The sequence below is a fragment of the Leucoraja erinacea genome, chromosome 3, assembly GCF_028641065.1.
Source record: "Leucoraja erinacea ecotype New England chromosome 3, Leri_hhj_1, whole genome shotgun sequence".
In the NCBI taxonomy this organism is placed as follows: domain Eukaryota; kingdom Metazoa; phylum Chordata; class Chondrichthyes; order Rajiformes; family Rajidae; genus Leucoraja; species Leucoraja erinaceus.
In genome coordinates, this window is record NC_073379.1 from 33,678,442 (window position 1) to 33,822,620 (window position 144,179).

The 144,179-nt window shown below is 42.3% G+C and overlaps 1 protein-coding gene across 1 annotated transcript; it reads right to left on the reverse strand.

Moving 5' to 3' along the window:
* Positions 1-52,893: 52,893 nt before the first annotated feature.
* Positions 52,894-116,183, reverse strand: LOC129695445 (choline transporter-like protein 1). The gene is made up of 16 exons (XM_055632403.1): positions 115,859-116,183; positions 106,290-106,379; positions 101,598-101,740; positions 100,592-100,728; positions 98,722-98,809; positions 90,771-90,934; positions 85,879-85,968; positions 84,750-84,874; positions 79,952-80,138; positions 78,757-78,922; positions 66,686-66,842; positions 66,490-66,573; positions 64,043-64,180; positions 62,932-63,168; positions 62,416-62,484; positions 52,894-55,928 (listed from the first exon to the last, which is right to left on the reverse strand). Exons 1-16 carry the CDS (start codon positions 115,886-115,888, stop codon positions 55,905-55,907), a joined length of 1,929 nt encoding a protein of 642 aa, XP_055488378.1. The 5' UTR covers positions 115,889-116,183; the 3' UTR covers positions 52,894-55,904.
* Positions 116,184-144,179: the final 27,996 nt, after the last annotated feature.

Consider the following 144,179-nt stretch of genomic DNA (forward strand, 5'->3'; position numbering starts at 1 on the left):
TCCAGAGATGCTGCCTGTCCCGCTGAGCTATTCCAGCATTTTGGGTCAAACTTAAATTTAAACCAGCATCTGAGGTTCCTTCCCACACATTTTGACTGCACTTATATTCCACTGGTTTATTGTTGATGAGTGATGGTGTGTGCCCAACATTAGTGACTTTTGTGATTCCCAATGATCAATAATGCTTTAGTAACAGGATAAGGGAAAGGAAGTGGTAATGGACACAGACTCAGCCAGGAGGGATATTGATAGTCAGCTAACAGCATGCCTCCTATGATATGCTGCTGTTTTCAGAATTGCTTCTTGATGGAAAAACAGCTATCTGTAAATCTAAATAATTTCAGTAGCACCTACTAGGGTAGGCTTCCAGTCTGGGCTGAGTAATCATTCCTCAGGAAAGCCACAACATGCAGCAATACAGAAAATTCTTCGGACACTTTTGTTCTGATGCAGCCCAAAGGCTCTGACCCTGTACTAAAAGGGTTAGAGTTAGGACAGGGTCAGAGGACGGGGAGAAAGAATCAGGAAATATTTTACTTCCTTTTTCACCAATTAATTTTTAAAAAATGGTACATCCTCCATGGCTCACCAGGTAACACTCTCACCTCTATGACAGAAGGAGTAGGAAGGAACTGCAGATGCTGATTTAAACCAAAGATAGACAAAAAAAAAGCTGGAGTAACTCAGCAGGACAGGCAGCATCTCTGGAGGAAAGGAATAAATTAGGTTTTGGGTCGAGAACCTTTGTCAGTCTGAAGAAGGATCTCGACCTGAAACCTCATCAATTCCTTCTCTCTAGAGATGCTGGCTGTCCTGCTAAGTTACTCCAGCTTTTTATGTCTATCTATACTAGAAGGATGTGGGTTCATGAGCCTAACTAGACCCCAGAGTCAAAATGTAAATATGCTTCAATGCTATGCTGAAGAGGTGCTGCATTTCTAGGGGTGCTATTAAACAGTTATCTTATTTGCTCTCTCAAGGTCAATTTAAGAGATTGAGCGGTTATTTTGATGAAGAGTAGCCGAATTGTTGGAGGCAAATAAGCTGTAGATGCAGTGAATCTAAAATAGAAACAGAACATGCTGGAATACTCAAGTTCAGCCAGCATCTGTTGAGAAGGAAACAAAGTAGGTGTTTCAGGTGAATGATCTTCATCAGAATTGGGGAAAAAAACAAAGAAATACAAGGTTGAAGATTAGTTATGATTAATTGGCATTCATTCTCTTCTTATGGACTGCACCAAAGACAATTCTGTCACCTTCACCTCCCAGATTTTCCCCGTTACATTTCCCTGCCCTCTTCTCTGCCAATTAAACCATGCTGGCTTTCACACTTTTCCATTATTAAGGAAGGGTCATTAACCTTCAATGGTTCAATGGTGTCTTTATAATCCCAGGTACAAAAGATACAGTGAGACACCTTTTTTGCATACAGCTCAGCAAGACTATCACCATACTTGAGCACAATTCCCAACTTCGTACAAAATGTACAGAACAGCTCACTTTGTTTATATGCAAGAGGTGCCTTTTTTACGCCATTTCACAGTCCCAACTGCAGCTGGACACAAAGACCCATTGCAGCTGTTGCCTACATTCCAGTTGTCCCACAAACTATCGTCGATCCCCTTGCATGGCTCCTTCAGCTCTTGTTCTCTGGGGGCAATTTCTGCAGCTGACTATGAGAGTGGGGCATGTAAGACCACCCCCCCCCTCCCCCCTCCCAGCTCCCATTCTTCTCACTGGGCCCTATGTCCAACATTCGCCACCATCTCCCACCTTCTTTTCTCCGCAGCTTCCTTCTCCGGGCAGGTTCCCAGGTTTTGGGCCAGTGAGCCAGGCCTGCCTTTGGGATAAAGCTACAGCTTGCTGGAGGTAGACACAAAAAGCAGGAGTATTTCAGCAGGTCAGGCAGCAGCTATGGATGAAAGGAATAGGTGACGTTTTGTGTTGAAACCCTTCTTCAGACTGAGAGTCAAGGCTTCCCTGACCAGGCAGGTTCATAAGGTCATGTGATAGGAGCAGACTTAGGCATTTGGACTATCAAGTCTACTCTGCCATTCAATCCTGTCTGATCTATCTCTCCCTCCTAACCCCATTCTCCTGCCTTCTCCCCATAACCTCTGACACCTGTTCTAATCAAGAATCTATCTATCTCTGACTTAAAAATATCAACTGACCTGATCTCCACAGCCTTCTGAGGCAACGAATTCCACAGATTCTCCACCCTCTGACTAAATAAATTTCTCCTTCCTAAAACAACGTCCTTTAATTCTTAGTCTATGAACACTAGTCCTAGACTCTCCCACTAGTGGAAACATCCTCTCCACATCCACTCTATCCAAGCCTTTCACTATTCGGTACATTTCAATGAGTTCCCTCCCTCATTCTTCCAAAATCAAGCGAGTACTGGCCCAGTGCTGTCAAACACTCATCATAAGTTAACCCACTTATTCCTGTGATAATTCTTGTAAACCTGCTCTGGACCCTCTCCAGGGCCAACACATCCTTCTTCAGATATGGTGCCCACATTGGCTCACAATACTTCAAATGCGGAATATTGGGAATAGAGGATGAGGTTATTTGCATTTCCAATGTTAAACTCAAAACAAAATGCCCAAATTAGTCTCGATGAGTGAGGCTATGACCTCACGTCCTAGACTCTCCCACTAGTGGAAACATTTGTGACTCTGTGACAGGAGAGCCAGGCCTGTCATTAGGATGCAGCTACAGCTTGCTGGGATTTGTTTTGTCATGCACAGCTTGCTGGGATTCTTTAAACTAGAGCACTCTTTTTTCAGTCCACAGTTGTAGAATTGACTGTGATATCTTGACTAATATTTGCTCCCTGTTCAACATCATTAAAAAAAGGAATATGTAGGAAGAAAGATGCTGTTTTAACCTGAAGATAGACACAAAAAGCTGGAGTAACTCAGCAGGCCACGCAGCTTGTCTGGAGAAAAGGAATAGGTGACGTTTTGAGTCAAAACCCTTCTTCAGACTGAGAGTAAGGGGAAAGGAAAACATGAGATATAGACAGTGATATAGGGAGATACAGGACAAATGAATGAAAGATATACAAAAATAGTGACGATGATTAAAGGAACGGTCCATTGTTAGCTGTGGGCTTGGTGAAAACAAGTTAGAGAGTTAGAAAACAAGTTAGCAGATAATTAAACTCATTAGGACGATAGTGAAACTAGTACAATGACTAAAGTGGGGAGGACGGAGAGAGAGAGGGGATGCAAGGGTTACTTGAAGAGTCAAGAGAGTTTTATTGTCATGTGTCCCAGATAGGACAATGAAATTCTTGCTTGCTGCAGCACAACAGAATAGTTAAACGTAATACAGAACAGGAGATAAAAGTTCAGTGTGTCTATATACCATAGACCACAATAAATAAACAGATAAAGTGCAATAGTAATAATAGACCGTTATTGTTCAGAGCTTGTTTGATGTTGTATTTAATAGCCTGATGACTGTTGGAAAGAAGCTGTTTCTGAACCTGGATGTTCCAGATTTCAAGCTCCTGTACATTCTTCCCGATGGCAACGGAGAGATGAGTGTGTGGCCAGGATGGTGTGGGTCTTTGATGATGTTGGCAGCCTTTTTGAAGCAGCGACTGCGACAGATCCATTCGATGGTGCGGAGGTCAGAGCCGACAATGGACTGGGCAGTGGTCACACCTTTCTGCATTTTTTTCCGCTCCTGGACGTTCAAGTTGCCAAACCAAGCCATGATGCAACCAGTCAGTATGCTCTGTACTGTGCACCTGTAGAAGTTTGAGAGAGTCCTCCTTGGCATACAGACTCTACATAACCTTTGCAGGAAGTAGAGGTGCTGATGTGCCTTCTTTATAATTGCATCAGTGTGCTGGGACCAGGAAAGATCTTCGTAAACATGCACGCCCAGGAATTTGAAGTTTTTGACCCTTGATATGAACGGGATTGTAGGTCCCTATCCTACCCTTTCCAAAGTTTACAATCAGTTCCTTGGTTTCGCTGGTGTTGAGAGCCAGGTTGTTGTGCTGGCACCATTTGGTCAATTGGTCAATCTCACTTCTATACTCTGACTCATCACCATCAGTGATTCGTCCCACAACAGTGGTGCCGTCGGCAAACTTGATGTTGGAGTTTGCACTATGTCCGGCCACACAGTCATGAATATAGAGTGAGTATCAATTCTTTACTCAGAGAGTGGTGGCTGTGTGGAAGGAGCTTCCAGTGAAGGTGGTGGAGGCAGGTTCATTTTTATCATTTTAAAATAAATTGGATAGTTATATGGACGGGAAGGGAATGGAAGGTTATGGTCTGAGCGCAGGTAGATGGGACTAGGGGAGAATACGTGTTCGGCACGGACTAGAAGGGTCGAGATGGCCTGTTTCCATGCTGTAATTATTATATGGTTATATGGTTATATGAGTACAGCATGGGGCTGAGCACGCAGTCTTGAGGTTCTCCTGTGCTGATTGTTATCGAGGATGACACGTTTCCACCAATATGGACAGACTGTGGTCTGTGGATGAGGAAGTCGAGGATCCATTTGCAGTGGGATGCGCAGAGACCAGGATCATTGAGCTTGGTAACCAGCTTGGATGGGATGATGGTATTAAACGCCGAGCTGTAGTCTATGAACAACAGCCTGACATACGAGTTTTTGGTGTCCAAGTGGTCCAGAGCGTAGTGGAGAGCCAGTGAGATCACATCCACCATTGATCTGATGTGGCGGTAAGCGAGTTGCACAGGGTCGAGGTTCTTGTAGAGGTAGGAGTTGATATGCTCCATAATCAACCTCTCAAAGCACTTCATCATCACAGACGTTAGTGCCACTGGTTGATAGTCGTTGAGGCACATCACCTTGCTCTTCTTGGGCACCGGTATTATTGATGGCCTTTTAAAGCAGGTGGGACCCTCAGACCTCAAAAGGTGGAAAATGTCCACAAAAACTCCAGCCAGTTGGTCTGTACAGGTTTTGAGAACAAAACCGGGTAAACCATCAGGTCCAGGTGCTTTCCGAGGACAGAAGATCTTTCATCCCCCTGAAAGATCTTCTGCCTCTGTGACTGTGACTGAAATACCATCACGGCGAATGAAGGCTCGGGAAGGCACATCAGTGTTCTCCCTATCAAACCAAGCATAGAACGCATTGAGCTCGTCAGGGAGTGATGCTTCGCTGACATTTGAGCTGCCTCCTGATTTTGCCTTGTAGGAGGTGATGGCATTCAAGCCCCACCACAGTTGCCGAGCATCCGTCTCATCCTCCAGCTTAGAGCAGAAGTCCCTTTTGGCCTTTTTGATGACCTTACCAAGGTCGTATCTGGACTTCTTGTAGACCTCTGCATCTCCAGAATGCCCGGGATGCCTGGGATCTGGTCTTCAAAAGAATGCGGATCTCATGGTTCATCCAAGGTCAGCAAACATTCGGAAGGTTTTTGTTGGAACGCAGTCCTCCACGCATTTCCTAATGAAGTCTGTAACGACTGTGGTGTATTCATTCAGATCCGTTGCCGAGTCCTTGAACATTGCCCAGTCTACAGACTCCAAGCAGTCCTGGAGTTGTTCTTCTGCCTCCACGACCAGCTTTGTGCAGACCTCACCTCTGGGGATGCTCTATTCAATTGTTGCCTGTAGGCAGAAAGCAGCAGCATCGCAATATGGTCGGATTTACTGAAGTGAGGGTAAGGGATAGAGCGATAAGCATCATTGATGGTCGTGTAGCAGTGGTCGAGGGTGTTTGGTCCTCTGTTGCTGCAGGAGACATGTTGGTGGAAGTTAGAGAGTGATTTCCTCAGGTTGGCTTTGTTGAAATGCTCGGCAATGGTGGTAAATGCCTCGGGGTAAGCCGTCTGGTGCTTGTTGACCACGGCGTGCAGCTCCCCCAGTGCCAGATGTACATCAGCCTGGGGAGGGATGTAGACCGCGGTCAGGATGATGGAGGTGAATTCCCTCGGTAGGTAGAAGGGACGGCACTTCACAGCCAGGTGTGGAGAGCAGGAGTTGGATAGGACTGCCACATTGAGCACCACGCAGAGTTGACCATGAGGCAGACAGACACCCCCTCCTCTCCCTTTCCCAGATGCCAGTGTATGGTCCATGCGATGGATGGAAAAACCTTCAGGCTGGATGCTGAGTCTGAGGAACTGGGTTGAAGGATGTCTCTGTGAAACAGAACAAAGAACATTCCCTCAGCTCCCTTTAGTAAAGCAGTCTTGCCCTTAAGCCCTCCACCTTATTTTCAAGGGATTGTACGTTGGCTAGTAGGATGGTAGGGAGAGGGGGCTAAGAGAAACCAATATTTATTGATTTACTGAGTTGTAAGGTGCCTAGGTGAAATATGGGGTGGAGTTTAATATAGAGTGATTTGGTCATAAACTTATGCCTATTTGAAGGAGTATGCATAGTACAACTTGGTCATATTCTTTTGTTACAATATTAACGACAAAAAATACCAAACTAATTCCACATGCATTGCAACATTCAGAAGCTGGTAAAAGCCTTGCAAGAGGGAAGATCTTTAATGGGAAAAAAAAATACCTGTGGGTCCAATTCACATCCATCCATGGAGCTGTTTTGCACAAAATCAATGTAAAGGTCTAGGATGAAGGGATGCAACAAATTCACACCATGGGCTTCCTAGTTTTAGCATGAACATTAAAGTTTGTAGCAAATAACAAATCCATCACGCACACCAGGCACTGCACACATGGAAGCTTTTTAATTTTTAATGTACTCGTACTGAAGGCATAAAAAATGCAACCAAGGAAACAAAATGTAGAACAGGTCTCAGTGAGGATATATTTATAAATATTTTAATATTGTGGAACAACACTAGGCAACTGACTATACTTCTTGCTGTGCCCAAAAAATTGGGCTTAATTTTAATATTAGCCAAGTGGAATTTAAATGCAGAGATAAATGCACAAAAGGCAGAGCAACGAAATTCAGGCATTCTGTAATTGCACGCAAAACACAATTACACCTGAATTTCCTTAATCTTTTATGAGCCAGTTGCATATATTCAAGGAATTTCCAGTAGGTATGAAGGCAAATGCAATAAAGCATCCTGTCAGCTGTGGAGGCGTTGGTTACTCCATGTTAAATTAAAGTATTAACTGCAGTGTGAATTGGCCAGTTGAAAGCGCTCAATTAATCGTTTTCAAGTATTTGGATCGATCGCATCTGAGAATTGGCAGTGATTGTCTTAAATAATTCTGGGCTGCGCTGCTGGTAGGTGCAGAAATTTGATTGTTCCAGAAACAGATAAACATAGAAAATAGGTGCAGGAGTAGGCCATTCGGCCCTCCGAGACAGCATCTTCATTCAATATGATCATGGCTGATCATCCCAAATCAGTACCCCGTTCCTGCTTTTTCCACATATCGCTTGATTCTGTTAGCCCTAAGAGCTAAATCTAACTCTCTCGTGAAAACATCCAGTAAATTGGCCTCCACTGCCTGCTGTGGCAGAGAATTCCACAGATTCACAACTCTCTGGGTGAAAAGGTTTTTCCTCATCTCAGTCGTAAATGGCGTACCCTTTATTCTTAAATTGTGACCCCTGGTTCTGGACCACTCCAACATGGGGAACATGATTCCTGCATCTAGCCTGTCCAATCCCTTTGCATTTTCTTGTTTGATTCCAGATTTCAATAATATCAATATCAATATATCGATATCAATATATCAAGATTTCTATCATTTCCCAGTTTGAAATGCATAGACATCAACTCTTGAAAGTATTACTGATTCAAAAAAGATTCAGGACTGGGCAATTAATACCCTGCCAACACTACCTCAGTTTTACAGTCAAGAGTTAGAATGATTCAGCTATGCAAAATTTGGGCTGAAAGTGTGGAAAAAGGAACAAAATCTCATTGCCAAACTCAGATTTTTCCCAATAATGTTGCCCCTGAATGCTCTCTACATTCAGCGGTATCCTGTTTCAATTCAATAACAATTCAGCTCATTAAAGCAAACCTTCACCTTTGTAAAATTTGCAGAATTTCAACTTGCATTTTCAGAGTTCTCTGAATTTTCCCTTAGTGTCGTTGTCCTTAAACTTAGTCATCAAGACAATCTACATAACTGTTGAGCTTTACATTTTAAGAGTTGCATATTCTACAAGATGACCATTTTTGTATTCAGATACACAGGCGAACTGCAGAAGCTTGTGAGATACAAAGTATGTCCTAGAAAAAGCGAAATCTGACAACTTATCAATGATAAATCTTCTCTGGAGTCACGGTTGGTGTCACAAGTGGGATATCAGTTGAATCCCAAAAGACATCATGTTCTGCTGATGTTGCATATTCAAAGAGCAATTAAATTTGAATTATAAATATTGGATATAAATATTCATTCTTAAATAGGAACTAGTTCAACGTGTAGATTGCAGGGTGGATCTTGTTCCTTGTGTTCTCTTTCATTGCCATCTGTTCTCAATTATGATACAAAAATATTCAATAGTAATTGTTGAGTTCATATCACTAACAGGTGGCATGCATGGTGCACACTATTACAAACAAATGCTTTATTTTTTATCAAAGTTAATATCTTAAAGGGGATTTCACACTAATGTTCATGAGTAATAGTTTAGTTTAGTTTAGAGATGCAGCACGGAAACAGGCCCTTCGGCCCACCAAGACCGCACCGACCACACTAGGGACAATTTACCTTTTTTTAACCAAAACCAATTAACCTGTGCATCTTTGGAGTGTGAGTGGAAACTGGAGCACCCCAGAGGAAACAAAAGCAGGTCACGGGCAGAACATACAAACTCCGTACACACAGCACCCGTAGTCAGGATCCAACCTGGATCACCAGTGCTGCAAGGCAGCAACTCTACTGCTGTGCCACCCTGCCATCCAAATGGGATAATAGTGCGATAGTATATGCTATAAATTTTTAACAGCCTAGTATTTTAAACTCCGATTCAAAGGTCCATTAACTGAAAAAATATTCACACTTCAGTGGGACTTATTTATAATGTTCTAAAGAGTTTTACAGATTTCAGAACTACTTTTGAAGTTAGTCATTATTGTATTGTAGGAATCATAGAAGTAAATGTTTGAAATATATACACCAAGAAAGAGCAAGACATATTCCAAAAAGAACAGACATATTCTCTGTCAGGCCCATCAAACCATTTATAAAACCCCTGCATTAAAATGCGGTTGGAATACCATGCTGATCGATCTGCAACTTTGTCGATATTTCCCTAGAATGCCCAAATAACACCTACACTTCGACTCCTAATAATAACTATCAACCCACACAAGATAAGTAATTCCCACTACTCCTTTGGACAATCTTTGATATATAATTGAGATAGCAGTCTGAACCTTAGGTTTAGGGTTAGGTTTATTATTGTCAGTTGCTGCGACTTCTCCGAGAGATGACGTTTGTGACATTGCAGCATTCCCACAGTACTGGACTAGTGCCACACTAGTTTTGACCTTCCAGTCTCTGCAACTGCCTCTGACCTGGGAACCATTGGAAGGGAGAGTGCTAGCATTGAGCAGCAGCTGACAACTACTGTATAACTCAGTCAAATGTAGTCAAATCATAAGCATGATTCCAGTTTAAATACACATTCCTTGGCTTAGTTGAAATGCAAATAAACATCAGCAATCAAATGTATAGTTTAGTTTAATATTGTCATGTGTACCAAGGATCAGTGAAAAGCTTGTGTTTGCCTGCAGTCAAAGAAAAGACTAGAGATGAATACAATCAAGCCGTCCACAGTGTACAGATAAAGGATAAGGGCTATAACATTAGGTTCAAAGATATATCATTGAAGTTCGATAAAGTCTGACTAAGGGTATTTCAAAGGTCTCAAATGGGGTAGATGGGACGTCAGGATCACACGCTGATGAGACGACCATTCAGTTGCCTGATAACAACTGGGAAGAAACTGTGTAGGAAGGAACTGTAACATAGAAACATAGAAATTAGGTGCAGGAGTAGGCCATTCGGCCCTTCGAGCCCGCACCACCATTCAATATGATCATGGCTGATCATCCAACTCAGTATCCCGTACCTGCCTTCTCTCCATACCCCCTGATCCCCTTAGCCACAAGGGCCACATCTAACTCCCTCTTAAATGTAGCCAATGAACTGGCCTCAACTACCCTCTGGCAGAGAGTTCCAGAGATTCACCACTCTCTGTGTGAAAAAAGTTCTTCTCATCTCGGTTTTAAAGGATTTCCCCCTTATCCTTAAGCTGTGACCCCTTGTCCTGGACTTCCCTAACATCGGGAACATTCTTCCTGCATCTAGCCTGTCCAACCCCTTAAGAATTTTGTTAGTTTCTATAAGACCCCCTCTCAATCTCCTAAATTCTAGAGAGTATAAACCAAGTCTATCCAGTCTTTCTTCATAAGACAGTCCTGACATCCCAGGAATCAGTCTGGTGAACCGTCTCTGCACTCCCTCTATGGCAATAATGTCCTTCCTCAGATTTGGAGACCAAAACTGTACGCAATACTCCAGGTGTGGTCTCACCAAGACCCTGTACAACTGCAGTAGAACCTCCCTGCTCCTATACACAAATCCTTTTGCAATGAAAGCTAACATACCATTCGCTTTCTTTACTGCCTGTTGCACCTACATGCCTACCTTCAATGACTGGTGTACCATGACACCCAGGTCTCGCTGCATCTCCCCCTTTCCCAATCGGCCCCCATTTAGATAATAGTCTGCTTTCCCGTTTTTGCCATCAAAATGGATAACCTCACATTTATCCACATTATACTGCATCTGCCAAACTGTGACCAGGGTGAGACTAGTCCTTGATTCTGTTGACAGCTTTGCCGAGGCACCATGAGGTGTAGATGGAGTTAATGGACAATCTTAAAAATGATGTTGATGACAAAGCTGAAATGATCATTGAAAAATGTGTGTATAAAATTAAATATTCTGTTAAAATCAATATGAGGATCTTATTGTGAGTTTTATGCTTCACCATAACATTTGGCCTTTAGCAGCCGAGCACAACTCTCACCACCCTCTGTACCAAATTGACCATGGATGTATTTTGTTAACTTTCTCTATTTCCTCTTTTGCTTTGCTGTGTACCTTTCTGTCATTCTCCTGCCTTGGCCATTTGTTCTGGATTTCACTTTGATGATCTATCTCAAAAGCATGTAATGCCTTAACTTTGATCTAATTGTGCCTTCCACCCTTTTACGCTTTCCCACTCTCCTCGCCTTTCCATATAAAAAATCTTACAGCTCATCATCAAATAATAGCCCAGAGAAGGCCATTTGTCATATTATACCTCTATTAGTTGAGAAATATTGTAGGTCTCCAATTAGTTCAATTTTCCTACTATTCAGCTGTGGCTTTGTAAATGTTCTCATGCAATTATCTATCTAATCCCCTTTTGAAAGTTACAGTTAAATCTGCTCCCACTATTCTTGTCAGCAGCTCATTCTGATCACATCAATTCAATTCTCACTTCACCTGTGGTTCACTTGCTGATCATTTAACATTTGTGTCCTCAGGTTACTGATTCATCTGCTGTTAGTTTCTCCCTGCGGATTTTATTAAAATCTTTCATGATATTGCACATCTCCATTCAATGTTCATCTGTCTGAGGAGAAAATTGATGGCTTCCCCAGTCAAGTGTGACTCTTCGCTAACTGAATGAGGACAGTGGCCTCATGGTTGTATACGAGTAGTATTCCAGAGGCATGGACCAAGAATCCATGGACTTGCACAAGTTCAAATCAAATAATCAAATAAAACAAAATAATTATATTTTTTTCAAAGCTGGTCATAGAGAACATGGAAACAGGCCCCTCAGCCCAACTTATCCATGCTGATCAAGATGCCCCAACTATACGAGTCCCACCTGGCTCTGTTTGGTTCATATCCCCCTCAACCTTTCCTATCCATGTACCTGTTCAAATGTCTTTTAAATGTTGTTATCGTACCTCCCTCTTAATTGCCATATTTTCATTAAAACCTAATTATTTTGTCCCTCATAGGTGGAAATTAGTTGTCATTACTTGTGTCTTCTTGATTAGGTGTAAGAGGTTATGGGGCGAACGCAGGAGAATGGGGTTAACATAGAAACATAGAAACAGAAAATAGGTGCAGGAGTAGGCCATTCGGCCCTTCGAGCCTGCACCGCCATTCAATATGATCAAGGCTGAGGGAGATATAGATCAGCCATGATTGAATGGCAGAGTAGACTTGATGGGCCGAATGGCCAAATTCCACTCCTATTCCTTGTGACCTTATAACCTTATGTGTGACCCCACCCTTACAGCACTCTTAATAATTTTAAGAAATGGCATAATAGTGCATGCAGCTCAAGTGCAAACGGGTACAGGTGAATGATACGGGTGTGCCTGTTGAAGCCCACACATCTTATCTTCTTGCTCTTTTTTTAATGTCCTTGGCAGATCTTCTGGGATGGACTAGCATCCCATTGAGGAAGAGAAGGAGATTCTCAGTGCCATTGCCAATATATACATTTGAAGTATGACAGATTATCTAGTTATTAACATATTGCTGTATATAAGAAATTACAACAGTGATTACAGTAGAAAGTATTTCATTAGTTGTAAAGAAATTCAGGATACCCAGTGATTTGAAAGATGCTGCCACATGAATGCTAACTGTTTATTTACTATTTTATTTTAAATTCTAAATCAAGATGATATCTCATTCAGATTACAAAACTCATATCTCAAATTTGAACATAAAACATAGAACAGTGAGAAAATCATCAAAGTGCTGGAGTAACTCATCAGGTCAGGCAGCATCTCTGGAGGGAATGGTTAGGTGATGTTTTAGGTCAGGAACCTTCTTCAGACCTACTCCAGAGATGCTGCCTGATTCACTGAGTTACTCCAGTGCTTTGTGTTTTGCTTGACATTCTAGCATCTGCAGTTCATTGTGTTTCCAACATGGAAGAGCAAAGCACGGGAACAGGCCCTTCAGCCCACAATATCTGCACTGAACATGGTGCCAAGTTAAACAAATCTCCACGATCCACATCCTTCCATATCCAGCATATCAATGGACATATCTAAAAGCCTCAAAAGCCACCTTTGTGTCAGTCTCTACCATCACCCCTGGCATAAATGTTTATGTAAAAAACAAATCACCGATAAACTTAGCCCCTCTCACCTTAAAGCTATGCCCTCTAGTCTTTGAGATTTACATGCTGGGCCAAAGGTTCTGCCTATCCTATAAATGATAAAAGTTGGTCCAAGTTTTCTTTATGCTAATAGTTGTGGAAATTGACAGAAGAAGATTTCTGCTGAAGTTTTATCTATGTGGATTTTAGAGACGCACTTTGGATCCGTATCGTTTTGAAATGCATAGTAGAATGAACGCGCTTTCACTGGGATGAGGTGACTGAAGGCACCTACAACGGAAATAAACCATAAACATCAGAATCAGTAATTAGAATTATCAATAGTCTGCTCAAATCAAGGATGACCAACCTTATCACAACCACATTCAGACCTATGAGTCTCTATTCTGCTCTGATACGGTCTCTTGCCTCTGACATTTATATCTGTTTCATGCAACATTTGGTCACCTGACAGTGACACCGACAAGTTATTGTTACTATACATAGGCACAATTAATCAAAATTAATGCACTTTCATGTTCCACTGGCACTGCATAATAGAAGATGTATCGAGGTAATTGAAACCATGTCTTATGTTCTTACTGCTGAATTTTAAGAACCCGGGGTCAATGAGATTATATAATTTCTGCATATCAAGTGCTTTCTGGGTTCAGACCATGAAGCATTCTAAGAGCTAGTACTTTGATTGCTTAGTATTTTATGGTCTTGTATGAAAATGCAGGTTATGGCAAATGCCTTATCTACCAGTTTCCTGAAGTGCTGGTGTCATTGCATGGTAGAATGACAAATCTTAAATGCATAAGCTTGTAACATGAAAAGGGGTCAAAATGGTCTGTTTCTGTCAGAAGTGGAAATGTCAAAACGAGAGGGCAGAGTTTTGTTGAGAAAGGTAAGTTTTAAAGGAGATGTGCAGTGCCAGTTTTAGTTTAGAGTGTGGTGTGGTCCTGGAATGTGCTGCCAGGGGTGGTAGCATTCCCACTAACAAGTTCATCTACTCAATATATTTTCTTCTACACCTATTAGAAGGTCAGTCCATCTTCTAACCCGATGGGATAATTCTTAACACTCAATCAAAATATTGTTTCCCCCCCTTTTCCCATGATGTATTTAGTTTAGTTTAATTTAGAGATACTGCGGAAAAAGGCCCTTCGGCCCACTGAACCTGCCCCGACCAGCGATCCTCGAGCATTAACACTATCGTACACGTACCAGGGACAATTTATATTTATACCAAATATACAAACTCAAGCCAATTAACCTACAAACCTGTATGTGTTTGGAATATGGGAGGAAACCGAAGATCTTTGAGTAAACCCACGCAGTCACGGGGTACAGACAGTATCCATACTCAGGATCAAACCCACGTCTCTGGTGCTGCAAGCGCTGTAAGGCAGAAACTCTACCACTACGCCACTGTACCACCCCATATTGCAAATAAGTTGAAGCACACAAAGAGAATCCCCCCTTTTATTTCGTTTTAAATATCCTCAGTCATTTTTTTTTTTCTCTCTATGATTGCTTGAAACACTTGTGCTAGATATTGGCCTTCAATCCCTATGTCTCGAGACCTGTTCTGACCCTGAGTTGTAACAGTGTGAACATGTCAGCTTCAGCAGCGCTGCCTATGTTTGAAGGATTAATTTTTAACAACTGCTCTCTTTTTGTTCTACATTTCTAAGATGCTGAAAGATTTCCCCCCACAGTCTATATTAGAAATCAGTTTGCATCCTGGAGAGTTATAAGTTCAGGAATGAAACTACTGCTGGAAATAACCAGTAAACGTGTTATTTTCTTATCAACATGGAGCGGGAATGATTGCCTCAAGGTGTAACATAAAAACTGGATAGGGGGGCTGAAATGTTACATGCAACTTCCCTTTAAGAACCATTCTTGTTTGCCCTGATATGAATTATATCATAATGTGATTGGCTTCAAATGTACCTGTAACTCCCTCCAGGCTGACACTAGATCTGCTCTTGCTGTAGAGTTTGACAGCAGTGAATTATGACATCAACAGAAATGAAAACACTATTGATTTTAGAACTAAGCAAAAAACTATTCTCCCTATTCAGCCTTTTCTTCCATACACATTGCTGCCCATCCACCAATTATATCGAGCAAGGATGAACAAGGTACAATGGTGGTGTAGAAGCAAGCAACTGCAGAAGCTGGTTTACACATATGGACACAAAATGTTGTAGTAACTAAGTGGGTCAAGCAGCATCTTTTCATTCAATTCTGGTGCTGCCTGCCTCACTGAGTTACTCCAGCACTTTGTGTCCTACAATGGTGATGTACCAGTTAAGTTACCTGACTTTATCATTCAGAGTCCTGAACAACAATCTAAATCCCCGAGTTCAAATCCAATCACAACTCATAACATTTAAAAGGCCCAGCAACCATTTGACTCGAGGGTAATTATTAGGGATGGGCAATAAATGTTAGCACTGTCAAGATCCTTCATCTTCCCGCAATCCTGAGAAAGGCGGTCACGGTGGCGCAGTGGTAGAGTTGCTGCTTTACACACTTGCAGCACCTGAGACCCGACTACCGGTGCAGTCTGTACAGAGTTTGTACATTCTCCCCGTGACCTACATGGTTTTTCTCCAAGATCTGCTGTTCCTACCCACAATCCAAAGACATACAGGTATGTAGGTTAATTGGCTTGGTGTTTGTGTAAATTGTCCCTGGTGTGTGTAGGATAGTGTTAATGTGCGGGGATCGCTGGTCGGTGTGGGCCCGGTGGGCCGAAGACCCTGTTTCATTTACAGTGCTCAATAAACCCACCCATGCATGTCTTTCAAATTTGGGAGAAAACTGGAGCACCAAGAGGAAGCCTACACGATCACAGGTAGAACATGCAAACTCCATGCAGACAACACTGGTGAGTGTTACTGAACCCATGACTCATAGAAACATAGAAACATAGAAAATAGGTGCAGGAGTAGGCCATTCTGCCCTTCGAGCCTGCACCGCCATTCAATATGATCATGGCTGATCATCCAACTCAGTATCCTGTACCTGCCTTCTCTCCATACCCCCTGATACCTTTAGCCACAAGGGCCACATCTAACTCCCCATTAAATATAGCCAATGAACTGGCCTCAACTACCTTCTGTGGCAGAGAATTCCACAGATTCACCACTCTCGGCTTGTAGAAACTTACAAAATTCTTAAGGGGTTGGACAGGCTAGATGCAGGAAGATTGTTCCCGATGTTGGGGAAGTCCAGAACAACGAGTCATAGTTTAAGGATAAGGGGGAAATCTTTTAGGACCGAGATGAGGAAAACGTTTTTCACACAGAGAGTGGTGAATCTCTGGAATGCTCTGCCGCAGAAGGTAGTTGAGGCCAGTTCATTGGCTATATTTAAGAGGGAGTTAGATGTGGCCCTTGTGGCTAAAGGGGTCAGGGGGTATGGAGAGAAGGCAGGAACAGGTTACTGAGTTGGATGATCAGCCATGATCATATTGAATGGCGGTGCAGGCTCGAAGGGCCGAATGGCCTACTCCTGCAACTATTTTCTATGTTTCTATGTTTCTCTGTGTAAAAAATGTTTTTCTCACCTCGGTCCTAAAAGATTTCCCCCTTATCCTTAAACTATGACCCCTTGTTCTGGACTTGCCCAACATCGGAAACAATCTTCCTGCATCTAGCCTGTTCAACCCCTTTAGAATGTTGTAAGTTTCTATAAGATCCCCCCTCAATCTTCTAAATTCTAGCGAGTACAAGCCGAGTCTATCCAGTCTTTTTCTTCATATGAAAGTCCTGACATCCCAGGAATCAGTCTGGTGAACCTTCTCTGTACTCCCTCTATGGCAAGAATGTCTTTCCTCAGATTAGGAGACCAAAACGGTACGCAAATACTCCAGATGTGGTCTCACCAAGACCCTGTATAACTACAGTAGAACTTCCCTGCTCCTATACTCAAATCCTTTTGCTATGAATGCTAACATACCATTCACTTTCGTCACTGCCTGCTGCACCTGCATGCCTACTTTCAATGACTGGTGTACCATGACACCCAGATCTCGTTGCATCTCCCCTTTTCCTAATCGGTCACCATTCAGATAAAAGTCTACTTTCCTGTTTTTGCCCCCAAAGTGGAATACCTCACATTTATCCACATTATACTGCATCTGCCATGCATTTGCCCACTCACCCAGCATATCCAAGTGACCTTTCAGCCGAGCATCCTCCTCACAGCTAACACTGCCTCCCAGTTTCATGTAATCCGCAAACTTGGAGATGTTGCATTCAATTCCCTCGTCCAAACCATTAATATATATTGTAAATAGCTGGGGTCCCAGCACTGATCTTTGCGGTACCCCACTAGTCACTGCCTACCATTCTGAAAATAACCCGTTTACTCCTACTCTTTGCTTCCTGTCTGACAGCCAGTTCTCTATCCACATCAATACTGAACCCACAATACCGTGTGCTTTAAGTTTGTATACCAATCTCTGGAGCTGAAAGGCAGCAGCTCTAACAGCTAAGCCGCTGTAACTCCCCTCTGCCAAAGGTACTTGGTTTCTCCAGCCTCCATGTAGCCCAGGGCAAACAGGATCTCCCTCCTGTGAGTGAAGTTCACTAATGAAAGTTCCAGGTCCCTGTCAATGAAACTGGACAGACTTCCTTTCCTAACTGTCAGTAATTCTGTGGCCAGCACCATTGCTACACCTTGAACAGTTGACTCAAAGACACAGCTGTGCTGCTAACTGCTTGCAGCCTCACCATATTTCTACAAAGCATTTCAGCTGGACGTGTGCAAGATCATAAACTGTGTAATTACAGTGCCAAACCTGTCAACAGTTTTTAATAATGGTTGCACCAGAAGTTCCCAACTGCATTGGCACTTTGGAGAAAAGCCCTAATGTACCACAATGTCCTCTCCCAGTGTTCCCAAACAGGAGCAGAACAACATTTAGGCCCTTATGTTTATCTTTACACATATTTGGTTCCAAATTGACTGCCAATTCATTTTTTTGTTTTAAAATTGCTCCATTACCTGGTTTCTTCTTAACCACCTCAAAGTCCTGAAGGTTCTCCTTCTTCAAACATAATAATTCCACCATTGGTCTCCACCCATCTTTGTCCATTAAATCTGGTATTTTCTCCCGAAGTCCCTCTTACTCATAGGGTTATCCAGCATATTATACAAGCTCTTCAGTCCAACTCATCCGTGCCAACCAAGTTGCCCCATCTAGGCAAGTGACATTTACCCGTGTTTGGCCCACTTTAGTTCAGTTTATCATTATTGTCACGTGTACTGAAGCACAGTGAACAGCTTTTGCATGCTATCCTGTCAGCGAAAAGACTATACATGATGACAATCAAGCCACCCGCAGTACACAGATACAGGATAAAGGGTATAATGTTTAGTGCAAGATAAAGTCGTATTAAAGATGTTTTACAGGTCTCCAATGCGGTCGATGGGAAGTCAGGACCGCTCTCTAGTTGGTGAGAGGATGGTTCAGTTGCCTGATAACAGCTGGAGGTATGCGCTTTCACACTTCTCTATTGCTTGTCTAACAGGAGACTGGAGAAGAGGGAGTCATCAGGGTGAAGTCTTTAAATGGTGTTATTGTGCCAGATTCAACTACTTCCTCTGGCAGCTTGTTTCACCCTCTGTATGATCAAGTGACCCTCCAGATGGCTATTAAATTCCTGTCGTCTTTCACTGAAACGCTCAATTTCTTGATCCCCTTATTCCTGGCTCTTAAACCCTTCTACTTTGACCAAGCTTTTGATCATCCACTGGTGTCTCCTAACATAGGTTTTAGTCAAACCGTTTCACTTGTGATCGGCGAGACCAAGCAAAGACAGGGCGTTTGTTTCACTGAACATCTAGGCTCAGTCCGCCTTGACCCATATAATCTCCCGGTTGCCAAACATTTTAACTCCCCTTCCCATTCCTATACTCACCTTTCTGTCCTGGATCTGCTCCACTGTCAGAGTTAGGGCACATGCAAAATGGAGGAACAGCGCCTCTTATTTCACTTGGGTACATTACAACCCAGCGATATGAATACTGATTTCTCTAATTTCAAGTAACCCTTGAATTCCCTCTCTCTCCGCCCCTGCACCACCCTGCTCGTTTTACTGTTTACATCCCCTCATTATCACCTCCTCCACAGCCAACAATGGATCATTGTGGGCTCTTTCGCTGTCGGTGCCAGCTCTGATTTGTTCTATACCTTTCCATACCTCTAGTTTCCTTCTCCCCTGACCCTCAGTCTGAAGAAGGGTCTCGGCCCAAAACGCCACCTATTACTTTTCTCCGGAGATGATGCATGACCCGCTGAGTTACTCCAGCATTTTGTATCTTCTTTTCAATTGCACTCCTGCAATGTAATCTGGCACATTTAGTTACAATGAATACTTTATATACAGTATACACAATGTGTAGGAAGGAACTGCAGATGCTGATTTAAACCGAAGATAGACATAAAAAGCTGGAGTAGGACAGGCAGCATCTCTGGAAAGAAGGAATCGGTGATGTTTCTGGTCGAGACTCTTCTTCAGACTGGACTGGATCCTTCTTTTTTAAATAGGGTCTCGACCCAAAAAGTCACCCATTCCTTGTCTCCAGAGATGCTGCTTGTCCCGCTGAGTTACTCCAGCTTTTTGTGTCTATTTTCTTGATATAAACACATTAATATCCTCTATTTTTGAGTGAGCCTGTCAAAGATCAGGATGCTGTGCATACCTCCTTCCAATGATGACACACTTGAACATGAGAGTGCATAGCGCCGTACATGGCAGTCATGCCAAAAGCCTGTCTCGTTTTTTTCTTCTTTTGCTGTTTTGGTCTGAGTTTACTTGTTTGTTTTTAGTGTACCTTTAGTTTTTGTATTATGTAGGGGAGGGGGTTGGGGAAACCCTTTTTATCTCTGTCTGCACTGTGGCTTTAACGTTGTGGAGCTGGTGGCCCCATTGTCAGGGATCGACTGTGAGAGCTCCAACCTCAGGAGCTTTTACCACCCCGATGCGGGAGCTTTGATCATCCCGACTGCGGAAGTTTTGATTGCCCCGACCGCGGGAGAAAAGGAGGAAAGAAGGTATAAGTTATTTGCCTTCCAACACAGTGGGGAATGTGTGGTCGCCAAAAAAAACAAGATGGACGTGCTACCTGCACTGGTGAGGACTCGGAGGGAGAGCCGTGAGTGCTGTAATCTCGATGTTTTGTGCGGACATGGCTCCATGAGGACATCCCAGAGTCTAGTGCAAGTGTGGACGGCTTTCTGACTGTTCAGGCGGACAGGAACTGCAGAGAGAGTGACAGCGGTCGGTGCAACTCTGGTCACATCATGGTGAAGGAAACTGCGTGTGGCCTAGACTGAACAGATGGCTGTGAGTCTCCGCTTATGCTGTGTGCCCTGGGGATTCTCACACGCTGTTGTGGTGGCTGTTTAAGTCTATATTTAATTTTTATGTGCTTGTGTATCTTGTTGCTTTTTTGTATGACTGCTGTCCAATCAAATTCCTTGTATGTTTACATACTTGATAATAAATTAATTACAATACAATACATTTGCTCAGCATTGGAATCACCTTGAGTTAATTGAGCCAATCACTGGCAAGGTTCGGTGGTTTGCATTGAGAGCTGTGCCTTGCACTCAGGTTGTGTTCCTGCAGCAATTGGGTATCAACATGATAACAGCAATGTTTGTGTGCTGAAATGCTGCATGACTCCATCACCCCAGTGCTTTAATCATCTCTTCACCGCACAATGCAAAATACAAAAAAAAACGGCAACTGCTGCCCAAACAGTTGCTCCAGCTCCTCGGCACAAAGAACTCTCACACTTATTTGATTGCCTTGCACTGAATACATTTTCAGCATTTTCAAAAGCTGGTAGCAATGAATAAACCTCACAAGCTGTTGTTCTTTATTACAAATGCCATTCCTTCACGCAGGTTCCCACTCTATGAATAAAACAGATTCAAAATAATGCAATATGTGATTTTTTTTGATCACGCTCAAATATCGAAACAGACAGGTTTGACAAAAGGAGGATACTGCTCTTATTATTTTGCAGCGTTATTCTTGCTTCTGTTGCAAGGATTACTATAAATAGATATACCATTTTTCTATTTAATGTACTTTCATTAAAACTGAGTTACATCCATAAAAGGGAAATGCAAATTGTTCCCATTAACTGCTTAATTCATTAATAGTCCAAGACACATATTTCATTACGTTTCTTATTCATACCAGTGAACCAATCTGATCTAAAGTAAATCTGACGTTGTTTCCATAGAATGACGGGCCGCTCTGAGTAGATGACAACTCTGATTCATCAGATCCCATACTCTGCCCACCCCTCTCCCTCCCCTACCCCTGAAGCACAGAGATAGATTTGGAAGTGCTCAGCGCATGGCATGGGACAAGGGAACACAACCCTTCCACACTGAGATGTTGCTGTTATGATGATTTTTGTTATAGATCTGTCAAATGGACTGCTCTGAATTTTCAATCAGCCTGCCATTAGAGTGCCCCTTATGCAAACCCATTAATCGCATGCAATCACAACCTCATGTGGCAGTCTGACAGATTATAAACACACTGCTAGTCACAATCAATTCACCACTGTCTGTTTTGCTGGCAGTAATTTCATTGGAAATTAAGTGGAGTTAAATAAAGCTACTTCGTTACTCTTCTCTCCTCCTCTGCAGAAGAAGATTATTGCTGCCGCACCACCGTGGTTCATCAAATCACTCAAGGTGGGTGGTGCAGGTTATCTTTCGCATGAAGAGGGGGAGGTGGGGACACAGGGAAGAAAATGGAGGGAGCATGGGAAAAGAAGGGAGGGGGACAGTGATGGAGAGGGAGAAAGGGGTGGGGCAAAGGGAGGGAGACGAGGATGGAGAGAGAGAGAGGGAAGGAGGGAGAGGGGAAAGGGGGTGGAGGGGAAGGTGGAGAGGGAGGGAGCGTGGAGGAAGAGGGAGTGGGCGTGAGAAGAGAGGGAGGAAAGGGAGATAAGGAAAGGTGGAGGGAAGAAGAGGGAAGGGAAGGGAGAGGGAAGGCGGAGAAGGCGAAAGGCAAAGAAGAGGGAAGGGGAAAAGGGAGAGATGTGTGAGGCAGGGAGGAGTGAGAGAGAAAAGAGAAAAGTGGGAAGGGAAGCAAGAAAAGTAAACGAGGGGAAGAGAGGGGGGGGGGGGGGGGAAAGAAAGAACACAAAGCGGACCGGGAAGAGGAAGCAGAAGGAACGGTGGTAGAGATGAGGAGGGAGAAAGGGACGATAAGAAGGAAAGAAGGAAAGGTAGATAAAAGAGGAGAGAGGGAGAGACAGAGATACTTGATGATCAGCAAGGACGGACATGGTGGATTGAAGGGCCTGTTTCTGTGTTGCATGACTCAATCGTTCCATGGCCCCACAAACCTCTCTTCAGTCCTGCAGCGGCAGTGCTAAGGGGAGCACTCCTTTTCCATCTGATAAGTCAATCAGATTGATTTTATTTTTCAGTTACTGTCATTCAATTCTCTGACTGCCTGGGAAGAAAAGGACTTCTCCGTTGCCACTTGAAGAAGGACTTGCATTTAGATTGGTCTTTTCAATGCTCTGAATTATTTCACAGCAAGTGAAATAGTATTTTTATAGTGGTGTAGAAAACAGTGGTGCCAATTTGCACCCACAAACTCTCTCAAACTATTCTGTGCTGACAACTAGATGTTTGGTATCAGTGCTATTGCTTAGGAAATGAATAATAGGCTGGAAGCTCCCTTGTTCGTGTTCAAAGTGGGATGGTACCTGTCCACCTGAGAGAGCAGGTAGGTTTTGCTTAAATACCTCAACAAGGGCAGCACCTCTGACCATATGGCACTCCCACAACAGTGTTTATGCTTGGATCATCTGATATTAAACTTAGATATTGGCCAGTTTATGGCAGTCACCATCAGTCATTAGTCCTGTCAAAGCCAATTTCAAACCCTGTCAGTGCCTTTCCTCTCTCTGCCCATCCTCATTCTCCTCCTACTCCAGGACTCTTCCCATCCCCGTCTTTACTTTCCTTCCACACCACACCCCACTTCCCCATCTTTTCATTCCTTTTGACCTCTCTCCCCTCATTTAGCATGAGCCCATTTTTGTCCCCATCTGCGCCCCGATAGACATTTGTGGTTGTTCATTAACCAGAAAACATTCCACTCAACTGGAAGAGACATATGACTTTTTTAACCTGTACCACATAGTTTTGTTGATAAGGAGCACACACACACTCAACCACCTCCTCACCTCCCAGTCACGAGGCAGCAAGAGGCCGCAGACAGAAAATGATTTGCACTGTTGCTACGTCCAACATTTACATCAGAGTCTGACAAAAGGATCCCAACCCAAAACATCGCCTTTGTATTTCCTCCACATGCCGCATGACTCAAGGTTTCAAGGTCAGTTTATTGTCACATATACCAATTAAGGTACAGCCATACTAAATGAAAAGCAACAAGACAGCCAACCACATAAACGTTAACACAAACATTCATCACAGTGGATTCCACATTCCTCACTGTGATGGAAGGCAATAAAGTTCAATCTACTTCCTCTTTGTTCTCCCACAGTCGGGGCAGTCAAACCATCCGCAGTCAGGGCGATCAAAGCCCCCGCAGCCAACGATCAAAGCCCCCAACGCGGTGATCGAAACTCCCGCGTCGGAGCGGTTAAAACATTCTCCGCGGCATGGTGCTCCTGAATCTGCCTCTTCATATCAGAGACCGCGGGCTTCACGAAGTTAAAGTGCACAGGCACCGCGGTTGGAGCATCGATACCCGACAAAAGGATCGCAAGCTCCGCGATGTTAAAGTCGCGCAGACTCCCGTGGCTTGGAGCACCGGGTCGGTCTCTTGGAAGGGCCGCCAACTCCATGATGTTAGGCCGCAGTGGGGAAGGATATACTCAAGAATTTTGTGCTTGGCTCAAGGTTCCAACATGTGCAATTCCTCGTGTCTCTTTCGGTAACATTTGTTCTCCTACCCTGATTTTCTTGCCTATTTCAAGTCGGTTAAAAGCCAATTCCTGCACTGTGTGCCTTAAGTCAGATATAGAACATAGAGGGCAAGGGCAGCAAATGTTATTCCGTTAAACGCATGAGTGAAGCCATTGAGTTGTGTATAACAGTAAAGTACTTTCATGGCCTCCATAGCAGATGTAATCCTAAATTCCAGATTTATTTAAATAACACAATTTAACTGTACCAATGAATTGTACATCCAGTGCCGTAGATAACGCTTTAAACTAAACAGTTGGAGGAGAGTAAGTTGAGCAGAAAGAATGAGATGATAGTGCAAAATAGCTAATTGGGCAATGATAACTAAAAGGACATTTAGGTTTAGGTTTACATTTATTATTATCACATGCACCAAGGTATAGTGAAAAGCTTTGGTTTGCATATTATCCAAACAGATCAGATAATACTGTACATACATACAATCCGATCAAACTCAAGTACATTAGATAGAGCAAAGGAGAAGATAAAGAATGCAGATAATAGTTCTTAGCATTGTAGCACACCAGTTCCATAGACAAAGTCCAATGGGATAGAGGTGAATCGGACAGTACCCTAGCTTATGGAAGGACCATTCAGAAGCCTAATAACAGAGGGGAAGCAGCTATTCCTGAGTCTGGTAGTGCACACTTTCAAGCTGCTGTACTTTCTACCAGACAGGAGCAGGGAGAGGAAGGAATGACCAGGACAAGTCTTTCATTATATTGGCTGCTTACTCCATGCAACGTGAAGTGTAGATGGAGTCAATGGTGGGGAGTATGGGCTGAATGACCAACTGTATTGTGAACTTTCCCTATTCCATAAAATAGACTAGGCTATACAAGATCACTGATAGGGTTTGAAATTGGCTTTGACAGCATTAAAGACTGGAGCTAACCACCATAAACTGGGAAATATCTAAGTTTAATAACTTACATTACGATCTGCAGGTAGCAGCTTCTCAAAGTAAGAAACTATAAAAATTTCAGTCCCTATTTAATAAGGCTTAATTGTTCCTGGTTGGAAGCCTATTTCTCACCAACTTCCCTTAACTAATTATTCAAAGCAGCAATGTTATACATTTGAGTGCGTTCGTTGCACAGTATGTGACTTACTGCAGGAAGACTCACCTTGATTTTTTTTTTTATAACTGAGCTGAAAAGCTGGTGTGGTTGAAAGTCAAGGCAGATCTAATTGGTGATGATAAATGGGCTGTGAGGGATCAATGAACTAAGGACGTTGAACAGTACAGCACAGGAACAGGCCCCTTCGGCCCACAATATCTATGCCGAATATTTTGCCAGGTTAAACTGATCTCCTCTGCCTGCACATGATACATGGCAGGAGATTGGGGTTAGGAGGGAGAGATAGATCAGCCATGATTGAATGGCGGAGTAAACTTGATGGACCGAATGGCCTAATTCTACTATCACTTATGACCTTATGACATTTAAAAATCTCTTAAACAACATTATCATATTTGTTGTCACCACCATCCCTGGCAGCATGTTACCAGCACCCACCACTGTGTAAAAAAACCTTAGACTTTAGTCTTTACAGATACGGCGAGGAAACAGGCCCATTGGCCCACCGAGTCCACACTGATCAGCAATCATTCCGTATACTTGAACTATCCTATACACTAGGGACAATTTATAATGTTACCAATTTAACATACAAATCTGTGATGCTGACAGCTGCTGTGTGCTTTGTATATCTTGTTTGTACGTGTACTTTGCCTTGTTAATAAATGCAGAGTTAAAAAAAAACATACAAATTTGTATGTCTTTAACATGTGGGATGAAACCGAAGCACCCGGAGAAAACTGCACCATCACAGGAAGTACATACAAACTCCGTACACACTGCACCCATAGTCAGGATTGAACCTGTGTCTCCGGTACTGTAAGGCTGCAGCTCTACCACTACGCCACTATGCCGCACTTGCCCCACACGTCTTTACATTTTGTCCAAATTCTCCTTGTAGTTAACAAACTCTAATCCAGGCAGCATTCTGGTAAACCTCTTCTGCACCTCCACATCCTCCCTGTAATTGGGCAACCATAATCACATACAATACTCCAAATGCAGTCTAACCAAAGTCCTATAAAGTTGCAACATAATTACCTGATTCTTATGCTCAATGCCCCGAACAACAAAGGTAAGCTTCTTTACTATTGTATCTATTTCTGTTGCCACTTTCAGCGAGCTGTGGATTTGGACCCCAAGATCCCTCTGTACATCAATGCTGCTAAAAGTTTGCTGTTAATTATATAATTTCCCCTTACATGGTTAGGATAATTTAACAATGGCTTGGAATTTCCTTGAAAGGCACATATTCACAATCTCCTGACCTCTCCTCATCCACATTGCCCCCTCCTCTCCATCCACTCTCCCCTTTTCTCCCACACTCTCACCTCGTGGCCCTCATTCACCCCTACCCGACCACATGCCCCTCCTCGCCCACATACCTCCCTCGCCACCACCTACTCTATCCCCACCCACATTATCCCATCCCCACCCACTCTCTGCCCTTTTCTCCCACACTCTTCCCTCACACCTTTCCCTACCCGACCCCAGTCACCACTCCATCCCCAATCAAATATCCCATCCCCACCACTCACATTATACTATCACTGCACACACTCTCCCACCCATGGCCACACTCTTTTCTCCCCCGCCCTTACACACCTCTCCACTCCCACAACCTCCTCACAATGCCCACACCCTCCATCAGTGGCCATACTCACCCATCCCTGCCCATCAACCTTTCCCACCGTATGCTCCCATCCCTGTCCACGGTTTCCTCTCAGTGCTCATCCTCAACCTCCTGTCCACTCTCACGTCTCCCTGTTCACAACCCCCTCTGCTCACCCTCTCTCCTCCCCCTGCCCACAGTCTGCTGTGCACAATCAAGCACCCCCCCCCATGCTTACTCTCTCCCCTCTCCACCCGCATGCTCCCTTCGCCACCCATACATACCTCTCCCCACCGACACCCATCCTCATCATGTCCACAGTCTACACTCAGTGCCCACACACTCCCCTCCCTGACCACACCTCTTCCTATCCAGTCACCTTTCCATCTCCACACTCTCACCTCTCCTTAACCACACTCACCAATCTCTGTCACCACACTCTCTTCTCCCCATCCACCCTGTCCCCTCCATGCCCACGGTCTCCCCTCCCCACAAACACTCTTGTCTCTGCACCCACACTCCTCACTGCTCATTCTCTTTCCTCCCCACCCATATTATCCTCTCCCTTCCCACACTCTCCCCTGATCGTCTCTCTAGTCTTCCCACCCACCCTCATGCAGCCCTGCCTCCCCTCCTGCTCTCTCCTTTCACCAGTTACAATTGCCCCTCCTCACTCATACACTCCCCTCCCTGTTCACACTTCCCTCTCCCTTTTATACTTTACCTTCCTTACCCACACTTTCCTCCCCGCCCCTCACACACCTGAATGGCAAAGGATCAATTGGTTAAACTGCATAAAGGGAATCAACCCACAATTGAGGCCCAAATACAATGGTGCCTAAGGCAGCTTGAGTAATGGATGAGCATGGATCGGTTTGATTTTATACGTATATATGCACCAACACCACAAGAGGGCAATAAAAACCTCCCAGTCATTTCCCAAGCACATTATTCAGAGACAAATAGTATGATTTCAATTATAGTGGTTCAATGGCCTTTCTATGACTTGAATTATACCATAATTTACACCCTCATAGAAAGAAGTACTACATAAATTCATCTATTGTTGTCATACTTTTGAATGTTCTTTTGCTCCATGTGACTAACCTATTAAGTGCAAACTGCATGCTCACTGACGGCTCTGATAATGCCACGTCCATGAATGCTCTCCTCACAGCTGTTTTTTTGTGGTGTTTGGAAGACAATGGAGCCAGTCAGTCCTTGCCTCAAAGATGCTGTGTGTCACAAATACCACTCAGAGCGGAGTGGGTGTACTAACGGCTTCTCACCAAATCAAAAGGCAAGCAATATCGAACTTTCAAATCCAACATCGCCATTTCAACATGTTTTCATGTAGTTACAGTATTTTGTGATTTAAGAAAACTCTGCCCGTGATAAATGGAGCTCAATTTTGGCAGGAGATTGTGGGGGTGGAGGGAAGGAGTGAGGGGGGGGGGGGGGGGGGGGGGGGGGGGGGGGGGGCATTGAGGTGGAGGGGGTTGGTTGGTGATATGCTCAAAATTAATTGGATTCCCTACCCCATGTCTACCTTCTCATTTAGACAGAGGAGTAAAACGCTGAAGTTATTCAAGAGAGTAATTACTGCGGGCACAGAGGCTGGAAATGGGGCAAAGCATCTTGCTGAGAGTTTGTACATTAATCAATGCAGCCCATTATTAAAGCCCGTCCATGCTACTGTACCATACAGAACACCACCCACCACGCTTCACCCAACCTTTCACTGAGTTCACATTCACCTACATTTCCATACATCCGACAGTGCCTGATGAATCAACTAATCCATGGAATCTAAAACACAACAGAGGAACAGCTCCCTCAGCGCATGACATCTGTGCTGAACATGATATTGAACTAATCAATCCCTTCTGCTTGTACATGATCCATATCATATCTCTCCATTTCCTACATATCCATGCACCTGCCGAAGTGCCTCTTAAATGTCGTTATGGCATCTGCGTCCACCACCCAGCCTGGCAGCATGTAGATGCACACTATTAACTGTTAAAACAAAATGCGCCTCGCATATTTCTTCAAATTTAGCCTCTGACATTAAAGCAATGTATCCTGATAGTTGACATTTCTTCCCTTGGAAAAGGATTCTATCAATCCTATCTATACCTCTCAGAATTTTATTTATTTATTATTTATTTATTAACATCTATTGGCCTCTGATACTCCAGAGAAAACAATCCAAGTTTACCTAACCTCTAATAGCTTCTAACTTAGGCAGCATCCTGGTAAACCTCTTCTGCTGGCTGGCTGCCTGCCTGCCCACTCCCTCCCCTGTTACATTATTTTCAGCACTTACCTTTTTAATTTCGCTGTCGTACTCATGTATGGTATGAATGCACTCATGTGGAGGTATGTGGATAGCATGAAAAACAAAACTGTTCACTGCATCCTGATTCAGGGACAGTTTCTTCCCAGCTGTTATCGAACAACTGAATCATCCTACCAACAACTAGAGAGCGGTCTTGAGCTACTATCTACCTCATTAGAGACCTTTGGACTACCTTTGGGGGAGTCCAGAACCAGGGGGGTCACAGTTTAAGAATAAGGGGTAGGCCATTTATGACTGAGATGAGGAAAAACTTTTTCACCCAGTTGTGAATCTGTGGAATTCTCTGCTGCAGTGGAAGCCAATTCACTGGATGTTTTCAAGAGAGAGGTAGAATTTGTGCTAACGGAATCAAGGGATATGAAGAAAAAGCAGGAATGGGGTACTGATTTTGGATGATCATCCATGATCATATTGAATGGCTATGCTGTCTCAAAGGGCTGAATGGCCTACATCTGCATCTGTTTTCTATGTTTCTTCGTTAACTCCCAGTTCATATATTAACTCGAGCACTGCACTGCTGTTGGCTTGGAACACATTAAAAGCATTGACCTGTATGTACAAATAATGATGGGACTGTTGGCCCATTGCAACTGTCCTAGCTCTATGAGCATGCTCTTCCCTACCCTTCCATTCATAGTCTTGCTGGTCTAACCCTTCAGGTTTCTCTGATGAACACACCATATCTCCTTCAGAAATGTCTGCCTAATATCAGCAAAAAATGAATTATTGCTGCCCTCTACTGGATTTTTGAAGGGTAAGTGTTATTTTAATAAATTTGGTCGAACAAGATAGAAAATAAATCTACGGCACTGCCAATTCTGCACGGGTCAAACAGCGAATAATTTCAGGCAGCAAAAAAGTGCACTAGAGGGACTCGGAGTGTCAGGCAGCATCTGTGGACAGATGATGTTTTGGATCAGGACTCATTTCTGCTGCTTTGTAGCTGCAGAGCTTACAAATCTATCCTGATCTCCCATGCTGTCTGTGTGACGGTTGTACTTGGTTCCATTTGCCCACCATTCCCACCCCATCTGCTTCCACCTATCACTTATAAAGCACTAATAAAGCAGCATTAAACCATTTTCCAAATTCTGTCCCTATGTACTGCCAATCTTTCCTCTTCCCTCTCAGTCCTGATGTAGTCTCAACCCGAAACATTAACATACAGCTTTGGCTTCATCAGATGCTGTTTGACTCCCAGAGTTCTTCCAGTGTTTTTGTTCCTTGTCGCATCCCCTTCAATATGGTTATCAGTGCAATGTAGACAGAAGGCTCTTTTGTTGACAATGTCATCTTCTGGATGAAACATTATACCAAGGTTCCAGGTGTCTCTCTTAGATGGATGTAAAAGATTGATGGTACTATTTGAAAGAACAAGCTGGTGCGTTCTAAACATAAAAAACATAGGACAAATGCCACTATCTCAATGCTGTCCATGGGACCAAGCTGGGCAGACAGTGACTGCCATATTTCAATGGCTACAAAAATGACAAACCTCAAAATTACTTCATTAACTGTGAAGTGTTTTGGAATATCCTCTGGTCATAAAAACTGCAAACAACCAGCAGTTTTTATTTTGTTGATTTTCAGATAGACAGGGCTGTGCAGTGTAGAAACAGGCCCTTTGGCCCATCTTGTCAATGCCAACCAAGCCTCAAGGATGCTGTCTGTTTCAAGGCTTGTTTTTTTAATCAGTTGGGTACGGTCTTCACAACTTTTTAACAGTAGGCATGACGGCAAGGATGGTCAGGCTAAACTGATGTGGGATAAGGGTGCTCACATCACAGATAGAGTCCCGGTTGAGGTACAGCTGATTGGCACACTGGGTTAGTCACCATTTCCTTTCCAGAGACAGAGAGGCAAGGGTTAGGGAATCCACCTATTAAAAAGGCAAAACCATGTTTACTAAACAACAAGGACATCTTGGATACCTTAGAATGGAAATTGAACGTAGGGGGTGATGTCTATATGGGAGGCAGGATGGGAGATGTTATCCAGATAACTGTGGGAGTCAGTGAGTTGACACAGATGATAGTATGTCCCTGTGATGGAGACAGAGATAAAAAAAAAAAAGGGGAGAGACTTGTCAGAGACAGTCCAAGTGAATTTGAGGAGTGGAGAAGTCAAGATGGTTAATGTCACACCTGCAGTTGGAAGTAAAAAGCTCTAGAGAGGGTAGAAGGATGGAAGGGAAGAGTCTATGAGGTGGAGGAATGCTGAAGATGAGAGAAGGGGTCGTCACCAAGGCCAGGTAACATCCTGGGGAATCTCTATTGCACCATTTCTAACTTAATGATGTTCTTCCTATAGCTCAGAACTGCACACAGTATTCCATGTGCACTCACACCATGACTTGTACCACTGCACCATGATAGCCCAACCTTTGAACTCAACTATCCCAATGAAGACAATCGCAACAAACAGTTTCTTCATCACATCAGTGGGGAGAAACAGAGGAAACAATTTAGGTAGAACATCCTCCAGCTCAAACCGACAGCAGGATCTTCATACATCCCTGAATTCAGCTAGAATCACAGGTTTGAACATTATGAGGCAAAGAGGTTTTGTTTTAGTTTAGTTTAGTTTAGAGATAGTATGGAAACATGCCGATCAACCCACCAAATCCACGCCGACCAGCGATCCCCAGCACACCTACACTATCCTACACACACTAGGGAAAATTTACAATTATACCAAGTCAATTTAATAGCCCTGATTTCATTTAATGCTTAGGTAAATGTTGAGTTTATTTTCATATGCGCAACTATGACAGATGCAGTATAATCAAGTCAAGTCAAGTCAAGTCAAGTTTATTTGTCACATACACATACGAGATGGGCAGTGAAATGAAAGTGGCAATGCTCGCGGACTTTTGTGCAAAAGACAAACAACAAAACAACCAAACAAACTATAAACACAATCATAACACACATATTCTTTTACATAATAAATAATGGAAGGAAAAACGTTCTGTAGAGTTAGTCCCTGGTGAGATAGGCGTTTATATTCCGAATTGCCTCTGGGAAGAAACTCCTTCTCAACCTCTCCGTTCTCACCGCATGGCAACGGAGGCGTTTGCCTGACCGTAGCAGCTGGAACAGTCCGTTGCAGGGGTGGAAGGGGTCTCCTATGATTTTATTTACTCTGGAGTTGCACCTCCTGTTGTATAGTTCCTGCAGGGGGGCGAGTGAAGTTCCCATAGTGCGTTCGGCCGAACGCACTACTCTCTGCAGAGCCTTCTTGTCCTTGGCAGAGCAATTCCCAAACCAGATGGTAATATTTCCGGACAAGATGCTTTCCACCGCCGCTGCGTAGAAGTACTGGAGGATCCTCGGAGACACTCTGAATTTCCTCAATTGCCTGAGGTGGTAAAGGCGCTGCCTTGCCTTACTCACGAGTGCTGAGGCGTGTGATGTCCATATCATATCCTCAGAGATGTGGACTCCAAGACATTTAAAACAGTTCACCCTATCCACAGGATCCCCATTTATCCTCAATGGAGAGTACGTCCTCGGATGATGTGCCCTCCTAAAGTCCATGATCAGCTCCTTCGTTTTTTTGATGTTCAAGAGGAGGCTGTTATCCTGGCACCAGAGTGCTAGATCAGCCACCTCCTCCCGGTAGGCCTTCTCATCGTTGTCTGAGATCACGCCCACCACCACAGTGTCATCAGCAAACTTAATTATTGAGTTGGAGCTTAACCTAGCCACTACTGCAGATGTACAGGGTCTTGGTGAGACCACATCTGGAGTATTGCATACAGTGTTGGTCTCCTAATCTGAGGAAAGACATTCTTGCCATAGAGGGAGTACAGAGAAGGTTCACCAGACTGATTCCTGGGATGTCAGGACTGAAGAAAGACTGGATGAAGAAAGACTGGATAGACTCGGCTTGTACTCGCTAGAATTTAGAAGATTGAGGGGGGCTCTTATAGAAACTTACAAAATTCTTAAGGGGTTGGACAGGCTAGACTATTCCTGATGTTGGGGAAGTCCAGAACAAGGGGTCATAGTTTAAGGATAAAAGGATAAGAGGTCATCTTTTAGGACCGAGATGAGAAAATCATTTTTTACACAGAGAGTGGTGAATCTGTGGAATTCTCTGCCACAGAAGGTAGTTGAGGCCAGTTCATTGGCTATATTTAAGAGGGAGTTAGATGTGGCCCTTGTGGCTAAAGGGATCAGGAGGTATGGAGAGAAGGCAGGTATGGGATACTGTTGGATGATCAGCCATGATCATATTGAATGGCGGTGCAGGCTCGAAGGGCCGAATGACTTACTGCACCTATTTTCTATGTATTTATGTTTCTATTTGTCTACAGGCATGCCTCTGAGGATCTGATTCCATGCCTTGCTTACAACCCAGTCTACATCATTGGATAGGGAATTAGGGGAGGGCACCAGTAAATGGGGAATTAGGGGAGGGCACCAGTAAATGGGGAATTAGAGGAGGGCACCAGTAAATGGGGAATTAGGGGAGGGCACCAGTAAATGGGGAATTCTCCTTCTTCTTCTATGTAGTGTTTTTTGGCGGTTGGCAAACAACTTTTTTGGTGCATTACCGCCACCAACTGGCATGGAGTTTGGATCAAACAACACCATTACATATACTAATAACCTATATCCTTCTGAACAAATTGGTTACCCCAAGAAAAAGCAACAGGATTTGATAGCACTTAAATGAACTCCCTTGCAAAATATCTACCAAATCAAATTGTACTCTTTCTTTTCTGAACTGCTCACTCATCCGTCCTCTCTCCTCCTCATACCTCTCACAATGTACAATGACATGCTCTATTGTCTCTTCTTGCCCACAGTATTCACATCTGCCTGTATTATGCTTGCCTATTATAAAAAAGTGTACTGTTCAGACCAGTGTGTCCAAATCTAATTCTTGAATTTTCTGTCTTCTCTTTTCTGTTTTTTCCTGCACATCTCATTTCTCCCACTTTCCTCTGGACTCTGTAGAACCACCGTCCTTTCCGCTCTTCCTCCCATTGCTTTTGCCATCTTTCCTTCAGTCTTTGCTTAATAATGTCTTTGATTTCAGTTTTACCTATGTTAATACTTAAATCAATCTTACTTCTTTTTGTTACCTCTTTTGCTACCTTATCTGCCATTTTGTTTCCTCTAATGCCAATGTGTGCTGGTACCCATAAAAATATGACTGTAAGCCCCATCATTTGAATTCTGAATAGTGTTTGTTGTATTTCAATCAAAATGTCTGGTCTACTGTCTGAATGGCTGTGCTGTAAACTCTTTATTGCTAAACTTGAATCTGAACAAATAACTGTCCTTAAAGGCCTGGTATCCTCGACCCACTGTACCGCTAACAATATTGCAATCATTTCACCTGTGTATACTGAGACCTCATTATTGATCCTCTTCCCTACTTTGATGTGAAATTCTGGTACAATAAATGCTACTCCTACTTTATCTACTGAATCTTTTGATGCATCTGTATAAATTTGGACAAAGCTGTAGTATCTGTGAATGTATTCCTGTATGATGACTGAAGTATACATATGTTGTTTATCCTTGTTTTCCTGCTCTAATATTGTAAAGTGTACTGTTGCATCTGGAAGTATCCAAGGTGGAATTGAAGGTAATGGAACCGTTGGAACCACATTTAATTGTGCTATGCTGATTTGTAATGCTCTCTGGGTCACTGTCCATCCAAAACGTTTTGTTTCCCTTCTCTCCTTTTCCCAGCATGGTTTGACAGTAACTTGTGCTGGGGGTTCTTGACTGTGGCCCTGTAGGTTAATCCAGTAATTCAATGAAAGCTGTATCCTTCTCATCTCTAGAGGCATCTCCCCCATTTCAACCTGTAATGCTGCTGTTGGAGTTGTTTTTATTGCACCTGTACATATTCTCAATGCCCAATATTGAATGTTGTCTATTTTCTTAAGAGAAGTACTTGATGCAGACCCATACACCACACAACCATAATCTAACACAGATCTAATTAACCCAGTGTATATAGCCTTCAAAGCTGTTCTATCTGCCCCCCAATCACATCCAACTAAACATCTCATTACATTAAGTATCTTCTTACATTTGTCCACTGCTTTCTGAATATGAACCATCCATGTAATCCTCTCATCAAACCATAAACCTAAAAATGTATAGTATTTTACTCTCTCCAATTCCTGGTTATATAATTTTAGTTTTACCTCACTACCAATTTTCTTCCTAGTAATAAACATTATCTTTTCCACAGAAAATTTGAACCCCCATTTATATGACCACTCTTGTACCTTTATTATAGCCCTCTGTAGTTTCTGCACAATAAACATCACATTTCTCCCCCTTTTCCAGATTGCCCCATCATCCGCAAACAGTGAAACTCCCATTTCATTTACAATTTGTTCATATACATCATTTATCATTACTAAATTATAAATTATCTGCTGCCTTTGATACGGTGGACCATAATATCTTATTATCTCGGCTACAGCAGTTAGTGGGCATCTGCGACAGTGCCCTGGGATGGTTCAGGTCCTATCTGGCGGGCAGAACCATGTGTGTTAGCCTTGCTGGGTTTGAATCCTCTTCCGCTCCCCTGTCATATGGGGTTCCACAGGGTTCGATTCTGGGGCCCCTGCTTTTCTCGCTGTACATACTTCCTCTGGGTTCCATCCTTAGAAAGCATGGCATCTCCTTCCACTGTTATGCAGATGATACCCAGCTTTATTTGCCGCTGAGGGGGGAAGATGCCTTTTCTGTAAAATCGCTTCTGTCTTGTTTTGATGACATTAAGTCCTGGTTGGCCCTAAACTTTCTTGGATTTAATGAAAAGAAGACAGAGGTGATTTTATTTGATCCCAAATGGCTGCCGTGAACCTCCATTTGTTGATTTAGGTCCATTGTCAAGGTACGTGAAGCCAACAGTTGTGAACCTGGGTTTTAGGATGGACAGTGACTTTAAATTAGATCGCCAAATATGCGCGGTGGTTAAGTCCAGCTTCTTTCACCTAAGGAAGCTGGCGAAGGTGAAGCCCATTCTCGAGCGGCAGCATTTTGAGACAGTAATCCATGCCTTTATTACATCTAGGCTGGATTACTGTAACGCGCTCTATTTTGGTGTTGCTCGTTCTTCACTGGCTCGTCTCCAGTTGGTTCAGAATGCTGCTGCTCGCCTTTTAACAGGGACTCGAAAGAGGGAGCACATATCGCCAATTCTGGCCTCCCTACACTGGCTCCCGGTGCACTTTCGGGTTCATTTTAAGTTACTGTTATTTGTTTTTAAATCTCTGAATGGGCTCGCCCCGCCTTACCTCTCTGAGCTGCTCCACCCATACACTCCTGCCCGGTCCCTCAGGTCAGCTGGTCAGCTGCTCCTGGAGGTACCGAGGTCTAGTCGGAGGCTCAGAGGGGATAGAGCCTTCTCTGTTGCTGCTCCGGCACTCTGGAACACCCTGCCGCTGCACATCAGACAGGCCCCCTCACTGTCCATCTTCAAATCCAGTGTTAAAACACATTTGTACTCCCTGGCTTTTGACCATGCCTGAGGCTTTGCTTCTGTTTGTGGTGTTTTTGATGTTTCTTTATTTTACATGTCTTTTCCTACTATTTCTTTTGATTGTTATTTTTGGTGTGTATTAACTTTTTTGTCAAGGATTAGTGATGTACAGCACTTTGTTGCAGCTATGTTTGTTTTTAAAGTGCTCTATAAATAAAATTATTATTATTATTATTATTATAAAAATAAAGGACATTATGCTCCCTTGAGGTGTTCCATTTTCAATATCTAACGTTCCTGAGTATTGATTTCCTACTCATACTTGTATTGACCCAAATAAAAAATCCTTAACCCATTTAAATATACGACCTTTAATCCCCAATTTACCTAGTTTCACTAATAACCTTTCTCCCCACATCATATCATATGCTTTCTCGATATCAAAAAATACAGCTACTGCACTTTCTCTGTTAATTTGTGCTCTCCTAATTTCATGTTCTAAACATATAGCTGGATCCATGGTGTTTCTCCTCTTCCTAAAACCACTCTACTGCCTCCTTCCAGCTATGCGGTAATTTCCCACCCTCCCACACTTTATTATAAAATTCTAACAAAAAATCCTTGGATGTTTCACTGAGATGGTTTAACATGGTGTAACAAATTTGATCTTTACCTGGTGCTGACATCTTGGTTTTTCTAAGAGCTCGGTTGAATTCTGTCTTTGCGAATGGTTTGTTAAGAACATCGTTAGTGTCTTCCTCATTTCGTATTAACTGTATATTCTCTGCTATAGTATTTTCTTTTCCTTTTCTTCCTTCTTCACTAACATTGTCTGAACTGTGAATTTTAGCAAAAGATTTTGCCAACATCTCTACTTTCTCTTCATCTTTCACTGCTGTAATTTCACCGTCAGTTAGGATTGGATATTTGTATTCTTCTTTAATTCCTTTCATTCTCCTTATCATTCCCCAAACTTGACCTGCTTTTGTCTCCCTTCCCACTGAGTTACAAAATGTCCTCCAAAATTCCCTCTTTGCATTTTTTATTACTCTTCTTACACTTGCTGCAACCTTTTGGATTCAATAAGATTCTGAAAATTGTGATTTCTTTCCAAAATTTAAAAAGCTTTATTTCGACACTTAATTGCTTTGTCACACTCCTTAGTCCACCATGGTACACTCTTCTTGTTGTGCTTACCTCCTTTCTTCTTAATGGACTTTGTTGCTGCCTCTAAAATGGCTTCATAAACAGAAATATTTAAATTATCCACATTTTCATAAATATCAATTTTCTCCATTTCTTGATCACTAATAATCTTAAACTTCTTCCAATCAGCACCATTAAAAGACCACCTGTATTATACTCCTCTAAACTCACTCCTACTATTATTTCTATCGGGTAGTGGTCACTTCCTACCATTGTTCTTCGAATTACTTCCCATGAACAAACACCCGCCTAAATGGGGAATTAGGGGAGGGCACCAGTTAAAAGGGAATTAGGGGAGGGCACCAGTTAATGGGGAATTAGGGGAGGGCACCTGTAGATGAGGACTAAGGGATGTTGTAAATGGGGAATTAGGAGTCACAATGATTTTAACTATCATTTTAACCACCCACCTTTCTTCTGCAACTTTCTCCACCCCACGCACCAAGCAGTCTGAAGAAGGGTTCTGACCTAGAGGCCACAGTCTTAGAATAAAGGGGAGGTCATTTAAGACAGGTGAGAAAAAAATGTTTTCACCCAGTGAGTTGTGAATTTATGGAATTCCCTGCCACAGAGGTCAGTGGAGGCCAAGTCACTGGATGGATTTAAGAGAGTTAGTTAGAGCTCTAGGGGCTAGTGGAGTCGAGGAATATGTCGAGTAGGCAGGCACGGGTTATTGATAGGGGCCGATCAGCCATGATCGCAATGAATGGCTGTGCTGGGTTGAAGGGCCGAATGGTGTCCTCCTGCACCTATTTTCTATGTTTCTATGATGAGTAATTCGTACAATGAAAATTGTGTTTGCAGCAACACTATAGTCACATAGATGCAGACAACAGACAAATTATAAATCACACCTTCATTCTCCATGACAGTGAAGCAAGATTGGGCAAAAACAAGACATTATGCAAAACAATTAGGAAAAAAAAAGTCCACAGTGGTGCAAGAGATGGTATTGCTAGTTGAGGTAAGATGAGGGTTGTGGCGGTCAAGAACCATAGTTGTGGGAAAGTACCCTTCTGAACCTGGTGATGTGGGACTTCGGGCCTGTGCACCTCCTGCTCAATAATAGCAGTGAGAAGATGGCGTGGCCTGGATGCTGTAGATTAATAGGTGTAGGAGTAGGCCATTTGTCCCTTCGAGCCAGCACCGCCCTTCACTGTGATCATGGCTGATCATCCTTGATGATAGATGCTGCATTCTTCAGGCAGTACCTCATATAAATGCTTTTCATGGTTTCCTATGTTCAATAAACTTTGACAATTAATTTTTTTAATTATTTAACTTTAATGGGCCCGAACTGCCTTTTCCTGACTTTCTCTCCAACACAATGCATTCTTATTGTCCAGAATGACTGGGAGGCTAAATGCCGGTGTAACTGACCTCCAATCCACCATCCAGCTCAGCATGAAGTCTGGACATGAGGGGGCAGGACACAATTCAAAAAGGGCTACAACCTCAATCCAGGATGGCTGGTGTGTGTAGTGTGACTGGCCTTTGTCTCAACAGGAAGACACAGGTAAATTATTTGGTTTTGTCTTTTTCAAAATATCGGTTCTAATGATAAAAAACATTTCACAAACATTTTTTGTTCATCTGTAATCAATTGTCATTGCTTTATTTAAAGATCTTTGAGCTTTTTATTTGCCTCTGATCATTACATTCCGTTAAAAGTACTTTGAAGGTGTTTGAAAACAGTGAATTGAAAGATAATGAAGATGGGTGATCCCAAAGATGATCTGGGTGGGGAGTGAGGGGGAAAAAAGGCTTTGAGATAATTCTCCTGCTTAAGAACAGTTTGTCAATTCAGGATGACTTGAACAACTGGCTCCACAGGGCAAATGTCTAAGGTGAGTCTCAAGCATTCTTATGAATCACTGACTGTGGGAGGCATTTTAAAACCATCAAGATCATTTACAACTTTCACAGCAGACAGATCCTGAGTTTTGCTTTCTGTCAGGTGTCTTGAGGAATGGGCCTTCACATTACAGCACACCCAGCCCTTTTCCCCATTCACACCTCACTGCTCATGTTGAGGGTCCAAAGTGCCAGCAATTTGGACCCTCTGCACAGGCGCAGTTATCTGCAGCAACCTCGTGCAATAATTATCAGCTGCAGACCCAAACTTGCAATCAATCAATCAACCTTTATTGTCATCTTGCAAGCAACAGTTGTACAGTGCAAAATGAAAAGACGTTTCCCAGTGAATAGCGGAGCATCGCACATGAAATTTAAAACATTTCACACATAATAACACTAAAAACAATCCAGTCCCTGATGGAACAGTATAAATAGTTAAAAGCAGGTAAAAACACAATGTTAAAATACAATAAACCAATCATAAAAAATGTCCGGGGCAGCTGATTTGAGTGGCCAGTGCCAGTTATTAAAGTGTCCGTGCCAGCTGCAGAATCAAGTGACTGTGAGTACAGAGTGACTGTTTAGCAGCCTCACAGCCTGTGGTAGGAAGCTGTTTAGCAGTCTTGTAGTCCGGGCTTTGATGCTTCGATATCTCTTGCCTGATGGCAGGAGATCCAGGTGTATGTGGAGGGGGTGCAGTTTGTCCTTAGCAATTCTCTGAGCTTTTTTCAGACAGCGGCTCTGGAACAGTTCTTGTACCGAGGGTAGGGAGACGCCAATGATCCTCTCTGCTCCCCTCACTACCCTCTGCAGAGCCTTCCTGTCCGAGCAGTTGCAGGTGCAGTACCACGTATTTATGCAGTACGTGAGTACAGACTCCACCGTGCCCCTGTAGAAAGTCCTGAGGATGTTGGTGGGGAGTGAGGCCTGTTTTAGTTTCCTCAGGAAGTGCAGTCGCTGATGGGCCCGTTTGACGGTCCCAGTGGTGTTCCTGGACCAGGTGAGGCTGTCCGTAATTTGCACACCGAGGAACTTTATGCTCTCCACTCTCTCCACTGCAGTGCCACTGATGTTGAGGGGGTGTATGCTTTGGCTGCGCCCTCCTGAAGTCGACAACCATCTCCTTAGTTTTGTCGACATTCAATTCTAGATTATTTTTGCCGCACCAGTCCACCAGTTGTTCTACTTCCTCCCTGTACATTGATTCGTCATCTCCACTGATGAGTCCCACCACTGTAGTGTCATCCGCGAATTTTATGATCTTATTGTCCCTGAATCTGGCAGCACAGTCATGTGTGAGCAATGTGAACAACAGCGGGCTGAGCACACAGCCTTGAGGGGAGCCGGTGCTCAGCGTGATCGAGCCTGAAGTGTTCTTGCCAACACGGACTGACTGCGGTCTCTCTGTCAGAAAGTCCAAGATCCAGTGACACGGGGTGGTGTTGAGGCCCAGTAGGGTTAGTTTCTCCACAAGTCTCTGTGGGATGATGGTGTTAAACGCTGAGCTGAAGTCAATGTACAGGATTCTGGCGTATGTGTTTTTGTTTTCCAGATGCGTGAGTACTGTGTGCAGCGTGGTAGAGATGGCATCCTCTGTAAAACGGTTGGGGCGATAGGCAAACTGGAGGGGGTCTAACGATGAGGGGAGGCTGGCAGTAATGTGGGGTTTCACCAGGCGTTCAAAACACTTCATTATTATTGGGGTCAGGGCGACAGGGCGGTAGTCATTTAGACAGGCAACCACTGGTTTCTTCGCTATGGGGATTATCGTGGAAGTTTTGAGGCATGTGGGGACAATGACTTGACTAAGGGAGATGTTAAAGATGTCTGTTAGCACATCTGCTAACTCCTCAGCACATTCCTTGAGCACACGTCCTGGGATGTTGTCGGGTCCGACTGCTTTCCACGGGTTGACCTTAGACAGGATTCTCCGTGTGTCCATTGAGTCTATGGTCAGGACTGGCTGGTCGGTTTGTAAGCAGGGGCTGGCTCTCCCCTTGGGTGTGGGTGTTTGCTGCATCAAAACGTGCAAAGAAGTTGTTCAGTTCATCTGGGAGAGAAGTGTCCGTGTCGGTTACCTGCTGCCTTGCCTTGTATCCCGTCAGTGTTTGGATTCCCTTCCACATCCTCCTGGTGTCTCCTGTGTCACAGAGGTGTCCCTGGATTTTCCCCGCGTAGGCACGTTTCGCTGCCCTGATTCCTTTTTCCAGTGCAGTCCTGGTAGATCGAAGAGCGGCCGTTACCGGCTCTGTAAGCTGCATCACGAGCCCTCAGCAGCGAGCGCACCTCTGCTGTCATCCATGGCTTTTCGTTTCCACGTGCAGTGAAGGTTTTCATAATGGTGACATCCTCGGTGCACTTGGCAATGTAACTGGTTACAGTCTCTGCGTACTCCTCGATGTTGATGAGGTCATCATAGGATGCTGCTGTCCTGAACACATCCCAGTCAGTGTGCAGGAAGCAATCCTGCAGTGCTGAGGCTGCTCCCTCTGGCCAGACCCTGGTGTGTTTTCTCTCCGCTCTGACTTGTTTTTGCAGAGGTCTGTAGGCTGGTGTTAAAAACACTGAAATGTGGTCCGAGTGGCCCAGGTGAGGGCGTGGGGCTGCCTTGTAAGCCTCTGGGGTGTTGGTGTAAACCAAGTCCAAGATGTTCTCTCCCCTGGTCTCAAAATCCACATATTGCTTGAATTTTGGGAGCACAGTCTTAAGGCTGGTGTGATTAAAATCCCCAGCCACCACAATGAAGCTATCAGGATATTTGGTCTGGAACTCACTGATGGCGTCATGCAGAGCTCCCAGTGCTTCGTTGGCCTTAGAATTTACATTTGCACTTGGTGCAACATATACAGCCACAACAAAAACAACGGAGACTTTCCTCGGCAGATAGAAAGGCCGACATTTCACGATGAGGAATTCTATCAGCGGAGAGCAGTGTTTCCCGGCTATCGTAGCGTTCACACACCAGTCCTTGTTTATGTACAAGCACAGGCCTCCACCTCGGCTCTTACCAGAGCTAGCTGCCTCTCTGTCCGCACGGAATTATGTCATTCCCTCCAGCTGTATTGCCGTGTCCGGGATATTGCCATGGAGCCATGATTCCGTGAAAACAAACACACTGCAGTCTCTTATATCCCTGTATGTTGTCCTGAGAAGACGCAGTTCGTCAAGTTTGTTGTCCAGGGAGCGAACATTAGAGAGGAGAAGCGAGGGCACTGCAGGTCGGGTGGGGTTAGCTGTTAGCCTAGCGTGAATGCCTGCTCTTTTCCCCCGTCTCCGCCTCGTGTAAGAGCCTGCTCTTTTACCCCGTTTCTGCCTCCTCTCACACCGCTTGCGTCTCCTCCTCCTCCTCTCTCTCCTCTCCCGCCTCCTCTCTCCGGTTGTAGTCATATCTGTGGCCGATATGTTTGGCTTCGCAGCCGGTAGTAGTAGTCCATAGCGGCGTATTTGGTCTAAATCGCACCAAAACGCGCCTGTACTACTACCGTGGTTTGCCCCGATGTTTAGGAGCATGTTCCTGCAGTACATATATCTTGGACAGACTGGACAAAACACACAACACTCACTTTTAAATGCTGCGACTATCTCCCGAGGGGCCGCTGCGACTGTGCGCGCTGCCATCTTGGAACCAATTTGCCCATTTGTTCTCACCTCCAACTAAATGCTAAGTACAACACAATCCAGTTAATGACTAAGTTTGAACCCAGTGTGAATATTTCCCGCTTGTGATGCAACGGCACAAAGTTTTATTTGCATCTGCAAATTAAAATGACCTTATTAATATTGAATACATTCTTGGATGTGAAACAAAAGTATGTGCACTTGCAGCATTCAATTGCACTAAGAGAGCTTTTTGCGTATAATCCCATGAGACTGAGAAGCAATCTGCTGTTTTTTATGGGTGCATGTCACCTTGCTTGTCAATTTTGTTTCTCATTCTATAATTTTCATTTATTTTTGACAGAATAAGCAGCATTCAATTTTTTTTTAAATTATTTTCAATTATCACGCATCACAGTGCATATTTCCACTGAGCGTGGATATTAATGTTCGATTGCACTGTGGATCACTGGTGCAAGAACTGTTCCGATATGAAGTCAACAGATAGTTGCTCATAGTTACAGTGAAGGCATGGAGCCATCCCAAATGGAATTAGATTTTTATATAGGAACCAAGCTCCTTTATGTGAGATATACTTGACAAAAGGGCAGCACAGTGGCCTAACAGCACCAGAGATTTGGGTTTGATCCTGACACCAGGAGCTCTGGTTTCCTCCCACTCAAAAGGCATACTGGGTTGTAGATTAACTGGCTTTGGTAAAAATTGTAAATTGTCCCTAGGGTGTAGGATAATGCTAATGTACGGTGATCGTTGGGCTGTTTCCAAGCTGCATCTCTAACCTAAACTAAAAAAGTGGTCGATTTTTAAATTGAAAATACATTTGTAACAAAAAGCAAAAGTGATGATTTTTGCAACATCTCCAAGTCTTAGTGAAATGATGCAGCTTGCTAACCAGGTGTTATCTCTTTGACCCAAATGGTCCACGCTGCTTACCTGCCGAGCAATTTAGATTCCAGTCACGTCTCCTTCCAACATTCCATCTCCAGTCCACTTATTTGCATCCTCTCTGTTGCTGTTACACTATATTTGGCGCTCTGGTGATTTTTCTCTTTGTTCTGCCTGATATACTTGTTTGTGGCCCGATTGTAATCATGTATGTTATGATTTGACAGGGAAGCATGCAAATAATGTCTTTCACTCTCTCTTGTTACATGTGAACAAATACCAAATACCCTTCGAATGACTTTCCTCTCATTTGCTTTTTCATCTTTTGAAACCGATGATTACAGGCCAAGGGATATTGCAAATGCCACTCTAAGAAAACTCCCCCATCCACTGCCATCAGACCTTCCATTTAATGGTAAATTTTATTTTGATGTATTATGTGAAAGAGGACTCTCTTAGGATTCACTAAAGTGCTTAGACTATGTGCTTAGATCCTTGTGTAATGCTCAAATTTATACATTTCTGCATCAATACGAAAAGTCCTCTGTCAATCCTCAATCATATTAATAAATACATTGACAATAATTTAAACTTCATTGAGCAATGTATGTCTGACATTAAATTGCTTACATAATAATCACGAAATACTTAATTTTTAAGACAAATAAAAGCTCTCCAAGTTCAGAAGAATACTTTAGAATCAAGCACTTACATTGACTCAGTAGAAAAAGTTTTTCTGTAGCTATGAAATCACTAGAGAATGGCTTGGAAGAAAACCAGTCAGCCCCTGGGTGTATGGGAGCTTACTGTACACAACTGTTCTTTCAAAACACTACATCAATTTTCTTCATCAGCTCGGGATTCCAAAGGATGTTGGAGTCAGCAAAGGGTTTGAATCTGGGCTTTATTATACAGTATTTTAACACAGAACCAGCTATTTGTTCTATAAATTGTACAAGTTGCATACATTTCACAATTTATGTGACTGCCATCCCAACAAGAGATTGTTCAATAATGCTCCAATGACTTGTTGGAACATCACAGTCATTGTGCCGCTGTCCTCTGATTTTGTGTCAAGTGAAAACTTCACATAACTAGTTCCCAAAGCTCCATAAAGAACGGTGTGTGGAAGAGGGTGCTGATCAACAAACAAAAATGCCTCTTATAACTGGCAACTGTGGAAAATGAAACCTCCCAACAGCCGAGCTTCAGATAATTTGCATTAACATTCAAGGTCCCATTACCTAAAAACCCTCAAAACGTTCAACATCGATACTGGAACTTTTTACACACTTTCTAAAGCATTTTACAGTTAATAAGCATATTTTGTTTTGAAATATAATCAGCAATATAATTTACTAAAAAAAAATGAGCAAATGGATGATACTCGACAATGTATTTTGCACAAAGTTTAGTAAAATACTTTGGTTCTACAAATTGACCATGCATTTTATTAAGGCATCTGGGATTTAGTACAACTTTAAAACATTGTTGGCAATGAAATGTATTATATTCATTCTGTGCTGAACACTAATTATGAAGATACTGAAAATATGAGTTTTAAGAACAGAAATTCAATAAATTGGCTTAATAAACTTATGTCCTTCACAATGAAGAACAAATTGATAAATCAGCATAAAATGTATCCTTGATTAATTTATATAGGTTACAAAAAAAATTATTCTATACTTTGTGTTTAAAATACCGACCTTCAGCTAGAAACTGTTACCAACTCATTTGAGATATAATTAAGCCATGTACATTGTCAGATTTAATTATGTACTAATGATTCTTTGAAAATTCATTTTTTTAAGCCCAAGGCCTACAATGGATTTTATGTCCTTTCATTATTTTTTGGCACACTCTATTGAGATATTATTCTCTTTTCATTTTGTTCTAAGGAACTCGCTTCGTACAATTGATCAGTCTTCACTTTTTACAATGGTTGGCTGATGGCCTTTGAATTTTTGGCACATTCAAGTCTGAATTCAACAACTAGTCCCAATTCCCATTAGGGTGAAGTGGGGAGGGTGTGATCCCACAAGAAGCTGCTCAAAAGAAAAGCACAAAACCAATGATCTATATTCTAAGTGGAGGAATAACTATCAACTCTACAAGCCCAATCAGGCTTCCCGATCTTATGATACAAAATAGGATTACAATGCCCCCCATAATGTTTCGGACAAAGACCCATCATTTATTTATTTGCCTCTGTACTCCACAATTTGAGATTTGCAATAGAAAAAAAAATCACATGTGGTTAAAGTCCACAATGTCAGATTTTATTAAAGGCTATGTTTATACATTTTGGTTTCACCATGTAGAAATTACAGCTGTGTTTATACATAGTCCCCCCATTTCAGGGCACCATGTTTGGGACACATGGCTTCACAGGTCTTTGTAATTGCTCAGGTGTATTTAATTGCCTCCTTAATGCAGGTATAAGAGAACTCTCAGCAACTAATATTTCCTCCAGTCTTTCCATCACCTTTGGAAACTTACTGCTGTTTATTAACATGAGGACCAAAATTGTGCCAATGAAAGTCAAAGCATCCACTATGAGACTGAGAAACAAGAATAAAATTATTAGAGACATCAGCCAAATCTTTGGCTTACCAAAATCAACTGTTTGGAACATCATTAAGAAGAAAGAGAACACTGGTGAACTTACTAATCACAAAGGGACTGGCAGGCCAAGGAAGACCTCCACAGCCGATGACAGAAGAATTCTCTCTATAATAAAGAAAAATCCCCAAACACCTGCCCGACAGATAGAAACACTCTTCAGGAGTCAGGTGTTGATTTGTCAATGACCACTGTCCGCAGAAGACTTCATGAACAGAAATACAGAGGCTACACTGCAAGATGCAAACCACTGGTTAGCCACAAAAATAGGATGGCCAGGTAACAGTTTGCCAAGAAGTATTTAAAAGAACAATCACAGATCTGGAAAAAAGGTCTTGTGGACAGATTAGACAAAGATTAACTACATCAGAGCATTGGCAAGAACAAAGTATGGAGGAGAGAAGGAACTGCCCAAGATTCAAAGTATACCACATCACCTGTTAAACACTGTGGTGGGGGTGTTATGGCCTGGACATGCATGGTTGCTAAAGGTACTGGCTTACTTATCATCATTGATGATACAACTGCATATGGTAGTAATGTAATGAATTCTGAAGTGTATACACACATCCCATTTGCTCAAGTTCAAACAAATGCCTCAAAACTCATTGGCCGGCGGCTCATTCTACAGCAAGACAATGATCCCAAACATACTGCTAAAGCACCAAAGGAGTTTTTCAAAGCTAACACATGGTCAATTCTTGAATAGCCAAGATAATCACCTGATCTGAACCCAATTGAGCATGCCTTTTATATGCTGAAGAGTAAACTGAAGGGGACTAGCCCCCAAAACAAGCAATAAGCTAAAGATGGCTGCAATACAGGTCTGGCAGAGCATCACCAGAGAAGACACCCAGCAACTAGTGATGTCCATGAATTGCAGACTTCAAGCAGTCATTACATGCAAAGGATATGCAACAAAATACTAAACATGACTACTTTCATTTACATGACATTGCTGTGTCCCAAACATTATGGTGCCCTGAAATGGGGGAACTATGTATAAACACTGTTATAATTTCTACATGGTTAAACCAAAATGTATAAACATTGTCAAGATTAAAAAAAAAAGACAATGTGCACTTTAACGACATGTTATTTTTTTCTATTACAAATCTCAAATTGTGGAGTACAGAGGCAAATAAATAAATAATGGGTCTTTGTCCCAAACATTATGTGGGACACTGTAGTATCTGCTAGACCATTCTGCTAAACATGGATGTGTAATACCATTTATTTAGATAGCTGCAGAGTGGATGTGATAATACTTTAAAGGTAAACTCCATCCCTAGGAATCAATCCAGTAAGTTCATATTGCACCACTCCAAAACAAACAGATCATTCTTTAAGCCTGGCCACCAAAACTATACAAATCTCAAATTAACCCACCTAATTCCATGAGCAATAAGATTCCTATTCAACTTCTTAGCAACATAGGCTAATGCACTACTACAGAATATTTTTGTCACCTTGCCAATGCAAATAACCTCACAATGCAAACTTAAAGCACACGGTATATAGAGAACTGGCTGGTAGACGGGAAGCAAAGAGTAGGAGTAAACGGGTCCTTTTCAGAATGGCAGGCAGTGACTAGTGGGGTACCGCAAGGCTCAGTGCTGGGACATTAGCTATTTACAATATATATTAATGATTCGGACGAGGGAATTGAATGCAACATCTTCAAGTTTGCGGATGACACGAAACTGGGGGCCAGTGTTAGCTGTGAGGAGGATGCTAGGAGGCTGCAAGGTGACTTGGATAGGTTGGGTGAATGGGCAAATGCATGGCAGATGCAGTATAATGTGGATAAATGTGAGGTTATCCACTTTGGTGGGAAGAACAGGAAAGTAGACTATCATCTGAATGGTGGCCGATTAGGAAAAGGGGAGATGCAACGAGACCTGGGTGTCATGGTACACCAGTCATTGAAAGTAGTGTCGGCAAAATGATTTGAGTATAGGAGCAGGGAGGTTCTACTGCAGTTGTACAGGGCCTTGGTGAGACCACACCTGGAGTATTGTGTACAGTTTTGGTCTCCTAATCTGAGGAAAGACATTCTTGCCATGGAGGGAGGACAGAGAAGGTTCACCAGACTGATTCCTGGGATGGCAGGAATTTCATATGAAGAAAGACTGGATAGATTTGGCTTGTACTCGCTAGAATTTAGAAGATTGAGGGGGGGGGGGGATCTTGTAGAAACTTACAAAATTCTTAAGAGGTTGGACAGGCTAGATGCAGGAAGATTGTTCCCGATGTTGGGGAAGTCCAGAACAAGGGGTCACAGTTTAAGGATAAGGGGTAAGTCTTTTAGGACCGAGATTTTTTTAAACCATTTTTCACACAGAGAGTGGTGAATCCGTGGAATTCTCTGCCACAGAAGGTAGTTGAGGCCAGTTCATTGGCTATATTTAAGAGGGAGTTAGATGTGGGCCTTGTGGCTAAAAGGATCAGGGGGTATGGAGAGAAGGCAGGTACAGGATACCGAGTTGGATGATCAGCCATGATCATATTGAATGGCGGTGCAGGCTCGAAGGGCTGAATGGCCTACTCCTGCACCTATTTTCTGTTTCTACAATTATTTATTATTTGTTGTATAATTTTCATACCTCTTTTCTACCAAATGTATCATCAGCAAACTTGGATCTCTTAGGTTTAGATACATTAAACCAGATTCATCCACGATGGCGGCGCTGCCTTAGCAGCTGTGGCTCGCCTGCAGTCTGTCTGTTTTTTTCTTTTCTTTTTTTGTGTTGTTCTTTTGTCCTGTTTAGTTGATTTTTGGTTTATCATGTTGTGTATGGGGGGGGGGGGGGGGGGGGGGGGCGAGGACACGTTTTTGGTCTCTTCCTTCGGGGGATGCAACTTATTTTGTCGAATCCCCCGTCTCCGCCTGCGCCGAGGCCTAATGGCGGAGCTGGGGACAGCGGCAGCGGCGGGCTGCGGCAGCAGAACTCGGAGCTGGGACGGCAGCAGCAGCAGCGACAGCCTGGCCTCGGAGCTGGGACAGCAGCAGCGGCCGCCCGGCATCGGAGCTGGGACGGCGGCAGCAGCGGCTGGGGCGGCGGCAGCAGCGGCGGCGACCTGGCCTCGGAACTGGGACAGTGACAGCGTCGGTCTGACCTCGGAGCGGTGGCAGCGGCAGCGGCCACACGGCATCGGAGCTGGAGCAGCGGCGACCTGGCCTCGGAGCTGGGGCACGTTCTGGCAGCAGCGGCCACTCGACCCGACCGTGGACCCAGTGGACGACAGCAGCGGCTGGGAGAGCGGCAGCGGCCTCGGCGCAGAGGGAGAATAAGAAGGGATGAGACAAAGACTTAAGACTTTTGCCTTCCACCACAGTGAGGAGGTGCCTGGTGAACTCACTGTGGTGGATGTTAATTTGTGTTTATTGTGTGTTTTGCCATTTTTACTATATGTAGGACTGCAAGGCAACAACATTTTGTTCAGACTGCAAGGTCTGAATGACAATAAAGGCTACTTGTTACTTGTTGTTCGTGAAATCAACTGTGCAGAAAGCAGAGGACCCTGTACTAATTCTTGTTGCAGCCAATCCTATGCTGTATTGCTGCATATCGGACCCGACTTAACAGTGGCTGTACATTGCCATTATTATAATGCCATTTTAAAAGTCCTGCATCGATGATAAACGAGTTGAGGTAAGGATTATTATATTCTAGGCACATGGTCAGATTTAATTTCAAACTGTAACTATTATTGTTGTGTGCACATGAATAAGATACACATGTATAAAATTATTTGACCTACAATAAGATGCAGTGTGCACAGTGTTATATATTATAGACAATAGACAATAGATGCAGGAGTAGGCCATTCGGCCCCAGCACCGCCATTCAATGTGATCATGGCTGATCATCCCCAATCAGTACCCCGTTTCTGCCTTCTCCCCATATCCCCTGACTCCGCTATTTTTAAGCGCCCTATCTAGCTCGCTCTTGAAAGCATCTCGAGAACTCGCCTCCACTGCCCTCTGAGGCAGAAAATTCCACAGACTCGCCACTCTCTGTGAGAAAAAGTGTTTCCTCGTCTCCGTTCTAAATGGCTTCCTCCTTATTCTTAAACTGTGGCCCCTAGTTCTTAACTCACCCAACATCAGGAACATGTTTCCTGCCTCTAACGTGTCCAAGCCCTTAACAATATTTGATATTTCAATGTGATATTCTCTCATCCTTCTAAACTCCAGAGTGTACAAGCCCAGCTGCTCCATTCTCTCAGCATATGACAGTCCCGCCATCCCGGGAATTAACCTTGTAAACCTACGCTGCACTCCCTCAATAGCAAGAATGTCCTTCCTCAAATTAGCGGACCAAAACTGCACACAATACTCCAGGTGTGGTCTCACTAGGGCTCTGTACAACTGCAGAAGGACATCTTTGCTCCAATATTCGATTCCTGTTATAAAGGCCAACATGCCATTTACTTTCTTCACTGCCTGCTGTACCTGCATGCTTACTATCATACTGATGTACAAGGACCCCCCAGATCCCGTTGTAATTCCACTTTTCCCAACTTGACGCCATTTAGATAGTAATCTGCCTTCCTGTTTTTGCTACCAAAGTGGATAACCTCACATTAAACTTCATCTGCCATGCATCTGCCCACTCCCCCAACCTGTCCAAATCACCCTGCATTCTCATAGCATCCTCTTCACAGTTCACACTGCCACCCAGCTTTGTGTCATCTGCAAATTTGCTAATGTTACTTTGAATCCCTTCATCTAAATCATTGCCGTATTTTGTAAATAGCTGCGGTCCCAGCACCAAGCCTTGCGGTACCCCACTAGTCACTGCCTGCCATTCTGAAAGGAACCCGTTAATCCCTACTCTTTGTTTCCTGTCTGCCAACCACTTCTCTATCCATGTCAGCTCTCTATCCCCAATAGCATGTGCCCTAATCTTGCCCACTAATCTCCCATGTGGGACCTTATAAAATGCTTTCTGAAATTCCAGGTACACAAGATCCACTGGCTCTCCCTTGTCCATTTTCCTAGATACATCTTCAAAAAATTCCAGAAGATTAGTCAAGTATGATTTCCCCTTCGTAAATCCATGCTGACTCGGACCGATCCTGTTACTGCTATCCAAATGTTCGGCTATCTCATCTTTTATAATTGACTCCAGTATCTTCCCCACCACCTATGTGTGCTTATACTTTAAATGGTAATAATTTTATTGTAAAATCAATGGTTAGATTGGATGGTCTTTTCAGCGAGTGCTGATGGAAATGTTTAGGTATTTGGAAATTTCATGCTTGTCTCAGGCAAATCTGCTAGTGGATTAGAAAATGCCACAATTTCCCGTCGCACCATTTGCAAAATCAAAAATTACAGCCAAACAACACTTAAAGGCTCATTTGTAGATACCTTCATGCCAATTTGATTTACAATTACACAAACAAAACTAAATTATAATCCGATTCCTGTTTGTTCAAACCACAATATGAAACCATTTTGGGGATAAATCCTGGCAATGTATCTTGAGTGCCGAACAGCATAACAGTAACTGATATAAATGAAACAATCGGGAAGCCAATTAGTGGAAAAGATCCAAAAAGACAGATTTGGGGCAAAATTTAATGAGCAGCTGCCAGATGAGATAACTAGAAAAACTAGTCTCGACCCGAAACGTCGCCTGTTCCACACCAGAGATGTTGCCTGTCCCGCTGAGTTACTCCAGCATTTTGTGTCCATCTTTAGATAAGATAACTAGTTACACACTAATACATTCCTTCACATTCTACAGTGACCGATACATCAATGCTGAGAGATGGTGGAATATAGCAACGTATCAGGAATTTGTTTCAATTAGCCTTTACCCCAGGCACTTATCTTGTGTGTGTTTTTATTCTAAAAACTGTTAATATATCAACTGGAAAACTATAACTGTAAAGGTAATTGCTTTGGTTGGAACAGATGACAAAATAAAAAAAGGCCTGAAACGAAGATAATTTGCTGGGATCCAATTTTCCTCGCATTTTAAATGGTGGGGATAAAGTAGCCAGTTTTTTTTTTTTTTTTTTTAAAAAAAAGGTTCTTACACAAAATAAATCATGTCAATATTTTTGTAGATAATAATAAACAAGTCATCGCAATTTTATTAAAATTTTAATGTACAAATGTTAAAAAAATGATACATCAGGAATCAACTACATGATATTAAAAAAAATCTCAGTTAGTGGAGCACAGTAGCTAGTGACAGCAGACAACAGCCAATGCAAGAAATACACAACACAATTCTCTGTAGGATTTGCCAATGGCACATTGAAGAGAACTCGCCCTGAGCATTTTCCAACTATTTGGTCAATAGCGTATTCCAGGTGTTTTAATGAACATGGTAACAGACTTTGAACTATGTTTTAAACTCATGGCTTTATAATTGCAAGAACCCATGAAAGTAGACCAGACAGCTTACAGAGTACAAAATCTTCCAATGGACCTAGATACAGGTCAAATACCCTTCAAATTTTTGCCAACTACAGACATAATTATTTGACTCGAGTCACTACCATATGAAGTCAGCAAGTTTTGAGATTAAAAATTTTAAATTAAAAAGTTAGCATGGACGTCAATTCAGTTTGGTCCCTTAAAAAGTTGTTTTGAAGCTTCCTTTAAACCGAAGGTTTTATCACCAATTTAAAAAAAAAAAAAAAAAATCAAATTTCATCAAGGGTACACAATGAACTGACTGGGCATCTGATTTCACAAAAGATGGATGAACAGTACAGATAGATAATTTAGTTTCACACATTTTTATCAACCATTCAGCTTTTGCTTCAAAAGTGCAACAACAATCAATGGTTTACTATGGCAACAAGTGACGCCAATTCCCAGCAATACAAATGAAGAGAAAAGAAAACTGACATAACCTTACACTCTAGTTATTACAAATTCACTTTGGAGTTGCACTAATACACTGCAGCAGTTGTTGCATCTCTTCCTTTTTGAAAAGGCTCTACAATACAATTTTGGAATCACATGCAAATGACTAAAAGTTAACTAAATCTTTATAAAGCCCCGAGTATATTTGATTACGTAGGGTGTACAACATGGAAGCAGGCAATTAACCTGTTAATGCTCCATTCAAGCCCTTTCTAGTATAGCCTTGTCTAAATCTACCAGTGTAACCTTCTTCATGTGCGTGTCCAGTTTCCCCACAAATGTATTTATTTATTACTCTTTATTTATTACAATTGACTCTTTATTTATTACAAATGCATTTATTTATTCTATACTTTTCTCCTCTTTGGACAGTCTTAAATCGGTTTCGGATTTCTATGACATCTAATTTTGCTTTATCTCTTATCTTCTATCAAAATGATTCTCACCATTTTGTTCAGTACTTATTGGTTTTCTAATTATTAGATGTATTCATAGGACAATTGTGATTGGATTGGCAGGAATGAAGTAGCAGATTTTGAACATGATTAACAAGGCTAACTATAACGTCCTTCAGTAAGTTTAGGATTTTGCTGCAGGAGACACTACATTATAGGATAGATAGGTGCACAATGCATATGACCCTATGGATTTTGTACCACCCGTCCTAGCTAAAGCCTTACAACACACTAATAGTGGTGGTTCAACTTATCAGGGTGCCAGTAATATAATTTTATTCACAACACACAGACAGTGACCTGACTCTGGCAATCTAATAAACTCCAGACTTACTAATCAGCTGAGTTAGGGGCAATGTCAAGAAACCTATAATTCAAAGACCTGATAATTTCAAGCAAGTGTTATGGACGTTGCAACATAAGTTGTGACTTTTTTTTTTTGCATTATTATCTTGGAAACTAAGAGGGAACAAAACACACTTTAGATGATAAAGTAAATGGAATTTGATGTTAATAACGGCTCAACCGTCATCTGGCACTAAACCAAATTTGCATTTAACGGAAAATATTGGATAAACTCAGGTCAGGCAGTGATCCCCAGAGATGCTGCATGACCTCAATATCTCCACTATTCCCAGTCTTTATTGCAAACTTTATGGCTATCATTCCACCTCGCAACACATCCAACACCATCGCCCCAAACTGCCAGCTCTCCCACAGCTATACCTCGCTCTATTTACCAAATGGCAATATAAATAAAATGTGCAAGTTCAGCACTTTCCCAAATGAAATTTGCTGCTGTACTATAAATACAAATCTTCCTTCCCTAGACCCGATAGGATTTAGTTCCTCAGGCATCTGAGGGCAAGCTACATCATCCAATTAAACTTGTCCAACATCCATAAGCTCCTTCCTCTGTGTCTCTGGGTGACAACCAGCAATCAAAAGACAACTAATCATTCTCCCAACCTCTAACTCAGAGGCACCAATGATAACTATGGGCCTCATCTACTTTCTTAGTTGTGGTCAGCTCTCTCAGTGGAGGCCAAATAACAAACAAAATGTTTTGATCTCTAGTGCTTCATCTTCCTGTTGAATGATCCCCGCAGCAGGAGCCGAGTAAAGCCCAGATTCAAGACTACACATTCTGTGACCAATCTTTCATCCTGCATGCAAAACATCCCCGCATACTATATTTAGTTACATCCATTTATAGAAACCCAAGGTTTAATAGTTTCCCTGACAAGTTATTGAAAGGTGACAGTTTCATCCTGAGTTTTTTTAGCATAGCAGTTTCAAAGGAATGTTGCAACAGGACTGCAAAGTGCTACGCAAGCCAAATGAAGCAAATATTTAAAATATCGTTATGCTATTTTAAAAAGTACTACAGCACCGCTTTCATATAAAATATCCTGCAGGTTCTGCATTCAAAATGAGTGCATGATTATAATATCTATAAAGCAAAATGTTACAAAAATGGTCACTTTCCAAAGCAGTAAATGGTTATAAGATTCTTCCTCTGCATGTTAATATACATTTTCTGTCATACAGCTAAACCCAGCTTTGAACAAGTTCCATGTTACTGCAAATTGGCAACATTCTAATTAGAAAAGGTTAAAATCAAATTAACCTCCAAACACATTATTAAACAAAACAACAAAAAAAAAAAGATTTACTCCCTTCTTTTGTGGTTAATAGGAATGCACAAAGGTACAAAGGTGATGTATTGCCTGCGCTCCACAGATATCCTGAAATCAAGCTTTACCAGCTCCAGAGGCCTAGAAAAGACAAACATGCAATCTTAGACTACTTGAAAAGATAATATTTTTAATTAAAAAAAATATTTTCCTCACGACTTTTTTAATATAAAGAAATCACCTTCAAATCTTCTGCACAACAATGGACACCTCAAAAAATGTAAAAGCTGTTTTCTGTCCATATCTATTTTGTGAATAGGTTTTCAACCGCTCAACTCCCCCCACCCGCAAAACTGATGGGAGAGCTGTTGATTAAATAGTCTTTTGGCTCATATTTAGTCATTTGCCCCCATTTCATTAACCAAAAATATTACGTCAAAATAATATGTCAAATTACTGAGAAAAGGCCTTGCATATCAAGATCTCCAAGGTTCCTTGCAGACAATTAGATATTTCTGAACTGTAGTCAGTACTGCAATACAAAAAACATAAACCAATTTGCAAGCTCCTAAATGATTTGAAGATAATTAACTACAGGAAGCATTAGCCCTAAGGAACCAGCTGTTTGCTCAAATCACAGAACACAATTCATCAAGCAGAAAATTTACAGTTATAAAATACAAATACCTTTTACTTTAGAATTATAATCTACAATGGATTATGCAACGTTAATACCATATACATTTAAAACCTTGATTAAGGTTTGTTTTGAGCTGGTTATAGATTTCGTTCAACAATGTAAATTTTAAGAAATGTATTATTTCAATATCGAGTTACTTACAGGTTTGGCATTTTCATGCAGTTCATAACATGGGGAATAAATCCAAAATTAAATATTATTCATGGATTTGGGGGAAGAACTCTCAATGGAGTTGAAAAGTTCTAGGTTCAATTTTTACTCCAGAGTTGAAACCTAGGTTAACACTCTATTAAAATACTGAAACATTGAAAAATAGGTGCAGCAGTAGGCCATTCGGCTCTTCGAACCAGCACCGCCATTCAATGTGATCATGGCTGATCATCTAAAATCAGTACCCCGTTCCTGTTTTTTCCCCCCCTATCCCTCGATTCCTTTAGCCCTAAGAGCTAAATCTGACTATCTTGAAAACATCCAGTGAATTGACCTCCACTGCCTTCTGTGGCAGAGAATTCCACAGATTCACAACTCTCTTGGTGAAGAAGTTATTCCTGATCCCAGTCCTAAATGGCCCACCCCTTATTGTTAAACTGTGACCCCTGGTTCTGGACTCCAACATCGGGAACATTTTTCCTGCATCTAGCCTGTTCAATCCTCTAAGAATTTTATTTCTATATAAGACCTCCTCTCATCCTTCTAAATTCCAGTGAATACAAGCCCAGTCAACCTATTCTTTCATCATGTCCGTCCCGCCCAAAGATCTTATAGCGAAGCAAGATGGGTTACTCTCACGCAAACGTGTAGTAAACGCTCATGGGCGGATTCATGAGCGATTTTATGACTCATTTTAGCAACCTGCCTCCGCCATCTTGTTCCGCCATCTTGCTTCCGGCCAAAGATTGGATCCTCAGCAGGGAGAGGGAGTGCGCGGCCCGGGGCAGCGGGAGAGGGTGTGCGCGGCCCGGGGCAGCGGGAGAGGGTGTGCGTGGGCCCGGGGCAGCGGGAGAGGGAGTGCGCGGCCCGGGGCAGCGGGAGAGGGGATAAGGCCTAGTGTGTGTGAAGTTGCGGGGAGGTTTACAATGTTTCTTATTTACAATGTTTCTTATTTAATGTCCCGTGTCTAGTCTGAAATAAAGTTCATTATTGGATCAGAATATAATTGTGTATGTTATATGATTATATACATTTATATAATTTTCATGTACGTGTGTTTATAAACATTTTATTCTTTAACAAGAATTAACAGAATTATGAATCTAACCCTATATCACACACAAAAAGTTCCCCCGCAATGTCAATTGCCCTGCGAGTCGGGTCGGTTCCGGTTACTACAAAATCAACTCAAAACACTGTCTGTGAGCCATTTAAAAAGAAATGATTTAAAAAACATTAAAAAAAAGACAATTACCAGAGTCAAATTTTATTCTTGACAAGAAGTATGAACTGACAGATTTATGAATCTAACCCACACAAACTGTTGCCCCGCAACATTGATTACACTGCGAGTCGGGTCGGATAAGGTAGGCTCAGGTTGCTAAAATGGGCGTGGAAAAATGCCCAGGATCCCCTCCATAGCGTACTACATGTCAGCCCATTGCATTTCGCAGGAGTAGCCTATCTTGCTCTGCTATAAAATCTTTGGTCCCGCCATCCCGGGAATTAACCTGGTGAACCTACGTCTCACTCCCTCAATAGCAATAATATCCTTCCTCAAATTAGGAAACGAAAATTGCACACAATACTCCAGGTGCGGTCTCACCAGGGCCCTGTACAACTGCAGGAGGACTTCCTTGCTCCTAAACTCAAATCCTCTCGCAAAGAAGGCCAACATGCCATTAGCTTTCTTCACTGCATCCTGTACGTGCGTGCTTACTTTCAATGACTGATGTACAAGCCGACCCAGGTCTCGTTGCACCTCCCTTATTCCTAATCTGACACCATTCAGATAGTAATCTGCATTCCCATTCTTACCACCAAAGTGGATAACCTCACTTTTATCCACATTATTCTGCATTTGCGATGCTTCTGCCCACTCACCCAACCTATCCAAGTCACCCTGCAACCTCATAGCATCCTCATCGCAGCTTACACTGCCACCCAGCTTTGTGTCATCCGCAAACTTGGAGATGTCACATTTAATTTCCTCGTCTAAATCATTGATATATATTGTTAATAACAGGAGTCCAAGCACCGAGCCTTGCGACACTCCACTAGTCACTGCCTGCCATTCTGAAAAGGACCCGTTAATTCCTACTCTTTGCTTCCTGTCTGCCAACCAGTTCTCTATTCATGTCAATACTCTACCCCCAATACCATGTGCTCTAATTTTGTACACTAATCTCATGCGTGGGACCTTGTCATAAGCTTTTTGAAAGTCCAGATACACCACATCCACTGGCTCTCCCTTATCCATTCTACTTATTACATCCTCAAAAAAATTCCAGAACATTAGACAAGCATGATTTTTCCTTGATAAATCCATGCTGACTTTGACCGATCCTGTTTTCCAAACGCGCTGCTATAATAGTCAATAATTGACAAGCATCTTCCCCACTATCGATGCAATGCTAACTGGTATATAATTCCCCATTTTCTCTCTCCCTCCTTTCTTAAAAAGTAGAGTTACATTGGATAAGTTCCAGTGAACTGGAGGGTAGCCAGAGTCGAGAGAACGCTGGAGAATGATCACCAATTTCTAGGGCCACCTCCTTGAGTCCTCTGGGATGCAGACCAACAGGCCCTGGAGATTTATCTGCTTTCAATCCCAACAGTTTACCCAACACAATTTCCTGACTAATGTGAATTGCCTCCAGTTCCTCCCTCCCATTAGATCCTCGGTCCCCTAGTATTACAGGGAGATTGTTTGTGTCTTCCTTAGTGAAGACAGAACCAAAGTACTCGTTTAACTGCCATTTCCTTGTTTCCCCATTCTAAATTAATCTGTCTCTGAGAGTAAGTGACCTATATTTGTCTTTACCAATCTTTTCCTTTTTACATATCTAAAGAAGCTTTTACGGTCAGTTTTTATATTCCTGCAAGCTTGCTTGCCCCACACCCTCAGCTGCACATGACAATTCTGAAAATATATCCTTGGCTCTTGGCTATGGTTAGGCATACATCTTTAGTTCAATAGTTTATATTTCAGGTTTAGCTTGAGGAGGGGGAGCTGTGTGTTTTGTGTTTTTTATTAGTGTTAGTCAATATAGTTAATTTACATTATTAAAGCTTCAATCGATCAGGTGCATCAACATTTGGCCACCAAACAATATAGAAGAATCAAGATAATGTGATATGTCTCTGCACTGATGTTGCAAGTGACAAACCAATGGAGCTACATGATTTTTGATCCATTTACCCTAACTTTGGAGGAACAACAGTGTCGGACACAAGCAACTCATTATGCAAAGTAATAAAGAATACTTTACTCATTTATCACGGTTGAAGCAAGGCTACTCTATGATCCGTTATAGAATGTGTTTAGCATCAGTCAACTTTTTTTTTTTAACCATGGCTATTAAATGCTTGGTTTAATGCTGGAGACCTTTTGTAAATTATCTGCTAGCTCAAACATCCTTGGAGCAAACTCCCTCAACTGAACTTTTAAAATAATCTTCATTTTCTTTACAGCAATTGTGCACTGTTTTGGGTCAGTGCTTTTACTCTTCTGCTTGTTTGCATCACTGCAAAGCCACTGAATAGTGCATGCCATTAACAAGCTCATCTCATCCCAGAGATAAATGGGAGTGATGCGCATTGAAAACCATGCAAAGCAAATTGTAAATTCCACACAGTTGCCACTTAGAATTAGCATGGAGTTAATATTTACAATAAAGATCAGTAAATACTGGAAAATAGTGTAAGAATGAACTGCAGATGCTGGTTTAAACTAAAGATAGACACAATGTGGTGGAGTAGCTCAGTGAGACAGGCAGCGTCTGTGGAAAGAAGGGACGGGTGACGTTTCGGGTCAAGACATCTGAAGGGTCTCAACCCGAAACGTCACCCATTCCTTCTCTCCAGAGAGGCTGCCTGCCCCACTGAGTTACTCCAGCACTTTGTGTCTATCTCTGGAAAATAAAGTACTCTTTTCCCTCACTCAGTAGCATTAAAACAGAGTACATGTTAATGCAAATGTTAGCATTGTTAGATCTTGTTCCGTGAATTACTTGCCATGTGACCCATATTAAGTGGACTTTATTAACCAAATACAAATTCAATCTCTTTTGTTGGAGGAAGCATTTACTCAAATTCTCAAACTGACAAATCTCAATCCTCAAAATGTTTTTTTTTTTGTTTTTTTTTTTTAAAACAGCTTTTTTTTCAGAAAGACCCAGCAGAAAAAAAAATGTTCACTTACTCCAAACACAGATGAAAATGAATCACATACAGTGACACATGAAAAGAAAATTAAGGTAGAAAGCAATTTAGAAATTAGTTTAATTCACAACACAAAAAGAACTTTAAAAGCATTAGCAGAAGAAAGCAAGATAATGGAATAATTCAATAATTGGACAATTCCATAACGTCCAAAATTCCACTGCAGCAGCAAAGATTAGACAAGTGTAGACCATATTAATTTTGAATATCATTGCTCTCGTGAACAAAGTTAATATAATATTTTTAAATAATTAAATCTCCAGTGCATCAAAAATAACATTTGAAAAGCGCAATGTCCAAAAATCTATCATCTTCAGAAAAAGTTACAAAATGAAACCAAACCCTACTCGTGAAAAAATAAATCTCAGAGCAATGTACCAACTAACCCCAAAATTAAGCAAATATTTCACCAAGAAAACAATGCAGCATTAACCATACAAATGAGAAATTAATTTACTAATTGTCAGTAAACTGCTGGTCAAACCTATTTGTGTGCTTATTTTTCGAACTCACACAGAGAGTGGTGAATCTCTGGAACTCTCTGCCACAGAGGGTAGTTGAGGCCAGTTCATTGGCTATATTTAAGAGGGAGTTAGACTGTGGCCCTTGTGGCTAAGGGGATCAGGGGGTATGGAGCGAAGGCAGGTACGGGATACCGAGTTGGATGATCAGCCATGATCATATTGAATGGCGGTGCAGGCTCGAAGGGCCGAATGGCCTACTCCTGCACCTAATTTCTATGTTTCTATCTTTCTATGAAATCTGGGTGCAGCTATCTGAACTCAACATCTCATTCTGCAGTTATTTATTGTTCCTTAGCAATTTTTTATTTATTTTTTTTATAAAGAAAATACCTGATTGGTTTAAAAAGCCAAAAAAGTGCATTGTAGTGCGATCTGGGTGCACATTATGCTAATTGCTCCAGACCTAGATTTAAAATTAATGTTTAACAACTTAATCAAAGCAATGCAAATACATTACCAGCAGGAATACCCTGAAAAAATGATGTGCAACAGCATGCAACTTTATACATTTCAATTCTCAACCCTCCCAGATATGTTCGCCTTAATATGCCTCTATTTAATCTTAATGGTCCCACTGATTGGGATTTAGCAGGGATTATAGAGCTGACAGGGCAAGTGCAAACCTGCCAAAATAAATCGTTATTTAACTAATCAGGGCAATAATGATGGAAGTGGCCCCACTACAAAATAAAACAATATTTAAAAATAATTATCAATACCGTTGAAAGAATAAATAATAATTATCAGCAGGTTGAGTAGACATTGGGCTTCAATGCCAGTCAAAAAGCACATAAAGATCAAACTATTACCCAGTCCCATCTCAGCTAACTGCCACAAAGGGGGGACGAAATAAGGAAAATAATACTCCCACCCAGCTGATTGGCAAATAGATAAAGAGGAAGAGCAGGAGATCCTGAGTAATGCACAAAGCAAAGACTTCACCAGAGTGAGACCAATCGACAAAGACAGAGACACACAAGTAGTAACAGTGAAACTCCTCGAGGATGGCCGATTCCTCACTGTTACCTACCATTGATCTCATTTCAGCCACATTACCAGTGGCAGATCGCATTGCTTTCTTGCTATCATCCATGAATTCCTGAAACAAAAACCATAACAAGTGTATTGAAGATTCCTATTAAGCAAAAGACCATAAACAAACAAAATATGATCATTTCTGCATGCACACAGAAATCCTTTAGCAAGTTTATTAAATATTTAAATCAAAACTTGAATTGCTATGTTGATGAATGCGATATTGAATAAATTAAAACTCACAATTCTCAACATGAATTAACTTTTTGAAAAGGGAGCGACTACAGAATCAGCTTGTTTCATCTTGTTTAATGATAAGTGGGGGAGGGCAGATGTGTTAGCACTGAAACATTACATTATTTCAACTTGTTACTCATGGAAGATCTGTGATACAGTAGTAAATATTTAACATGGTCTAATATGAAAAACTTCTCCGTACAAGATCTCCGTACACAAATCTCCAGGAAAACCTTCAATCAAGTTCCACACAAGAACTTTCTCTTTAACTCACCATTAAACCTTTATCCATGTAATACTCTCGTCCAGGACTCCCATCATTGTATTTGCAGTCAACCGCAAAGCAGAGGAAAAGGACATCCACCACCATCTCATAAATGGACAAGAAGCAATGTGACACGAAGAAGGCAAACAGGCAAATAATGATAAGTGGCAGGACCCACACTGTATAATCTCGCTGATAGTTGAGTAGTATTATACCAACAAAACCTGTGATAAATACGATAAGGAGCTGAAAATAGAACAGAATAGAAATAGATTAACCAACGGGATTATATGAAAACAATAAGGCTCAGAAATATTTTACAACTGTTTAAATGTATGCATTTGAGTGCAGACATTGTTGTACGAGTTTAGGAAAAGGAAAATCTTAATTTTTTTATTTGTAAAGTAAAGAAAACTAAACTAAACGTTCCAAAATCATGGCATGGTTCATAAGCAAATCAATAAAGTGGAGGTTTCAACAACTCATTCTTAAATTCAAATATGTCAAATGCCATGCGAGTGCAACCAACAATGTAGCAAATTGACCCCAGGTGCTTCACAAAAACACTTAACAACAAGTTCTAGAAAGAGATAATAGGACAGATGACCAATGTTATATTTGATTAGGATGCTCCTCAAAGCTTCCTCCAACAGAGGAAAAGATAATGAAAGATGTGGAAAAGAGTAGGTTGGTGAGAGGAAACTCCAGGATTGATAGTCAGAGCCATCAATAATGGGGTAAATAGATTTAGTCATTGATGCGGTCAGAATTGGAGGAGCAACACATCTGGGGAAGACTGCACATTTAGAGATGTGAGAAATAGGGAAGGAGGTTCATGTAAAGAGGTTAAATGCTGAACCATAACACCAGCTCTGTTACATTCCATTAACCACAAAAATCCATTTGCATTCTGTATTTTCCACCCTTCCACTGCATCCTCGTGTTTTGGTCATCAATACGCTTACAGTTTTGGTGAAATAGCATTGGCCTAATGTTAGTTCTGTTTCTCCTCACTTTCAGATTACGGGATTCACAGTTACACAGGATGCTGCAGATCAGGATGGATCTTCAAATAGTTCATTAGATATAATAATAAAGCCAAAATAGACAATTCACAAACCTTTCCCAGTAACAGCACAAAATCACCAACTGTATTAATTGCTGCCACTCTCAGTGCATTCTCCACCAGAATCATGATAGCATCCTTGGCGGATGTGCAGAAGCTGGTACCGTTTATGGCTGATGCTATATATGCATTCTATCAATATAAAACATTCAAAACCATTAATACCTGTACTTCATGAAATATTCCTTTAATAAAATAATTTGACTGTGTCAACTTGAAAAAGTTCTTCATAAATGTATGTTTGAGATTGGAATAATCAAGTGTACAAGGTTGACATTCGGGGGGGGGGAACTGACTTTGTTTATATTTTACACTGCATTATGTGCCAATTGCTCCCATGACTTGTTTTTGTGATAAACATTTCACATCACATTTGATATATTTTGTCACATTTTCATCAGATGCTCTCACATTTTCTCAGTTTTGTCATATGCTCTGGCTTTAACTTCCAACATCTATCCCATGAGCAATAATTTTTTCAAGTTCAAATTTGAGGTCCCAAGAACCTACACTTTATCAGGTTCCCATATTTCTCTATGAAGTGCATCCCGTACAATTTATAATTTCCAATTAGTTATCATAAAATTAGAACAATATAGTAAAGACTATTTCTCCCTGTTTAACCATGTCAGCACTGCGAGAGGTCCAATTATTCTTATTCCCGTCTTTCAGCCATAGTCCAGTAATCTGTCAAATGTTTCCAATTTCCTTCTGAAATGTTATTAGAGCAAATTCAGCCATTGCCTGCATTTGCAGCTCATTCCATGTAGCTGACCTGATCCTCCCACAACTTGGAGGCGTATTAAGCATATGGCGAGGTATTGATCAGGTACCAGAATACCAAGGGGCTTTGGAGGAGGCAGAGATGGGGGGGGGGGGGCCTGGATTTACCTCAGGTTGCTGTGTATTGAGACAATGACCGATGCCTTTGAAATGTGTCTACCAATTGACGAGAGAGAGAAGCCCAGACTTGTCTCAGTGATGTATATTGAGACAATGACCTTTGTGATGTCTTGTCTTGAAAGTACCAAATGACCAATGCCTTTGAAATGTGTCTACTAATTGACAAGAGAAGCTCAGACACATCCTGTGGTAATGTGTATTGACTGTATCTCTGACCATGACTAACATCTTTGGAATGTGACTAAGTGACAAACACACAGTATAAAAGATCGTGCAACTCTTTGTTCATTGAAGTGTTGGCACGGGGGGAGTCAGGTGTCTGTGTTGCTTACTTGACTGGTGTGGCCCTGTCACTTCCCGGCCGATGATCAGTAAAGCTTGAGTTGGTCTAACTAACCTTTTTGTGAGTTGTCTGTTTATCAAGAGTGAACCTTAACAAGGGTTCTAACTGTCTACTCTATTAGTCCCTCTCAATTTTACCTACTTCTGTCAGTTCTCCCCTTGCCTCTGACGCACCAGAGAAAACAATCCATTTTCTAATTTCTCCTTATAGCTGATATCCTCCAATTCATGCAGCATCTTCTGGTAAACGTCTTCTATACTGTTTCCAAAGCCTCCAAATCCCTCCTGTAATGGGGCAACCAGAACTGCACACAATGCTCCACAAATGACCTCAACAAAGACCTATAAAACTGCAATATGACTATCTGACTCTCAGACTGAATTCTCCCACTAATAAAGCCAAGCATACCATAGATCTTCCTTACTCGTCTTCCTTATTGTCTACTTATGTGGCCATTTTCAGAGAGCTTTGGATTTGGAACCCAAGATTCCTTTGTACATCAATGCTGTTAACGGTGTTAACTGCAGATGTTCCCCTTGCATTCGGCCTCCTAAATGGAACACCTCACACTTGCTCATATTAAACTGCATCTGCCTTTTCTCTGCCCATTTCTGGAGCTGATCAACAGCTTCTCTTGCCACATTCACAGTCCGACCTGTTGAATATTTTCAACTTCTGTTTTATTTCAGATACCCAGCAGATGGTGTTGGGTATCTGAAATAATCATAATACCCACATCAATTGACTTGAATTCATAAAGGTTAATAGTCAGTATACCAAGTTATCAACAGACACATTTCACAGAAAACAAACATCTTTGCTTTTAAGAAAAAAATAGCCCTAAATCTATTTAGTGAGGTAATCAGGTAAAAGTAAAATAAAAGTTTTTATTGAGCGATTTCGATCAACACAAGGAGAAATGAGATAAACCATAATGGAATAACCTACAATTACAGAAATTCTGATAACAAATAAGATGTATGTTAGATGGATTAATATAATTTTAGAATTTGACAGATAAAATATTCATGTACACAATAATTAACCTGCACACTAGACAGAAGAATATACATTTGTGATTTACCAGGTAACTTATTTTACTTTTAACTTCTTCACATTCTTTAAAAAAAACGTTCAAACGTCCCCAAAAGAGTCAATTGAGCCGACATAAAAAATGGAAATGAAAAAACCTTACCCGATTGAGATAGAGCAGGCACTTTTCTAAACACCAGAGGCAACACATGCACGATTTCAGCATACACTTTGCACAAGCATTTTCCTAGATTTTAAACAAAAGTGTTAACAAACCTTCAAAACTTGATAAAACCTGGTTTCAGTAATGCCAACATGACATTGAATGTGAAGGTTTGCTGGGGGATATGAATGTTTACCTTGCCTTTGAGCTGGCTGTGAATATACACAAGGATCATTCGTGGGATCTTTACCAAAGTGATGATGAAGGAACCCTTGGCTACGGTTCCCAGATGATATTTTACCAGCCGACACATGGAAGAAAGGATTGGCGTTGCTGGCAAGTTACGCTTGTCCCTGAGTAAATTCAGATAAAGGCAGTAATTGGAACAATGATCATGTTAGGAGAGCAAGCACATGTTCATTATTATATAAAGCATTCCCAAACATTGCTGTATGCACACCTGAGGAAAAATCGAGCATGTAATTTTTTTTAATGCAAAATTAGTTATCTAAAATTACCTGACTGATGTCAGAGGCTGTCAGAAAATGTTAATTCATTAAACTACCCCAGAACTTAGTTTAAGAAACCAAGAGAATACGGTGGAATATACTGATGAATAATTTATCAGTTGCAACATTTGTCAGTGCAAATCAGACATGTGCTTCATCTCAATGTAGCGCAAAATATGATAAATACGAGCACATTTAGCCGCCTGTTGTGCCCCCGGACGCAATGGAACAGTTCCATACTGTACTAAGCTAATGGGTCAGATAAACTTGGCACCAAGTCTTGGGCGGCACTCCTAACACAATCCTATCCTATCACTGGAAAGGGATTGCCAACTTAGATTGAAAGATTAGGTCAAGATTTATTTCTCAGTTTAATTAAAATTAATGTTTTTAGTTAATTTGCATCATGTTTTGAAAAGTATCTTTGTTTATGTCAGCGTTAAAATGTATTTAAATTGTTCCTGAGCCAATATTTTTAAGTAGTATAGAATATAGAATAATACAGCAAAGGATCGGGCCCTTTAGCCCACAATGACCCTGCTCACTACGATGTCAATTTAATTGATTTTATTCTTATCTGCAAGCATGAGAAGTGGCGGTGCTGTGAAACGGCTGCAGTTCGCCTGCAGTCTGTCTTTACTTTTTTTGTGTTGTTTTTTTTGACTGGTTCAGTTAAACTTTTGGTTATTAGGTGGTATTATGGGGGGGGGGGGGGGGGGGGGGGGGGGGGGGGGGGGGGGGGGGGGGGGGGGGGGGGGGTGGGGGGGGGGGGGGGGGGGGGGGGGGGGGGGGGGGGGGGGGGGGGGGGGGGGGGGGGGGGGGGGGGGGGGGGGGGGGAAAACAGGGCTTTCTGTCTCTCCCTTCGGGGGAATGCAACTTTTTTGTCGTATCCCCCTTCTCTTCCCCCGCCCGAGCCGAGGCCTAATGGCGGAGCTGGCGGCCTCCAACCTGCGACCGACCTCGAGGCTCCGGAGGTAGAGCCAGCCAGGACTTACCAACGCGAGGCTGGCCGTCTTCGAGCTGCGGCAACGTTCGGGCAGCGGCACGACTCGGCGCTCCGGTGAGGGCGGACGGCGCGGGGCTGAGATACTCCCGTGTAGGCGGCCCGGCTACCGGCTGGAAGGCGCTCCCGTGTGGGTGGCCTGGGTCCCGGCTGGAAGGCGCTCCCGTGTGGGCGGTCCGGCTCTCGGCTGGAAGGCGCTCCCATGGGGGCGGACCGGTGCAGGGCTGAGACACTCCCGTGTGGGCGGCCCGGTGCGGGGCGGAGACGGTGCTCCGGTGGCTGAGGCGGCGGCGACCTGAAACCGGGGCTCGGCCGCGGGCCAGTGGATGACATTGTCGGGAGCTCGCAGGTCACAGGCTGGTGCCTGTTTTCCGGAGCTCCCGTGGCAACAGCTGCGTCCGCTGGACTGGAGAGCGGCAGCTTCAACCACCCCCGGGCCGCGGAGCTTGAACCGCAGGACTGACTTACCATCGCCCGGTGGGGTATCGCCTCAGCGCAGAGGGAGACGAGGAGGGAAGAGACAGTAGCTCTAAGACTTTTGTCTCCATCACAGTGAGGAGGTGCTTGGTGAATTCACTGTGGTGGATGTTAATTTGTGTTTATTGTGTGTTGTTATTATTACATGTATGGCTGCAGGCAACAACAATGACAAATAAAGGATTAAATTCAATTCAATGGGGTTTAAATCCCTACATTTCCTGTCTGTTCATGTGCCTGTGAAAATACTATTGTATCTGCATCCATTAATTCCCATTTCAACTTTCTAGCACTCTTATGTATAAAATAATTGGCTATAATTGGCAAATATCCAGGAAAGCTCACCACCAGTCCATGGAAATCTGCAACAACCAATTCTGGTCAGTTATCACACAAGGGTAGCAGCTGGTGCAGCTGGTAGAGCTGCCGCTTACAGCATCAGAGGTTCGATCTAACCTCGGGTGCTGTCTCTGTGAAGTTTGCATGTTTCTCCCTATGACCACGTGGATTTCATCTGGATGTTCACGTTTCCACCCACATCTTAAAGATATGCAGGTTTGTACATTAATTGGCCTCTAAATTGCCCTTTGTGCGTAGGAAGTGAATAAGAAAGTGAGATGACATAGAACTAGCGTGAACAGGTACTCGTGGGATGAGGGCCTATTTCCATTCAGTATCTCTAAACTAAACTCATTGAGAGATGCTGAACAAGTTGAAGCTCCGTAAAATTGCACACATTCTTTCCCTTAATTTATACACATCCCATCTCAGGGTCTGCAACCCTCTCAGGGATGGTTATCCTGAGGTTTTAAGGTCGTTCAGTCAGAAATTTCACCAGAAAGTAAAATTAAATATGGCACACACACCACCTGCCCCAGCCAAAGGATTCTTAACAGTCCCTGAGATTACCCCAACTTCTTAATTGCAAGTTTCAGATATTATTGGGCATTTAGAAACATAGAAAATAGGTGCAGGAGTAGGCCATTCAGCCCTTCGAGCCTGCACCGCCATTCAATATGATCATGGCTGATCATCCAACTCAGTATATCGTATCTGCCTTCTCTCCATACCCCCTGATTCCTTTAGCCACAAGGGCCACATCTAACTCCCTCTTAAATATAGCCAATGAACTGGCCTCAACTACCTTCTGTGGCAGAGAATTCCAGATTCACCACTCTGTGTGAAAAATGTTTTCCTCATCTCGGTCCAAAAAGATTTCCCCCTTATCCTTAACCTGTGACCCCTTGTTCTGGACTTCCCCAACATCAGGAACAATCTTCCTGCATCTAGCCTGTCCAACCCCTTAAGAATTTTGTAAGTTTCTATAAGATCCCCCCTCAATCTTCTAAATTCTAGCGAGTACAAGCCGAGTCTATCCAGTACCCAGTACCTCATTTGTAGTGGAAATGAGGGCAGGGTTTGTACTGTACCAATTATAATAAATTGAACTTTTATTAACAAAGGTTGGGGGCCATGACACAAAATCACACAAAAGCAAATGGAGTGGTTTCTGCTCGGGAATAGACAATAGAAACATAGAAATTAGGTGCAGGAGTAGGCCATTCGGCCCTTCGAGCCTGCACCGCCATTCAATATGATCATGGCTGATCATCCAACTCAGTATCCTGTACCTGCCTTCTCTCCATACCCCCTGATCCCCTTAGCCACAAGGGCCACATCTAACTCCCTCTTAAATATAGCCAATGAACTGGCCTCAACTACCCTCTGTGGCAGAGAGTTCCAGAGATTCACCACTCTCTGTGCTATTACACTTAGTAGGCCAGGTAACAACTGCGGCGAGAGGGAGCTAATATTTTAAGGAAACTTTAATATCAGACCCACAATGGCTGGAATCAACGATCCTCTTTTCCCCCAAAAAACTGAATAACACAATATATAAGAAGAACCCAATTATATATGGTACAATAAGAATTTGGAAACAAATAAAATTATCTTTAAAATTAAGAAATCTATCACTGTTAATGCCAATTGCGAATAACCCTTTATTTAAACCATCTCTTATTGATAAGACATATAACCAATGGGAAAGTCTTGGAATTAGAAGGATCAGGGATATGTACGAAACAGGAAACCTACTATCATTCCAACAACTACAATTAAAATTTAAATTGAAAAACAACCAATATTTTAAATATCTTCAGATTTGCGACTTTGTGAAAAAATATATACAAGGATATCAAAAAGTAACTCCTGACTTATTGGAAGAAGCAATGAATATTGAAGCTGACTCACAAAAATTAATATCCTATTTATATAATAGTATTCTAAATATAGACCTACCATCGACAGAGGTACTTAGAGAAGAGTGGGAACGGGAATTAATGATAAAAATTACGAAGGTTAAATGGGAAAAATACCTGATATATATTCACAAATGTTCAATTAATGTAAGACATAATCTAATACAATTTAAAATTGTACATAGATTATATTATTCAAAAACAAGATTGAACAAATTTTATCCAAATATATCCGCCACTTGTGATAAATGTCTAGCCCAAAAGGCAACTATAACACACTCCTTAGTTTCCTGCATAAAACTTTATAGATTTTGGAATGATATTTTTGAAATACTTACAAAATTATTCAAGACAAGAATGGAACCTAATACTGAAATGATTATATTTGGTGTAATGGAAGATGGGAATAAATTGAACACATCTCAAAATCTATTCCTTAATTATGGTTTAATAATAGCAAAAAAATTAATACTTAAATTTTGGAAGGGTACATCAATACCAACGCTTAAAATGTGGATTGCAAGTATGTTGGACACCGCTCATCTTGAGGAAATGCGATTCCTCCTAATGGATAAATCAGACCAATTCATAACGAGTTGGTCTCCATTCGTTGTTTTTTTGGAATCATATGGTGCAACACAATTGTAAAAAATAACTGTTTCAGGACTGGACGAGGGTTGGTCAAGACTATAAATAATGATCTCCTTTTCTTTTCACTATTTTCTCTCTCAACTTTCTTCATTTACTCGTTTTCTTTCTTCACACACTATATATTTCACATTTTTCTATCCTTTACTATCTAACCTCTTTTTCTTATTCTCATCTTTTTTCAATGTAACAAAAAAAAAAGAAGTTGTACATAAAATGTATTATGAAAATATATATTAGGCACTTTGGTGCCATATGACTGTGCTTACTTCTAATAAAATAAAATATTAAAAAAAAAAAAAAAAAAAACAATGGCTGGAATCACTAAATTTTAATTCTGCTCCTGCAAAGGCTGGAACTCCTTGCTTCTGCATACAGTCTATGAATAGTAAATTCAGAAAGCTGAATCTGTCAATTCACTCCACTGCTGTGGGCCTCTTGGAATTCAACCTTAACTCCTCAGAACTCAATGTTAATAAACTTGCATGTTTTCAAGAAATGCATTTATTCCTCAATAACAATTTTACAAAATGGAAGCAGTGAAGCTTTTTCATCAAACAGGTTTTGTAAGACGGCTGGTTTGATGACTTGCCTGCCAAAAATCAACCTTTAATTATGCAACGCTACAAAATCTCCTTTTCCAAACCCAGAGGTAAAACAAATTTTCCCACCCACTTAAACTTCAGTGTAAATGCAGAAATTATCAGAACTAATAAAACTAAATTGTGCAAATCAGTAATATTTAAAAACCTCTAATATTATGGATCACCTAAAATAACTAAATATTGATAAATAACCCATTACTACCAAAGGCATTTCAATAGATGATAGGCCGACACAAGATGGATTGAAAGATACAACAAGGAAGCAGGCTCTTCGGCCCACTGAGACCTAACTCAGCATTGGAGCTTTACAATTCCAAAGAGGTAGTATAACATTGATCACCCATTTTTTGCTAGATCAATGCCCGCAATGGGGCAGGTTGCGAGATTGGAATTACATTTCTAGGACCATTCAGAAGTTTAAGAACAGAGGGTAAAAAACAGTCAATGCAGCAAATAGACTCCTCCTACATCACAAAAAATAAGAAACATTAATACAAAATTATTTAACATACTTAAAATTTCCAAAACATAATTTGTGTGAAAAAATCCATTCCAGGTGATTTCTATGAGTATGGGGAAAAGTCTAAACTGATCTATGTCTATCTTTGTGATTTAAAGGCCAAAATGTCTTGTGACAAAAGGCCGAAACACCCAGTGATGTTGAGGCACACAACTGAAGATGTGTCTGATTGGTAGCAAAATCACCTAGTGGTCACCCCCAAGAATACCGGGTGTCAGTTGTGGTGAAGAACCTTAGGGATTGTAACATCCAGTCCTACTAATCAATATGAACACCTGGATCAAACCAGTGACCGCTGCGAAAGGGCAGCCGACAACTAGGGTAAGACCTAGTGACGGCCTGGAGAGACTGCTGACCGGAGGGAATAGACCCCACTGGGGCTGGCATGGGCTAGCTCCTCATGCCAGCAGGATCCATTGCTAATCAGCGTTTTGGATCCACCCTTATATTGCTACGGAAGGAATCGACTATGAATAAGAGAACTAGCACAGCAATTGACAGAGCAGCAGCCCCAACAGGACACAAGCTACGAAGCTGCATCTGTGGCTGGGAAAATATAAGATCAGAGAAGGATCTCAAGATCCACCAGGGCAGGGAAAAGTACCTGGGGGAGCTTGGTGTGGGGCCTCACATTGACCATTACCTTCTAAGAGGTAGGTCAAATCAGTCAAGTGAAGCCCAGTGCCAGGCTAACCACCACAGTCCACGGGGTATCAGCACCCCAGGCAAAGCTCAACCAAGTATTGTTCCACCAACAGACACGAGTCCAGACCCAACCAGCCACAGTCAGCGGTAGAAAAGAAGATGGAAGGAAAAAAGCAGAATGGAGCAGTCACTGGCTGTGGCTGAAGATAAAAGATGCTGTCTGGGCTGCCACGTGACCATCTAGAGGTTAACAATAAGACACACACCCAGGGCCTGATTCGACTGAGGATGTCTTGTGATAAAAGGCTGAAACACCCAGTGATGTTGAGGTACACAACTGAAGATGTGTCTGATTGGTAGCAAAATCACCTAGTGGTCACCCCCAAGAATACCGGGTGTCAGTTGTGGTATAGAACCTTAGGGATTGTAGCATCCAGTCCTACTAATCAATCAATATGTTAAAAAAAAAAAAATGGAATTAATTGTCATTAATTAATTCAAGAGCTTGAAGACAGCCACGATTAATAGAAAATTGTGATTTCCATTTTAACTAAATCTTTACAACCCAGGAAAACAGAAGTTCCTGGAACAACCAAAAGGTAAATTTATTTTGTATCAACATTCGGCTAGTCTCCAACAACTCCTACCAACTTCTTCAGATGCATACTAGAAAAACATATTCTCAGGTTGCATCACAACTTGGTTTGGGGACAACTCTGCCCAGGATCTTAAGAAATTACAGATTGTTGCAGAAGAAACTTAGTCCATCACACAGAACTCCATCTACACTTCATACTGTCTCTAGAAAGCAGCCAACATAATCAAAGACCTTTTTCACTCTTGTAATTTCCTCTTCTTCCCCACTGTAGTCAGGCAGAAGATACAAAAGCTTGAAAGCATGTACCAAGAGATTCAGAAACAATTCCTTCCCCTGATATACTACTTCTTTGGAATTGTAAAGCTCCAATGCTGAACTATATTCTGCACTTAAGGGCCTGTCCCACGAGCATGCAGCAAGCGCGACCTAACGTGGTTGCTTGAGCCGTATGGCCTCGCGGGGCCGGTCCCACTTCGATCGCCGGAGGCGTATGGAGTTTTGCGGAGCTGGTCCCGACATCGCGCGGGGCTCCAAAAAACTGTCACTGTCCAAAAATTTCTCGTGGCAAAAAATTCCTCTTAGAAGGTAATGGTCAATGCCAGGCCCCACACCAAATTCCACGCAGCCGCATTGAGGCTGTACGCTCCGCCTCGACGAGCGTAGGCAGTGTCTCGACGCCGTACGCCTTCGTTCGAACTTCACGTCAACTCGTACGGGATCACTCGACCTCCGCATGGCCCCCGCTTCCGGTTTGGTCATGCTCGCCACATGCAGTCAGTCGCATGCTCGTGGACAGGCCCTTTAGGTATTTTTCCCTTTGCTCTACCTGTTGTACTGGGTATGGCTTGATCGTATTCATCTAGAGTATTATCCGATTAAATTGAGTAGCATACAAAGCTTTTCACCGCATTTCAGTGCACGTGACCATAAAAAAAAAAAAAAAAATAAATAAACATGTCACATGACTCACTAGGATCAGCACAGAAGATGGTTTTATTCTGCTCAAAACAGATCTAACAAAAAATAAATGGAAATGATGGATTGTAATGATCTATGCAATTTATTTCACCGACTATAGTTGAAACTGCATGTTAGAATTGTATATCTTTATTGTCATTTCCTGAGTATTCACATACCCAGAGGAAACAAAAAAACGTTGCTCAACCAGTGTCCATTCAGTGTGCATTAAAAATAAATAGAAATAAAAATACATATATCATGAACAAATTTAACACTCTACTAAACATTCAACAGGCATTCCGATCAATTGTAGAAAGTTCAGAAAGCAAGTCAAATGTAAGAAAGAGCTAATAAATTAAAGGCTTCCATTATCTTCTGGATGAAGATTTTTTCTTCAAAAATTTAATTCCACCCATTATAAAATCTATTTAAGGCATGGTCCCCTCTCCACATCATCTCAATTACCAGGTTTCTCACATGGTAAATAGAAATGTTGATTAATTCTTAAACAAGCAATTTTGTGTATAATGTTCATGAGTGCTTTATTGATTTACAAGTTACAACCAATATGACACCCAATTTGGCTTCAATTTTTGTGGGAAGATAATGTATCAGATCATTAATTGGCCAATGACAACTTTAAAAATACAAATTTAACGACAAGAACAAGTTACAGAAAAGAGTACAGCTAGAGCTTAGTCCAAAACATTATGATTTTCCATGCTTGCAGTTAATGTTTGGGTACTTTGGAAACCAGGGAGTTTCCACTTGTTTATCCACTAATATTAGGCAGATGTTAAAAAGCACTGTTTATACAATGTTCAGACTCAAATTTGTACATGACCCATCACTATCATGTTGATATGTCAAATGTTTGAAAAAAAGACAAACAATAAAAATATAAAGCACTCCAAGTAACTACAACACATCAAGAACTGACTTTGTTTCTTTATCAAATCATTAGCAATTTAACAAACAGCATCACTGATTGTGTGAGCCAGTACCAAGCCACCATAGGCTGCAGATCGGGGGTTCTGTAACGGAACACTAAATACATTTAAAATTGCAAAAAGACTAATGTCGAAAATCTGTAGAAAAGGGTATTTAATACCATTAAAACACTGACACCAAGAAAATATTGCTTTTAATGTAACATTAGCTGCATTAACTCAATTGAAACTTGCATTGTGGGTACGCTCTCATTTTCATAAATCCAATATTACAGTATAATAACTGAAGCTGGTGACAATAATAAATATGAACTGCCAATAAATTTCAACAAAGATTTCTTGGTTTCCACAGGAACTAAATGTCCTGCTGCATAACTGCACAGCGCTGCTCTCTAGGTACATCCATGCAAAACAATTGCTTTTGAAATGATCACAGAAACTAGGTCGGGCAATGTCACAAAAATTGAAATAAAATGATAACAAAACTATTCCACTTGAAACAAATTACATCAGCCAAATGTAGTTCGATGTGACAATTGAGGTACAATCCTCTGAAAGTCGGAGATTTAATGAATTCTTCTGAGACAGACTGTACAGCCTCAGAAATTAGGCAAGATCTCTAAGGGCAATGAATCACAAAACAAGCGAAACAAAAAGGGTATACAAGGGTGATGTCAACATTTTAAAAGGTTATTCTATAAAAAAAAGGCCAAGGGGAGATACATTGGTGGTCTTTAAAATGAATGGCACATTTTAAGCTGGCAAAGGGGAACACGATGGGAGCAAAACTCATGTTGGAGGAGATCCTTTTGTTTTAAAAATACAGGGCATGAGTTCGCTAATAAATTTGATAAAGGACTCTACACTAATTTTTCCACTGGTGATCACAAGGCACAGTCCAGATCATTAGCATGGATGCATGAGAAAAGCAGACTCTGGAAAAAAACAGGTGCAATTAGATTCAACCGTAGAGCATTGCTAAACCACAGAAATATGGAGTTTTCAATTTCACTTTTATAAAGTACAAAAGTTCTCTCGAACTTTTCCTGACCAAGTTGCTTTATTTCCACTTGAAATTAATATTTATAGGCCGACCTAGTTCTATTTGTAATAACTAGTTCTGCACTGGATGGTGCTAACATTTGCCCTGATAAAACCCATCAAAACAATGGTTAATGACAGCAAATATTGCCCAGCCAGTAAAAGTATAACAATCTGAAATTAATTCAATACAATTCAGCAAATAGCACCATGTAGTGTAATGCTCAGCAGCCAACTTCATGAGTGCTACATATTACAGGTTCCAACCCATCCCTCACCATCATTAGCAGTCACATGTAAGAAATGCACAAATTATGTTAAAAGAAGTGTTGGGCACAGTAGAAGGGAAAGGGAAATATCTCCAGACAATGTGAACGCATGATTAAAAAGGAGCAATAAATACCCATCAAAATATCTCCAAAGGAAACTATGCCAAATTACTTAAGCAGCTAATCTGGAAATTTATATTTCCCACAAACAGAAGTTTTTAAGAAGAACAGCATCCTGAAGATCATTCATTGTTCCACTGCACGGCCAATTCTGCTCTCAAGGAGGAACAGGAAACTTAGGCGATTTATTTCCTAAAATCCCTACATTCCGAAGTATTCACCATGCAAATAAAATTACGTTGCCATTGCATTTATGATAACCATTGGAATACCAAAGACATGAGAAACAGTTGCCAGGCGTTGTGTTGAGACTAACAAAATCACTCAATTGTACAGCACTAATTTTTCTCAAACTGCTAATGGTCCAATTTTTTTTCTCCAATTGCTAATGGTTTTTCTCAAAATGTTCTCAACTGTTAACTGGGAATGTACAACAGACGTTAACCCAGCACTTGCAGTGAAATACAAATTAAAGACGCTAAAGCTGAACATTGAAAAGCATCAACCACAGCCAATTTCCAACTATCTAGATTAAATCGGGTAGCTTTTAGTCTCAGGTCACACTTGCACATTAAAGCAGCAGTGAAACCATGCATATCAGGAGTTATTTTAAACCCACATGTTTTAGCTCTTCCTGTCCAAATATTGCCTGTTCCTAATAAGTCAGCTTCCCCATAAATATCATACACACCAGCATTACATTCTGTAGGAAGGTACCATGTGGAAAAATATAATTTTCTACAAGTGGAAAAATATTAATTAACTGCAGATAATCATACCAAAAACAATAAAAATTTGAACAATTTCTAACGTGTAACATTAGACTTGTGTACGGTTGTACGGAATAGTGAAAGATTTCGATAGAGTGGATGTTTGCTTTAGTGGGAGAATCTAGGACTAGAGGTCACAGCCTCAAATTAAGGAACATTCTTTTAGGATGGAAATGAGGAGATATTTCTTTAGACAGAGGGTGGCAAATCTGTGGAATTCTTTGCCACAGAAGCCTGTAAAGGCCAAGTCAGTGGATATTTTTAAGGCAGAGATATAGATAGATTCTTGATTAGTACAGGTGTCAGAGGTTATGGGGAGAAGGCTGGAGAATGGGATTAGCAGCGAGAGATAGATCAGCCATAATTGAATGGCGGAATAGGCTTAATGGGCCGATTGGTCTAATTCTATTCCTTATGTCCGTATCACCTTATGACCTTAACCAGGGCACTAATGAATCCAAGCCCGAGGAGAAGGGAAGGTTGTGCCAGGAGGAGCAGGAAGGTATGACACTGCGTGCATGCACTGTTCGGGTGGAGGCAAGAGAGCAGCATTAATCACATGATAAATTAAACCAAGCTTCTATTCCTCCTCTCCGATTGATACAAAAATAATCTGTAAATGTAAAGGGAAACAAGTAAACTGTATAGGCCTCAAATTATATAATAGGCATTAATTAAAGGATTACTTATACACAAGCCTTTTGTGGGAGCTTGCTCTGTGATAATTGGCGGCTGCATTTCCCGTGCAACATCGTTTTGCAATATTGTGAGCTATAATAAGTTTCATGAAAAACTAGTTTTTAAATATGTAGGAACCTGCAAGAAAACTCAAAAGTAAAATTTATGGTCCAATCTAATGATAAATATTTGGAATTTCCAAAAATCTCTTACCGGGTAAAATAATAAGTTACTACAGCTCCAGCTATAGTCATCTGTTGACAGGCCAGTATGAACTCACTGATCCAAATGAGACCAACTAGATGATAAATCCAAGTATACTGTAGAGGACCAGAGACCTTAAACTCAACATAATCCTTAGATTTTTTTTCAGGATTGCCTATAATGGAAAAGAGAGTGTTTGGGTTTTGGACGGGAGTAGGTAAGCAAAACAAACAAATTAGACCACTCTTCATTGGCGAAGCATCTTCTCTGACATTCAAGACCCGTGGTTTTGGAAAGGATTTAGTACATGGGACTATCAGGGAAAGGGATAAGATTTGTGGATGGGGATCATGGGGTAAAAGTGGTGTAGAAAGAGTTTGGGAGGAGGGAGGTATTGCATTCAAACCGAGCGACTAAATGGAAGCGGGTTAAAGCCCGAGGGATTACTTCAAGAAGCTGTTGTGGGGACTGCATCTTGCCGCAATACAGTACAGAGAAATGCCTCACAGGTGAAGAATGAGACAGCACTGCGCTGACATGTCTGTTCACATATCCTCAGACTAGAGAGGGTGTAGCGAAGGAGAGGCTTGGCTGTGACTTCCAACCCAATCGACATATTAAAGTCACAGTCAAATCTTATGTATCTACATTTCTGAGACTTACAAGTAAACAGTGACAACATGTTTTATTACCACCAACATAAATTCCATAAGACTGAATGTATTCTGTAACTCAAATTTTTGGGTGGTGTTTTGCAGATTCAACAAGGATGAATTTCTCCAATCCAGATATAATAATATGAGAGTTGCCTGCATTCTCCCTTCTCATACACCTTTATGGGGGTAAAATGCTACTGAGGTCAGTTAACTCCAGGCATTAAAATCATATGTCAATTTTTATCCAATGTACACAAGTATTCTTAACTCTGCAATTTTATTTTCACACAAGTTTCATTATTTGAGGGTATCGCAGTCCCTATAAAATGAAAGTGTACAAATATCATTCACAATTTGCTCTCAACTGGGATATTTAATTTTTCTTCACAAACATAAGACCCTTAATTCTAACGGAGTAAATATAAATACAATTTTGGCTTCATGCAAAAATTCAAATGCTCCCGACGGTAATAGAAATAAATTGTAGGAAAAAAATAACGAAAATCCATTAAATTAACATTACAGGAATACATTCTGCGTAATCTTACCTGCTGTGGCCAGTAACAAGAGCACTGCAATCCAATAGACCCAGAAAAATGCCAAGGCAAGGAATGTCCAGAGTGATTGAAAAATGAGAAGTGGAATGTGAGTGAACACTTTCCCTGCCACATGGAATAAGGCTATTGTAAGGGCCACACGCTTTCTCATTATTAGCATTAACAGCAGTAAAATTACCTGCAAAATACAAGTTATAAATTAGATTACTTCCATTACCCATATTTTTGAAAGCATGAAAAAAGTGGAGTAGCAGCAAAATGTTACGGTGCAGTACATTGGCCCCTAAAGTGGGACATTTTCCTGCAACATTGTTTAGACTGTTTGAAATGGGTGCAAAATGCTGGACAGAATTCTCAAGGAGGACTAAAGGCCCATATAGGATTTGCATGACTTAAGGGCCTACCCCACTAGGCGATTTTTTAGGCGACTGTCATAGTCGTAGCAGATCACTGAAAAACTGGCGACTGGACAAATGGGCCTGTCCCACTTAGGCAGATTTTTATGTGACTAAGACAATGGAATTCACCGAAGTCAGCACCGGCGACAACCTACGTCATCCTGGTGACAGCACCTATGTCAGCAGAAGACAAGCTACGATAAGCCCACGGTTGTCGAAACATTAAAAATCCAGCGGCGACCAGAAATACACTACGACTCCTTGAACGGCTGAGGAGAGAACTCACGACCATACAGGTGACACCCTGGCGATCGTGTGGTGACAGCCTAGTCGCCCAAAAAAAAATCGCCTAAGTGGGACAGGCCCTTAACGGCTTTAAGGAGGAGACCCTTAAACCCCAAACTTCTGTCCATCCAATGAGACCCCCCCTTTTCCTGGGGAAAAAGGGGAAATTTTATTAGTTATTTGCCAGAATACAGAGGGATTTTCTAATGCTACAAGGAATCTACACTTCAATAGTTACAACCGAAGGTTCATTGTTCCTCCGATGCCAAAACAGGTTTCACGCAAGGCCTCTCCATATGACTGTTATCAGGCAATTGCAAATGAGAATTTGTGAAGTCATATCTATGATAACAAAGAGTAAAGATGGTGGCCACTGGTAGCAATGTCTTTCTACGGTGGACCAGCAAAAACATTCCTAATGCTTTGAATGTCCACAAACAAAAATCTCAGGTCCTCCACTGCTCTCCCTTCATTCACTCTTATCACGAGTCATGAATAAAGTGTCCTGCTATCAACACTGGAGACTGCAAAACCAACAATAAAAATACATTGCTTAGCCAGTATTAAAGATCATCATAACAGAACGAGGCATCTCATTTGTTCAAGGTCAGCAACCCATTTGTTTTTTATAGCTTTCCTATTATACACCTGACTTTTCAGGAATTCAGAATTAACTCAACTATTTTTAAGGTAATTTCTCTTTCCTATCAGATCAGTTCGCCCTACAGCTGCAACAAAGTCATCTCCAGACTCCATTGAACTACACCCCTATCCCACAGAAACATATCCCCGTCCATATTCAGAGACTTTACATTGTAAATCAACTCATCCCCATTCCTGGCATGCAATTCTGTAATACTGATTTTCAGCCACTTAGTTTTAGCTCTTCCCACAATCCCAAAATTCCCCTGAACACACGACTCAGCAGGTTTCTCTTTTGCTAGTGACATCCTCCACAACCTGATCCTCTTCATCCACATTTGGTTCTTAATCACATTTGGCCATTCACTAATTCCTACTGACAGTGAAACACCGATTTTCCGGCAACTGATTGTCTGCCCACCGCTATAATCCGGACAAAATTACAAGAGCTCAATAGAAATTCCCTGAGTGGACACAGATGGCATTGCAAGTGGCAAGTGCTCTTTCCAGTCTTGTCCCTCTGTTGTGAAATAATTAACTATGTTCTTAAACTTCTCTCCTGTTTCACAAAGACAATACACTAAATTCTTGTATCAACAACCCACATAACAGATATCAGATATGTCGGACGGACCTGCCAACACTTCCCCAACTCGCACTGTCACCCCGCCTGTTTAGAGCTCCAGTTCCGATGCCTACAGGAGGCGGCAGCAGCAGCGGTGGAAAGAGAGAGCCCCAGCTTCAGACCGGTGGGTCACTGCCTCCTCCCTCCCTCCACCAGTATAGCCGCCTCCTTCTCCCCCAAAGTCGTCGACATACTCCACCTTGGAAACGACAGCAGATGAGAGGAGAGGGAGCCCCATGGTGACCAAGGGGGCATACTGAAACGCAAAGTGCTGGAGTAACTCAGCTGACTGAATCAGTCTGAAGTAGGTCCCCATGTCCTCCATCCATGTTCTCCAGAGATCCTGACCCGCTGAATTACTCCAGCACTTTGTGTCCTTTCAGTGATAAAGAAGGGCTCACTGATGCAGTTTGCGAGTGGGGAGTGGCGTCGGAAGCCAGGGTTCTAAACGGCCAAGGAAACTGCGGTAGGCAGGATGGGTTGGCAGGTAATTCTAGTCACATTCAGTTTACATTTTATATTTCTTTGAATTAAGTTTCCGGTACTCCATGGTGCATTAGGAACACGGGAGGGGTGTCATTAACGGGCCAGGGGTGTATTATCGTTTCATTATCACGTGACCCGTGTTGGTCCCGAGACACGGATAATTCCGAGAGGCTCTGAAACCAAGGGTGCCAAAAAATGGGTGTCAACCTTTATCACATTTTCTGACTTGCTTGGGAATGTTTAAATTTTTGAATGACTGCAAATTACAAGCTGTTGATGAATGTGCATTTATAGGATTATTATAGCCCCACGAGTCCTAGTTGATACTTTTAACAACATGAACACAAAGACAAATTACAGATTCATCAATCTGGACAAATGCATGATGCAACTAACATACAATTGAGCAATCCTATAGATAACAAGAAACGGAATATTCATTCATCCATGATTATTATAAGCAGTGCAACAGATTCTATCTGGTAATACTTCAGATGGAGAGATTTTAACTTGAAGAGGGGATCTGGAAAAGGCATTGTGCTAGATTATGTCATACCAGTCCTGGTTCATCCAACCCATCTCTCTTCTCGACTTAGTCAAGATACACGTGTGAATCGAAACTGGCCTGTTATGTGTACTTTGGAATCCAGTGAAATGTTCTGGAAAGCCATGGAGTTCCAGGATTCTCTGAGGCGATCCCACCCCTAAAATGCCCCCGGTACCCAACAAAGGAGAAGGGGCTTTGCCAACTACCAAACTGCCAACTTTGTTGCTTTGATCTTTGAAACTTCTAACAACTAAAGCCAAACAAAAATGAACACTAAACAAAGGTAACTAAAGCACAATTAAAATTATGACTACATTAAGATTACATTTGAAAGCAATCTACCCTCCCCTTTACCTCATAAATCTTTGCTCAACAACTTCCAGTAAAATCAATGCCAGTTCAGTGACAAATGCATTGGAGTTGGAGTTAATGTGGAAATCAATGGGAGCAGTGAATAAGCAGACCTTCTAAATCTATCAACCAGTTCTGGACTTCTGCATTTCATCATATGCGTACAGAACTCAAGGCTCGCTACCTGGACACCAGTATTCCCAAGCAACGTGATCTAGCTCATAATGTTGGTGCATTCTTGCCATTGAGGGAGTGCAGATTCTTGCTATTGAGGGAATGCAGCGTAGGTTCACCAGGTTAACTCCCAGGATGGTGGGACTGACATATGATGAAAGAATGGATCGCCTGGGATCGTCTTCACTGGATAATGAGAGGGGATCTTATGGAAACATATACAATTCTTAAGGGATTGGACAGGCTAAATGCAGGAAAATTGTTCCCGATGTTGGGGGAGTCCAGAACTAGGTGTAATAATAAGGGGTAGGCCATTTAGGAGCAAGATGAGGAAAAACCTTTTCACCCAGAGAGTTGTAAATCTGTGGAATTCTCTGCCACCGAAGGCAGTGGAGGGCAATTCACTGAATGTTTTCAAGAGAGAATTAGATATAGTTCTTAGGGGTAACGGAATCAAGGGATATGGGGAGAAAACAGGAACAAGGTAATGATTTTGGATGGTCAGCCATGATCATATTTAATGGCGGTGCTGGCTGGAAGGGCAGATTGGCCTACTCCTGCACCTATTTTGTTTCTATTACCTAGTTTGCTTGATGGCAATACACCAAGAACTAAAATCACACAAGAATCCCAGCAATAGGCTGCAAATGTGCCGGCAGCACTTCATATAATTAAACGCACCAAAAAATGTGAAAATTATTTTCACATTTATAAACAGAAGAGTTCGATAAACAGAAGAGCTTTGATTCCAAAAGTATACGAGTCAGATAAATGTTCCAGTTACTGCGGCCAAAAGGTTATTTTCTGGACCAGAGTTTAAAATTACATACATCTGGGCTGTTTGCGATGCAAGACAGTCCTGAGATTAAATGGCATCTATAGCCATCAGTAATGTTGATTTCATTAGAGGAACCCCAACTGTCAGGTGTAAAACATTAGGAAAAGTAATGTCGGAGTTTGTTTTACATGATCTTCAATACCGTGCTTCATCCAAGCCTGGCAATACATCTTTCTTTCTCATATGTTTCAATGAATGCAAAGTCCAATTTGAATTCTCCCCATCGCAAGCTCAATATTCTAAAATATTTGTGATAAAGACATTTCCCATTTATTCCATCCAACATTTTAAATCGCTTATTGAATCTCTGAGGTTATACATTAAGCTGCCTTTCCCAAAGCTGTCCGTTCCATCTTTCCTCCAAGCTAAAATCTATCAATTCTACAGCCCTGCTAATACTTTTTTCTAAATCAATCACAATAAATTTTAGGTAGAAAACTCACCGTGATTACTGTTGCTACAATGGCATACACTAATAAGGCTTTAACATTATCTGCTGCCACCTCGTCGTCTACTTTATGTGACTTTTTATGATCAGCATACAACCACCAAAGGACAGCTGTACCACCTGAAAATGAGAAATGGGGACATGGAAAGGGAGGGGGAAGAGGAGCGAGAAGAATTGGAGTTATTCAGATCAACAGTTTTATATAAAAATAACATTAAAAATGAATAAAATGGTCACTAAGCCGAGGAGAGCTGAAGAAAAATTGAATAACTTAAATCCAAGAGTATACTGGATCATTGCAATATTTAATCCAGTGAGCTAATAGATGTGAATATATTTGATTTGTTTCAATACTTGTAATATTTTTAAATGAGCTTAAGCTAATGGTGCCAAAAAATGGACGGTTGACCAAGTGAATGTTGAATTTGAGTCGGGAGTTGACAAGGTCCAAGTTAGAGGTTCACTCTGATGGAGATATTGATTTTGAAGCTTTGCACAAAATCAATTTATATGCAGAGGTTTTGGGTATTTTATTTATGCCTGAAACAATTAGTGAAGGTGGAGGTCATAAGACAAGAGGGATGCTTTGGAAGGATACTAACATTTATTTCCATGTGCTTGATGGGAAGAATTTGGAGATCCACAAGCTTGTTAAAGACGGAGGAGGAGGCGAGATGAACGATTTGTTGTCAAGCTAGGTATCATCAATTGTAACGGCCTCTTTGACAAATATCTGGGAAAGAGAGTCAGGAACATGCCCTTGGAATTGTGGAGGCGAGGCAAAAAGCAAAGCCAATGATAATGAAAATAGTGCAAGATAAAAATGGATGGCATGATCAACCATGTTAAAAAAGTAGAAAAAGGTTAGTAGTACAATAAGATAGCAATCATGGAACTTAGACTTTGTACCTTAAATTAGAAATGCAGCATAACATGACACCACCATAACAGACATATTAGCTTGTTTTTTTATCTTAAACTTCCATTCAGTTCTTTAGGGTGATAATTATACATAAAGCATGTGTCTAAATGTTCTCAATATAGTTAATTGAAAATATAGCATAATTCAAATCGTCAGAACAGATTTATGGACTATTTTTAATCACTTACTCGAATCGACTTACCAATTGAACCAATGATGGTGAGAATTGCAAGGATCCAAATGAGCACTTTGGAGATGTATCTGATTATAACCATCAACAATATCGACAAAACTGAAAAACATGAATACAATCACTATACAGAATAGAACTATGATGGAACTGCAACAATGACGAGCAGATTGCAAAGAATGTGCACAGCCAAGTACTCAACAATACGAGAACAAATTTTTGTGACAAGGCGATGGATGGAACTGCAAGTTAATGTACTGCCATTTTTCCTCTGGGAACCGGGTAGAATGGAAGTAGATTGCATTTGCCAGAAGGCAGCAAATTTATGAAAGTTCTTAATTTTCCCTCTGGGATCTTAATATCTTATTTCCACTTGCATCAAATAGTTTGCCTCCTTAATCAAAACAACAGAACAAGAATCAGCAATAAAAACCGTTGAGCTTTTTTGTTTGTGTCTGTAAATTGTGTTTCAGGGACAGGCAAAGTGGACAAGTTCAGTTATTCATCATAGATCCTCAGTGACATTCAGAAAGATACACTGACCTTATTAAACCATTGTATAAAGATTCAGGTGCGTATCAGTCCTGTTTTTTTTTTTTTTTTTTATGTTCAGCCATTCCCTCTCTGTTATTTTCCAAAACTGTTTGTACGATATTCTCTCTGCCTTTCTTTCTCTATCATTGTTTCCCTGTTTCGTTCCTGTCATTCTCTCCGAATGCTGAAATGAACTGTAGCAGGCACTGTAATTTCAAAGAACTATTTTACAACAAATCTCAACTGCACATCAAAGCAGGAGCCTCATGTCTTATAGCACAAATATTCTATGTTCTTATATAGGCATTCACCATTAACTTCATTATGAAAATAACTAATGCTTAAAAACCAGTGCTAAAAAAAAATGTTATTAAAAAGTATTCAGTATTCATTTGAAGGCACTGATGTCACCCCAGATTTTGTTTGCACAGAATTCAGACTTTCAGTAAAAACCAATAGCAATTCTGCTATTGGAGCAGCTGGAGAAAAAAAAACAAAAAACAAAGCATGAATGAACAGTGCCCCTAAACTGCAATTTTTTTCAACCTGTGGGGAAGCATTTATTTTCATTTCTTCCTGTGATTTATTACTTTGGCAAATGCACATCCGATGCATAGATGCCCAGGAATATTTTAGACAGGAAGATGATCCATATTTCAAGTAATCTCAGATTTTTAAACCGGAGGTTAGCGATACTTAATTTATGACTTTTCTTGTACGTAACATTAAACATACTGTCACGGACCAAGTTGAACCACTTAATTCAGATGTCAGGAGCCCCTATTCTCCAGCACAAAGTTTACATTGTATTTGCTGGAGAATATTCCAATCAAATAAGGCCATGGGACCAAGGTACCTCCTTTCCTTTCATGCGTTACCTACAATTTTAGATCAGCACTGCTAGGATTGTTGAATGAGTGGGAAGGAAAAATAAGAGAAATTGGTGCAAAACTGTGGCCAATGGGGAGCTCCACAGTCCAGCACCAGCAAGCCAGAAATGGTGTGCAATGAATTAGAACTGTGGAACTGTAGTTGCCTGGAGTGTCAACCTTCGAAAAATAAAATCTTGTTAAGCCTGTCATGCCTGTCACTGCTGACATGGCTTCAAAAGATTTGCTTCATTATATGACAATCTGTATTCATTGGCATTACTCCTAATGTAATCTCTGACCTTGGGTGGCTTGCAAAAATAACATTTATGTCAAACAGTTCAACTACAATGTTTCTCTGTGCAGGATTACAAACTAACTTTCTATTCCCACAACTCCATCCAGATTGAGATTCCTACGGTTCCTCACAGTCAAGTGACCTTGATCGCACACACACTGTACAAATGCTTCTTCTCTCCAGAGATGCTGCCTGTCCATCTGAGTTAGTCCAGCTTTTTGTGTCTATCTTTGGTTTAAACCAGCCTCTGCAGTTCCTTCCAACACATTTAGTCTGCTCCACTGCAAAAACTCAAGGTGTCTACTTTGAAGAAGTCCTCCTCTCCGACGAGAGTTCTGCAACGTCCTCTCTCGGTGCTATCTCTTTACATCATCGCCTATATCTCTCGTTTCCCTTATTCCTAACCAGTCTGAAGAAGGGTCTCGACCCAAAATGCCACCCATTCCTTCTCTCCAGTGATGCTGCCTGTCCCGCTGAGTTATTCCAACTTTGTGTCATGCACAACTGTAACTGCACACAATTTGGAAGCGGGAGCCTCAGGCATGATGGCAGACCCCAATTCCTACTTAAAAGGCAGATCTACTCAAATCCTAACACTTAAACACTTAACTGTGACTGGTCATGATCTCAAACTATAGTTGAAGAGCAACCTTGCCAGTTAAATGCCAGCCTGAGTTTACCTGCCTTGAGCCTGGATTCCAAAGGTGCAGTACCATTTAAATTACTGGGATTTTTAATGACAAAGGGCAGAAGCGTGTCTTTATCTGACAAGGCCAGTTTAAATATCTTTAATTTTAATATGTGATTTCAAAACAAAAATACTAAATTGTACTGTTAAGTTGTGTCCTATTGAAGGACATGTTCACATTGAACAACAGATTTAATAGCTAATGAGGCTGGGCAGAAACTCAACTGGAAAAGTCCAGAGTGAACGAGCAGCACCAGTTGCGACCAAAGAAATCAGCGCCACACTGCACTGAGTTTGTTGGATCCATTGGCAGCAACCTTCCTTTTGAATTCCAAGCAGGTAGATATAAGAGCACTAGCAAGGCATAGCAATGTTTCCACCCAGTAGGGAAGTATTAATTTTGTTTTTTAGTTTAGTTTAGAGATACATGGCGGGAACAGGTCCTTCGGTCCACTGAGCCTGTGTCAACCCCCGCACACTAACAGTATCATACATACAAACTAGGGACAATTTGCAATTATACCAAAGACAATTACTCTACAAACCTGTACATCTTATTTGGAGTGTGGGAAGAAACTGGAGATCACGGAGAAAACCCATGCAGGTCTCGGGGAGAACATACAAACTTCATACAGATAGTTCCCATAGTCAGGATCGAACCCATGTTTCTGGCGCTGTAAGACAGCAACTCTACTGCTGCGTCACGCGTTTGGTGCAGCTTAGGGCAAATATATAGATAAGAGGAACTGAGCAATGCCATATCTGTTAATTTTCTTGAGATATTTGCAGATTTTCAGGTAACAGACCCGAATCCAAGCCAAATAGTATTACGAAACATGTCAACTAATTTGTAAACGCGTGTAAAATGAGTAAGTATCAACAAAGACAAAGTACGGTGTTTTACATAAAATCAAGGTTCACATTGTCCATTTGTTTCAAGGCAACTGTACAATTTCTGTTTTATGTACAACTCTTTAATAATCACAAACTGCAAGATCCGTCTGGCCCTCTACAGTGTTCCAATATTCTGCAGATATCATCACCTCCATCCTCAATGCTTCCAGATACAAAATTGACAACCATTGGGTTTTGCCACCATAAGCTTGGCCTACTCTTAATTCAACCACTGCTTCTGAACCCCCATCGCTCAAGCAGCATAATTATCAAATAACCACAACCATACATAGGCTACCCTCTCCATATTCCTAAATCCAGAGACTGGTTGAATTTATCTTTAATAAAATGGATGGGAGACATGAGCAAAATTCATTTTTTATTTGTACTGTGCTAAAAATTATTTGAAATAATTTATTCTGCATCCTAACTGAGAGCGGTCTTGCGATAATAGAAGATTTGGGAGACGAATGGGGTGCAGAGAACTTCAGTGCAGGTTCAACATTTCTTATTAAGTCAATAAATGAATTTTGATCCTTGAGAGTTTGGTCCTTGGTAGAAACTCATTCCCTCAGTAATGAAAAAAAATATCAAACTAGGAAACATCTGTGATATACACGAGGCGTAATCAGGCCTCATATTCTAAGGCACTTAAGCAAGTGCCGGAGAACTGGAAAACCACAAGGGATAGCTTGACCCAAGTGCGTTTAGTCAAACTCTCGCAAGCACATGACAGCTATTATTCATAATCCATAATTTATTTGTTTCAATTCATGTTCTGTAATGTTATACATGAACATGGACATGAATTGCAACTAGTCCTCTAAAATAGCATAACATTCTGTTACAGACTTAAAATGTATTAAGTACAAAATAGGCATTCATTAGAAACAAAGAAACAAAGAACTCATTCTCAACTTAATCAAAATTAAAATAGATCATATGGTAAGAATCAAACCATTTGTGGAAGTTCAAACTGACCGCAATATTCCCAATATGACCAGGTCAAATTTAATCTGTGTAGATCTTGAGAGACAAGAACCAAGTAGTTTTTAAGAATATTTCTCAGTCTCTCCCGGCGCTAGTTTCTAATAATGTGCGTTAATAACAACCCCTTCTTACCATTTATATAAATGAAAATCCAGCCTTGAAAGCCACAAACCAACTCTCAGTTTTTTTTCTGCAGATTTCTAGAGGGCTTTACCACCATGCTGATCCATCCTACTACACACCAACTTATAAAACAGAACTGGTATAGATCATGTCAGAATATTTGCAGATTCCACGTTTCCAATTTAAGTGGAACAAGGAATAGAAAATCATTTGTGTTGAACAAATGAAAACCAAAGAAAAATGACTTTTGAATTGGAGGTAAAAGACAGGATACATGTATATAAAATGTCAGTGGCTACTCAAAATTTCCAATTATTTCAGATTAATTTAAAATGTCAAGATGCCCTTTTACGAAAACAAAGGTTGTGCATTGCCCACAGGCAAACAAATTTGTTAAATTATAACAAAAGTACATGCTAAAATAAAATTATTCAAAAACGCAACACCACCTGCTTAAATCACATTCAACCTTTTTTTAAATAAAATGTAGAGATTCAAGAATCATTACCTAGAGACATTAAGCAAAGTCCCACTATAATTTCTTTGCTGGTCATTACTCCAGTAATCACCCTCTGCAAGACACTATTGTAACTGACGAAGGTGGCCAGGGCCTTAATATTTTTGCAGCCACTATCCATTGGGACACAACGATGGAAGAATGGAATAGGTTTACTAGTGTAAAACAAAAAGACAGGAAAATGGAATGTCAAATTAATAGCAATAATGGAGATGACGACAATGATAATCATGATCATATTTTTTAAATATTAATTTGAAGTGTCAAATCAAAAATCAAGCATCAGTTGTGCCTACACATTTCGCATTAATAATACTGCTTTTGTTGCACAAGGAGAAAGTAGAATAAGAGCAAATTTTTAAAACAGCTAAATTTGTCAAAAATCACAACAAAAAAATCTGTAAAATAAGATATCACATTTTCACACACACTGCTAACTACATTGTTTGATAAATTCATTTCATTTTGCATCTTTATTCAATCCACATATTTATCCCACAGATTCACCAAAAGGTAACTGCAGACACTCTGGATTGCAGACATCATTTCAATCAATGTAATTCTAGGGCAAGGTTACAAAGATAAATAGTTCTGAAATAACATTGTGCCTTGCCCTAACTTCAAATATGAAAATCCTTTATCTTCTCTCTTCTCCACTACTGAAGTTGGAAATGAGAAAAGCTAAGGAATAGTTATTTGATTCAACTCCAATATGCCTATCTGGGTGACATTGTTTGAATTTTACAGCAACAAAACTACAGCCAAAGCTCATTAAAAAAAAAGCAGTTTGCATGCACAGACATTACTAATACAATGTTATAAAATCCAAGCAGAAAACAATCAAATATATATATATATATTTTTTTTAATTCATCAAGTGACTTCTACAATATTCAAAGGTCAAGATTTATTTCTAACACAAGCAAAATAATGTTATTGAAGTAATAATGGTGATCCTCCTTGGGATGGATCCCAACCATAAATAGCCAATATCACATTGATGTACTCAGGGAGCTTATTTCCAATTTGCCACTATATTTCCCCATACCATGCGCAAGGATTAGCACTGCCCAAAATAGTATTAAGCTTCAAGATTATTTTGAAAACTTACGACTTAAACAAGGTAAGTTTTTTTCTCACTTCACAAAGATGTATTAGTGTGGTGGGAGACAGGCATCAATATAAGACAAAGCAAAAAGCAACACAATGCTCTGTTTTAAAGGAGATGGGTGGCATATTGTACATGTTAATAAACAACCAATAATACCTTTGATGAAATATTAAAATTGATTACCATCTCACTGATACAAATTATCAGTTTATATTATCCAAGTGATAAGAAAGGGTGAGCTTACAATACCACATGAAGTAGTTAACAAAGATTCCATATACCAATCAACATTTAGCATACTAATTACAAGATTCCCAATGCTCACTTTTATAAAAACATCTTTTATAAATCATACAAGTTAAGCATTGTGCTACCACACTATGACCACACATTTTTTTTTTATCATTGAGTGTTCTGTGTATTTAACTCATGCAATAAATCTGGCGAGTATCAGACTAAGCATTTAGTACTCATTTACTATATTTGGTAACGTTAGTCTCAAAAATAAGGAATAAGGAAGTAGACATAATTAGGAGCAGGGGCAGGTCAACTAGCCCATTGTGTCTGTTCTATCAATAAGATCATGGCTGCTCTTTTACCTCAGAATCACTTCCCCACAACAACATATCCCTTTAATAGCAGAAAATCAATCCTTCTTGAATAAACTCACTGTCTGAATCTGCCCAGTACTCTTGGGTGGAGAATTACAAAGATTCATTACACTCAGGATGAGCAGATGTCTTCTTATCTCCGTCTCAAATGGTGCAGATGTCTTCTCATCTCTATCCTATTTTGACACACCAACCAGTGGAAATAACAATTCTGTATCTAGCCTGCCAAGCCCCAATTTTTTTTTCCTTTGAATTATGTCATTTCTTTATGATGAAAGTATGGATCCATTCTACATAATCTCTCCTCATACAAACAGAATAGCAACCAGGATTCAATCAAGAGGAAACTGGGAGCCTTTTAGCATTCCACTGCACTTACTACATACTGAAGGACGAACATTTCATTTTACTGCAGAATCAGTGATCGCTGCCCTTTGCCACCAAGCACAATTTGATTCAATTTGCTTAGGTTCAGCAAACCAAGAGTAATCTTCAAATTAAAGATGTAACAGGGATGGAAAGTCATTGAATTAAGAACATATAATGAGTAATGATAAACGTAGTAAAACATCAAACTAAACAAAAGCAATGGTTGGGAGAGGCTATCGAATAATGTTTAGGACTATTTCCCAACCAAGACCATACAAGGATGGAAAATATTGAGAGCCTAAACATGTTTGTTTGCAAAAAATGCATAGCCATTCATTAGGCTGGAGATAGAAGATACACTCAAAGCCTTGCCAATGGTCAAGAAGGAGTTACTGTGATAATTATGCAAAACTACACATGTGCAAAGCAGCTAATCCAAATACATTGTGCCCCCTTCTACAATGGTTTTCTTGTGTACCTGAAAATACGCTATCAGATTTCTAGGCCAGGTTAGTCTACAGTGCCCTCCATAATGTTTGGAACAAAGACCCATCATTTATTTATTTGCCTCTGTACTCCACAATTTGAGATTTGTATTAGAAGAGAAAAAAAAAAAAAATCACATGTGGTTAAAGTGCACAATGTCAGATTTTAATAAACAACATTTTTTATACATTTTGGTTTCACCATGTAGAAATTACAGCCATGATTATACATAGTCCCCCCATTTCAGGGCACCATAATGTTTGGCTTCACAGGTCTTTGTAACTGCTCGGGTGAAACAAGAATAAAACTGTTAGAGACATCAGCCAAACCTTCGGCTTATCAAAATCAACTGTTTGGAACTCATTAAGAAGAAAAGAACACTGGTGAGCTTACTAATCGTAAATGGACTGGCATACCACCTCATCCGTGAAACACGGTGGTGGGGGTGTTATGGCCTGGGCATCTATGGCTGCTGAAGGTACTGGCTTACTTATCTTCATTAATGATAAAACTACTGATTGTAGTAGCATAATTAATTATAAAATGTGTAGACACATCCTATCTGCTCAAGTTCAAACAAATAGCTCAAAACTCATTGGCCGGCAGTTCATTCTACAGCAAGACAATGATCCCAAACATACTGCTAAAGTAACAAAGGAGTTTTTCCAAAGCTAAAAAATGGTCAATTCACGAGTGGCCAAATCAATCACCCCATCTACACTCAATTGTGCATTCCTTTTATATGCTGAAGAAAAAACTGAAAGGGCCTAGCCACCAAAACAAGCATAAGCTAAAGATGACTGCAATACAGGCCTGGCAGAGCATCACCAGGGAAGACACCCAACAACTGGTGATGTCCATGAATCTCAGACTTTCAAGCAGTCATTGCATGCAAAGGATATGCAACAAAATACTAAACAAGACTACTTTCATTTACAAGACATTGCTGTGTCCCAAACATTATGGTGCACTGAAATGGGGGGACTATGTATAAATACAGCTGTAATTTCAACATGGTGAAACCAAAATGTATAAAAATGGCCTTTATTGAAATCTGACAATGTGCACTTTAACCACATGTAACCTTTTTCCATTACAAGTCTCAAATTGTGGAATACAGAGCAAAATAAATAAATGATGGGTCTTTGTCGCAAACATTATGGAGGGCACTGTATATTTAGATGCAGCAATATATTGTTCAAAGCGAAATAATATATAGAATTGCAAATATGAACCACTAATACCTTAACCAAGCATAAGAACCAAGATATATCCAAACATTTCAACCATAAGAAAACCTTTGCAAATCAGGATAAACACATGAATGCGCAAGGCATAGACTAAGACTTTGCCTCCATCACAGTGAGGATTTGCTTGGTGCAGTGGTGGATGTTTAATTTGTGTTTATTGTATGTTTTGTTATTATTGATTCTATGCATGACTGCAGGCAACATAATTTCGTTCAGAACGTAAGGTCTGAATGACAATAAAGGATCTATCTATCTATTTATCTATAATAGGCCCGGGAACCGTTGGAGCGAGTGGAGGAGGGTCAGGGCTGTGAGTATTTAAATCGAGCGCGGGGCTTGCTTTCACAGAGGCCTGGGAACCGTTGGAGTGAGTGGAGGAGGGTCAGGGCTGTGAGTATTTAAATCGAGCGCGGGGCTTGCTTTCACAGAGGCCCGGGAACCGTTGGAGTGAGTGGAGGAGGGTCAGGGCTGTGAGTATTTAAATCGAGCGCGGGGCTTGCTTTCACAGAGGCCCGGGAACCGTTGGAGTGAGTGGAGGAGGGTCAGGGCTTTTACTGAAATCTGTAACGTTTCACACTCCATAGGGAGGGTTCTGGTGGAAGCCGCTGATTGGTGGAAGCAGACTAGAGGAAGCAGCTGATTGGGTGCAACCTCAGATTAGCATTTCTGCTTTCTGGTTAAAGGTACAGTGCTTTAGTAAAGGTACAGTGAGCTAAGGGTACAGTGCTTTAGTAAAGGTACAGTGAGCTAAGAGTACAGTGCTTTTTGCTTATACAATAAAGGTACAGTTTAAAAGTCAAGAGGGAGCAGCTGTTGTGTCAGATACCTGCTGATTTCTCCCAGCAGGTTCTATTGTATTGTACTTGTATCGGATCCAGGGTAAGGCGAGAGAATGACAGTTAGAGCAGTATACTGTTCTGGATGTCAGATGTGGGAGATCATGGTGTCAGATGGCCCTCCAGACGTCCACATCTGCACCAGGTGCATCGAGATGGGGCTCCTAAGGGATCGTATTAGGATTCTGGAGCAGCAGCTCGATGACCTCCGTCTGGTCAGGGAGAGTGAGGAGGTCATAGAGAGGAGTTATAGGGAGGTGGTCACTAAAAACCACGGGAGAGAGACATGTGGGTCACACTAAGGAAGGGCAAGGGGCAGAGGCAGGAACGAATGAGTACTCCAATATCGGTACACCTTGCAAATAAGTACTCCTGTTTGAGTACGGATGGGGTTGACAGCCTGCCCGGGGGTAGCGACAGCGGACGGGCCTCCAGCACAGAGAATGGCCCTGTTGCTCCGAAAGGTAGGGACAAAAAGAAGAGGGCAATAGTAATTGGGGACTCTATTGTTAGGGGGTCGGATAGGCGTTTCTGTGGACGCAGTCGGGAGACCAGGATGGTGGTCTGCATCCCTGGTGCCAAGGACTCGGACGTGTCTCAACGCATCAAAGATATCCTGAAATCAGAGGGAGAGGAGCCTGAGGTCGTGGTACATATAGGTAAGGACATAGGTAAAAAAAGGGAAGAGGTCCTGGGAAAAAAAGGGAAGAGGAATTACCAATGACATAGGTAAAAAAAGGGAAGAGGTCCTGAAGGGAGGATTTAGGGAGTTGGGAGGAGAGTTAAGGAAAAGGACCAAATAGGTAACAATCTCAGGATTACTGCCTGTGCCACGCGACAGTGAGAGTAGGAATGGAGCGAGGTGGAGGATAAATGCGTGGCTGAAAGACTGGTGCAGAGGGCAGGGATTCAAGTTTCTGGATCATTGGGACTTCTTTTGGGGAAGGTGGGACCTGTACAGAAAGGATGGGTTGCACTTGAACCCGAGGGGGACCAATATCCTGGCGGGGAAATTTGCAAAGGCTACTGGGGAGACTTTAAATTAGGGTTTAGGGCGAGGGACTCAAATAGAGAAAGCTAGTAGACAGAATGGGAGGCAGGAAGCAGAAAAGGGAAGCACTCGGACACAAGAGGATAAAGAAAAAGGAAATAAACAGAGAATAAGAGGCGGGGGGGGGGGGGGGGGGGGGGGGGGGTTTTCTTAAATGTGCATATTTTAATGCTAGGAGCATTGTAAGAAAGGTGGATGAGCTTAGAGTCTGGATAGACACCTGAAAGTATGATGTTGTGGCGATCAGTGAAACATGGTTGCAGGAGGGCTGTGATTGGAAACTAAATATTCCAGGATTTCGTTGCTTCAGGTGTGATAGAATTGGAGGGGCAAGAGGCGGAGGTGTTGCATTGCTAGTCAAGGAAGATATTACAGCAGTGCTTTGGCAGGATAGATTGGAGGGCTCATCTAGGGAGGCTATTTGGGTGGAACTGAGAAGTGGGAAAGGTGTAGCAACACTTATAGGGGTGTATTATAGACCGCCAAATGGGGATCCAGAATTGGAAGAGCAAATATGTAAGGAGATAGCAGATATTAGTAGTAAGCACAAGGTAGAGATTGTGGGAGAATTCAACTTTCCACATATAGACTGGGAAACATTCTGTAAATGGGCTGGATGGTTTGGAGTTGTCATGTACATCAATGATCTGGATGAAGGTGTGGTAAATTGGATTAGTAAGTATGCAGATGATACCAAGATAGGGGGTGTTGTGGATAATGAAGAGGATTTCCAAAGTCTACAGAGTGATTTAGGCCATTTGGAAGAATGGGCTGAAAGATGGCAGATGGAGTTTAATGCTGATAAATGTGAGGTGCTACACCTTGGCAGGACAAATCAAAATAGGACATACATGGTAAATGGTAGGGAATTGAAGAATGCAGTTGAACAGAGGGATCTGGGAATAACCGTGCATAGTTCCTTGAAGGTGGAATCTAATATAGACAGGGTGGTAAAGAAAGCTTTTGGTATGCTAGCCTTTATAAATCAGAGCATTGAATATAGAAGCTGGGATGTAATGTTAAAATTGTACAAGGCATTGGCGAGACCAAATCTGGAGTATGGTGTACAGTTTTGGTCGCCCAATCATAGGAAGGATGTCAACAAAATAGAGAGAGTACAGAGGAGATTTACTAGAATGTTGCCTGGGTTTCAACAACTAAGTTACAGAGAAAGGTTGAATAAGTTAGGTCTTTATTCTCTGGAGTGCAGAAGGTTAAGGTGGGACTTGATAGAGGTCTTTAAAATGATGAGAGGGATAGACAAAGTTGATGTGGACAAGCTTTTCCCTTTGATAATAGGGAAGATTCAAACAAGAGGACATGACTTCAGAATTAAGGGACAGAAGTTTAGGGGTAACATGAGGGGGAACTTCTTTACTCAGAGAGTGGTAGCGGTGTGGAATGAGCTTCCAGTGGAAGTGGTGGAGGCAGGTTCGTTGGTATCATTTAAAAATAAATTGGATAGGCATATGGATAAGAAGGGAATGGAGGGTTATGGTATGAGTGCAGGCAGGTGGGACTAAGGGAAAATAATTGTTCGGCACGGACTTGTAGGGCCGAGATGGCCAGTTTCCGTGCTGTAATTGTTATATGGTTATAATGCAGGCAAATGGGATTAGTGTAGATGGGGAAGGGCAGCAAGGATAGGGTGTGCAAAAGGGGCTGTCTTGTTGATGTAAAAGGCCTGTCCCACTTTCCCCGAGTTATTCACGAAGTCTCCTGAGTTATTCACGAATTCCCCCGAGTTTTCAAACTCGCAGAATGTTCGTAGGAGGCCGTGGATATATCATAGCGGCTCGTTATGCCAGCCGTAGGTACTCGGGGCTTTTTTTTGTTAATTTATTTTTTACTCATGGACATTTTTCATCAGGCTGGAAAAAAAGTCCCGACTTACCTGAAGCCCCGAGTACCTACAGCTGGCATAACGAGCCACTACAATATATCCACGGACTCCTACAGACTCGTTACGAACTTTCTGCGAGTTTGAAGACTCGGGAGAATTTGTGAAAATCTCGGGAGAATGTGAATAACTCGGAAAAGTGGGACAGCCCCTTAAGACTATGACATATAAAATATAATTGCTTAAAATAAGAGCTGCTCAAACTTTAACCTAATTATATATAAAACACTACAAATGACACGGATCACAGCTTGAGGAAAAGTGTCACGTTTAATCTAACACAATAATCTAATCAATTTTCCCCCATAATATCCCCAGTTTTTCTCACCTCGATTTAACAGGAAGCTTGGGGCACGACTTGAAATGTTGTGTTGTGTACTCAGTTACTTTCAGATTATATTTGCACAGATAAGAACCTGTAATAAAAACAAAATACTGTTTTCTGAAAAAAAAAATCTTGGTCCTAAATTTATGCTTATTAAAATCTTACAGAAAAATATTAAGGATAAAGTTCAGACAAATATGTGGCATTTAAATTTGCTTCAGTTGACAAATGCTGCAAAGTAGGGAAAAAAAAATTATCCTCGTACACAACGTGAAAGCATTGCTTGCAAATACATCAAGAAATGATTCCTACTACCGTGCAAACTTTAAATAAAAAGAGCTAAAACAGATGATCAGCAAGGGAATGTATAAAAGCCAAGTGGAAATAAAATGCGAAGAGAGAGATAATTAAAAGAAAAACGTAGGCATCGTTTCAAAATTATATAAAGATCGAGGCAGAATATGGTAGCATTGCACCAAAAAAAAACCATATTTGTTAAAATCAGAATTGCGTAACACAAGTTCAGAAATAGAAGGAAAATATTTAATCTTGTGCATTGTAATCCTATTCAATAAGATTATAGCTGATCCTTTATCTCAGTACCATCTCTTAAAGCAACCTCGTATCCCTTGTTATGATATATATAACGTTTCAAGGTCAGTTTATTGTCACATGTACCAGTTAAGGTACAGTGAAATTTGAGATTACATGAACTAACCAATATATATTTGAATTATCAGATAATAAAATATTCTGCATTGCTAGTTTATTGTTCAGGTAAAGAATTATGTACATATTTTAAAAAGAATTGGAGCAGGAGTAAGTCACTCAGCTCGAGCCTGGTTTGCTATTTAACATGATCATGGCTGATCTAACAAAATACATTTTTGCATTACAACCACTCTAGTCCTCACATCCCTTGCCTATTAGTAACTATTTACCTATGCCATAATATTTCCAGACACTACTTCCATTGCATTTGCATTGCATGCATACTGTACATGTGCAGGAAAGAACTGCAGATGTTGGTTTAGATCGAAGATAGACATAAAATGCTGGAGCAACTCAGCGGGACAGGCAGCATCTCTGGAGAGAAGTAATGGGTGATATTTTTGGTCGAGACCCTTCTTCAAACTGAAGAACGGTTTTGACCAGAAAACCACCCATTCCTTTTCTCCAGAGATGCTGCCTGTCCCGTTGAGTTGCTCCAACATTTTGTGTCTACCTTTGTATGCACACATACTTGCTTTTGGCACATCATGCACCAGGCCAGTCCAATCACTTTGCATTTCAGAAATTTGCAATTGTTCACCATTTAGATAATATTCTAATTTAGCAGCCATTCCTCTGATGCCTTTATGCATCTCATTTCTCACAAATGCAAAAAAACATAAGGCTCCAGCATCAAGTCCTGTGGCATTCCATTTGTTATATCATGGCCAGAAAGACTCAGTATTGCTCCCTGCATTTCACTAAGCTAGCCCATCTTCAATCCACATTGTAGCACGACGTTTCCTCTTTATATTCTATAGTCATCTTTTACGTTGCCTTCTTGAAATCAAAGTATAGTATCTTCATTGTTTCTGCTCTATCCTCAGGACGTGTACTCTTTTAAAGAATTCATAGAACAGGAGATAACATGCTATGCTGGAGAGAAATAGATTACATACCAAAATACAGGACAGCCAGTAATATTAAATTCTCAGGCTGGAAATTAGAATGTAGCCGAAGGCCTGGTCATACAACCCTCGTCATATATGAATAATAATTTCATCTTAAAATTATGCCAAAGTAATAATTGGAGAATAAATGAAAATACATTCTAATCCCCAATCTGCCCCTGTCCACTCCATTTTCAACATTTTAAACATACCATTATTATTGGCAAAATTGCGAACATCCTCGAGTGAGTTAAGATCCATATCCGGACACTTAGCCACACATAACGCTACTGACTTGATTTTAAAGTTCAGCGTATCCCAATTACATGGTTCGAAGAAAAAAACGTTTCTGCATTTTGATGTTTTTTTGGCGAGGGCGGAACAGGAAAGAAGAAAAAAAAGAAACATTTAAGCACAAAGCACATTTTCAATTCTCTTTTCAGTTTTTGCTTTTAGCCAAGATTAAATATTAGAATAACGAATGTAAAATAGATAGAAATTAATTTAACATTTTCAGCAACTTCAAGGTTAGAGAAAATCAAATGAGTTGGCAAATATATAGGACAAAAATTTAATCAAAAGGTCAAATGGTTATCAAGAATATCCAATTCATTTGGGAAAGAAAGTTTACAAATCCATAAATATCAGAATTAACTTATCAACACCCAACAGAATCGCATTCTACAAAATCTGAGAACTATTCCCAAAATCCCACAAACATTTGATCAATTTAAAGCTATTTCGATTTCCAAAAACCTTCCGAAACAAATGGCTTGAATTATTATATTGCAAAGTGAAGTGCATTTGAAATTTTAATACCATATAAAGTGGTCACCCACCACATCTTCCCAACAGCTTGAAGGTCACAGCCCAACAAAAAATGTACTTCTATTCCCATGTTTAGTGTCCAAGACTTTACTGAGGACACAAGTGTTCCTGATGTTGTAACTGTGCACCCATCACCAAGACACATAAAAAAAATATTTTCCCTCCAAAAAGTTAACTTGCGACATTTGGAAGTTATTTTGAATTAATAATAAAAAGATATAAAGGTGCTGGCAGCTCAAACTGTTCAAAGAATATCTACTTTTAAAATCGAGAGTTAAAGCCAGTAAGTTAACAAAATATAACACACATACAAAATAAAACCAGGTTAAAATACCTAGTCATCTAGGAATTAACATATTGTACATAATTCTGAAATATCAATGTACTTACTTTCTGTCTGTAAGGTCTTTACCGCTCAATTCAATGTCTTCAATTTTTGTGTTCTTATGACCACAAATATTTCCATAGCTATCATAACCAAATACCAGCCTCTGTGCAGCTCCAGATGCTATAGCAAAGCCACAAATGATAGCCTGCAAGAGAACATTTCACGTTCAATTTTAAACACTTGTCTTCAGCAAGAATAACTATGAGCCAAAAGTTGAACTAAAACTTGACTGAAATGCCTAGTCAATGCATCGTGAGAATGCAGTTTCAATGGCAAACTCTTCAAAGAGGCTGTAAGCTAGATAACACAGCCAAAGTAATTAATCGTTACATGAACAGCATTCTAACTCCAGATGTGCTCTCAATAGGCCTTTTCAGATGGAAGTTATCAGGGGGAAAAATGTTAGACTGCTAATAAACTCAAACCTTTTTCCACCACAGTATCTCTGTTGTGTTAAAGGTTGGAATCATGTTCTTATATCAGACAAACAAGATGGAGATGTAGAAAAAGTTGCATCAAATAGTCATGGATGTTAGTTTTGGAATATATAGACAGAGCATCCCCGCGTTCCGCCATGGCAAGCCACAACTAAATCATCAGAAGATAATTTTGTACTTCCATGTGACATAAGAAGCCAATCAGCCTATTGAGACTGAGATAGCAGGTTAGCTAAAAGTTAAAGCTATGCCACGTAGAGAATAGATGATATTTGTAGCATTTTATATTACACCTTCAGTAATTTCATGTAATAACTTGTGCCATTATTTGCAATACGTGTCTTTTGTATATATTTTATTTGTCCGGGAGTTCACTGCCTGGTGAAGTGTATGTGACTTTCACCACCTGATCCAGGCTGGACTGAACTCGGGCAGCTGCAGGTAAAACACCCACATTGTATCACAACCTAATTTAGGCTGCATTTAGAAGAATTTTGGGTAACAGAGAATGGACAAAAAAGCAGAATGCAATTTTCTGAATTAATTAAATTACAGAGAGGCTAATATCTGGAAAAAGTGGCATAATGTAATACATTCGCTATGTTTAACAGACATTTGTGCAAGCACTTATAGAGCGCTTTACAGCTAAACACAATCAAAAGACTAAATTCTAACTCTTCAGCCATAAATCTTCACAACAACCTTCTGCACCCAAGTTTTAGTTTTTAGAGCGTGGAAACAGGCACTTCAGTCCATCAAGTCCATGCCAAGCTTAGATTACCCATTCTATATTATCTCATTTTCTTATCCACTCCCTACACACGAGGGACAATTTACAGAGGCCAATTAACCTACAAACCCACGTCCTTGGGAGGCAAGAAGAAACTGGAACACCCAGAGGAAACCCACACAGTCAGGGGGGAGAACATGCAAGCTCCACACAGACAGAACCCAAAGCCAGGATTAAACCCGGATCTCTGGCACTATGAGGAAAAAGCCATATCAGCTACTGTGCCAGCCTAGGTATTGCAAAATTCTTCTCGGAACAAACAGAACTGCATACAGTACTGCAGCTCTGATATTTTGGTATGTACAATTCTAATGTGACCTTCCTGCTCTTGTCTTTATTGGCTGAGACATGAAATATAAGTGTATATGAAGTATATCTTGACCACCTTAACTGCCATTCTGTCATCTTCAGGAATCTGTGGGAAAGCATTCCGAGATCCTTCGGGATTTCCTCACACCTCCCAACTAAAATCTTCAATTTTTATACCCATCTAACCAGTTCAATAATATCTTCCTGCACCCGCCTTTTCCACCACTATTTATCACAAAATTTCATATCATATCAATAATTTCTATGTGCCATAAAAGGCACTGGCCTGGCACTGGGCCCTACATAGAAACATAGAAACATAGAAATTAGGTGCAGGAGTAGGCCATTCGGCCCTTCGAGCCTGCACCGCCATTCAATATGATCATGGCTGATCATCCAACTCAGTATCCCGTACCTGCCTTCTCTCCATACCCCCTGATCCCCTTAGCCACAAGGGCCACATCTAACTCCCTCTTAAATATAGCCAATGAACTGGCCTCAACTACCCTCTGTGGCAGAGAGTTCCAGAGATTCACCACTCTCTGCGTGAAAAAAGTTCTTCTCATCTCGTTTTTAAGGATTTTCCCCTTTATCCTTAAGCTGTGACCCCTTGTCCTGGACTTCCCTAACATCGGGAACAATCTTCCTGCATCTAGCCTGTCCAACCCCTTAAGAATTTTGTAAGTTTCTATAAGATCCCCTCTCAATCTTCTAAATTCTAGAGAGTATAAACCAAGTCTATCCAGTCTTTCTTCATAAGACAGTCCTGACATCCCAGGAATCAGTCTGGTGAACCGTCTCTGCACTCCCTCTATGGCAATAATGTCCTTCCTCAGATTTGGAGACCAAAAAACTGTACGCAATACTCCAGGTGTGGTCTCACCAAGACCCTGTACAACTGCAGTAGAACCTCTCTGCTCCTATACTCAAATCCTTTTGCAATGAAAGCTAACATACCATTCGCTTTCTTTACTGCCTGCTGCACCTGCATGCCTACCTTCAATGACTGGTGTACCATGACACCCAGGTCTCGCTGCATCTCCCCCTTTCCCAATCGGCCACCATTTAGATAATAGTCTGCTTTCCTGTTTTTGCCACCAAAATGGATAACCTCACATTTATCCACATTATACTGCATCTGCCAAACATTTGCCCACTCACCCAGCCTATCCAAGTCACCCTGCAGTCTCCTAGCATCCTCCTCACAGCTAACACTGCCCCCCAGCTTAGTGTCATCCGCAAACTTGGAGATATTGCCTTCAATTCCCTCATCCAGATCATTAATATATATTGTAAATAGCTGAGGTCCCAGTACTGAGCCTTGGGGTACCCCACTAGTCACTGCCTGCCATTGTGAAAAGGACCCGTTTACTCCTACTCTTTGCTTCCTGTTTGCCAGCCAGTTCTCTATCCACATCAATACTGAACCCCCAATACCTTGTGCTTTAAGTTTGTATACTTGTATACGAAACCCCTTTTGCACATAGTCCTCTAATCAAACATTTCTGTTGACTATTACCCTTTGCATTCATATCCTACTGGTCCAAGTTTTAAAACAACCTGCCATTTTCCCTTGGATCGCAAGACTTTTACTTAATCTACCATGTAACAAAGCATTTGAAATCAAATGCAATTTTGTTCACTGACCCATCTCATTGCCACAAAATAAATTTAGACAGATATAATTTTCTTCAAACAAATGGAGACACAAGGAAATGGAAATGTTGAAATCCCGAGCAAAAGACAAAATTCTGAAGGAACTTAGTGGATTCATCAGAGGAAAGGTCCAAACCGGAAATGTTTCCTATCTATTTTCTCCCTGAATGGTGTCTGACCCATTGAGTTCCTCAATGACTTTGTATTTTGCATCTTTCAACAAATCTATGCTAATTGTCCAAGATTAATACATACCTCTTTAAATTCTCATTTATACCATTGCTCAATCTTTCCTAATAATTTTACCTCTTTTGATACGAGACTTATTGGTCTGCAGATACTTATCCTACCATAATCTTTCATTTTATACAATACATTTAGCAAGCCCCTGGCCCCGAACGCGTTCTGGTAACAGAATGTACCAGAAATAGATACGAGCGTGCTAGGTTTTATCTCTAGCTTCCACGGGACAGTGATTTATCATGCGTTTACACAATTCTCATAAATCATAATTATTGCCAACACTACCCTTAGCTGTAAAATAAATCAACTTTAAAAATTATTTTGATTCCTTCAAATTGTATTGTTGGAGAAAGATTTTTCAAGTTTTACTCTCATTGCTCTAAAACCCACCAATTTGTCCTTCCCATTGTAATGCTCTCTGCACGCAATTACACTGCATTACAGGTGCCAATTTATACTTTCTCGTTTCGACGACGGTGTGTGTCAATTATGATTTTTCACTTAGAATAATATGTTGGATAAAATTGAATAATATGTTTGAATAATATGTGTTGAGAAAGTGCTGGAGGTACTTAGCGGGTTAAGCAGCATCTGGGGAGGAAGCTGACAGGTGATGTTTTGAGACTACACACTTTTTTCAGACCTTGCACCATTCCATACCAGGAAGATCTCGGGCCCCCTGGTTCTTCCTTGAGCAGAGACTCAATCAGCTGCCCTCTATTACTGCTCTCCTATCTGGTGGAACTTGACCTCAACCATTATTTCTCCTTTGTCTCCTCTCACTTGCTTCAAGCCAAAAAGTGCAGCCATGGGCACTCGCTTGGGCTCCAGCTATGCCTGTCTTTTTGTTGACTACATTGAACACACGTACCCCCACAGCATTTCTCAACTCTTCTCGGTTATATCAACAAAGATTTCGGGATTGTCCCCAGCAGGACTCATGGATTTCATCAACTTTACCACTAATTTCCACCCTGCTCTCAAGTTCACTTGGATAATTTTGGACATCTCTCTCGCCTTTGCTGTTTCTTGTGTCTCCTGGGAAAATATATTGCTGCTCGCATAAATCATTCTCCTCACATTCACCCCGCTTAGATGACCCAACTGTAAAACAGTCACTAGCAATTATCTTGCTGTTTAGAGCCATAAATCTCTCTATGTGCCGCTGCAACCCATATATTCTAGCTATTTGCACAACATGGACCCGCAAAATAATATTGATAAACAAATTCCTACAACAAAAATGAAGGAAAACTTACCATGCCAACACAGAACAGAATAAATATCAGTAGCCACAGTACATCCGTGCAGCTGCGTTGTTCCAGAGGCTTCCATTGTCGATCTGAGCCCTTAAGAACAAATAAATAAGCAGATATGAACAAGACTGTTCTCTTAGTGTGCAACATCACAAACCATTTGCTCAAGTTTAACAGATCTGCAATTATTTAAATGGAAATAAAGAATCTTGAATAACTTCTCTATTGTAGGACCTCAATAGTGTGAATTTTAGCTACAAAAACAATCACTAATTTGAAATAGCGAGACCCCAAAATGAAAGTGTTATTTACAGCTTTGTGCCCGAGTGTTACATCCCAGAACATATTTGGGGAAATCAAACCATACTTAATGTTTTTACTTTGCCACAAACATCTTAAAACGATGGCCAAATTACAGAATAAACAAACAGGTTCTGCCAGATCTGAAACCCACTTCCCTGCACCAATTTTAATAATTCTATGGTGCTTTACAGAACTATTCTAGCTGGAGTCATATCTCAGAAAATTGACCTTCAGAAGACATACAACAAATTATTTTTCCACTCCTTTGGTGGCTAGTTTTACCATCAATAACAATTCATCTGTACTTCCTCGGTGCTTGTGAATGCACTCAATTAACTCATTTCATGAGTTAACATTTTCTCTAATGCTCGTGGAACTAAAATTAACATGGTATGACATACTTCCAAACAGTCATCCTCAGTTACCCTAGCTTCAAAACAGCAGGGAAAATTGTCTGCATGAAAAACGAAGTTACCAAAAGGTCTCCTTCACCACACTGGGAGAGACTTGCATTATCAATTGCTCATTGTATTTGACAGAAAATGCCTCATGTTATTGATGGCAAAATCCCATCAAAGAAGTAAAAAAAAACATTTTGTTGTACATCTTCTAGTCACAATTTTCTAGGATAGGACTCCAATTTGAATACAGGTGCACAACCTTTTATCCGAAAGCCTTGGGACCAGACACTTTTCGTAATTCAGAATTTTTCGACTTTCGGAATGGAAGATTTTTAGCGTAGATTTTAACGGCTGGCGCAGTGGCAGAGTGCTCGGCCTATATCCGCAAGGTCGCGAGTTTGCGCCTCGATCCCGGCAGTTACTCGATCGCGAGTTTGAGTCTTCAATGTAGTTTTTTCTTGCAGAATCGGAGAGAAAAGGGAGGGTTAGGCTGGGATCATTCTCTGCGAGATAATCTTAGTGCGGGAGACAAGTGTAGGAGAGGTGTACTGACTGTGTGGGCAGAACTTTGGAAGTGATTGCCCACCATTCTCAAAAGCCGCTGTGTCTCCCTGTCCCTCCAACTCCAGAGGAATCCGCTGCCCGATGGGCCGCTACGGCGACAAGTGGCAGTTCGCCCACAGCCCGAGCTGCGCCCCCTCATCCGCAACCCGGGTTCCTCTGGAGTTGGAGCGGGGCTGGGCTAGAGTTGTTGCTGGCTGTGAGTCTCTGGGATCTCCGTGCTTGCAGTGGGCCTGGGGGTCGGTGTCCCGATGAGGGGGCGCAGCTCGGGCTGTGGGCGAACTTCCACTTGTCCCTGTAGCAGCGCATCGGGGAGCGGCTTCTGGTGGTCCTGACGTCTCAGCTCCTGTCCAGGGGGATGGCCGGAGACGTCAGGACCAACAAGAACCCGCTCCCCGATGCGCCGCTACAGCGACCAGTGGCAGTTCGCCCACAGCCCGAGCTGCTCCCCCTCATCCGCAACCCGGGTTCCTCTGGAGTTGGAGCGGGGCTGGGCTAGAGTTGCTGCTGGCTGTGAGTCTCTGGGATCTCGGTGCTTGCAGTCGGTGTCCCGTTGGTCCTGACGTTTCCGGCCACCCCTCTGGACTGGAGCTGAGACTGGGAACTGTACCGCCCTTGCCCCCTCCCTCTGCAACTGCAGACATCCCCACAGTTCCCAGTCTCAGCTCCTGTACAGGGGGGTGGCCGGAGATGTCACAGCCCGAGCTGCGCCCCCTCATCCGCAACCCCAAGACCAAGACACACCTTGTACACCATCAGCTTCTGTCCCTACGGGGAGCGTGTTCCTCTGGAATTGGAACGGGGCTGGGCTGCTGCTGGCTGTGGGTCTCTGGGATCTCCGTGCTTGCAGTGGGCCTGGGGGCCGGTGTCCCGTTGGTCCTGACGTCTCCGGTGACTGGCACTAGCTGCGACGTGAAGACAGTGCAAAACCCCCGCGCCGGTGCAATGGGCGGGGAGCTGGAGAGGGGAGGGAAAGGGGTCACACACATGGCCGGGAAGCAGAGGGGTGTAGGTGGGGTGAAACTTAAGGGAGCGACAATTTGCTGCTGCCTGCCCGCTGAGTTAAAAAAGTTCTCATGCAAGACTCACGATACACTGTGTATCGTGAGTCTACCGTGGGAACGTTTTAACTCAGCGGGCAGGCAGCAGCAGATTGTCAATTATTAACCCTCGCGCAATATACCCTCACCTTCTCTTTTATGAATGGGGATTTAGTTCCCCTTTCTTCGAGGACCGACCGGAGGTTCCGCTGTCACCTCTGCGGGCCGCCCTCGGTGAACGTTTTCAAGGACCTTTCTTCAAGGACTGAAAAAATGTCGCTATTCGGAGGTTTTCGTTATTTGGAACTTCGGATAAAAGGTTGTGCACCTGTAGTTATATAAAGCACCATTTAACTATAAGGTAAGTGCAGGTAGCTGGTAGTTGTTGTCCTCATCTTCACCTCATGTCAGATTGAGTTATGAAGTGCAGAAACAAGTATTCGGCCCAACTAGCTCATCCCAACCAAAATGTCCCATCCTCATTAGTCCCACCTCGCCACGATTGGCCCATATCCCTTTAAGCCATTTCTATCCATTTACCTGTTTAAATGTCTTCTAAAAGTTGTTACAGTACCTGCCTTCTCCGGCATCTAAAGGGCCTGTCCCACTTATGCGACCTTTACAGGCGACTGCTGGCACCCGTTTTCAACATGTTGAAAATTCAGCGGCGACCAGAAAGACACTACGACTCTTTGGAGACCTCTCACGACCATAGGAGACCTCTCACGAACATACAGGCGACCCCTGATGACATGTTGCGAGTGACCTCTCACAACCATAGGAGACCTCTCACGACCATACAGCCTGTATGGTCGTGAGAAGTCTCCAAAGAGTCGTCAGGTCGCTGCTGAATTTTCAAAATGTTTAAAATTTTGGTAACCTATCACAGGTGCCGGCAGTCGCCTGTAAAGGTCGCGTCAGTGGGACAGGCCCTTTGCTCCATAGAATTCCAGAATTTGTTTGCGCATTGTTTGGTAGTTCTTTTTAAGATGTTCATGACAAACTTAATAAGTGTGGTTTGGTTGCCCATATATGTTCTAGGATTCCACTCTATGCATTCTAGCGCATTCCACTCTCTAGGCCCTCACCCCCTCATCTTCACCATTGATGTCCAGTCACTCTACACCTCCATCCCCCACCAGGATGGCCTCAAAGCCCTCCAGTTCTTCCTCGACCAGAGGAGCAACCTATACCCAGCAACTGACACCCTCCTCCGCCTAGCGGAGTTGGTCCTCACCCTCAACAACTTTACGTTTGACTCCTCCCATTTCCTACAAACACAAGGCGTAGCTATGGGCACACGCATGGGCCCCAGCTACGCCTGCCTCTTTGTTGGGTATGTTGAACAATCCTTGTTCAATACGTACCAGGGCCCCATCCCCGACCTCTACCTCCATTACATTGACGACTGCTTTGGGGCAACCTCCTGCACCCACACACAACTGACCGACTTCATCCACTTCACCACCAACTTCCATCCGGCACTCCAATACACCTGGACCATTTCCGACACTTCCCTACCATTCCTTGACCTCACCATCTACATCGCAGGGGACAGACTTCTGACCGACATACACTACAAACCAACTGACTCACATGGCTATCTGGACTACACGTCTTCCCACCCTGCCCCCTGTAAAGACTCCATCGCCTACTCCCAATTCCTCCGCATCCGCTCCCAGGATGAGACGTTCCACACCATGGCATCGGAAATGTCCTCGTTCTTCAGGGAACGGGGATTCCCCTCCCCCACCATAGATGAGGCTCCCACCAGGGTCTCATCCATACCCCGCAACACTGCTCTCTCCCCATCCCCGCACTCGCAACAAGGGCAGTGTCCCCCTAGTCCTCAACTTTCACCCCACCAGCCGGCAAATACAACAAATAATCCTCCGCCATTTCCGCCACCTTCAACGTGACCCCACCACTCGCCACATCTTCCCATCTCCCCCTATGTCTGCCTTCCGCAAAGACCGCTCCCTCCGCAACTCCCTTGTCAATTCTTCCCTTCCGTACCGCCCCCTCCCCTGGCACTTTCCATTGCAACCGCAAGAAATGCAACACCTGTCCCTTCACCTCCCCATCGACTCCATTCAAGGATCCAAGCAGTTGTTCCAGGTGCGACAAAGGTTCACTGTATCTCCTCCAACCTCATCTACTGCATCCGCTGCTCTAGATGTCAGCTGATTTACATCGGGGAGACTAAGCGGAGGTTGGGCGATCGTTTCGCCAAACACCTCCGCTCAGTCCGCAATAACCTACCTGAACTCCCGGTGGCTCAGCACTTCAACTCCCCCTCCCATTCCCAATCCGACCTCTCTGTCCTGGGTCTCCTCCATTGCCAGAGTGAGCAACACCGGAAATTGGAGGAACAGCACCTCATATTCCGCCTGGGTTGCTTGCGTCTGGATGACATGAACGTTGAATTCTCCCAGTTTTGCTAGCCCTTGCTGTCTACTCACCTTCCTTAACCCTCAAGCTGTCTCCTCCCATCCCCCCGCCCTCGGGCTCCTCCTCCTCCCTTTTTCCCCCCACCAGTCTGAAGAAGGGTTTCGGCCCGAAACGTCACCTATTTCCTTCACTCCATAGATGCTGCTGCACCCGCTGAGTTTCTCCAGCATTTTTGTGTACCTATGTTCTAGGATGTAACTTTGCTCGGCACAGAGCTATTAACTTTTCCATTTTTGGATGTGTATTTCCAGTCAGTGACAGTGTTAGTTTTCTGGGATGAGGAACAGTACTTACATAGTCAGTGTTCCGTTCACTAAATCCTAATTTTACAAAAAGGCTAAATCCTTGCAGATTCAGATTACATTAATTCAAAATACTGGGTCATCTAAATGAACACATCAGACGTGTAATTTAGAAACTAATTCCCAAATGGATAGTCACGAATACTCTCTCCCTTGGTGCAATTTGCAAACAGGTGTAATGTTTAAGGTTAAAATAAAAGCAAAGACACGATCCATAAACTGAGGAAGAACAGATTACTCCGACAGAAACGATGTATTATTCGTATAGTGCCTATATGGCCTCTTCATGCTACACTTAGTATAGTTCATCGACAAACCAACATGCAACAACTATTATTCAAGATCCCAAACTGTGCAAAGTAAACTTAATTTTTTGGTATTTTTCAAGGAAATATCATTATCTCTTGATTTCCCTCATCTTCAGACTGTTCAATGAAACTTCAAAGTCCTTGTGGCACCGGGGATGACGCCAGGGTTCAGCAGTGACCACTCTGACATTTGCAGTAGGTTGAACTCATGATATATATTTTAGCGTGTAGGAAGGAACTGTGGGTGCTGGTAGGCACAAAATGCTGGAGTAACTCAGTGAGACAGGCAGCATCTCTGGAGGCCATGACCTTTGTTGGTCCAGAAAAACAGATAATGCAGAAAGGCTCTTGAACCGAGGATGACGGAAAAAAATAAATATAAATCGTTGAGGCACCCAAATGTGGAAATATAATACCATATACCCATATTATTTACAAAATCTTTTATTTCCCATTCCTACAAATATCTTTTTCTTTTAATTACAGGGTCAACCAATTCCCGGATTATTCTGTGGTCTCAATGTTTCCTCTGACCTCCATCCTTAAACCATTCGCAGTTCTTCTTGAATCTATGTTATTTTGTTCTTGAGCCTTCAAATTCTGGAAAAGGTCCCTTTTTTTCTTCCCCACCCTTAGTTGTTACTTGTTCTTCAGCTCTTATGGAAACTGCACCAGTATTTGCTGAGCCTCGTTTTATCTTAACATACCAGATTGTGTGTAGCGTATCTGCCTTTAAGATCTTGAACAGTTTATTTTTGTACAGTGTGGAGACAGGCCTTTGGCCCATTGAGTCCATGCTGACCAGCGATCATCCGCTCACTGGTACTGCCCTACATACTAGGGACAACTTGTACAGAAGCCAATTAACCTACAATCATGTACTTTGTATGCTTTAAAGTCCTTTGTGCAGTGTGCAAAGATAATTTACATATCTTGCTCCAAAGGGGAACTTAGTTCACAATGACATCTCAGTTTTCAACTTCTGTTCTATAAAATACTCAGCACTTCAACCATTAGAGACAGTCCTATTAAATTTATTTTGAATCTAAATGCTTCAATCCCTTTCGACTCTCAGGTTACTTAACTTTACCCATTCAAAACAATGATCTAGGATTGACAACTTTTGTTTAACTAGTCTGTATTAACTCAGGTTTACAACAATAATAATCTACCATCTTTTTGCCCAATTTATAGTCTTGATCTTGCCTTGTAATTACCGGGTTTCCCGGCAATAAAGATGCTATTTTTTACCCTAATATAAGGCCCGAAAATTTACCTGCGTCTTGGAAGCCGAAGGTTAGATAGTTAGCCAAGAAGGTTAGACTTGGCTATCCATCAGTACAGTGGCTGTAAAGGGACAGCACCGCTGGGGGGAGACCAGACAGTGGAACTGCAACTAGTCCCAGGGCTCGCAGGTGACCTGGGAACTGCAGCTAGTCTCAGTAAGACAGAAGTCTTCCACCAATCAGTCCCAGGCTCTTCAGCACCACCACCAAGTGTACATATTGACGACACATAGCTGAAAACAGTTGACGCTTTCAATTACTTGGGCAGCTTGAGATCCTCTGATGGCTCGCTGGACATGGAAATATCAACCACAATCAGCAAGGCAAATCAAGCACTTCATCGACTCCGAGCATGAGCGTTCAACCACATCAAGCTGCCAACTAGGCTGAAAGTCTACAAAGCTGCAGTGCTCTCCAGTTTGCTGTATGGATGTGAAACATGGACCCTGTACAGGAAACACACCAACTTGAGAAATTCCACATGTGCTCTCTGCGGTCCATCGTGAGCATTCGCTGGCAAAACAGGGTGACTAACATGGAAGTGCTGGACCAGTCTGGCTTCACAAGCATCAAAATAATGATCATAAACGCCCAGCTTCGATGGACAGGCCATGGGATCAGGATGGATGAATCCCACATGCCTCATCAACTGTCAGAGTTCTGTCACAGGGTCAAAGGAACTTAGGGCCCCCAGGGCGTTCAAAGACTGTATCAAGGGCCTCCTTCAGCATGCAGGACTAGCCCCAAAAGAACTGGAAACCCGTGACAGTGGCAGGACTGGCTGGCATACAACCACTAAGAAGGCGGTTGTATGCCAGTTTCCAAGACAATTACCGAAGCCGACTCGTTAGTATCAGAGACAGGAGGAAGGCTGCAGACTTAAATCCCCCCACAGCGGCTTCATGAGCCCCCATCGCTCCCGCGTGTGTGGCTCACACATCAGACTCGTGAGCCACACTCAATCTCACCAGACATGAGACTGTGCAACCATGCTATCATCATCTACGACAGGCCACCACCACAGCATTGAAACAGGCCCTTTGGTCCACCAATTCAACGCCAACCAATGATCACCCTTTAGCACTAGTTCTGTAATCCCACATACTAGGGGCCGGTTAGAGACCAAGTAACCCACAAATCTCCATGTTTTATGAATGTTGGAGGAAATCAGAGCACCTGGGAGAAACTTACAGCATCAGAGGGAAAATGAGCAAACTCCAAACAGACAGTACACAAGGCCATGACCAAACCCAGGTCTTAGGTGCTGCGAGGCAGAAGCTCAACCAGCTGTGCCATTGTGCAGCCCGTGTGCTTCATGCATTTAAACAAAGATCAAGTAATGGGATTTTAAGTCATTTGAACTACAGTATAAACAAATACTGTAGTTCAAATGACTTAAAATCCCACACCCAGAATCTGTTTTGCAATCGAAGGTAGACACAAAATGCTGGAGTAACTCAGCAGGACATGCAGCATCTCTGGAGAGAAGGAATGGGAGATGTTTTGGGTCGAGACCCTTCTTCAGAATCTGTTTTGCAATGTTGTATTTTAAGTGTTATTATAAAATCACTGGGGTTTTTTTTTTTTTTTTTTTTTTTTTTTTTTTTTTTAAAAGGAGTACCCAATATCTACCTGCATATTAAAGCTACAATTGTGAGTGCTGCATCACATTTCAACACACTGAAGTGCAAATTCAACAGAATAGTTTAGTTTAGAGATGCATGGATAAATGTAAATAGATCAGCTTTTTCCACAAAACACTTTGCACAAATACAAAACCCAAATTTTAAATTGGTCCTAAAATAAAGATTAACTTTGTTTTACTGCATCAAATAATGGCATTCTGTCTGATCAACTAATCTTCGCAATAATTGTTGCTGCTATGGTTAAGAAAGTGAACAATACTAACACTTAAAACAATGCTCAAGTGCAAAAACAGATTGCACAAATAAACCCAGCATTCTCATCTTTGCAATAGTGCTTCCACAACACAATGACCTTTTGCTGGCAAAATTAAAATAAAATGCCTCTTTCATCCGATGAAACACGCTATTCAGATCCCTCACAACAAAACCAACGCTGGCACTGTCGGTTGTATTTTGAGGAGCTTCTCAAACAACAGACCAGTCTTTGAATAAATCAAAAACATGCATTTATACCCTTAAAATAATATTGAATAATTTATCCCAAGCTACAATTTAACTGGATTTAATTAGACCATTAAAATCCCTAAACAGCACATTCGCAGAAAACATCAACCTACAAATGAAATTGAATGAAACCACCACAATCCCGAAGTGTAAACCACAAGTGGGGGGTGAAATCACTTAAGTATAATCCATACAGAGACGCGTTGATCTCCTCTGTAATTAAAGATTCGGCAAGGGTATTATTCGTGGAAGCAGGTGTCGGACAAGTGAAATAAAATCCTCGCGTACATTAACACCCAGGTTGTAAACAGGAGTAGGAAATGTTCTAACGACATTTTGTTTTGCAAAGAAAAAGTGCGATGTTTAAAATGAAAAATGCAAGCGGAAGAAGGGTGAACACCCGACAACACACACGATGGCCTGCTTTCTTGATTGTCGTTAGTTTTCTTTGCCTACCTTTCATTGATTTGTTTCATATCTCTCTATATATCGGTCTCCCTCTCCCTTGACTCTGAAGAAAGGTCTCGACCCGAAATCTCGCCTGTTCCTTCTCTCCAGAGATGCTGAGTTTCTCAAGCTTTTTGTGGTTATCTTTGCCTGAAAACATTCCAGATTATCGTTCACATAATTGCCCCCCACTGCTAGGGGGCCAATTATCAGGGTCAGCACACCAAAAGAAAACGACATCTGCATTTAACCCAGCATCTGCAGTTCCTTCCTGCACAGTGGACAGGAGAGGAATAAACACATGAACACTCTCACTCGCTCACCTCCTCGCCGCCGCACCCGCAGCACCCCATGGCAGGGTCCCCGGAGAAGAGGCCGCCGCTAGTTGTTGTTGCTGCTGCTGCTAGTTGTTGTTGTTGTTGTTGTTGTTGTTGCTGTTGCTGCCAAAGATTATAGAGCTCTGCTCTGCTCTATAATCTTTGGTTGCAGCTGCTACCAACAGTGCTGCAGGAGGGCGAGTCCCGGAAAAGGAGAGGCCGGTGTTGGTTGTCGTTGCCGCTGTTAACAGCAAAGATCCTATAGCAGATGATCTCTGGTTAACAGCGCTGCAGGTGGAGAAGGAAAGGCGAGAGCCGGCGCCTCCTCTAGTATCCTTGCTCTAATCACTTCCCCCACCACTGGCGTTGCCGTGTAACAACTCCCCACAGCAGAACCAGTCCCCATCCACTGGTGTCTCCCTCGAACCAGTCCCCTCCTCTTCATATTGTGCAGGAAGGAACTGCAGATGCTGGGTTACTCTCACGCAAACGTGTAGTAAACGCTGATGGACGGATTCATGGGTGATTTTATTGACTCATTTTAGCAACCTGCCTCCGACATCTCGCTTCCGGCCAAAGATTGGATCCGCAGCGGGGAGAGGGAGTGTGGGGCCCGGGGAGAGGGAGTGTGGGGCCCGGGGAGAGGGAGTGTGGGGCCCGGGGAGAGAGAGTGGGGGCCCGGGGAGAGGGAGTGTGGGGCCCCGGGAGAGGGAGTGTGGGGCCCGGGGGAGAGGGAGTGGGGGCCCGGGAGCGGGGAGAGGGAGTGTGGGGCCCCGGGAGAGGGAGTGTGGGGCAGCGGGAGGGGAGTGTGGGGCCCGGGCAGCGGGGAGTGTGGGGCCCGGGGCAGCGGGGAGTGTGGGGCCCGGGAGAGAGGGAGTGTGGGGCCCGGGGGGGCCGGGGGAGAGGGGTGAGGGGGGCCCGGGGGAGAGGGAGGTGGGGCCCGGGGAGGGGGTGTGGGGTCCCGGGGGATGTAAGTGTGGGGCCCGGGGAGAGGGAGTGTGGGGCCCGGGGCAGCGGGAGAGGGGAGTGTGGGGCCCGGGGCAGCAGGGAGAGAGGGAGTGTGGGGCCCGGGGCAGCGGGGAGAGGGAGTGTGGGGCCCGGGGCAGCAGGGAGAGGGGATAAGGCCTAGTGTGTATGAAGTTGCGGGGAGGTTTACAATGTTTCTTATTTACAATGTTTCTTATTTAATGTCCCGTGTCTAGTCTGAAATAAAGTTCATTATTGGATCAGAATATAATTGTGTGTGTTATATGATTATGTACATTTATATAATGTTCATGTATGTGTGTTTATAAACATTTTATTCTTTAACAAGAATTAACAGAATTATGAACTGACAGAATTATGAATCTAACCCTATATCACACACAACAAGTTCCCCCGCAATGTCAATTACCCTGCGAGTCGGGTCGATTCCAGTTACTACAAAATCAACTCAAACACTGTTTGTGAGCCATTTAAAAAGAAATGATTTAAAAAACATTAAAAAAGACAATTACCAGAGTCAAATTTTACTCTTGACAAGAAGTATGAACTGACAGATTTATGAATTTAACCCACACAAACTGTTGCCCCGCAACATTGATTACAGTGCGAGTTGGGTCGGATCAGGTAGGCTCAGGTTGCTAAAATGGGTGTGGAAAAATGCCCAGGATCCCCTCCATAGCGTACTACACGTCAGCCCACTGCATTTCGCAGGAGTAGCCTATCTTGCTCTGCTATAGGATCTTTGGAAGGAAATGCAGATGCTGGTTCACACGCCGAAGATAGACACAGAAATGCTGGAGTAACTCAGCTGGACAGGCAGCAACAGCATCAATATTATGTGATGTTGCCTGTCCCGCTGAGTTACTCCAGCATTTTATGTCTACCGTCCTCTGCTCTGGTTCTCCCTTCCAACCACTTTCCTGCCACTGGTGTCCAAAGATCTTGCTCTACTATCTTTGCTGGTGTCTCCCTGTAACAACTTCACACTGTCCACATCTAACAGTCCCCCATAGCAGAGAGTTGTGGATGTAGCCCAGTCCATCACATAATCCAGCTCCAATCATATAAAATACAAAATTAAAATGTACCTACATTAATTCCTATGAACTTTCCTCTCTCTCCACTTTCAATATTGTACTTTCTCATCGGTCTTTTCATGCCATTCTTTACAAGGATGTGGAAGTATGGTTACCATATTGAAACTTTTTGTGTGTTTTCTGATTTACAGACAAAACCAATCTATGAACAGCTGTAAAAACAGAACCCTTCGCTAACTGAGAAACGCCCGCTACCAACCACAGTACATGTTTGTTTGGAGTCCTGATGCAGAGTATTGAGCTAAAATGTTGACCATCCCCCTGCTTTCCAATCCGCTGCTTGAGTCGCTACGTTCCCTCAGCAATTTTGTTTAGTAACAGATCTCTTTCTTTTCTTGCTTACATTGCGAAGTCATATTTATATCCATCCAGTTTACAGGAACCATTCTAGAATCTATAAAATGGTGGCAGATGTTGTAATGCTTTGTTGTCTTGAAGTCCATGTATAAAATGAATGAAGACAGCAATTTGTGTTGAAGTTCTGGTTTAATCATTCCAACTATTAATGTCTTCTACAAGCTTCTCATTCTGCATCTGTTCCTGCTCTCTTGATCACATGTACATAGTTTCCATGTAACAACACATAGTTTCAATTATGACAGTACAACATCCCCACCTCAAACAAAATGTTTACATTTAAAACAATGTGTGCTGTCCTTTGCGGTCTGGTTACGCTCAGAGAAGGGTTTTAAAGGTATTACATGTCGAGTTATTCTTATAATAAGGCTCGTACAATGACGTAATCGGAGTCCGTCTTTATTTAGCAACTCTGTACAGCAGCAGCAGGCTCGTGTGCATGCCCGGGCCCAAAACCCTCCACACCCGGTTACGCCCACAGCGCCACCTTCCGCCCGGATGCCGTCACTGCAGCCTGACCACTGGCAGCAGCGCCCCCTTCCGGTTACTACAAAATAAAGGAATTCCTTACACTATTATTCCATAATACCACATCTCCCTTTCTTTGAGAACAAAGGGTGGACTACCTTTGTCTCTGCAGGTCTTAAGGGGTTTATTCTGCCCTTTTGCTGGAAGACCTGTCCCTGATGACCACAGGTGACCATATACCCGAATCAGAAGCCATGGATGAACAGCGAGGTCAGGCTACTGCTGAAAGCACGGGACACTGCTTTCAGGTCAGGCGATGCTCGAGCCTACAGTTCATCCAGGGCTAACCTGAAGAGGGGCATCAGGAAGGCCAAGCACTGCCATAAGCTCAGGATTGAGGAGCACTTCAACAACAACTCCGACCCCCGACGCATGTGGCAAGGCATCCAGGCCATCACGGACTACAGACCCTCCAACATCACCCCCACATCCAGCGACGCCTCCTTCCTTGAGGAGCTTAACCACTTCTATGGCCGCTTCGACAGGGACAATCTAGAGACAGCCATCAAGGCTGTGCTACCTGCCGATCACCAACCCCTCACACTCACCCCCTACGACGTGTACGTGGCACTGAGTAGGACTAATGCACGTAAGGCTGCTGGCCCTGACGGCATCCCCGGGCGCGTGCTCAGGGCCTGTGCTGCGCAGCTGACAGACGTCTGGACTGACATCTTCAACCTGTCACTTGCCCAAGCAGTTGTCCCCACTTGCCTTAAAGCCACCTCCATCGTGCCAGTGCCAAAACACTCCACTGCGGCAAGCCTCAACGACTTCCGCCCAGTTGCAATTACCCCCATCATCACCAAGTGCTTCGAGAGGCTGGTCCTGGCACACCTCAAAAGCTGCCTACCCCCCACACTGGATCCCTATCAGTTTGCCTACCGCAAGAACAGGAGTACGGAGGATGCCATCTCAACGGCACTTCACTCCGCCCTCTCCCACCTTGACAACAGAGACACTTATGTAAGAATGCTGTTCATCGATTACAGCTCAGCATTCAACACCATTATTCCATCAAAACTGATCACCAAACTCAGTAACCTGGGCATCGACCCCTCCCTCTGCAACTGGATACTGGACTTTCTAACCAACAGACCCCAGTCTGTGAGGTTAGACAAGCACACCTCTTCAACCCTCACCCTGAACACCGGCGTTCCTCAGGGCTGTGTGCTGAGCCCCCTCCTCTACTCCCTCTTCACCTATGACTGCACACCTGTACATGGTACTAACACCCTCATCAAGTATGCAGATGATACAATGGTGATTGGCCTCATCAGCAACAACGATGAGCTGGCCTACAGGGAGGAGGTCCAGCACTTAGCAGCATGGTGCGCTGACAACAACCTGGCCCTTAACTCCAAGAAGACCAAGGAGCTCATTGTAGACTTCAGGAAGTCCAGAGGTGGCACGCACACCCCCATCCACATTAACGGGACGGAGGTGGAACGTGTTTCTAGCTTCAGGTTCCTGGGAGTCAACATCTCCGATGACCTCTCTTGGACCCACAATACCTCTACTCTGATCAAGAAGGCTCATCAGCGTCTCTTCTTCCTGAGGAGACTGAAGAAGGTCCATCTGTCTCCTCAGATCCTGGTGAACTTCTACCGCTGCACCATCGAGAGCATCCTTACCAACTGCATCACAGTATGGTATGGCAACTGCTCTGTCTCCGACCGGAAGGCACTGCAGAGGGTGGTGAAAATTGCCCAACGCATCACCGGTTCCACGCTCCCCTCCATTGAGTCTGTCCAAAGCAAGCGCTGTCTGCGGAGGGCGCTCAGCATCGCCAAGGACTGCTCTCACCCCAACCATGGACTGTTTACCCTCCTACCATCCGGGAGGCGCTACAGGTCTCTCCGTTGCCGAACCAGCAGGTCGAGGAACAGCTTCTTTCCGGCGGCTGTCACTCTACTAAACAACGTACCTCGGTGACTGCCAATCACCCCCCCCCCCCCCCCCCCCACTTATTACACTTATTATTTATTTTTTATTCAAATCGTTTGCTATGTCGCTCTTCAAGGGAGATGCTAAATGCATTTCGTTGTTTCTATACTGTACACTGACAATGACAATTAAAATTGAATCTGAATCTGATCTGTCCCTGTTTCAAGCATGCAAACTAGAAATAAAATAACTTATGCGTTACCATACTGTGAACTATTACTTTAGCAGGCTGTGTTCTTCAAAACTTAAACTCTCAGGTTTCAGGTAAATGTAACAGGTTTTAGCAGAACAATTTCACAATCACATTTCACTCTCTTTTTCTTTACCGTGAAAACAAATCAATAAATCACCAATCAAGTCTCTTTGGCTTTCTAACCTCTCTCCCACACCTAGTCCGCACAGTCTCTGTGGTGGGGCCCTCTCTGCTGGGTGATGTTGTCACTGGTGGAGCTGGCTCTGGTGTAGGTGAATCTTCTCCCACCGGTGGCTCATCCGCATCGACTATCCCATCCGCGTCGACTACCCCACTGTTGGTCTGCAGCGGCACCAAGTGATGCCGGTTCCTCCTCAGTGTGCCCTGAGGCACCTGGACGATATAAGAGCGAGGGGTATTGTGCGTAGATAGCACTGTGCCCTGGACTCGTGCATCGGTGATCCACACATCCTCCCCAGGTACGAATGGCTCCAAATTTCTCGCTCCGTGCCTCTTGTCGAAGGATCCTGCGTCGTTCCTCTTCTCCCTTTCTTTGGCCCCCAGCACGTTGTAGTCAGGCAAAACTGGATTCAGCAGGGTTGGAAGGGCAGGAACAGTAGTGCGGAGGCGGCGCCCCATCAACAGCTCGGCCGGGCTATAGCCGTTCTGTAGAGGGGTTGCTCTGTAGGCCAGCAATGCAAGATATGTGTCTGACGCCTTTGTTAGCAGGTTTTTCACGGTTTGTACAGCGCGTTCCGCCTCCCTATTGCTCTGAGGAAACCTGTGGCTGCTTGTGATGTGCACAAAGCCATACTCCGCTGCAAAGGCTTTAAAGTGGCTATCTGAGAACTGGGGCCCATTGTCACTTTTAAGAAATTCACAAATTCCATAACGAGCAAACATGGATTTCAGGTACACCACCACATCTGTGGACCTTGTGGGTGACAGCAGCGCAACTTCCACATACCTTGAGAAATAATCTACTACTAGTAGATAAGTCTTGTCTTTCAGCATGAATAGTTCAGCTCCCAAGGTTTGCCAAGGCCTGTCTGGCATCTCCGTTGGCATCAGCGACTCTTTGACATTCTTTCTCTCTTAGATGCAGGTTCTACATTTCAGCACCATGTCATTCAGCTGGCTGCTGAGTCCTGGCCACCATACCGTCTGTTTGGCCCGGCCCCTGCACTTTGTCACCCCCAGGTGTCCCTCATGTAGTCTCTGCAGCACATCACCTTGTAAGGCTGATGGGATGATGAGCCTCGTGCCCCGCAGCAGCAGCCCATTGTGCACAGTCAGCACTGCTCTATCAGCCCAGTAATGTCTCAGCACTCCCTGCAGTTGGCTTTTGTCGGGCCAGCCGTCTGTGCAGTACTCCATCAGTGCAGAGCATGTGCTATCTGCCTGCAGGTGCTCACGTAGGCTGCTCAGATAATCTCCACTGACAGGAATGTTGCTGATGACAGAGTCTACATAGATGTTGGTGTCCTCTAATAGGCTTGTGTCTGTGTGTGTTCTTGCGGCTCTCAGAGGAGCACGAGATAAGGTGTCGGCTCTCCACAGGCTTTTGCCAGGGACATGATCGACTGTATAGCTGTACCTCATGAGTCTCACCCTAAATCTTTGGATTCTTGGTGGGAGGTCATCCAAAGCTTTCCCTCCCGGCAGGCTCGTACAATGACGTAATCGGAGTCCGTCTTTATTTAGCAACTGTGTACAGCAGCAACAGGCTCGTGTGCATGCCCGTGCCCAAAACCCTCCACACCCGGTTACGCCCACAGCGCCACCTTCCGCCCGGATGCCGTCACTGCAGCCTGACCACTGGCAGCAGCGCCCCCTTCCGGTTACTACAAAATAAAGGCATTCCTTACACTATTATTCCATAATACCACATTACACAGTTCGACACAACTCATAAAGTCTCATTGTATGCGGATGACCTGCTCCTGTACATCTCAAACCCAGTCAGCTCTCTCCCTGTGATTACGAATATTTTAGAACGGTTTGGTGCGTATTCTGGTTATAAACTTAACTACCAAAAGAGTGAGCTATTACTGATTAACTCATTGGCTAAGCAGCTCCCTCGCTCTTTAACCTCATTCAAATGGGCAGAGGACGGGTTTCGCTACCTCAGCGTTTTTATCACCCTTGTCTGATATGTTCCGCACAAACTTTCTGCCTCTGGTTGAGAAAGCTGAAAGAGATTTTGACCGCTGGTCAATTTTACTGCTATCCCTCGTGGGCCGGATAAATCTGGTCAAGATGGTCGTCCTACACAAATTCCTGTATCTTTTCCAGCACGTCCCTATACTTATCACTAAATCTTTTTTTGTTAAATTAGAAAGGACAATATCTAAACTTTTATGGGGTAGCAAACCGGCTAGAATCCGAAAGGCAATACTGCAGTCTCCTAAGAGTGACGGCGGTTTGGCACTTCCTGACTAGGCGATACTATTGGGCAGCTAACTCCTGTATTGGATGAATGATGATTGCGACCACCTACCGACCTGGGTACACATGGAAAAGGCGAGTTCACATCTCCCGTTGCGGTCTGTCCTATGCTCCCAACTCCCCCTTCTTATAACATCTGTGGGTGCAGGCCCAATTGCGTCTCTCTCGCTCAAGATATGGAATCAACTCAGGAAAAACTTTGGTTTACAAGGCCCTTGACCCCACTGCTTAAAAACCACATCTTTAAACCTTCAAGTACAGACCACGCATTCAAAACCTGGCATAGCAACGGTATCAGTAGTATCAAAAACCTATACAAGGATGGCATATTTTCGTCTTTTGCGGAGCTCTCGTCCAACTATAGCCTCCCAAACTCCCACCTTTTTCGTTTTTTCCAGATTAGGGATTTTGTGAAGAAGACATTCCCCCATTTCCCAAATCGCCCCCCTGAAACCCTGACCGATACCATCTTAGCTCTAGATCCCAACCGGAAGAAATGCATCTCTGTTTTGTATAACTTGTTAGGGTCGGTTATATTGAAACCTCATACCTCATTAAAAGCTGCGTGGGAGGGTGAGCTGAATATGAAACTAACAGACCAGCAATGGGACTCTGCCTTGGATTTGATCCATTCTTCCTCCATATGTAGCAATGTTACAAAATTTTGAGATTTTAAAGATCAAGTCTGCAATTTATCCCATCAGATAAAGCATAACAACAAGTTTAATCTGACACCAAATTCACTTTCATATCTCAAGTATTAAAAAAGTTATGGCCATTTTCATACTCGGAAATTAGCATCTTGTTCCCTATTGATTTTCAATGGACATTACAAAAAAGCTGTGACCTTGGATAGTCAAAAGCCCGTAACTTTCTTAAGAATTAAGAGAACTGAATGAAATTTTCACTTATCATAGATTGAAGCATTCTGAAAAAATATAAAACAATCTTACTTGGATGACATGAAATTAAAGCATATAATTAGCTAATTACCTAATTGTAGCTAATTACAAAGTTGACCGATGTGACAGAAATGGTAATAAACAACCAGACTGCCTTGAAAATTCAAAAATGTGATATTCTCAAGATCAGAACTTTAATATTATTGTATAATATGCTGTGTCAGTTATGGATAGGTAAATAAATTACAATTTCTAGCAAAAGACCAAGTCTTTATGGAGAAGATCAGCTGCTAGCTGGTACATTGGCATATCAGTAGCATCATCATACTACTCAGACTGCAACCAATAAGCAACTCTGTACACGTTGTTTTTCCTCAATTTTTCAATTTTGGCATTGTAAACTACAAGTTTTTGATCTTCAAACCACGCATGGCATGCCTTTCTGCCAACTACTTTCCCACTAATAATGTCGTGTAGATCATCACATTTGGAATAGTCCAAATTCGGATAATCTCTGCGAATGTTGTCTAAATCAGTCTCTTTCAATTCTTTCCCTAGTTTTTTCCTCTCTTTCGTGTCTCGAGCATGCTCCTTGCCTTTCTGTCGCTTGATGATTTCTGCTCTCAATTCCTTCTGTTTTTTCTTCCGTCTGTTCCTCTGCACTCTCCCCCATGTCACTGCCTTGCAGAGCACCTCCTCCCTACGATGCTCCTCGAGATTATCAAGGAAGTTGACTGTTCTATTCTTGCAGGCCCACATCCTACATGACAAATAACACATGGTGGCATTGGGAGATTTTTGTTTCGATGAACTAAACATCCCCATTATCTCTTCCGCATCAATGTTGTGTGATCTTGCTGATGCAGTCTCCTCCTTCAGTTTCTCAGTAACATCAAGTTCAAAGTATTTACTATACTGCCTCTCCAACACAGTGATGACAGCTTGAAGACAGCTCCTCATCTTTGAACTGAACTGTGGATGTACTGGTAGCTCCCGAAGTTTTGTCAATGTGACGTCAAGATGTACCTCCTCACCGAAGAAATCTTCCCTTGCCAATATCAATTCCTCTGGATCATCTGTGGCTTCCTTTAGAGCAGCAATCACCCCTTTAACCACTTTGATGCCATCAACATGGTTGATCTGATTCTGGCTTGAAGTGTAGAAGCGCTTCATCCAAGGCCCAGTCAGATATTTGCCAAGTAAGCCCAATATCTGAAGTTCTACTTTTGCTTCAGCCTGGGTGAAGTCATGGAGGATGGCGCTTTTCAACCCCCCACAGGATATTCCGCTATTCAGCAGGGCAACAAAGTCATCATAATGTTCTATTAGCTTGCCACTAATGTGAAACAGTATGTGCAATCTGTTGCCACGATACCGTGGGAGGACACCTCGGGGGATGTTCCCGTCATCTAAAAATGCGACAAATCCTTTTGGGTCCCCTTTTCCGTTTTTATAACGAAGCTTGCTCATCTGCAGAATGGCATTTACTGCTAGACAGTCTTTCCTAAACAAGAATTGTCCCCCAGATTGTTTCTGCATTTTTAGGGCTGAGCGAACTGATGTAGCAATGGAGTCAAGAGGATGCAAGTGGCAGTAGAGCTTGTTCAAATATTTACCCCACTCACTACTCACAATTCTAATAGCAGCATGATTTGCTGCACACCGGTCACTCATTGTGTTTGAAATGTTGGTGATCATATTTTGTCTGGTTTCTTGATAATTTGCTTGCAGATTGAAATAAGTGTAGGTTTTACATAAATTGTCAATTGTTTCACAAATATGTTGTGCATAGTCCTCAGCAGTCCCACCAGCTAATTCCTCGACTGCTGCAGAGAGACATTTGTTTGTGGTGGTGAAATGAATGCTGTTAATGTGGATCTCTTCCTGGGTGGTTGCGTCAAAACCCACAGTCAAACCCTTTGTTGCAAGGAGCATCTCTGCTGTTTGCAACACAGCAATAGCCTCCAATTCTCGGGCCATAACTTCAACTGCACTGCATTGTGGAACATGATCCAGACGAAGTCCACTCCGCATGTAGAACTGGCGTATCAGGATTGGAATGTTTGCTGTGGGAGTTTTGTTTACAATACAGTCAAACACATGCATCCTTATTGTTGAGGAGTAAGTTTTCTAGCCCACCTTTGCCTTGACAATACTGGCAGCCTGCAGAATTTTGATTGTTTCTTGAAGGACAAGAATGTCAAATTCGAGGCGTCTCACATCCTCTTTCCTGTCCTTTAAATATTCTTGACATTTTCTGAACTGTTGAATTGAAACAACTTTCCTCTTTTTCATACTGCCACGACACATCAGCAATTGTCTGTGTGCTTTTTTAAGTTTAAAAAACTCTGCCTTGGTGTTAGAGAGCTCTCGTGCCAAAGTGTTATCATGTAATTTGGTTTTGAGTTCCTGAATCTTTCTGTCCTTTAAATCTATTTGCTTTTCCTTTCTCTTTAAGGCTTGATTAACTATACATTTGGGAGTTTTCAACTGTGCCCTAAGTTCACTGATCTTTGTGTGATACTTTGTTGAAAGAGCAGCCCTGGATTCGGACACAAACTGTAGTCTTTTCTTCAATTTCTGTTTCCTTGGTGAAAGACTTAGAAATTCTCTGCTACATCTTGTAGAAACACCAGATGTCGATGGCATTGGTTCAGGTGAGGCAGTAGCTGTCGTTGGCATTGCTAGAGTCAGTGGAGAATGCAGACTATGACTGTCATCGCCCATGTCCTCGGTCTCTTGAAATTTGGGCACTTGGCTTTCAGCTGATGTCAAGAATTCAGGATCTTGAGCACCAGGCAGTGGAATGTCATCTAAAGAAATGTATCGACTGCCTTTTTGAAGTTTAAAAGTTTCATCACAAATTTCCATAAATGCTCCAAATTCCTTGGGATTGGTGAGTTTTTTAAACTTAAGCAAAGTTCGTTTAACGAGAGTATGCACTCTTAACTTAACAGCAGCACATGAATAGCCTTCTACATCCGACAAAGAGAAATGTGAACTCAGCACTTTCTCTGTTTCAGGCAGACTTTTTCCAAATGAGGTAAACAAGTACAAGATGTGTCCATTTTTAAGATCCCTCATAGACTTGGGCATGACAGAGAAATTCACTTCAAGTTGAACTCTAGCTATGCCTGGCTGGGCTTTTGGATTGACAATTTTACATTTCTTCTTTGGAGACATCTGTTTACAATGTAAATAAAACAAAAACACTGAACAGCATTAACAGAAACAAGTTATTATTTGCAGTTTTAGAAAAAAAGGTAGAGATTATAAAGTTAAACGCTAAAACAAATAGTAAATACTAAAAAAGAAAATCATGTTTAATCAAAATTCAATTATTAGATATAAACATCTATCCATTTCTTAAGGAAAGATTAACATTTTTAAATAGCCTAAGTGTCCAAAGATTATTCACAAATAATTCACAATATAACATGATTTTTATATCTAATTTACATTAATTTATAGGCCAAATGGAAGGAATTTAGTGTTCAATTGCTGTAAATAAATGCCCATTTAAATCGGCTTTCTAGTGGGTTCCTGTGAACGCGCTGGTTTAGAACGTTCACATTGCGCTGGATTTGTGCCTCAAATGCCGAGAAAAATACTGCGGGATATAAAAAGCCCAAAATGAACTACTCGCTATTGAAAACTTGATATACAGGGTTATATACATGCCCCATTTAATGTAAAAATAAGGTACATACCTTTAATTGTTTGCTTTATAAAACCCTGGGGCTGCGAGAGGTTGCGGAGTGAGAGAGTGATTTTAAAACTATTATAACTATTATTCGAGGCCTATAAAACTAATAATACCTTTTGCGACCGGGTCTTGCAGCGATTTTTCGTTAATGATTTACTAGGCTGAACATCTGCGATTGGAACAGCCTAGTAAAAATCGCGTTTTAAACCCGCCCTCTCCAAACAGCGCCAAAATCGCGGACATGGCTTTGGGCAGATTCCCAATGACGATTCAGGTAGGTTTTGTAACACACCTACCATATGTGCCCGTCATGGCCTAATCCAATGCAAAGTCCTTCACAAAGTCCACTACACAAATGCAAGATTATCTAGAATTTACCCCGCTGTTAGGGACACCTGCAACAGATGTAATCAATCTCCTGCCAACCATAGCCATATGTTTCGGTCTTCCCCTAAGCTAGCAGCCTTTTGGAGGAGTGCTTTCGACTTGATAAGCAGAGCCTACGGCCAGACTATTCCTCCAAACCCACTGTCAGCCATTTTCGGTACCCCTCCCAACACCAACCTCTCTGTTGCGGTGAAACGGGTCCTAGCTTTTACAACCTTGTTAGCCCGGAGACTGATCTTGCTTAACTAGAGGCTCACCTGTCCCCCGACACACGCCCGCTGGATTAAGGAGGTGCTTTGCAATTTAAAGCTTGAAAAACTTAGGTTCTCTCTCAAAGGCTCTACCAAGACATTCCTAGATACATGGAACCCTTTCTTCGAACTTGTTAACTCTCTCAACTTGTCCCCGGACTCGGAAGAGGACTGAGTGCTCTCCACCATTGTTCTGCTCTACTGCAGCTGCTCTCCCCTTAACCCCCCCACCCCCACCACACTTATTTATTTAATTACTTACTTATTGACTGTTATTAGTGACCCCTTTTTAAATTATTATTATTTATTTATTTATTTTAGTACTTTTTGTTTCGTTTATCTTACCATATTTGTGTGGATGTGTTTGTATGTGAGTGTTGTTTGGCCCCGTTTGGTTCCGACCTGATTCGGGTGGGTTGAAGGTGGGTAAGGGTAAGGGCTTTGAGGGTCGCTTACATACTGTTGCACAATTATGCCTTGACTGTCACTGTCTGTTATCATTGTATGTATGCAAATTGCTGTGAAATTCAAATAAAAAGATTTAAATTTAAAAAATAAATAAATAAATAAAATAATAATCTGTGTTTGACAAACAAATTGTAAAGTATAACAGTTTTGGTCGTCAAATTCATTGTATCCAGTTCTAATGTCTTAACTCTGTCTTTTTATGTAATCTGCCTCACAGTATCTGACTGGTGGTTTTATGTTATTTCTGCTTCTTGTAGATCTGGTATTCGTGCCAGCTCAGTGGTCATCGTCTGTTAACTCTTTTGTCTTGAAATCTGGTGATATCACAGATTGTGTGTTTAGTGGCAATGTTGGTGTTGAGCCTCATGTTGTCAATACGGTTGCAAGTGTTGTGTGTGTTGATGGCGAACGTCTCTGGTTTACCAGGTCAGGTGTTTGCTGGATGTGGCCCCTGGTCCTTCTTAACTGCTTCCCAGTCTCCATCTCAAAGCTGGGAGTCTCAGCTTCTCCAACAACCTTTGCAAGTATTCATCTTTTCAGATCTGGAACCTGGGCATGAACATTCCATCTTCTCAGCAGTTCTGGCAGTATTTTGGCATGTCTGTTGAAATAATGGCTTTGTTCAGTTTGAGCGTCAGTCAGTCATTATCGGACTTCCTCCTGGTTTTCTGGAGGATGCATTTTGCATGGCTTGGTTGTTTTGTACTCTCTGCCATTCAGTAGCTTTGCTGGTGACTTCATATCAACTCTCAATGGTGACCTTTTGGGTCGAGACCCTTAATATTACGCCAGTGCTATCGCCTCCCCCCTTTTTGCCCATATGACATCCTTCTTAATTATGCTCCTCAGTTCCTAAAACCCCTCCATGGATACTCTTGATCCCAGCTGTCTATACCTGCACCATGCCTCCCTCTTTTTCCTAACCAGAGCCTCAGTTTCTCTCGTCATCCAGGCTTCCTTTCTCCTACCTGCCTTGTCCTTTATTCACACAGGAATATGCATGCCTTGAACTCTCGCTATCCAACAATCCTTCCTCATTCCCTGCTATGCTCCTGACTATCATGTCCATCAAATCTGCTTTCATCACTTTCCAATGTGGGAAGGACCTGCAGATGCTGGTTTACGCCAAAGATAGACACAAAATGCTGGAGTAACTCAGCGGGTCAGGCAGCATCTCTGGAGAAAGGGAATAGGTGATGTTTTGGGTTGAGACTCTGAGGAAAACACTCATTTATATACAATAACAATAATACAAATAAAACTGCATTGCTAATCAATCCTTTAGAATGTCTTTAGTCTTTTAGGAAAGTAGAGGCATTGGTATGCTATCTTGGCTGTTGGGTTAATATGGTTGGACTAGGCCAAATTGTTGGTAATATGGCTAGGAAATTTAAGGTTTTGATAATTTCCAATTAAGTACCACTGACATCAATGATTTCACTTAGACTGCTTCGTGAAAATCATTGACCAGCTCTTTTGCTGAGCTGACATTGAGGAGAGGTTACTAAACTTCCTATCTCCATCCTGTACTCTGTCTCGTCATTATTTGAGATCCAGCCCACAAATGTAGTGTTATTTGTAAATGTGTAAATGGCAATAGAGTAGAATTTGGCCCCACAATTGTAAGTGCATGTTCTGTAAAATTGGGGTTGAGAAGACAGCCTTGTGGAGCACCGATGTTAAGAATTATCGTGGAGGATGTTTTGTCACCTATCCTTACTGATCACAATCTATTGATCGGGAAGTTGAAAGGATTTAAATTAGATTGGCAGGATGATGGGATTCAATATGGTATTGAGGCGGGTAGAAAGCTTGAAGTCGATACAAAAGACAATGACATCAAGTTCAGTAGATAGGACAAGCAGGAGCACGGTTGGATTTTACTTCGGAATCACGTGAGTGACTACATGAAGAAGGGCCGTCCGTCTGCGTGCGCGTCATTACGTCTGAACGCAACGCGCACAACGGACTGGCAGAGGCACTGCGTCCTCCCAGCCGTTGGGATTTTCAAAAAACAAGCGGCAGGTAAGGAAAGTTGAACTACTTACCTGCGCTCTTTTCGGGCTTGATGCTGTTGTAATTTCAGAGCCCAGATATCGAGGAGACGGTCCGCGGAGAAGTCGGCTGCCGAAGACCGCAGCATTCCCAGTAGCGGGCGACGGTCTTTGTGCCCGACATTACCGCTGGCAGCGGAACCGGCAGCAGCAGACTTGGTGGAGGAGAGCGCCGTGGTGGTCCCGGCGGGACGTAAAACCACCCGCAAGTCTGACAGACCCATTGACTCGGATGAGTCCGGGGAAGAGGGATACCGGAGGACGACTCTCCCACATGGAGCAACTTATGGAGAAGTTGCTCCACAATGATCTGCTCCAAAGGAGGGAGCAGTATCAGCACGGGTCTCCACAGCAGACCGTGCCAGGAGCCTCGCACATGGGGCAGCACAATGTCTTCCCCATTGGAGGGGGAAGTACATATGGAAGAAACTATGAGTCAGAGTACAAAAGCACAAGGGGGGGAACATTCCCAGGGCCGAGCAGAAGAAGCACCTCTGCAATAATCCAGGTTTGCTATCACAACACCACTGGGTGCTTCCCTGGATGAAATCTAGCTAATTACATCAATTACCTAGCATCCCATCAACTTTAAGACCTGGCCATGGAAGAAACCATGAACAGGTACCCCCCCACCAGCCACTGTGCTTCCCTGAAGGTCCAAGCAGTGAACCATGTCATCTGGCAGATTGGACCTATCATCCGAAACCAAGATGTAAAATTCCAGAAGGTATTAAACCTACTGGGGTATGGGATCACATCATTTGCAGGAGGAGTGGAAGGAGGACTCCTCACTGACAGAGAACAGGACACAATGGCACTATTGTGTAATGCCCACTTTGAGATTAATTATATTCGGAAGAATGCAATCAAACCATCGATTAACTCGAAGTTCGCTGTCCTGTGTAAAGCCAGCAAACACAGTCAAGAGCTGTGGGGGCAAATGGAATGAGCAGGAGTCTGTAAATCCCCAACACATGGAATCAATTACCTAGAATTGTTGGGGGCACAATATGGGCTCAAGGCTTTCTGTAGCAACATGCAACTTGTGCATGTTCAAATTCAGATTGATAACACAAGGGTGGTGTTTGTACGGTGGTGTAAAATCTGTACCTTGCGACAGATTGTCAAACCTCATTTGGCACTGGTGTATCGAGAGGGATATTTGGGTTACGGTGGTCTATCTACCAGGTAGATATAACACGGTGACAGATGCTAGATCACAAATGTGTAATGATAACACAGAATGGATGTTGAATCAGGCAGTATTTAATGAAATAACTACACAATTTCGCATACCAGATATTGATCTGTTTGCATCTAGACTAAACCATCAGTTACCCAGATATGTGTCCTGCGAGTCAGATCCAGGAGCAGAGGCAGTGGATGCTTTCTCCCTCAATTGGGGGAGGAATGTTTATGTATGCTTTTCTGCCATTTTGTCTCACAAACCGATGCTTGACCAAAATCAAAATCAAGACTAAGCCACAGGCATTTTGGTAGTGCCAGATTGGCCTACTCAAGCCTGGTCCCCAAAAACTTTGGGAATTATAGTCGAGCCATTTATGGCTGTACCCAAGAGCCGGGAAATACATGATTTGGGCATATGCGATATTGGCATCTGAATTTTTAATAACAACACAGAATGGATGTTGAATCAGTCAGATTTAATGAAATAACCAATACCAGATATTGATCTGTTTGCATCTAGACTAAACCATCAGTGAACCCAGTTACAGGGAGCAATCATCCACTACATAAACGTATTAAATTGTTGGTCTGCAGATTCGGAGGAGGCCATTTCAAAGTATTGGACTGTCCGAACAAATACAACACAGTTCAGATAACGGATGTCTTGGAGTTCCTATCAACTCTGTACTATGACTATAAACAAAGTCATAGTGCAATCTATAGTGCCAGAGGCGCACTCTCCTCCTCTCTGATGCTGGAGGCAGGGCACGACTCGATAGGAACGCACCCCTTTATAACAAAATTTATGATGGGAATTTACAACTTAATACCTCCAAGGCCAAGGTACACAGACACATGGGATGTGAGCGTGGTACTAACCCTACTTCGACAGTGGGGACTGCCTATGGCCTCATCATATTGAGTATAGGAGCAGGGAGGTTCTACTGCAGTTGTACAGGGTCTTGGTGAGACCACACCTGGAGTATTGCGTTCAGTTTTGGTCTCCAAATCTGAGGAAGGACATTATTGCCATAGAGGGAGTGCAGAGATGGTTCAACAGACTGATTCCTGGGATGTCAGGACTGTCTTATGAAGAAAGACTGGATAGACTTGGTTTATACTCTCTAGAATTTAGGAGATTGAGAGGGGATCTTATAGAAACTTACAAAATTCTTAAGGGGTTGGACAGGCTAGATGCAGGAAGATTGTTCCCGATGTTAGGGAAGTCCAGGACAAGGGGTCACAGCTTAAGGATAAGGGGGAAATCCTTTAAAACCGAGATGAGAAGAACATTTTTCACGCAGAGAGTGGTGAATCTCTGGAACTCTCTGCCACGGAGGGTAGTTGAGGCCAGTTCATTGGCTATATTTAAGAGGGAGTTAGATGTGGCCCTTGTGGCTAAGGGGATCAGGGGGTATGGAGAGAAGGCAGATACGGGATACTGAGTTGGATGATCAGCCATGATCATATTGAATGGTGGTGCAGGCTCGAAGGGCTGAATGTCCTACTCCTGCACCTAATTTCTATGTTTCTATGTTTCTATGTTTCATCATTATCAAAACTAACCCTGAAGGTGGTATGCTGATGGCACTACTAACAGCACAAAGAGTCCAGACACTGCAAAAGCTACGATTGGACTACCTGACCACCAATATGAACAACATAACATTCGTAATCAGGAACCTGATAAAACAGAGCAGGCCAGGAATGCCAGGGATGAATATCCAGTTCATCGCATATCCAGAGGACCAACGGTTGTGTGTGGTAATATACTAACACCACTATCTGAGAGTTACAGAGGCTCAGAACAATCGGTCCTCATCAGGCATAAAAAAACACATCAGAAGGTGTCAACTCAAACCATCTCCAGATGGTTAAAGGAGGTAATGGCGGTAGCAGGAGTGAACATTCATATCGTTAAATCTCACTCCACCAGGGCTGCATCTACGTCGGCAGCAAGAGCAATGGACGTGCTCCTTGATGACATCCTAGCGGTTGCAGGATGAACGAATGAACGAACAGTCCACCGGTTTTATAACAAACCCATAACTGGACCGGGGGTGTTTGCACGTACCATTTTAAGTTCTGTTTCCTAGTTTCCCCCAAGGTTGGGAGGGGTAACTATTAAAAAAAAACAAAAAAACATTCTCTTTCGTTTAAAGCATCAGTGTCTTTACTTAACTACGTAATGTCTGAATGCTTTAATGATTACACTCATCCATGGTCAATCTATTCAGTGTGTGACGCCTGGATTCTTAACTGGCGTAAAATCATAGAACTTTGAAATCTTCACGTAGTCACTCACGTGACTCCGAAGTAAAATAGTAAGATTAAACAAGCTTACCAGTTTGAAGTTTGATCTTGATTTTATGAGGAGTTACGATGAGCGATTACGTGCCCACCGCTCCCACCCTCATATTATCAAGGTCACATGGAAGTTCTAGTCTCTTCACAATCTTACTATTCTCAGGTCTTCTTTTTATCTGTGATTTAACACCATTGCTTTGAAGATTGACACGCACACGCAGACGGACGGCCCTTCTTCATGTAATCGCTCATCGTAACTCCTCATAAAATCAAGATCAAACTTCAAACTGGTAAGTTCTCATTTAATCTTACTATAAAATGGCATTTATTTCAATTCAAGAGAAGGCCTGACAGTTAAAACAGATTAACCCAGGGCATAAATGAGTTTGTGGGACTGGGACATTATAGCCTTTATGCCGTTATAGCCTTATGTTCCCTGATAGCGTGTAACAGGTAGTAAGGTGGTGAAGAAGGCTTTTGACACACTGGCCTTCGTCAGTCAGGGTTGGGAAGATATGTTAAAGCTGCACAAGGTGCTAGTGAAGCTGCACTTGTTGTCTGCTTTGGTCATCTTGCTATGGGAAAGATACTATTAAGCTGGAAATAGTAATAATAATAATAATAAATATTATTTATGGGTGCCTTTCAAGAGTCTCAAGGACACCTTACAAAAATTTAGCAGGTAGAGGAAAAACATGTAAGGGGAATGAAATAAATAGTAGAGACATGACTAGTACAGAAAGTAAAGACAGAATTCAATTCAAAACACAATATGAGGCAATTAATGCACAGATGAAAAGGGAGGGGGACGTGGGGCTAAGGATAGGCAGAGGTGAAGAGATGGGTCTTGAGGCGGGACTGGAAGATGGTGAGGGACACGGAATTGCGGATCAGTTGGGGGAGGGAATTCCAGAGCCTGAGAGCTGCCCTGGAGAAGGCTCTGTCCCCAAAACTGCGGAGGTTGGACTTGTGGATGGAGAGGAGACTGGCTGATGTGGATCTGAGGGACCGTGACGGTTGGTAGGGGGAGAGGAGGTCAGTGAGATATGGGGGGGGGGGGGGGGGGGGGGGGGGGGGGGCAGATGGTGGAGGGTGGAAAGAGTGCAAGAAGATTTACTAGGATGTTGTCAGGATTTGAGGGCATAAACCAAAGGGCGAGATTGGGCAAGTGGGCAAGGAGAGTTGATATTTTATGGTATATAAGACCATTGAGGGAATAGATAGTTCAATCTCAAGTTCAAGTGAGTTTATTGTCTTGTGTCCCTGTATAGGACAATGAAATTCTTGCTTTGCTTCAGCACACAGAACATAGTAGGCATTTACTACAAAACAGATAAGTGTCCATATACCATGATATATATATATACACACATGAATAAATAAACTGAAAAAGTGCAAATAACAGATAATGGGTTATTAATAATCAGAGTTTTGTCCGAGCCAGGTTTAATAGCCTGATGGCTGTGGGGAAGTAGCTATTCCTGAACCTGGCTGTTGCAGTCTTCAGGCTCCTGTACCTTCTACCTGAAGGTAGCAGGGAGATGAGTGTGTGGCCAGGATGGTGTGGGTCTTTGATAATACTGCCAGCCTTCTTGAGGCAGCAACTGTGAAAAATCCCCTTGATGGAAGGAAGGTCAGAACCGATGATGGACTGGGCAGTGTTTACTACTTTTTGTAGTCTTTTCCTCTCCAGGGCGCTCAAATTGCCAAACCAAGCCATGATGCAACTGGTCAGCATGCTCTCTACTGTGGACCTGTAGAAGTTAGAGAGAGTCTTCCTTGACAAACCGACTCTCCGTAATCTTCTCAGGAAGTAGAGGCGCTGATGAGCTTTCTTGAAAATTGCATCAGTGTTCTCGGACCATGAAAGATCTTCAGAGATGTGCACGCCCAAGAATTTGAAGCTCTTGACCCTTTCAACCATTGACCCGAAGGTAGGGTGAATGCACAGAGTCTTAATCCCAAGGCTAGGGGAATCGAGAACCAGAAGGCATAGGTTTAAGGTGAGAGGGGGATGATTTACTAGGAACCGAAAGTGCAAACTTTTCACTCCAACGGTAGTGGGTCTATGGAATGAGTTGCCAGAGGAAGTATTGCTGCCAAGTCTGAAGAAGAGTCCTGACTGGAAATATCGTCTCCATTTTCCTCACTGATGGTGCCTAAACCACATTCGAGTTGACTTCTTTGGCATTCAATCCTATAGACACTTCCTGATTCACTGTAATGGCAACATCCTATTCATTTAGATTGGCCGTTGAGTTCTTGAATATGGACCACTCCTCTGACACAAAGCAGTCATGTAGGAGGCCTCACATTAGTCGGAATTCTATCTGTTCTATATCATGGAGGCATCAACCTTTTTGCTGTCAAACAAATCCACCATCAGCCCAAAGCCATTCACTTTCATTGCCCAAGTTGCACTGCTATCAATGAAATAGACACTGATCTGCATTTAGTGTAAGCGTAGTACTGCATAAAAAAACAGTATATGGACCGTTTATTTGAGCCATGACACCAACTAGATAAATGCCGAGCTAGATATGGGAAGTGTGTGTTATATAGAACTAGATGGTATGTTTGTGCGAATATTGAAATATCTCCAGATAACTAATCAATGTAATTTTTTTTTTTAATTTGGTAAGTGAACCACACAGTCTTATTCCAATTTATTTTATTTATTTACCGCTTTTTTTCCCTATTTATTTTATTTTTTTATTTTGATAGTTTTTCTTATTTTGTATTATTTATGGTGATGGTGTTGCACTGCTTTGTATATATTTCTGTGGAAAATCAATACAAACTTAAGTGAAAAAAAAAAGAATCACAATATAGTGCCTCTCTACTGCAGCCCTTGGGAATCTTCAGGGTGTCAGCATTAATTGTTCTGATTAAATAAATCCATTCATGTCATCCCTATTTGTGATTGTAATGAGGAAGAAATTTTAAATCTCAGAGCTCAGCTGCAGCACCAATGTGTAGTCTGCTGTCTCCCTTCTGTGTTTGTATTGGACTCCAGATTGCAATCACTTCCTTAATCAGAGGGCAGTTAATCTGTGGAACTCATTGCCACAGAGGGTTGTGGAAACCGTCAGAGGATATTTTTAAGGGATAGATAGACAAATTCTTGATTAGAACGGGCGTCATGGGTTATGGGGAGAAGGCAGGAAAATAGGATTAGGATGCAGAGATCAACCATGATTGAATGGCGGAGTGGACTCGATGGACCGAATGGCCTAATTCTACTCCTATAACTTTTGAACGTTACCAGATTGTGGCAAACCTTAATCTGAATGAGTATGCTGCCATGCAGCCTTGCAGAAGAATAGGAGAATGACATTGAGCCACTCAAGCATTCTGATCAACTGAACCTCAATTATGTCACTGCCTTTGATCCATACACTTTCATCAACCTACAGAGAGTGGTGAATCTCTGGAACTCTCTGCCACAGAGGGTAGTTGAGGCCAGTTCATTGGCTATATTCAAGAGGGAGTTAGATGTGGCCCTTGTGGCCAAGGGGATCAGAGGGTATGGAGCGAAGGTAGGTACGGGATACTGAGTTGGATGATCAGCCATGATCATATTGAATGGCGGTGCAGGCTCGAAGGGCCGAATGGCCTACTCCTGCACCTAATTTCTATGTTTCTATGTTTTTCTAATATGTGTTAAATGTATGTTTTAAATGTTTTTTAGCTGGTTTTATGTGGGGGGTGGAGTTAGGGGAGGGGGTTGGAGGAAGCTTTTTCAAATCTCTTACCTCGACGGAGAGTGATTTTTTTCCGTATCGTATCTCCGTCCGCACTGCAGCCCAACATTGAGGAGTTGGCAGCCTTCGCTGAAGACCGACTTCGAGAACTCCACCATGGGAGCCTGCGGACTTAACATCACGGACCCCGCGATCTCTTCGCCAGGGATCGACCATTAAGCTCCGACCGCAGACTTTATCATCGTGGAGCTTGCTGTCTCTGGTCAGAGACCGTCATCGGGAACTCCAAGCCGCAGGAGCTTCAACCGCCCCGATGCGGGAACTTCAATCACCCCAACGCGGGGGCTTAGATCGCCCCGACAGATGGTTCGACTGTCCCGAATGTGGGAGAAAAATGAGGGAAGAAGATTAGACTTTATTGCCTTTCATCACAGTGAGGAATGTGGGGGATCCACTATGGAAGATGTTTATGTTAACTTTTATCTAGTTGTGTGTCTTGTTGCTTTTTTATTGTGGCTGTATGGTAATTTGCATAACGTTGTACCTTAATTGGTACACGTGACAATAAAAGACCTTTGAAATCTTTGAAACCTTTGAGTTGGAATCCCATCTTGGTTGTTGGGGAATTTAAATTCCAGTTAATAATAATCTGGAATTTAAAAAAAATTATCATAATAAAAGCTGCCTTTTGACCTTCAGGGGAAGAAACCTGTTGTCCTTGTTAACATAGAAACATAGAAACATAGAAAATAGGTGCAGGAGTAGGCCATACGGCCCTTCGAGCCTGCACCGCCATTCAATATGATCATGGCTGATCATCCAACTCAGTATCCTGTACCTGCCTTCTCTCCATACCCCCTAATCCCTTTAGCCACAAGGCCACATCTAACTCCTTCTTAAATATAGCCAATGAACTGGCCTCAACTTCCTTCTGTGGCAGAGAATTGCAGAGATTCACCACTCTCTGTGTGAAAAATGTTTTCCTCATCTCGGTCCTAAAAAAAGACTTCCCCCTTATCCTTAAACTGTGACCCCTTGTTCTGGACTTCCCCAACATCGGGAACAATCTTCCTGCGTCTAGCCTGTCCAACCCCTTAAGAATTTTGTAAGTTTCTATAAGATCACCCCACAATCTTCTAAATTCTAGCGAGTACAAGCCGAGTCTATCCAGTCTTTCTTTCATATGAAAGTCCTGACATCCCAGGAATCAGTCTGGTGAACCTTCTCTGTACTCCCTCTATGGCAAGAATGTCTTTCCTCAGATTAGGACACCAAAACTGTACACAATACTCCAGGTGTGGTCTCACCAAGACCCTGTACAACTGCAGTAGAACCTCCCTGCTCCTATACTCAAATCCTTTTGCTATGAATGCTAACATACCATTCACTTTCTTCACTGCCTGCTGCACCTGCATGCCTACTTTCAATGACTAGTGTACCATGACACCCAGGTCTCGTTGCATCTCCCCTTTTCCTAATCGGCCACCATTCAGATAATAGTCTACTTTCCTGTTTTTGCCACCAAAGTGGATAACCTCACATTTATCCACTTTATACTGCATCTGCCATGCATTTTCCCACTCACCCAGCCTATCCGAGTCACTTTGCAGCCTCCTAGCATCCTCCTCACAGCTACCACTGCCCCCCAGCTTCGTGTCATCCGCAAACTTGGAGATGTTGCATTCAATTCCCTCGTCCAAATCATTAATGTATATTGTAAATAGCTGGGGTCCCAGCACTGAGCCTTGCGGTACCCCACTAGTGACTGCCTGCCATTCTGAAAAGGACTCCTACTCTTTGCTTCCTGTCTGCCAGCCAGTTCTCTATCCACATCAATACTGAACCCCCAACACCATGTGCTTTAAGTTTGTATACTAATCTCTTATGTGGGACCTTGTCGAAAGCCTTCTGAAAATCCAGATATAACACATCCACTGGTTCTCCCTTATCCACTCTACTAGTTACATCCTCGAAAAATTCTATAAGATTCGTCAGACATGATTTACCTTTCATAAATCCATGCTGACTTTGTCCAATGATTTCACCACTTTCCAAATGTGTTGCTATCACATCTTTAATAACTGTTCAATCTTGCCTCTACGTGACTCCAGACCTGTTCTTGTGGTCGACTCTAAACTGCACCCTGATCCACTGACAATTAGGATGGATATTGGCACAATAAATATCAGCACTGACGCCATATTTCATGAACAAAGAACTAAAATCCTTCTTCAGACTTAATCATCCGAAATTCTGATTGTGAGCATACATTGTCACAATGTGATATCAGGCACCAGTTTCTACAACTTTACAATCTGAAGATGGATAATGTAAAATGTTCTAAAGCTCACATGTGGATTGCATAACCTAACAGATAACTGACTAGAACACAAATAAAAATGCATATGCTGGAATCTGAAACAAATTGGGAGAGTCTAGGACTAGAGGTCATAGGACTAGAGTCTAGGACTAGAGTGAGAAGATGAGCAGGAAGCAAGAGGATTGAGTAATGTTTAAAGAACAACAGAAGATAACCAAAAAGACAATACGGGGAGAAAAGATGAGGTACGAAGGTAAGCTAGCCAAGAATATAAAGCAGGATAGTAAAAGCTTATTTATGTATGTGAAGAGTAAAAAATTAGTTAAGACCAAAGTTGGACCCTTGAAGACCGAAAAAGGTAAATTTATTATGGGGAACAAGGAAATGGCAGATGAGTTGAACAGGTACTTTGGATCTGTCTTCACTAAGGAGGACACAAACAATCTTCCTGATATAGTATAGGCCAGAGGATCTGGGGTGACAGAGGAACTGAAGGAAATCCACATTAGGCAGGAAATGGTGTTGGATAGACTGATGGGACTGAAGGCTGATAAATCTTATAGAAACTTACAAAATTCTAATGGGGTTGGACAGGCTAGATGCAGGAAGATTGTTCCCGATGTTGGGGAAGTCCAGAACAAGGGGTCACAGCTTAAGGATAAGGGAGAAATCCTTTAAGACCAAGATGAGAAAAAAATTTTTCACACAGAGAATAGTGAATCTCTGGAACTCTCTGCCACAGAGGGTAGTTGAGGCTAGTTCATTGGCTATATTGAAGAGGGAGTTAGATGTAGCCCTTCTGGCTAAAGGGATCAGGGGGTATGGAGAGAAGGCAGGTGGGGATACTGAGTTGGATGATCAGCCATGATCATATTGAATGGCGGTGCAGGCTCGAAGGGCCGAATGGCCTACTCCTGCTATGTATCTATGTATCTTTGTAATCCCCAGGGCCTGATGGTCTGCATCCCAGGGTACTTAAGGAAGTGGCTCTAGAAATTGTGGATGCATTGGTGATAATTTTCCAATGTTCTATAAACTCAGGATCAGTTCCCGTGGATTGGAGGGTAGCTAATGTTATCCCACTTTTTAAGAAAGGCGGGAGAGAGATAACGGGGAATTATAAACCAGTGAGCCAGACATCGGTGGTGGGGAAGATGCTGGAGTCAATTATAAAAGATGAGATAGCCGCACATTTGGATAGCAGTAACAGGATCGGTTCGAGTCAGCATGGATTTACGAGGGGGAAATCATGCTTGACTAATCTTCTGGAATTTTTTGAAGATGTAACTCGGAAAATGGACAAGGGAGAGCCAGTGGATGTAGTGTACCTGGACTTTCAGAAAGCATTTGATAAAGTCCCACATAGGAGATTAGTGGTCAAAATTAGGGCACATGGTATTGGGGGTAGAGTGCTGACATGGATACAGAAGTGGTTGGCAGCAGGAAACAAAGAGTAGGGATTAATAAGTCCCTTTCAGAATGGCAGGCAGTGACTCTTAGGGTACTGCAAGGCTCGGTGCTGGGACCGCAGCTATTCACAATATACATCAATGATTTGGATGAAGGGATTCAAAGTAACATTAGCAAATTTGCAGATGACACAAAACTGGGTGGCAGTGTGGACTGTGAGGAGGATGCTATGAGAATGCAGGGTGACTTGGATAGGTTGGGGGAGTGGGCAGATGCATGGCAGATGGTTTAGTGCGGATAAATGTGAGGCTATCCACTTTGGTAGCAAAAACAGGAAGGCAGATTACTATCTAAATGGTGTCAAATTGGGAAAAGGGGAAGTACAACGGGAGCTGGGGGGCCTTGTACGTAAGTCTATGAAAGTAAGCATGCAGGTACAGCAGGCAGTGATGAAAGTGAATGGCATGTTTGCCTTTATAACAAGAGGAATCAAATATAGGAGCAAAGAGGTCCTTCTGCAGTTGTACAGAACCCTAGTGAGACCACACCTAGAGTATTGTGTGCAGTTTTGGTCCCCGAATTTGAAGTAGCGCAGCGTTGGTTTACAAGGTTAATTCCCAGGTTGGCTGGACTGTCATATGCTGAGAGAATGGATCAGCTGGGCTTGTACACTCTGGAGTTTAGAAGGATGAGAGGGAATCTCATTGAAATATATAAGATTGTTAAGGGTTTGGACACGCTAGTGGCAGGAAACATGTCCCAATGTTGGGGGAGTCCACAACTAGGGGCCACAGTTTAAGAATAAGGAGTAAGCCATTTAAAACGGAGACGAGGAGACGAGGAAATGAGGATTTTCTCACAGAGAGTGGTGAGTCTGTGGAATTCTCTGCTTCGGAGGGCGGTGGAGGCAGGTTCTCTGGATGCTTTCAAGAGAGAGCTAGATAGGGCTCTTAAAAATAGCGGAGTCAGGAGATATGGGGAGAAGGCAGGAACGGGGTACTGATTGGGGATGATTAACCATGATCACATTGAATGGTGGTGCTGGCTCGAAGGGCAAAATGGCCTACTCCTGCACCTATTGTCTATTGTCTATTGTCTATTGTCTATTGACTCAGAATTAAAGGAAGTTTTTGTAGGAAGGAGATGAGGAGAAATTTGTTTCTCTGCCTGCCCCGCCGGGTTCACCAACAGCCCTGGATGGACGGGACACTTGCCCGGAGCAGTGGAGTTAGCGCTTCTTCTACACGCTGGCTGTAAACCTGGGCTGCCACTGCTACGGGCCGGTGTCCCATCAGTCCAGGGCTGTCGGTTAACCCGGCGGGACAGGCAGTGTTGAGCTGGAGTTTGCGCTTCTTCGCGCTGGCTGTAATCCTGGGACGTCACTCCTCCAGGCGGGTGTCCCGCTAGTCCAGGGACACCCCAGACATCTTCGGCCACAAATCCCAAGTTTCCTCGCATTTTTCAGAATACAGAACTCGCTTATACACGAAAGTGTTTTGTGCCATGGATGAGCAACGAAAGAAAACTATTGGCTGTAATTACTGACTTGATGCTCTGTAGGTGAAGATTCAGCCAGCAGGGGGAGATGTTGCATAGCAGTCTGAAAGGAAAGGAAAGGAAAGCTGAAGCATTCATTATGCTGATATACTTTCATAACAACATTAATCGATGGTTAAAATTAATAAAGAGCCAACATTAATAGAGGTCAATAGAAGGCTGTGAATAGGTTTGATGGTGTTCGTCCCTGTTTGTAATTAAACTGATTTTAAGTAAATTGTTTTAAAATATGCCTTTATTTAAAAGCTGATTGCTCATCTGGGGTACAATTGCACAAAATGGTCATGTTACTTCAAGAGACAAGACAAGAGTCAAGCGTGTTTAATTGCCATATGTTTTGACAACAAAATTCTGATTTACAGCAGCCACACAGGTCTGTAAATGCAGTTTTATTGATAACATTTAATAAATAAAAATCAACAAATTAATAGCCCCAATCCTAATGCAAAAAAGCCCCAAGTCCTTAGTGCAACCAAAGACAGTCCATAATGTTGTGTAGTATTCAAGAGCCTGATGGCA

Excerpts from the sequence above, each read along its gene's own strand:
- LOC129695445 (XM_055632403.1), bottom strand. The coding sequence starts at position 115,888 with ATGGGGTGCTGCGGGTGCGGCGGCGAGGAG. Across the intron at positions 100,729-101,597 it reads AAAGACCTTACAGACAGAAA|AAACGTTTTTTTCTTCGAAC; the intron begins GTAAGTACATTG and ends ATCAAAATGCAG. Across the intron at positions 66,843-78,756 it reads GTAACTTATTATTTTACCCG|GGACAAGCGTAACTTGCCAG; the intron begins GTAAGAGATTTT and ends GAATTTACTCAG.